This window comes from Canis aureus, chromosome 19 (assembly GCF_053574225.1).
Source record: "Canis aureus isolate CA01 chromosome 19, VMU_Caureus_v.1.0, whole genome shotgun sequence".
Taxonomy (NCBI): domain Eukaryota; kingdom Metazoa; phylum Chordata; class Mammalia; order Carnivora; family Canidae; genus Canis; species Canis aureus.
In genome coordinates this window covers 48,250,311-48,394,489 of record NC_135629.1, presented here as the reverse complement: position 1 = coordinate 48,394,489, position 144,179 = coordinate 48,250,311, and the positions used below count along the sequence as shown (strand labels likewise).

The following is a 144,179-nucleotide window of genomic DNA, read 5'->3' as shown; positions in this document are numbered from 1 at the left end:
GTCTGTCTGCAGGACCTATGCTTCACAGTTTCCTGCTGTCCTCTCTGGGAACAGAGCTTCAGTCTCCATCATCAACCATCCAGGGAGGAATTGGGACCTTCACACAGATCTTTCATCTTATAGACCCCACCCAGGTGAGTCTGAGAGCTCAGCAGGTATTTCAAGAAAGGATCAAAGAGAACAAAACCTAAGAACTTTTACCTGAGATCATCTGAGAGCCCGACCAACCTACACCAGAGCCAAGAGATTGCATGTTTGTTTGATAGGTTGACTACTTAGTTTAAGAATCATACAGATTCACTCATAAGGGGAATATAAGAAATAGTGAAAGGGATTATAAGGGAAAGGAGGGGAACTGAGTGGGAAAAATTAGAGGAGACAAACCATGAGAGATTCCTAACTCTGGGAAACAAAGGGTTGCAGAAGGGGAGGTGGTCGGGGGGTTGGGGTAACTGGGTGACCGCCCACCTCCCCTTCCCCTAGTTTGTTTCCAGAGTTAGGAGTCTTCCATGTTCTGTCTCCTTTTCTGGTATTTCCCACTTATTTTTTTCTCCTTTCCCCTTTATTCCTTTTCACTATTTTTTATATTCCCCAAACGAATGAGACCATACAATGTTTGTCCTTCTCCAATTGACTTATTTCACTCAGCATAATAACCTCCAGTTCCATCCACGTCGAAGCAAATGGTGGGTATTTGTCGTTTCTAATGGCTGAGTAACATTCCATTGTATACATAAACCACATCTTCTTTATCCACTCATCTTTCGATGGACACTGAGGCTCCTTCCACGGTTAGGCTATTGTGGACATTGCTGCTAGAAACATCGGGGTGTAGGTGTCCCGGTGTTTCATTGCATCTGCATCTTTAGGGTAAATCCCCAGCAGTGCTATTGCTGGGTCGTAGGGCAGATCTATTTTTAACTCTTTGAAGAACCTCCACACAGTTTTCCAGAGTGGCTGTACCAGTTCACATTCCCACCAACAGTGCAAGAGGGTTCCCTTTTCTCCGCATCCTCTCCAACATTTGTGGTTTCCTGCCTTGTTAATTTTCCCCATTCTCACTGGTGTGAGGTGGTATCTCATTGTGGTTTTTTTTTTTAATTTATTTTTTTATTGGTGTTCAATTTACTAACATACAGAATAACACCCAGTGCCCGTCACCCATTCACTCCCACCCCCCGCCCTCCTCCCCTTCTACCACCCCTAGTTTGTTTCCCAGAGTTAGCAGTCTTTACGTTCTGTCTCCCTTTCTGATATTTCCCACACATTTCTTCTCCCTTCCCTTATTTTCCCTTTCACTATTATTTATATTCCCCAAATGAATGAGAACATATAATGTTTGTCCTTCTCCGATTGACTTACTTCACTCAGCATAATCTTTCACCATACACAAAGATAAACTCAAAATGGATGAAAGATCTAAATGTGAGACAAGATTCCATCAAAATCCTAGAGAAGAACACAGGCAACACCCTTTTTGAACTCGGCCATAGTAACTTCTTGCAAGATACATCCACGAAGGCAAAAGAAACAAAAGCAAAAATGAACTATTGGGACTTCATCAAGATAAGAAGCTTTTGCACAGCAAAGGATACAGTCAACAAAACTCAAAGACAACCTACAGAATGGGAGAAGATATTTGCAAATGACATATCAGATAAAGGGCTAGTTTCCAAGATCTATAAAGAACTTCTTAAACTCAACACCAAAGAAACAAACAATCCAATCATGAAATGGGCAAAAGACATGAACAGAAATCTCATTGTGGTTTTGATTTGTATTTCGCCAGGGGAATTTTTAAAAAGAAAACCATAGCTGGGGGCATCACAATGCCAGATTTCAGGTTGTACTACAAAGCTGTGGTCATCAAGACAGTGTGGTACTGGCACAAAAACAGACACATAGATCAATGGAACAGAATAGAGAATCCAGAAGTGGACCCTCAACTTTATGGTCAACTAATATTTGACAAAGGAGGAAAGACTATCCACTGGAAAAAAGACAGTCTTTTCAATAAATGGTGCTGGGAAAATTGGACATCCACATGCAGAAGAATGAAACTAGACCACTCTCTTGCACGATACACAAAGATAAATACTGGATTATTGTTCAGTTTTATTTAAGACAGTTATGGAATCCACCATATTTAACAGGATTTTTGTTTCCCTACCATTTTCTCTATTTAATGAATTCTCATATTTTAAAACTTGTTTCTATAAAAATGCACACCTTTGTGAACACAAAGAGGTAAACAAGGTGAGATCCCTGCTTCTTTGGATCATACTTTATAATGGAGAACAGGCAAATAAGTGCTCATATGACATAATGTCTTCAAGGATAAGTCATATACAGAAAGGGAATAGATTGTCACAGAATATGCCAGATTTTGCAAAGTATGGTCTGAGAAGGTTTCTGCATGGCAGACAAAGAACAGAGAACCAGGACTGGCACATACCCATTAGATTTTGTGTCAAACAAAGATCAAACCCCAAAGTCCAAGATAACAAAGGAAGGAATGCCACCCAGCCAGGAAAGTAAGAGAAGAAGTCAGCCTTATCCACTCTTGGGCCACATAAAAACCAGTGTGGTCAAATAAACAGGGAGTAAGGACAGGAATAACAATTAGATCCGGGTCCTGAGGCAGACCCTGTGATGAGACTAGTGGAGCAGTGTGGGCTCCCTGGAGTCTGATGTCACATCAGCACCACGCTGACTGCCTTTTTCCTCTGTGACCTGGTCTTCTTATGAACTCTTCATTTATATTATTTTCCTACATTAACAGGCACTGACCTTCTATTAAAACCATTTTTTCCTTTACTGCAGTGTATTCCTTTTTTTTAACCATCCACAGTAAATATGCCTTTTATGTTATGATCAAGTTTGTGTGCATGTGCAAACACACAAATACATGTGTGTGTACACACACGTACAAACACGTCTGAACAGAGAGAATAACCATTCATATACTAACAGGAAGGAACCATGCTCAACTTTTTATATATGGACCCAATCTGTCAACCGCCTTAGGAGGATGGATATCACTACCCCACTATTCCGGTGAGAATATTATTATTTTAGAATGAATTGGTTGTTTTCTCAAAATCAAATAGGGATCATGTGGTAGATCCATGGTTCAAAACTCACTTACTGATTCCAAAAGTTGCATTTAATATCATTTTTGAAAAGTCCTTTACCATTTCATCTTGATAAATCCCCAATATTTTTGTAAGTTAAGTATTTCCTTTGGTCAATTGTGGATTAATTCCTTTTACTCATATTTCTAGAGGATGTTCATACATTAAGGTGTCCTGACACCGCATAAATATATCACTTTTTTCTCTTTGGAGAATTGTTTTTTTGTGGCTTTGTTATTCTGCGCATCAAGGGGCAATACCTAGGGTTGGAATGCAGCCAGGACCAGTGAAGCTTTCTCATCATCTATATCTCTCAAGGACCACATGAGCTTATCAAATGTTTCTCCCTCCTCTTCATTTTCTCTTCTTTTTGAATTTTTTATACTTCTGTAAATACGGGACAAAACGGTCCTATTAAATTAAAACACCAAGTTACATGATCATGGGCGTCTTACCAACTGGAATTTGAGTACTTTTCTATATTCTTTATGGCAATGATAATTTGATGTTGAGAGCTTAACTAGTATCATTTCTTTCCTAAATATTGTAGGAGGGGCTGAGAAGAGCCTGGTAGTCACATGGTCCCAGAAATGTGTAGTGTGCCAATATAGTACCTTTAAAATACAGACTCCAGGGTTTTTTTTAAGATTTTATTTATTTATTCATGAGAGACACAGATAGAGAGAGAGAGAGGCAGAGACACAGACAGAGGAGAAGCAGGCTCCATGCAGGAAGCCCGATGCGAGACTCGATCCCAGGACTCCACGATCATGCCCTGGGCCAAAGGCAGGCACCAAACCGCTGAGTCACCCAGGGATCCCCCAAGACTCCAGGGTCTTAACCAACACTTGGAAATAAGGAAGGGATCCATTTTTATTGACAGGATTCCTTGGAAACAAATTAATGAAGTTCAAAAATACCATGTGAATGAAGACCTCCCTGTGTCTTGAAGTCTCAGCTGCAGTGGGGAGGCCATCTCATTCTTCAACATTCCTGACACCACCTCTCATCACTCTCCCTCTTGCTTGTCTTCTGACCATTCCAGTTCCATTTTGAGTCCTAGATATCCATCTGAAACAGGTGCCTTCCACAGGGCCTTTGCACTGGCTCTTTCTTCTGCAGGGCCCACACATCCACAAATAAACTCGTGTCTTCCATGCAGACTTCCCTGAGGTCTCTCTTCAAGTGTCACCTTATTTTTGAGCCCCTTGAACTCCTAGTAAAGATAACACCCCATCTATTTTCTTTTATGCCTGCTTCTTTTTTGCACATGATATTGTAATGCTATCATTTCTACCAAATTACTAATGCCCATTTGTGTTGAAATTAATCATTTTTTCTAATTTCTAGTCATCACACCACCACATGGGATCAGGCAATACCCAAATTTCAGGATTTCTTCTTCTGGGATTATCAAACAAAACAAAACCGCATCCCCTCATATTTGGGCTTTTCCTCTCCATGTACCTGATCACTGTGATTGGAAATTGGCTCATCATCCTGGCTGTCAGATCTGACCCCCACCTCCACACCCCCTCACCAACCTGTCCTTTGTAGACATCTGTATCACCTCCACCACTATCCCCAAGATGTTCCATAACATTCAGACTAGGATTAAAGTCATAACCTATGAAGGCTGCATCACACAGATATACTTTTTCCTACTCTTTGCTGGACTGGGTTACTTTCTCCTGTCCGAAATGGCCTATGACCACTACGTGGCCAACTGCCACCCCCTGCACTACATGGTCATCACAAACCCCAGCTCGGTGGACTGCTGGTTCTAGTGTCCTGGATCATCAGTGTCTTCAATTCCTTATTACAAAGTTTAATAGCGGGATCCCTGGGTGGCGCAGCGGTTTGGCGCCTGCCTTTGGCTCAGGGCGCGATCCTGGAGACCCGGGATCGAATCCCACGTCGGGCTCCCGGGGCATGGAGCCTGCTTCTCTCTCTGCCTGTGTCTCTGCCTCTCTCTCTCTCTCTCTCTCTCTCTCTGAGTGTGACTATCGTAAATAAATAAATTTAAAAAAAATGTTTAAAAAAAAAAAAAACAAAGTTTAATGGCATTGCAGTTGTCCTTCTCTACAGCCTTGGAAATCACCCACTTTTTCCTGTGAACTCAATCAGATGATCCAACTTGCTTGTTCTGATCCCTTTCTTAATGACACAGTGCTATATGTTTCAACTATGTTGCTGGCTGGTGGTCCCCTTGCTGGGATCCTTTATTCAAACTCTAAGATTATCTCCTCCATACTTAGAATCTTATCAGCTCAGGGCAAGTATAAAGCATTTTCCACCTCTGCATCTCACCTCTCAGGTGTCCTCTTCTTTTTTTTAAACTTTTGTTACTGGAGTTCAACTCTCCAACAAATACCATAACACCCAGTGCTCATCCTGCCAAGTTCCCCCCTCAGGGCCCATCACCCAGTCACCCCAACCCCCCGCCCACCTCCCCTTCCACTACCCCTTCTTTGTTTCCCAGAGTTAGGTGTCTCCCATGTTTTGTCACCCTCACTGATATTTTCATTCATTTTCTCTCCTTTCCCCTTTATTCTCTTTCACTATTTTTTATATTCCCCAATGAATGAGAACATATAATGTTTGTCCTTCTCTGATTAACTTATTTCACTCAGCATGATACCCTCCAGTTACATCCACGTCAAAGCAAATGGTAGGTATTTGTCGTTTCTAATGGCTGAGTAATATTCCATTGTATATATGGACCACATCTTCTTTATCCATTCATCTTTTGGTGGACACTGAGGCTCCTTCCACAGTTTGGCTATTGTGGACATTGCTGCTAGAAACATCGGGGTGCAGGTGTCCTGGCGTTTCACTGCATCTGTATCTTTGGCGTAAATCCCCAGCAGTGCAATTGCTGGGTCTAGGGCAGATCTATTTTCAACTCTTTGAGGAACCTCCACACAGTTTTCCAGAGTGGCTGCACCAGTTCACATTCCCACCAACAGTGCAAGAGGGTTCCCCTTTCTCCACATCCTCTCCAACATTTGTTGTTTCCTGTCTTGTTAATTTTTCCCATTCTCACTGTTGTGAGGTGTATCTCATTGTGGTTTTGATTTGTATTTCCCTGATGGCCAGTGATGCAGAGCATCTTCTCATGTACTTGTTGGCCATGTCTATGTGTTCCTCTGTGAGATTTCTGTTCATGTCTTTTGCCCATTTCATGATTGGATTGTTTGTTTCTTTGCTGTTGAGTTTAATAAGTTCTTTATACATCTTGGATACTGGTCCTTTATCTGATACGTCATTTGCAAATATCTTCTCCCATTCTGTAGGTTGTCTTTTAGTTTTGTTGACTTTTTTTTTTTTTGCTGTGCAGAAGTTTCTTATCTTGATGAAGTCCCAATAGTTCATTTTTGCCCTTGTTTCTCTTGCCTTTATGGATGTATCTTGCAAGAAGTTACTGTGGCCAAGTTCAAAAGGGTGTGCCTGTGTTCTCCTCTAGGATTTTGATGGAATCTTGTCTCACATTAAGATCTTTCATCCATTTTGAATTTATCTTTGTGTGTGGTGAAAGAGAGTGGTCTAGTTTCATTCTTCTGCATGTGGATGTCCAATTTCCCAGCACCATTTATTGAAAAGACTGTCTTTTTTCCAGTGGATAGTCTTTCCTGCTTTGTCAAACATTAGTTGGCCATAGAGTTTAAGGTCTACTTCTGGATTCTCTATTCTGTTCCATTGATCTATGTGTCTGTTTTTGTGCCAGTACCACACTGTCTTGATGACCACAGCTTTGTAGTACAACCTGAAATCTGGCATTGTGATGCCCCTGGCTCTGGTTTTCTTTTTTAATATTCCCCTGGCTATTTGGGGTCTTTTCTGAATCCACACAAATCTTAAGATGATTTGTTCCAACTCTCTGAAGAAAGTCCATGGTATTTTGATAGGGATTGCATTAAATGTGTAAATTGCTCTGGCTAACCTCTCAGTTGTCTTCTTATTTTATTGCATAGTCCTGGGAGTGTACCTCATCTGTACTGCTCCCAGAGCTCCCACTCAATTGCAGTAGCCTTGGTAATGCACACACCCATGCTGAACCCCTTTATCTACAGCATGAGGAACACAGACATAAAGGAGGCTTTGATGAGATTTTTCAGGAGGGCAGCTGTAAAAGAGATAATTGTCCTGGTGGTGAAGAAGTGCACTTGATTACAAGGCTCAAAGCCATGATTTTTGATCATTGTGAAGTAGAATTTGCTCCTATATACTTCCAGAAATTTCCATTTCTTAGAATTCAACTTCCCTATACAAAAAAATGCTTTTCAAGTCAAATCCTAAAAATTATAGCCAAGACCAATATCTTTCCATTTGTGTCACCTTCCATTTTTTTCACCAATGTCTTATAGTTTTCAGTGTATGGGTGTTTTGCCTTCTTGTTTAAATGTATTCTTAGATATTTTATTCTTGTTGGCGCAATTGTAAATGGGATTGCTTTCTGAATTGCTCTTTCTGATAGTTTCTTATTAGTGTATAGAGTTGTAGTAAATTTTTGTATATTAAATTTATATCCTGTTGAATTAATTGATTAGGTATAACAGATTAATTTCTTTTAAATAATTCATTGAAATACAATGACATATAATACAACTTAAGATGCAAATTTTTCTGAATTAAAGTAATAATATAAAAATTAAGAGTACATACTGCATTAATCCATTTACATATAATTCCAGAAAGTACACAAAAGTTTTAAAGCTTTGTTATAGGGCAGCCCAGGTGGCTCAGCGGTTTAGCACCGCCTTCAGCCCAAGGCCTGATCCTAGAGACCTGGGATTGAGTCCCACATCGGGCTCCCTGTGTGGGGCCTGCTTCTCCCTCTACCTGTGTCTCTGCCTCTCTCTCTCTCTCTCTCTCTGTTTCTCATGAATAAATAAATAAAATCTTAATAAATAAATAAATTAATAAATAAATAAATGAAACTTTGTTATATAATTATAAAAATGTAATCAACCTGAAACCTCGGTTTCCTTGTTTCTGATTCAGGTGGATGTTGTTAGGAATAAATACAGTGTTTAGAAATATTTGAACAGGATGTGATGAGCACCAGGCGTTATACTATATGTTGCAAATTGAATTTAAATAAAGAAAAAAGAAGTATGTGGTGAGTTCAGAAAGTCTTCAATGGGTAAAGAGTGTATGCACATATACGTATGTGTGCATTTGTACGTTACTTCCTACAAATAAACTCTTACACATGTATGTAACAACACAGACTCAATAATCTCATCTTTTATGTTGAAAGGAAATTTGAAAGATATTTGGAGATGATTGAAATCAAAAGAGGGGGCAGCCCGGGTGGCTCAGCGGTTTAGCGCCACCTTCAGCCCAGGCCCTGATCCTGGAGACCTGGGATCAAGTCCCACGTGGGGCTCCCTGCATGGAGCCTGCTTCTCCCTCTGCCTGTGCCTCTGCCTCTCTCTCTGTGTGTCTCTCATGAATAAATAAATAAATAAATAAAATCTTTTAAAAAAAGAAATCAAAAGAGTCAATGTTTGAATTAGCATGAAATTTTTAAAATATAGATAGTCATAAAGACTTAAAGTAGGATTTGCAAATTAAATTTATTAATGAATTCCTTCTGTACTCTAATGCAAAAAGGGCTCAAAGTCAGAATTTATATTTTAAAAAAGAATTTATATTTAAATCTATAGTTCTGGGAACCTAGCTGGCTCAGTCAGTGGGGCAAGCAATTCTTTTTTTTCTTTTTTTTTAAGATTGTGTTTTTAAGTAATCTTTATTTTCTCCATGGGGCTCAAAACAATGCTGAGATCAAGAGTCATGCGTTCACCAACTGAGCCAGCCAGGCAGGCAGAGCATGCAACTCTTGATCTCTGGGCCATGAGTTCAAGACCCACTTTAGGCATGGACATTACTTTTAAAATAAATAAAAGGGGAACTTGGGTGGCTTAGTCCGTTCAACTCTTGATTTTGGCTCATGGCATGATGGCAGGATTCTGGATATGAGCACCTCAGCAGCTCCACGGTCATTGCAGAATCTGCCTGAGGATTCTCTTTCCCTCTCCCTCTGCCCCTCCCTTTGACTGTGCATGCTCGCTCTCTCTCTCTCTCCATAATAAATAAATAAATCTAAATCTAAATAATTAAATTAACTAAGTAAGTCAGTCACATTTATATTTTAGCAATTGGGAACATTAATTCGGTTCAGTTGAGTAGCAGCCTTAGTCCATCTGCTACCTTAATCTCCCTCTTCTTATATAAAATAACATATTCAAAGTTTCCAGGAATTAGAATGTAGACAACTTTAGAAGGCTCTTTTTCTGCTTCCTAGAAAGTCTTTTCCAAAAGTAACTTTTTTGGTGCCACCGAAGGGTCCTTATTTAAAAGAAACAAACACAAAATTTCTCACAGCCCCTAGAGTGACTGGATACACTAGTCATTAAAAAGTTTATGCAAACGCAATTTTTTTTTTTGAGAAGACCTACACTCTGTTCTGACACCCTGTCTTAAACCTGAGTGATGTGTGGTGGGAGCAGCTGGACGTTGAAGATATTTTCATGATTCTTTTTTTTTTAACTCTTGCCCCCCCCCCTTTTTTTGTATATGTAATGATGAAACATGCTCTGATGGTTGACCAAGGAAGGAGAAAGAAACACCTTAATTTCCAAGTGGAGAATCTTCTTTCTTGAAAAGTAGATCAAGACTGTTAACAAAAGTTGGTCTGGTGAGACAAGATTCCATCAAAATCCTAGAGGAGAACACAGGCAACACCCTTTTTGAACTTGGCCACAGCAACTTCTTGCCAGATACATCCATGAAGGCAAGAGAAACAAGGGCGAAAATGAACTATTGGGACCTCATCAAGATAAGAAGCTTTTGCACAGCAAAAGATAACAGTCAACAAAACTAAAAGAAAACCTACAGAATGGGAGAAGATATTTGCAAATGACTTATCAGATAAAGGGCTAGTATCCAAGATGTATAAAGAACTTATTAAACTCAACAGCAAAGAAACAAACAATCCAATCATGAAATGGGCAAAAGACATGAACAGAAATCTCACAGAGGAACACATAGACATGGCCAACAAGCACATGAGAAAATGCTCCGCATCACTTGCCACCAGGGAAATACAAATCAAAACCACAATGAGATACCACCTCACACCAGTGAAAATGGGGAAAATTAACAAGGCAGGAAACCACAAATGTTGGAGAGGATGTGGAGAAAAGGGAACCCTCTTACACTGTTGGTGGAAATGTGAACTGGTGCAGCCACTGTGGAAAACTGTGTGGAGGTTCCTCAAAGAGTTAAAAATAGACCTGCCCTACGACCCAGCAATTGCACTGTTGGGGATTTACCCCAAAGATATAGATGCAGTGAAACGCCGGGACACCTGCACCTCGATGTTTATAGCAGCAAAGTCCACAATAGCCAAACTGTGGAGGGAGCCTCGGTGTCCACTGGAAGATGAATGGATAAAGAAGACGTGGTCTATGTATACAACGGAATGTTACTCAGCCATTGGAAACGACAAATACCCACCATTTGCTTCGACATGGATGGAACTGGAGGGTATTATGCTGACTGAAATAAGTTAATCAGGGAAGGATAAACAATATATGGTCTCTTTCATTTGGGGAATATAAAAAATAGTGAAAGGGAATAAAGGGGAAAGGAGAAAAAAATTAGTGGGAAATATCAGAAAGGGAGACAGAACATGATAGACTCCTAACTCTGGGAAACGAACCGGGGGTGGGGGAAGGGGAGGTGGGCGGGGGTGGGGGCGACTGGGTGACGGGCACTGAGGGGGGCACTTGATGGGATGAGCACTGGGAGTTATTCTATATGTTGGCAAATTGAACAACAATAAAAAATAAATTTACAAAAAAAAAAAGTCGGTCTGTGTTATTGCACCTGACTTTAGGATCCAAAAATTTATTTGCCACATTGTGCTTTTCCTTCTGGAATTGTAAGTTGAGAACACAAGCTAGTACCTGTTTACACTGTGAAGTGGATATTGTTACAGAGAACACACCAGAGCCTTTCTCCCTGTTAAGCAAATCATGCCCGAGTGAATGTATGATCTGTGGAGAAACCCCTGTAGTTTTTACCTGCTGATGCTGTCTGTCTTGTTGGAGAATACATTTTGGATGTTTTTTTTTTTCTTTCCTCCCCACCCCAAAGAAAAAGAGAAGACCTACACTCACCTGCACCTTACTCTATCACAGGACCACAGCCTTACTACTCAAAAGAGTGGTCCACAGACCAGGACCTGCAGCACCAACATCACTCAGGAGCTTGTTAGAAATGCTGAACTCCTGGGCCAAGCAGAGTCTGCATTTAGGCTAGAACCCTTGGTGATTCCTCTGCACTTTGAGGTTGGAGAAGTGCAGGTCTAGACTACGTTTCCTCACATTTTCAATTTGACCTTTAAGGTAGGGTCATGATGTGTGTTGGGAGCTGTCCTGCTCAATGGAGGTATTGAGCAGCGTCCCTCAGACATTGCCAGATACGCCCAAGAGGAAGGAATCACCTCTGGTTGGGACCACTGGTACAGAGTTTGACAACTGTGAGCATCCTGACAGAATGCAATTAACACCCATCCCTTTCTGCAATGATAACTGAGAAGATCACTAAATTCTTCAAGCCCCATGTTTCCATGGGGAAGGGAGTTCACACCAGCGCTTCCTCATAGAATGTACTTCCATAAAAATTGAATCAGGCAACTCCTGTAAGGTGCTAAACTCAGATTACAGTTCATAAAAAAGATCTAAATCTATCTCTAACAATTAACAAACATTTTATAATGATATTTTAAGCCATAGCTCTGAACTTGTTATAGAAGTGTAAAATTCCTTTTTTTTATATATTTTTTATTTATTTATGGTAGTCACAGAGAGAGAGAGAGAGAGAGAGAGAGAGAGAGAGAGGCAGAGACATAGGCAGAGGGAGAAGCAGGCTCCATGCACCAGGAGCCTGACGTGGGATTCGATCCCAGGTCTCCAGGATCGCGCCCTGGGCCAAAGGCAGGCGCTAAACCGCTGCGCCACCCAGGGATCCCTATAAGTGTAAAATTCCTAATTGTTTTACTCTCATAAAGCCGAGGGTGAAGTGGCCAGGATTTTATATTACAGGAAAAAACTTATCATCTTGGTTGAGAAAGGGAAAAGTAACTTTCTAGAGATATCAGGGGTTGTGTCTCCACCACAAGTCGATGCTTTGAAGGGCCCAAGGGTCCTAGGCAGGATTGATTCCTCAGTCTTAAACAGGAGAAAATATTCACTCAGGATTGGGATAAGGTGCTGAAAGGCAGAAGAAGAAATAGAAAAGTAGTAAGAAAAAATTACTTCACCTGGTCTCCTAGGAACAGAAATTCAACAGGAAAAGTTTCCTTTCTGTCCACATCAGTATCCCAAAGGGAAATCATGAGCCTAGAGGTGGGAGGAACAGGATGGAAATGTGCCTAATGAGAAGCCTGAAGCAGCTGTAAATACCTCCTCTGATGCAGTCCCATAGCTCAGGCAACCTCGGGATGGACAAGACCTGGTCTTTTCCTGTGCAGTCGTAAGTCTGGCCGGGGCACTGACGTTTGACCCACTGCTATTCTCCTGTCTGGGGACACAGCTTCATCTCTATCAACCAGCCACATAGGTATTTTGATTTCCATGTACAGACCTTCTTCTCAGAGACCCTACCTAAATGAGTTTTACCGCCCAGTAGGGACTGCAAGAGAAGGTGAAGAGAAGGAAAGTCAAGAGCATTTACCTGAGGTCACCTGAGGGCCAGTCCAGCCTAGCCCAGAGATGAGAGCTTGCTGTGGATGTTTGCTGGCTTGATTGAGAAATTTATTGATTGATTCATTTATGTATTTATGATGCTAAATATAGAAGTGAAATGGAACTCAGAAATCCAAGGTTCAAGTAAATCTTTAACAACTAAATCATAATCATAGAAACCCAATCATATGGGGGAATGGGAAGCATAAAGGTAGAACATGAGACCAAGGATCTTTGCAATTAACCAGAGTAGAAAAGTCAAAGTATTAGCGGTGGAGGGATATATGGTGAAGTGAGGATATGTCTTTTCATTTTTAAGATGGGACATATCAGACTACACATCCATACTAATAAGAACAATTTAGACAAAAGAATTCTCACAGGTATATCTATGCAAGAACAGTACATGAAACATACATATCACAGTAACTCCTCTCCCTTGAGTATTCAAATGAATTTTTTAATGTATTATGTGAAAAGGGGTATGCTAATGAGCTTTCTTTACAATTACCTTATTACTTGTGAACCTGACTATGGTCTGGGTTAGCTAGCCACTCACTTTCTCTGTCAAAAATTGTCTGTGGGAGTCCTTGGGTGTTTGCAGAGTGGGACAGAGTGGCTTTATTCCTGTTTTTCATTGTGTTTTTTCAAGCAAAAAAATTGGTGTTTATTTCACCAATTTAGCTACTTGCCATTTTGCTTTTTTATGTATGTGTAGATATATTTGTGCAGAATGTGTGAGAGTATATAAATTTTGTGTGGTAAAGTCTGTGAGTTAGTCATAATATATTCCCTCCACTTCTTTTACTGATTGATCTATTACCTTAATATTTATTCATCACTTGTGAATACCTGCTTTCTTCTGCATACTTACTGCTCACAAATCACCCTTTATACGTATTTTCAACTAGTGTTCACATCTCTGTATTCCTTATTGTTCGTTGTGCCCTTTTATTATTGGATCTATTTCTAAAATAGGAATGCCATTACATGAAAGGCATTCTTCTTTATGTTTGACCAGGAATCATCTCTACCTTCCATAAGCATACTGGTCCCATGTATCTTTATGTGAGGTGAAACTAAAACTTTAGAGACCACTCTTTCTCCACATTAAAAGACCTTTTCATATTCTTTTCTCCTGAGTCCTTAACAATCTAATTTAGATTTGTACCATCGTCAATTTAATTAAATTCCTACTCTCTTAAATATCTTTGTTCAGAAGTTGAAGACTTCCTTCAATTTGATTTCAGACAGTTGTTTTGACCCACTCTGTTTAACCTAAATGCACTTTCATTGTTCTTCTTTCATTCAAAAGTTTCACTTATTTTAAAACTATGCTGTTATGCATACTTACACATTCATACAATCAACTGGACTGTATAAAAAAGATACTAATGTATATCATAAGTACTCTTTATGTTCTGCACAATCTCTTTTTTCTAGTTTTTCTCCCCCATCCTTCTGACTCAGGAGTGTATAAGGAGTATAAGGAGTACCTTATACATGTCCCTCTAGTCAACCAGTGTAATTCTGTTTTTTTTTAAACAAAAGATTTTATTTATTGAATTGACAGAGACAGAGTGAACACAAGCAGAAGGAGCAGCAGGCAGAGGGAGAGGGAGAAGCAGGCTTCCCATTGAGCAGGGTGCCAGATGCAATGGTGGAGAGCTCGATCCTATGACCCTAGGATCATGATCTGAGCCTAAGACAGATACTTAACTGAACGAGCCACCCAGACAAACCATACATACTTAATTTTTTTAAACTTCATTCATTCATTTTTCTTTTTCTCTAGACCCAACGTAGGGCTCTATCTCACGATCCTGACTGAGATCAAGAGTTGAGTGCTCTTCTGATGGAGCACACCATCAAATGTGCTCCTTACATTTCATTTTTTCAAGAACCCTGGAATCATGGCTCAGAGTCACCACTTGTCCAGTGAGACCCCCCATTCACCCCACCATGCGGAGGTGCCATCTGTTGGGCTGGTTTACGTTTGTCCATCTTCCTTCCTCCTTTTAGTGGACAGAAGGTGGCTTGGGAAACAGTCAGTGACGTATGTGGAATGAGACTGAGGATTTCCTCTGGGAAGTGGGTGCAAAAGGGCAGACATGTTGATGGAGAACCAATCAACTCTTGGCATCGCTTTAGAAGCAGAGGCGTGCTTGCTGGCCCTCACCCCAGGTGGATGAGTCAGAGCTGTCCCCTGCCAGGCCTCCCTTAGCCCTTCGCCCTTATCACTCCATGCTTGTGTTTGGCCTCTGAACCCTAAGACACCACGGTCATGTGTTGAAGGCCCCCTCAGACTCAGCAGGCTGCACCATGCCACACCCTCCCAGATGCACCCCCACCCCTGGGAGGCATTAGAGTGAAACAAAATTCAGTAGATTTATAATAGCAAAATTCCAATCATCTAAATGCCTAACGTACTACAGCTATTAACATGACTTATTCCTACATTAATTATAATTTTAAAATGAACATAATATACTAATTTTTAAAAGCTATAAATAGTATATACAGTTCAATCCCATATTTGCAAAAAAAAATTGTATATGTACATGGAGAGGTGCCTAGTAGAATGCAGTTTGGAAGGGGTGCCTCGGTGGCTCACTTGGTTAAGATCTTACTTTGGCTCAGGTCATGATCCCAGGGTCCTGAATTCGAGCTCCACATCAGGCTTGGCACTCAGCAGGGCATCCACTTCTTGTCCCTCTGCCCCTCTCCTGCTCCTCTTTTACCTCTGTCTTGCTCTCAAATAAATAAATAACATCTTTTTCAAAAGAAAATAAAGAAATGAAAAGAAAAGAAAAAAGAAGAGAAAAGACAAGGAAAAGAAAAGAAAAGAAAAGAAAAGAAAAGAAAAGAAAAGAAGAAAAAAAAAGAAAAAGAAAGCAGACTGGAAGACTGCTATAAATAGTTCAATGACTATTCTCTCTTATTTTTTTAAAGATCTTATGTTTAAGTAATCTCTACACCCATCGTGGGGCTCAAACATAAAACCTTGAGATCAAGAGTTGCATGCTCTATGGACTAAGCCAGCAAGGTACCCAAAGAATATTCTCTAGTTAGTAAGATCACAGACTTATTGTCTTCCTTATATTCTCTGTAGCTTCTTTTTTTCTTTTTTTTTATATAAATTTATTTTTTATTGGTGTTCAACCAGTATAATTCTGATTCATGATTTCTATGCCTGCATGACATTGCATGGTGTGGCTGTGTCATTTACACTTTTGATGGCCTCTTATATTTTTTTCTCACTAAACTACAATGTATTCAGGGGCACTTGAGTGGTTCAGTGGTTAAGCATCTGCTTTTGGCTCAGGTCATGATCCTGGGGTCCTGGGATGGAGTCCCACATCAGGCTCCCCACAGGGAGTCTACTTCTCCCTCTGCCTATGTCTCTGTGTCTCTCTCTGTATATCTCATGAGTAAATAAAATCTTTTTTAAAAAGTACTATATATCAATGTTATGAAATGTTAAGTATTTATAAATACTTAAAACTATGTTTCACAACCAAAACCCACCACAGAGAAGGATCTGGCCCAGAATGTCCATAGTGCAGAATGTCCAGACTGCAAAACCCAAAGTTAAAGAATATCTGTATTTTTAAAAAATATTTTATTTCTTTTAAGTAATCTCTACACCTAACATGGGGCTTGAACTTACAACCCGCAGCTCAAGAGTCCCGTGCTCTACCAATTGAGCAAGCCAAATGCCCCAGAGAATGTCTGTATTTTTAATATTTACAACTGACTTCAGAACCTCCGCAAAATGTTATAACACTTCTAAATTCTGACAGGAAAATTACAAAGTACTCTTTTGTTAATGTTTAAAAATTCCAATCCCCAATTAATGTGACAGCCTTCTGAGCGTTTTCTTGGGGTGATGGGTGTGAAAGAGATTTCTTATTGAGTTTTTTAAACCATCTGTGAGCTCAAGTAAAGGCTTATCTATATGATTACCATGTATACTTGTCTATTATTATTATATGTACACGTATTATATGCCTACTTATCTATAATTATCAGCATTGCATATAATTTTCACAAATCACAGTTTCTCTATTGACTTTTAGTTATATATTTTTGGCCATAAAATGGTCTTAAGTTTTATTTAGTTAAATATATCTATCTTCTTACCTCTGAGTTTTTTTGCCTTGATTATGATAGTTTTATTTTTTTTTATTTTTTAATTTAAATTCAATTTGCCAACATATAGTATAACACCCAGTGCTCATCCCATCAAGTGCCCTCCTCAGTGCCCATCACCCAGTTACCCCATCCCCCCACCTACCTCCCCTTCCACAACCCTTTGTTTCCCAGAGTTAGGAGTCTCTCATGGTTAGTCTCCCTCTCTAATTTTACCCCACTCATTTTCCCTCCTTTCCCTTACAATCTCTTTCATTATGTCTTATATTCTACATATGAGTGAAACCAACTATGATGGTTTTATATGTAGGTTTCTAGATATGCATCTAAAATGGAATGGAATGGTTACTCCTAAACTGAGGTTTACTCCTTCTGATTTTCGTGAGTTGTGTGAGATAAGGAGTCACTGTACTTCCTTCCAGGTAGAAGGCTATGTGTGCAAACTTCCATTTGACAATACAATCTTTTCCAGCTAAATTGAAATGCAGCTTTGTCATGTATTAAATATTCATATATAATGAGGCCTAATTCCTGATTCTTCCACAAATACTAAAAGTGGGGATCCCTGGGTTGCTCAGCGGTTTAGTGCCTGGCTTCAGCCCAGGGTGTGATCCTGGAGTCTCAGGATGGAGTCCTGCATCGGGCTCCCTGCATGGAGCCTGCTTCTCCCTCTGCCTGTGTCTCTGCCTCTCTCTCTCTCTCTGTCTCTCTCATGAATAAATAAATAAAACCTCTTTTTAAAAAATACTAAAAGAGCATCTTCTATGTTACAGAAATGTCTAAGAATTTTAAAAATACTTAATTGCCTCCTATTTCAAGATCTTGGGGAATTTTATTATTTGTTCATCTTGATTTTGTGGAATTACTGCTCCTGTAGATCCTGTTTCAGTTCTCAAAACTCCCTTCAATGTTGCTGGATATGGTTGTACCAAAACCACCCTCTTTAACCTGGTTTTCTCTCCTCTGTCATTCTCTGTATTTCATAATGTTTCCTTGTTTTAAATTTGTTTCTATATAAGTGCATATACATCCACACCCATGAAGAAGATGAACAGTGCAGGTGAAGTCCCTGCTCCTTTTGTCCTTAGGTCACAGTGACAGACAAGAGCACGGTGAGATAAATGTGAGTACGAGAAATGCCCTCAGATAAGTCACATGAAAATTATTCAGAGTAAGAGGATAGATTGCCACAGGCTGTTTAGGATTTTACAGAGTCTGGGGAGGCCTTTGCATGTTGAACAAGGAACAGAACTGTGAGTAGTTGTGCTCCTGAGACTTGTCAAGAAAGTGACTAAAACTCAAAGGCTAAAAATAACAAACACAAAAAGATGTCATATAGAAAAAGTGATACAGGGATTCATCACATCCTCAATTGGGCCAAATAAAAACCAACTGGTCAAATAAATATGTAATAGGCACAGGAAAAACAAGTCTTCTGCTATCTGCTATCTGGTAATAAAAAGGCCCAAATGTTGTGAAGTATTGTTTCCTTCTTTTTACTAATTTTTCTCTTGTGATGTTCAATCTGTAAGGTGTTTCACACCATAAAGATGTCATTACTTTGTCTTTTGGACAAATTTGTTTTTCCTCTTTTATTATTTTTGCTAGGTATTAATAGGATGAATCCAGAATGTAATGCCACCAGCACCAGGGGAGCTTTGCTTCCTAACAGTCTTTCAGGTCAGCTGAACATATTAGATCATTTTACTCTTTATATCCATCCCATTTCTCCCTCCCTCTGTCTGTCTCTATTTCTCTGTATTGAACACAATTTTTTCTTGGTGTTATTTTTTAAATTTCTTATTTAAATTCAATTTAGTTAATATACAATGTATTATTAGTTTCAGAGGTAGAATTTAATGATTCATCAGTTGCGTATAATATTCAGGGCTCATTACATCACATGCCTTCCTTAATACCCATCACCCAATTATCCCATTCCCTCACCCACCTCCCCACCAGCAACCCTCTATTTCTGTCCTATAATCAAGAATATTTTAGGGTTTCCTCCCTCTCTTTTTTTTATCTTATTTTATTCTTCCTTCCTTTCTCCTATGTTCATCAGTTTTGTTTCTTAAATTTCACTTATGAGTGAAATCATATGGTATTTGTCTTTCTCTGACTCATTTGGCTTAGCATAATACACTCTAACTCTATCCATGTCATTGCAAATGGCAAGATTTCATTCTTTAATGGCTGAGTAATATCCCATTGTGTATATATATATACCACATCTTCTTTATCCGTTCATCTGTTGATGGACATCTGGGGTTTTCCATATTTTGGCTATCATGGACATTGCTGCTATAAACATTGGGGTTCAGCTGCCCCTTTGAATCACTGTTTGTGTACATTGGATAAATACCTAGTAGTGCAATTGCTAGGTCATAGGGTAGCTCTATTTTTAAATTTTTGAGCAATCTCCATACTATCTTCCAGAATGGCTGCACCAGTTTGCATTCCCACCAACAGTATGAGAGGGTTCCCCTTTCTCCACATCTGGGCCAACACCTATTGTTTTCTGTCTTGTTAATTTTAGCCATTCTGACCGGTGTGAGGTGGTATCTCAATGTGGTTTTGATCTGTATTTCCCTGGTGATGAGTCATGTTGAGCATTTTTTTCATGTGTCTCTTAGCTGTTTACAATTGTACCAAAAACCAAAAAAAATTAAAAAAAAACAATTGTACCAAAAACCATAAGATATCTAGGGATAACCTAACCAAAGAGGTAAAAGATCTATACTGTTAATTGTAGAACATTTATGTTAAAAAATTTGAAAAAGACACAAAGAAATGGAAAAAATTCCATGCTCCTGAATTGGAAGAACAAATATTGTTAAAAATGCCTGTTACCCAAAGCAATCTATACATTCAATGTAAACCTGATCAAAATACCACCAACATTTTTCACAGAGCTGGAACAAACAATCTAAAATTTATATAGAATGAGAAAACACCCCAAATATTGAACACAACTGCTGGGTATGTTTTTACATTCTTATGGAAAAGATGATATTATTTGTATGCATTCATATCCTAAACAGTGTGTTGGAGTGGTTGGGGGGGAGGTGAGAAGGACATAGAACACACAATAAGAGGGCGTGGTGTGCTGTGTTGTGTGTATGTGAGAATGTATGTGTGCTTGTGTGTCCATGCATGTGTACACATACACGTTGATGAGTGAGAGCAGTCCTCAAGCAAGAACACACAGGATTCTCTATTTCAAGGTGAGCCTTATAGTACACAGGCCAAATTCACTCAACAGATAATACTAAGGAGGGATGTTCAATGGACAGACAGGACACTATTGCAATCAGATCATAAAGCACAAGAGGTACATAGTGTGAACAAGGAAGTCCCTGTGTCTTAAACTGTAAGCATCTATGATGCCAATGGTTCTACAAAATTCCCTGCCACCACCTCTAATCACTTTCCCTCTTGTCCATTCCCCTCAACCCATTGGATTCCTTCTGAGCCTTGATTTTCTAACAGAAGCACTACCTCAGGGCCTTTGCACTAGCCCTTCCCTCTGCCAGGAAGACCTCTGGTCTTCCACCCTCTTCCTTGAGGTCTCTGTTCAAATGCCACCTCCTTAGCCAATCTTGACTGAACACCCAACATAACACCCACCCACTCTCTCCTTTAAACCGTTTCTGTGTTCTTCATAGCATCTGTCCCCATTTCATGATTATTTAATCTTTATTTCTACTTCCATCACCATCACAGAATTGTAGGGACTTTTGCTTTTCACCCCCTACACTTTATGACTAGAATTTTGAAACATGGTCCACACTCTATATATTCCTCAAATACATGAAAGAATTTCCTACTAAGACTATACAATACTTGAACTGTTGGGAAACATCTGATGTTGGGATGAAAATTCCAAATCTTAAATTAAAAAGAAAAAAATAAAATTCCAAGTCAGAGAGGAAATGGAGATCACCTCAAAGGACCCAGATCCATTCAAAAATATTGAAATTAGTTTCTTGACTGGAAAATATAAATTGTTGCATTTCCACAATGTGAACAATATCCATTTCTGTGAAAATGAGTCATGTTATTTTCCCCTGTCCTAGTAGTCGCCTCCACCATATGGACCCAAGAAATGATACAGGAATTTCAGAATTCTACCTTATGGGATTTTCAGAGGAACTAGAACTACAGCCCCTTGTATTTGGGCTTTTCCTCTCCATGTACCTGATCACTGTGTTTGGAAACCTGCTCATCATCCTGGCCGTCAGTTCTGACCCCCACCTCCACACCCCCATGTACTTCTTCCTCACCAACCTGTCCTTTGTAGACATCTGTTTCACCTCCACCACCGTTCCCAAGATGCTGCAGAACATCCAGACCCAAAGCAAAGTCATCACCTATGCAAGGTGCCTCACACAGATGTACTTTTTTATACTGTTTACAGGATTAGACATCTTTCTTCTAACTGTGATGGCTTATGACCGGTTTGTAGCCATCTGTCACCCCCTGCGCTACACGGTGATCATGAACCCCTGGCTTTGTGCACTGCTGGTCCTAGTGTCCTGGGTCCTGAGTGTCCTGCATTCCTTGTTACAAACCTCCATGGTGTTGCAGCTCTCCTTCTGTACAGAGGTGGAAATCCCCCACTTTTTCTGTGAACTGAATCAGATGATACAACTTGCCTGCTCTGACACCTTTCTCAACAACATGGTAATGTATTTTGCAGCTATGTTGCTGGCTGGTGGTACCTTCCTTGGGATCCTTTACTCTTACTCTAGGATTGTTTCCTCCATACATAGAATCTCATCAGCTCAGGGCAAGTATAAAGCATTTTCCACTTGTGCATCTCACCTCTCGGTTGTCTCCTTATTTTACTGTACGGGCCTAGGAGTGTACCTTAGCTCTGCTGCTACACAGAGTTCTCACTCAAGTGCAGTGGCCTCAGTGATGTACACAGTGGTCATACCCATGCTGAATCCCTTCATCTACAGCCTGCGGAACAGAGACATAAAGGAGGCTCTGATGAGATTCTCTGGGATGCCAGCTCTAAAAGAGCCAATCATCCTGGGGCTGAAGAGGTGCCCATGATTGCAAGGCCCAAAACCTGAGCCAAATCTTGAGATCCTCTGATCAGATTCTGGAAGTGGGAAATGCCTCTACTATTTTTTTTCCTGAATTTCTATTTCTTCTTTGCCTTTCTATATAATTTACGATACTCACTTTATTAAGCTTTGTGATATCTCTGATATCCCAGAGATTTTTCCCTTTGTCATTTTCCTACTCTCTCAATGCTATTCCTAACCTTGGTTGTGAAATATTTGGAAATCCTCATTTTTTAAAGGACTACATGTATCTGCTAAGAATAATTTCTTCTCAAATAAAATATATCATAGTGAGTATTTTTTTGTTTGTTTTGTTTGACCAAATACTACTCCTATGGAAAATCTATACTTGTCCACCATAGCTATTTATATAAATTTATAACAGAGAAAAATCTGAGACCACTGTGCTTCACTTTATGAACATGATTCCTTTGTATATAATTACCTTAAATGCTCTTCCTGAGAATGCACACTTTGACACACTGGTTGTTATAGCTGATCCTGAGGATTTTTCTACATATTAGGATCCTGTTGTTACACAGCTTGTGTCCACCATGTCTACCCTAGTCACTAGCAAAAGAAATGATAATAAAAATCCATGTCTCCAAGTGGAATCTACATCGAAAGACATATATGGAGAAAAATAGATTGACATAATATGGCCTTGGAGTCGATTTGGCTTTAAGGATGATGAAGCAAAATATTAAATCATAGATTTATTGCTTGCGAAAAATTTCTTTCTCAGGCACTTCATCTACTCATTACATTATGGAATATTGGGGCAGCCCAGTGGCTCAGTGGTTTAGCACCGCCTTCAGCCCAGGGCATGATCCTGGAGACCCAGGATCAAGCCCCAGGTCAGGCTCCCTGCATAGTGTCTGCTTCTCCCTCTGCCTGTGTCTCTGTCTCTTTCTCTCTGTGAGAGAGAAAGAGAATAATTTTTTCATTATTCTCATTAATAAAATCTTTTTAAAAATTAAATAAATTATGGAATATCAGGGTCCATTTGTAAGGTATATTCAGTAAATTGAACACCAATGAAAAATTAATTTATTAAAAAAAGAAAAAAAATGACTTGAAAAGAACTCACAGAGGAAGACATAGACATGGCCAACATGCACATGAGAAAATGCTCTGCATCACTTGGCATCAGGGAAATACAAATCAAAACCACAATGAGATATCACCTCACACCAGTGAGAATAGGGAAAATTAACAAGGCAGGAAACCACAATGTTGGAGAGGTAGCGGAGAAAAGGGAACCCTCTTGCACTGTTGGTGGGAATGTGAACTGGTGCAGCCACTCTGGAAAACTGTGTGGAGGTTCCTCAAACAGTTAAAAATATACCTGCCCTACAACCCAGCAATTGCACTGCTGGGGATTTACCCCAAAGATACAGATGCAGTGAAACGCCGGGACACCTGCACCCCGATGTTTCTAGCAGCAATGTCCACAATAGCCAAACTGTGGAAGGAGCCTCGGTGTCCATCGAAAGATGAATGGATAAAGAAGATATGGTTTACGTATACAATGGAATATATCTCAGCCATTAGAAACGACAAATACCCACCATTTGCTTTGATGTGGATGGAACTGGAGGGAAATGCTGAGTGAAATAAGTCAATCAGAGAAGGACAAACATTATATATGGTCTCTTTCATTTGGGGAATATAAAAAATAGTGAAAGGGAATAAAGGGGAAAGGAGAAAAAAATTAGTGGGAAATATCAGAAGGGAGACAGAACATGATAGACTCCTAACTCTGGGAAACGAACCGGGGGTGGGGGAAGGGGAGGTGGGCGGGGGGTGGGGGCGACTGGGCGACGGTCACTGAGGGGGGCACTTGATGGGATGAGCACTGGGAGTTATTCTATATGTTGGCAAATTGAACAACAATAAAAAATAAATTTACAAAAAAAAAAGTCGGTCTGTGTTATTGCACCTGTCTTTAGGATCCAAAAATTTATTTGCCACATTATGCCTTTCCTTCTGGAATTGTAAGTTGAGAACACAAGCTAGTACCTGTTTACACTGTGAAGTGGATATTGTTACTGAGAACACACCAGAGCCTTTCTTCCTGTTAAGCAAATCATGCCCGAGTGAATGTATGATCTGTGGAGAAACCCCTGTAGTTTTTACCTGCTGATGCTGTCTGTCTTGTTGGAGAATACATTTTGGATGTTTTTTTTTTCTTTCCTCCCCACCCCAAAGAAAAAGAGAAGACCTACACTCACCTGCACCTTACTCTATCACAGGACCACAGCCTTACTACTCAAAAGAGTGGCCCACAGACCAGGACCTGCTGCACCAACATCACTCAGGAGCTTGTTAGAAATGCTGAACTCCTGGGCCAAGCAGAGTCTGCATTTAGGCTAGAACCCTTGGTGATTCCTCTGCACTTTGAGGTTGGAGAAGTGCAGGTCTAGACTACGTTTCCTCACATTTTCAATTTGACCTTTAAGGTAGGGTCATGATGTGTGTTGGGAGCTGTCCTGCTCAATGGAGGTATTGAGCAGCGTCCCTCAGACATTGCCAGATACGCCCAAGAGGAAGGAATCACCTCTGGTTGGGACCACTGGTACAGAGTTTGACAACTGTGAGCATCCTGACAGAATGCAATTAACACCCATCCCTTTCTGCAATGATAACTGAGAAGATCACTAAACTCTTCAAGCCCCATGTCTCCATGGGGAAGGGAGTTCACACCAGCGCTTCCTCATAGAATGTACTTCCATAAAAATTGAATCAGGCAACTCCTGTAAGGTGCTAAACTCAGATTACAGTTCATAAAAAAGATCTAAATCTATCTCTAACAATTAACAAACATTTTATAATGATATTTTAAGCCATAGCTCTGAACTTGTTATAGAAGTGTAAAATTCCTAATTGTTTTACTCTCATAAAGCCGAGGGTGAAGTGGCCAGGATTTTATATTACAGGAAAAAACTTATCATCTTGGTTGAGAAAGGGAAAAGTAACTTTCTAGAGATATCAGGGGTTGTGTCTCCACCACAAGTCGATGCTTTGAAGGGCCCAAGGGTCCTAGGCAGGATTGATTCCTCAGTCTTAAACAGGAGAAAATATTCACTCAGGATTGGGATAAGGTGCTGAAAGGCAGAAGAAGAAATAGAAAAAGAGTAAGAAAAAATTACTTCACCTGGTCTCCTAGGAACAGAAATTCAACAGGAAAAGTTTCCTTTCTGTCCACATCAGTATCCCAAAGGGAAATCATGAGCCTAGAGGTGGGAGGAACAGGATGAGAAGCCTGAAGCAGCTGTAAATACCTCCTCTGATGCAGTCCCATAGCTCAGGCAACCTCGGGATGGACAAGACCTGGTCTTTTCCTGTGCAGTCGTAAGTCTGGACAGGGCACTAACGTTTGACCCACTGCTATTCTCCTGTCTGGGGACACAGCTTCATCTCTATCAACCAGCCACATAGGTATTTTGATTTCCATGTACAGACCTTCTTCTCAGAGACCCCATCTAAATGAGTTTTACCGCCCAGTATGGACTGCAAGAGAAGGTGAAGAGAAGGAAAGTCAAGAGCATTTACCTGAGGTCACCTGAGGGCCAGTCCAGCCTAGCCCAGAGATGAGAGCTTGCTGTGGATGTTTCCTGGCTTGATTGAGAAATTTATTGATTGATTCATTTATGTATTTATGATGCTAAATATAGAAGTGAAATGGAACTCAGAAATCCAAAGTTCAAGTTAATCTTTAACAACTAAATCATAATCATAGAAACCCAATCATATGGGGGAATGGGAAGCATAAAGGTAGAACATGAGACCAAGGATCTTTGCAATTAACCAGAGTAGAAAAGTCAAAGTATTAGCGGTGGAGGGATATACGGTGAAGTGAGGATATGTCTTTTCATTTTTAAGATGGGACATATTAGACTACATATCCATACTAATAAGAACAATCTAGACAAAAGAATTCTCACAGGTACATCTATGCAAGAACAGTACATGAAACATACATATCACAGTAACTCCTCTCCCTTGAGTATTCAAATGAAATTTTTTTAATGTATTATGTGAAAAGGGGTATGCTAATGAGCTTTCTTTACAATTACCTTATTACCTGTGAACCTGACTATGGTCTGGGTTAGCTAGCCACTCACTTTCTCTGTCAAAAATTGTCTGTGGGAGTCCTTGGTGTTTGCATGGTGGGGACCGAGTGGCTTTTATTCCTGTTTTTCATTGTGTTTTTTCAAGCAAAAAAATTGGTGTTTATTTCACCAATTTAGCTACTTGCTATTTTGCTTTTTTATGTATGTGTAGATGTATCTGTGCAGAATGTGTGAGGGTATATAAATTTTGTGTGGTAAAGTCTGTGAGTTAGTTGTAATGTATTCCCTCCACTGCTTTTTATAAAGTCTGTGAGTTAGTCATAATATATTCCCTCCATTTCTTTTACTGATTGATCTGTTACCTTAATATTTCTTCATCACTTATGAATACCTGCTTTCTTCTGCATACTTACTGCCCACAAATCACCCTTTATACGTATTTTCAACTAGTGTTCACATCTCTGTATTCCTTATTGTTCGTTGTGCCCTTTTATTATTGGATCTATTTCTAAAATAGGAATGCCATTACATGAAAGGCATTCTTCTTTATGTTTGACCAGGAATCATCTCTACCTTCCATAAGCATACTGGTCCCATGTATCTTTATGTGAAGTGAAACTAAAACTTTAGAGACCACTCTTTCTCCACATTAAAAGACCTTTTCATATTCTTTTTCCTGAGTCCTTAGCAATCTAATTTAGTTTTGTACCATCATCAATTTAATTAAATTCCTACTCTCTTAAATATCTTTGTTCAGAAGTTTGTTTGAAGACTTCCTTCAATTTGATTTCAGACAGTTGTTTTGACCCACTCTGCTTAGCCTAAATGCACTTTCATTGTTCTTCTTTCATTCAAAAGTTTCACTTATTTTAAAACTATGCTGTGTTATGCATACTTACACATTCACACAATCAACTGGACTGTATAAAAGATACTAATGTATATCATAAGTACTCTTTATGTTCTGCACAATCTCTTTTTTCTAGTTTTCTCCCCCATCCTTCTGACTCAGGAGGGTATAAGGAGTATAAGGAGTACCTTATACATGTCCCTCTAGTCAACCAGTAGAATTCTTATTCATGATTTCTATGCCTGCATGACATTGCATGGTGTGGCTGTGTCATTTACACTTTTGATGGCCTCTTATATTTTTTTCTCATTAAACTACAATATATTCAGGGGCACCTGAGTGGTTCAGTGGTTAAGCATCTACATTTGGCTCAGGTCATGATCCTGGGGTCCTGGGATGGAGTCCCACATCAGGCTCCCCCCACGCAGGGAGTCCACTTCTCCCTCTGCCTATGTCTCTGCGTTTCTCTCTGTATATCTCCATGAGTAAATAAAATCTTTTTTAAAAGTACAATGTATCAATGTTATGAAATATTTATAAATACTTAAAACTATGTTTCACAACCAAAGCCCACCACAGAGAAGGAACTGGCCCAGAATGTCCATAGTGCAGAATGTCCAGACTGCAAAACCCAAAGTTAAAGAATATCTGTATTTTAAAAAAATATTTTATTTCTTTTAAGTAATCTTTACACCTAACCTGGGGCTTGAAATTACAATCCCAAGCTCAAGAGTCCCGTGCTCTACCGGCTGAGCAAGCCAAATGCCCCAAAGAACATCTGTATTTTTACTTTTTTAGATTTATTTATTTATTTATACATGATAGACATAGAGAGAGAGAGAGAGGCAGAGACACAGGAGGAGGGAGAAGCAGGCTCCATGCCAGGATCCCAACGTGGGACTCGATCCCGGGACTCCAGGATCACACCCTGGGCCAAAGGCAGGCGCTAAACCACTGAGCCACCCAGGGATCCCCTCATCTGTATTTTTAATATTTGCCACTGACTTCAGAGCCTCCCCAAGATGTTATAACACTTCTGCATTCTGACAGGAAAACTACAAAGTAATCTTTTGTTACTTCTTTAAAAATTCCAAACCCCTATTAATGTGACAGCCTTTTGAGTGCTTTCTTGGGGTGATGGGTGTGAAAGAGATTTCTTTTTCTTTTTCAAGCTCACAGCCCTTTTATTTTTTTAATAATAAGTTTATTTTTTTTGGAGTCCAATTTGCCAACATACAGAATAACACCCAGTGCTCATCATGTCAAGTGCTCCCTTTAGTGCCCGTCACCCACTCACCCCCACCCCCTGCCCTCCTCCCATTCCACCACCCCTAGTTCGTTTCCCAGAGTTAGGAGTCTTTATGCTCTGTCTCCTTTTCAGATATTTCCTACCCATTTCTTCTCCCTTCCATTCTATTCCCTTTCACTATTATTTGTATTCCCCAAATGAATGAAACCATATAATGTTTGTCCTCCTCCGATTGACTTACTTCACTCAGCATAATACCCTCCAGTTCCATCCACGTCGAAGCAAATGGTGGGTATTTGTCGTTTCTAATGGCTGAGTAATATTCCATTGTATACATAAACCACATCTTCTTTATCCATTCATCTTTCGATGGACACCGAGGCTCCTTCCACAGTTTGGCTATTGTGGACATTGCTGCTAGAAACATCGGGGTGCAGGTGTCCCGGTGTTTCATTGCATCTGTATCTTTGAGGTAAATCCCCAACAGTGCAATTGCTGGGTCGTAAAGCAGGACTATTTTTAACTCTTTGAGGAACCTCCACACAGTTTTCCAGAGTGGCTGCACCATTGAAAGAGATTTCTTATTGAGTTTTTTAAACTATCTGTGAGCTCAAGTAAATGCTTATCTATATGATTACCATGTATATTGTCTATTGTTATTATATGTACACTTTTCATATGCCTACTTATCTATAATTATCAGCGTTGCATATAATTTTCAAATTATATGCAAACAAATCAGTTTCTCTATTGACTTTTAGTTATATATTTCTGGCCATAAAATGGTCTTAAGTTTTATTTTTTTTTTATTTTTTTTTATTTTTTTTTTATTGGTGTTCAATTTACTAACATACAGAATAACACCCAGTGCCCATCACCCATTCACTCCCACCCCCCGCCCTCCTCCCCTTCTACCACCCCTAGTTCGTTTCCCAGAGTTAGCAGTCTTTACGTTCTGTCTCCCTTTCTGATATTTCCCACACATTTCTTCTCCCTTCCCTTATTTTCCCTTTCACTATTATTTATATTCCCCAAATGAATGAGAACATATAATGTTTGTCCTTCTCCGACTGACTTACTTCACTCAGCATAATACCCTCCAGTTCCATCCACGTTGAAGCAAATGGTGGGTATTTGTCATTTCTAATAGCTGAGTAATATTCCATTGTATACATAAACCACATCTTCTTTATCCATTCATCTTTCGTTGGACACCGAGGCTCCTTCCACAGTTTGGCTATCGTGGCCATTGCTGCTAGAAACATCGGGGTGCAGGTGTCCCGGCGTTTCATTGCATTTGTATCTTTGGGGTAAATCCCCAACAGTGCAGTTGCTGGGTCGTAGGGCAGGTATATTTTTAACTGTTTGAGGAACCTCCACACAGTTTTCCAAAGCTGTGGTCTTAAGTTTTATTTAGTTAAATATATCTATCTTCTTACCTCTGAGGTTTTTTTTGCCTTAATTATGATGGTTTTATTTTTTTAATTTTTAAAATTAAATTCAATTTGCCAACATATAGTGTAACACCATGTGTTCATCCCATCAAGTGCCCTCCTCAGTGCCCATCACCCAGTTAACCCATCCCCCCACCTACCTTCCCTTCCACAACCCTTTGTTTCCCAGAGTTAGGAGTCTCTCATGGTTTGTCTCCCTCTCTAATTTTTCCCCACTCAGTTTTCCTTCTTTCCCTTACAGTCTCTTTCACTATGTCTTATATTCTACATATGAGTGAAACCAACTATGATGGTTTTATATGTAGGTTTCTAGATATGCATCTAAAATGGAATGGAATGGTTACTCCTAAACTGAGGTTTACTCCTTCTGATTTTCGTGAGTTGTGTGAGATAAGGAGCCACTGCACTTCCTTCCAGGTAGAAGGCTATTTGTGCAAACTTCCATTTGACAATACAATCTTTTCCAGCTAAATTGAAATGCAGCTTTCTCGTGTATTAAGTGTCCATATATAATGAGGCATAATTCCTGATTCTTCCACAAATACTAAAAGTGGGGATCCCTGGGTTGCTCAGCAGTTTAGTACCTTGCTTCAGCCCAGATGTGATCCTGGAGTCTCAGGATGGAGTCCTGCATCGGGCTCCCTGCATGGAGCCTGCTTCTCCCTCTGCCTGTGTCTCTGCCTCTCTCTCTGTCTCTCATGAATAAATAAATAAAATCTCTTTTAAGAAAATACTATAAGAGCATCTTCTATGTTACAGAAATGTCTAAGAATTTTAAAAATACTTAATTCCCTCCTATTTCAAGATCTTGGGGAATTTTATTACTTGTCCATGTTGATTTTGTGGAATTACTGCTCCTGTAGATCCTGTTTCAGTTCTCAAAACTCCCTTCAATGTTGCTGGATATGGTTGTACCAAAACCACTCTCTTTAACCTGGTTTTCTCTCCTCTGTCATTCTCTGTATTTCATAATGTTTCCTTGTTTTAAATTTGTTTCTATATAAGTGCATATACATCCACACCCATAAAGAAGAAGATGAACAGTTCAGGTGAAGTCCCTGCCTCTTTGGTTCTTAAGTCACAGTGACAGACAAGAGCACGGTGAGATAAATGTGAGTACAAGAAATGCCCTCAGATAAGTCACATGAAAATTATTCAGAGTAAGAGGATAGATTGCCACAGGCTGTTTAGGATTTTACAGAGTCTGGGGAGGCCTTTGCATGTTGAACAAGGAACAGAACTGTGAGTAGTTGTGCTCCTGAGACTTGTCAAGAAAGTGACTAAAACCCAAAGGCTAAAAATAACAAATAAACACAAAAAGATGTCATATAGAAAAAGTGATACAGGGGTTCATCAAATCCTCTATTGGGCCAAATAAAAACCAACTGGTCAAATAAATATGTAATAGGCACAGGAAAAACAAGTCTTCTGCTATCTGCTCTCCGGTAATAAAAAGGCCTAAATGTTGTGAAGTATTGTTTCCTTCTTTTTACTAATTTTTCTCTTGTGATGTTCAATCTGTAAGGTGTTTCACACCATAAAGATGTCATTACTTTGTCTTTTGGACAAATTTATTTTTCCTCTTTTATTATTTTTGATGGGTATTAATAGGATGAAACCAGAATGGAATGCCACCAGCACCAGGGGAGCTTTCCTTTCTAACAGTCTTTCAGGTCAGCTGAACGTATTAGATCATTTTACTCTTTACATCCATCCCATTTCTCCCTCCCTCTGTCTGTCTCTATTTCTCTGTATTGAACACAATTTTTTCTTGGTGTTATTTTTTAAATTTCTTATTTAAATTCAATTTAGTTAATATACAATGTATTATTAGTTTCAGAGGTAGAATTTAATGATTCATCAGTTGCGTATAATATTCAGGGCTCATTACATCACATGCCTTCCTTAATACCCATCACCCAATTATCCCATTCCCTCACCCACCTCCCCACCAGCAACCCTCTATTTCTGTCCTATAATCAAGAATATTTTAGGGTTTCCGCCCTCTCTTTTTTTATCTTATTTTATTTTTCTTTCCCTTCTCCTACATTCATCAGTTTTGTTTCTTAAATTTCACTTATGAGTGAAATCATATGGTATTTGTCTTTCTCTAACTGACCTATTTGGCTTAGCATAATACACTCTAACTCCATCCACGTCATTGCAAATGGCAAGATTTCATTCTTTAAAGGCTGAGTAATATCTCATTGTGTGTGTGTATATATATATACATATACCACATCTTCTTTATCCATTCATTTGTTGATGGACATCTGGGGTTTTCCATATTTTGGCTATCGTGGACATTGCTGCTATAAACATTGAGGTTCAGCTGCCCCTTTGAATCACTGTTTGTGTACATTGGATAAATACCTAGTAGTGCAATTGCTAGGTCATAGGGTAGCTCTATTTTTAATTTTTTGAGCAATCTCCATACTATCTTCCAGAATGGCTGCACCAGTTTGCATTCCCACCAACAGTATGAGAGGGTTCCCCTTTCTCCACATCTGGGCCAACACCTGTTGTTTTCTGTCTTGTTAATTTTAGCCATTCTGACCGGTGTGAGGTGGTATCTCAATGTGGTTTTGATCTGTATTTCCCTGGTGATGAGTCATGTTGAGCATTTTTTTCATGTGTCTCTTAGCTGTTTACAATTGTACCAAAAACCATAAGATATCTAGGGATAACCTAACCAAAGAGGTAAAAGATCTGTACTATTAATTGTAGAACATTTATATTAAAAAATTTGAGGAAGACACAAAGAAATGGAAAAAATTCCATGCTCCTGAATTGGAAGAACAAATATTGTTAAAAATACCTGTTACTCAAAGCAATCTACACATTCAATGTAAACCTGATCAAAATACCACCAACATTTTTCACAGAGCTGGAACAAACAATCTAAAATTTATATAGAATGAGAAACCCCAAATATTGAACACAACTGCTGGGTATGTTTTTACATTCTTATGGAAAAGATGATATTATTTGTATGCATTCATATCCTAAAGAGTGTGTTGGAGTGGTTGGGGGGAGGTGAGAAGGACATAGAAGAACACACAACAAGAGGGCGTGGTGTGCTGAGTTGTGTGTATGTGAGAATGTATGTGTGCATGTGTGTCCATGCATGTGCACACATACACGTTGATGAGTGAGAGCAGTCCTCAAGCAAGGACACACAGGCTTCTCTATTTCAAGGTGAGCCCTATACTACACAGGCTAAACTCAATCAACAGATTGAGTAAGGAAGGATGTTCAATGGACAGACAGGACACTATTCCAATCAGATCATAAAGTACAAGAGGTACATAGTGTGAACAAGGAAGCTCCTGTGTCTTGAACTTTAAGCATCTATGAGGCCAATGGTTCTACAAAATTCCCTGCCACCACCTCTCATCACTTTCCCTCTTGTCCATTCCCCTGAACACATTGGCTTCCTTCTGAGCCTTGATTTTCTAATGGAAACACTACCTCAGGGCCTTTGCACTAGCCCTTCCCTCTGCCAGGAAGACCTCTGGTCTTCCACCCTCTTCCTTGAGGTCTCTGTTCAAATGCCACCTCCTTAGCCAATCTTGACTGAACACCCAACATAACACCCACCCACTCTCTCCTTCAAATCGCTTCTGTGTTCTTCATAGAACACAGAATGTGTTCTGTCCCCATTTCATGATTATTTAATCTGTATATCTACTTCCATCATCATCACACAATTCTAGGGATTTTTGCTTTTCACCTCCTTACACTTTATGACTAGAATTTTGAAACATGGTCCACACTCTATATATTCCTCAAATGCATGAAAGAATTTCCTACTAAGACTATACAATACTTGAACTGTTGGGAAACATCTGATGTTGGGATGAAAATTCCAAATCTTAAATTAAAAAGAAAAAAATAAAATTCCAAGTCAGAGAGGAAATGGGAATCACTTCAAAGGCCCCAGATCCATTCAAAAATATTGAAATTAGTTTCTTGACTGGAAAATATAAATTGTTGCATTTCCACAATGTGAACAATATCCATTTCTGTGAAAATGAGTCATGTTATTTTCCCCTGTGCTGGTAGTCGCCTCCACCATATGGACCCAGGAAATTATACAGGAATTTCAGAATTCTACCTTATGGGATTTTCAGAAGAACTAGAACTACAGCCCCTTGTATTTGGGCTTTTCCTCTCCATGTACCTGGTCACTGTGTTTGGAAACCTGCTCATCATCCTGGCCGTCAGCTCTGACCCCCACCTCCACACCCCTATGTACTTCTTCCTCACCAACCTGTCCTTTGTAGACATCTGTTTCACCTCCACCACCATCCCCAAGATGCTGCAGAACATCCAGACCCAAAGCAAAGTCATCACCTATGCAAGGTGCCTCACACAGATGTACTTTTTCATACTGTTTACAGGATTAGACATCTTTCTTCTAACTGTGATGGCTTATGACCGGTTTGTAGCCATCTGTCACCCCCTGCGCTACACGGTGATCATGAACCCCTGGCTTTGTGCACTGCTGGTTCTGGTGTCCTGGGTCGTGAGTGTCCTGTATTCCTTGTTACAAACCTCCATGGTGTTGCAGCTCTCCTTCTGTACAGAGGTGGAAATCCCCCACTTTTTCTGTGAACTGAATCAGATGATACAACTTGCCTGCTCTGACACTTTTCTCAACAACATGGTGATGTATCTTGCAACTGTGCTTCTGGCTGGTGGTCCCTTCCTTGGGATCCTTTACTCTTACTCTCAGATTGTTTCCTCCATACATAGAATCTCATCAGCTCAGGGCAAGTATAAAGCATTTTCCACCTGTGCATCTCACCTCTCGGTTGTCTCCTTATTTTACTGTACGGGCCTAGGAGTGTACCTTAGCTCTGCTGCTACCCAGAGCTCCCACTCAAGTGCAGTGGCCTCAGTGATATACACAGTGGTCACGCCCATGCTGAATCCCTTCATCTACAGCCTGCGGAACAGAGACATAAAGGAGGCTCTGATGAGATTCTCTGGGATGCCAGCTCTAAAGGGACCAATCGTCCTGGGGCTGAAGAAGTGCCCATGATTGCAAGGCCCAAAACCTGAGCCAAATCTTGAGATACTTTGATCAGATTGTGGAAGTGGGACATGCCTCTACTATTTTTTTCCTTTCTATTTCTTCTTTGCCTTTCTATATAATTTACGATACTCACTTTATTAAGCTTTGTGATATCTCTGATATCCCAGAGATTTTTCCCTTTGTCATTTTCCTACTCTCTCAATGCTATTCCTAACCTTGGTTGTGAAATATTTGGAAATCCTCATTTTTTTAAAGGACTACATGTATCTGCTAAGAATAATTTCTTCTCAAATAAAATATATCCTAGTAAGTATTTTTTTGTTTGTTTTGTTTGACCAAATACTACTCCTATGGAAAATCTATTCTTGACCACCATAGCTATTTATATTAGTTTATAACAGAGAAAAATCTGAGACCACTGTGCTTCACTTTTATGAACATGATTCTTTTGTATATAATTACCTTAAATGCTCTTCCTGAGAATGCACACTTTGACATACTGGTTGTTATAGCTGATCCTGAGGATTTTTCTACACATTAGGATCCTGTTGTTACACAGCTTGTGTCCACCATGCCTACCCTAGTCACTAGCAAAAGAAATGATAATAAAAATCCATGTCTCCAAGTGGAATCTACATCGAAAGACATTAATGGAAAAAATAGATTGATATAATATGGCCTTGGAGTCCAGTTGACTTTAAGGATGATGAAGCAAAATATTAAATCATAGATTTATTGCTATGCAAAGTATTTCTTTCTCAGGCACTTCATCTACTCATTAAATTATGGAATATCGGGGCAGCCTGGTGGCTCAGTGGTTTAGCACCACCTTCAGCCCAGGGCATGATCCTGGAGACCCGGGATCAAGTCCCATGTCGGGCTCCCTGCATAGAGCCTGCTTCTCCCTCTGCCTGTGTCTCTGCCTCTCTTTCTCTCTGTGAGAGAGAAAGAGAATAATTTTATTCATTATCTCATGAATAAATGAATAAAGTCTTTTTTAATAAAAAATTTATTTTTTATTGGTGTTCAATTTGCCAACTTACAGAATAACACCCAGTGCTCAACCCGTCAAGTGCCCCCCTCAGTGCCCGTCACCCATTCACCCCCACCCCCCACCCTCCTCCCCTTCCACCACCCTTAGTTCGTTTCCCAGAGTTAGGAGTCTTTATGTTCTGTCTCCCTTTCTGATATTTCCCACACATTTCTTCTCCCTTCCCTTCTAATGCTTTTCACTATTATTTATATTCCCCAAATAAATGAGAACATATAATGTTTGTCCTTCTCCGATTGACTTATTTCACTCAGCATAATACCCCCCAGTTCCATCCACGTTGAAGCAAATGGTGGGTATTTGTCATTTCTAATGGCTGAGTAATACTCCATTGTATACATAAACCACATCTTCTTTATCCATTTTTTTTAAAAAATAAAATAAATTATGGAATATCAAGGTCCATTTCTAAGGTATATTCAGTAAGAGGAAAGATGGTGGCATGTTTGGGGTTTTCTTAAATTATTTTCTGGAATTGGGTTGAAATTTTCCAGTGCTATATAGAAATATCATTCCTTCCATTTCTCTAAGTGAAATATCTCCCACTATTCAAAATTTTCCCATAATTTCTGAAGGGACAGTGAATGAACACTATCAGTATCATCCATTATATATCATCCTCATAATCACAGGACACCTCACTGGCAGGATTGGAATCCTGTCCAGATATGTGATTCAGAGTCCCAATTTTGTGCACACATGCAAGTCCTTCCAACCTCTCCACATTACCTCAAAGAGGCCTCGATGGACTCATTTTTTAATACAGTCAGTGAGACAAACTTGAAGAACAGAGTAATCATGAAGGCTACTTTCAAGTATCAGAACCAATGCCTAGAATAAAAAAGAATCAGATTACTACACATGCCATGAGTTCTGCCTAATTTAATTATTATATCAGTGAGCTTTTGTTGCATACAAAGCATTGTAAAATAAAGTGGCTTAGTGTAGGGGCACCTGGGTTGCTCAACTGATTAAGTGTCTGCTTTTGGCTCAGGTCATGGTCTCGGGGTCCTGGGATTGAGTCCCATATGAGACTCCCTACTCAGCAGGGAGTCTGCTTCTCCCTCTCACTCTCCTCTGTGCTCTCTCACTCTCAAATAAATAAATAATAGAATGTTTTTTTCAAATGAGTTTATCAAATGTGAAATGTCTTAATTCCACTATTTTAATTTTTTTATTTATTTATGATAGTCACACAGAGAGAGAGAGAGAGAGGCAGAGACATAGGCAGAGGGAGAAGCAGGCTCCATGCACCAGGAGCCTGATGTGGGATTCGATCCCGGGTCTCCAGGATCACGCCCTGGGCCAAAGGCAGGCTCTAAACTGCTGCGCCACCCAGGGATCCCTTAATTCCACTATTTTAACATCCACATGTGAAGCTTAGCTTTTCCACAGTTGGAATAGAGTTCTCCCATTCCAATAGGTGTGACTCAGGAAACGATGCTCCAAATCTGACCTTGAGTCATGCACCACTAGAATTTTTTAATTCTAATTAATTTATTCGATGATTATTACATGAGAAAAACTATGCATATTTAAAGTGCACAACTTATGGAATTGAAAGAGTCATTGAAAAGTCATGGGACAAGGACGCCTGGTGGCTCAGTGGTTGAGCATCTGCCTTTGGCTCAGGGCCTGGGATCCAGGACCAAGTCCCACATTGGGCTCCTTGCAGGGAGCCTGCTTCTCCTCTTCCTATGTCTCTGCCTCTCTCTGTGTCTTCCATGAATAAATAAAATATTTAAAAAAAAAAGAAAAATCAGGAGACACACTGCATGATTCCATTTCCATAGAACTCAAGAAGATACACAGTAAGTTCTAACTGCTTCATTACACAATGTTAGAGTGTAATCCCTCCAGCCTTCATTTTCTTCTGAAGGCAATGTGGAATCATAAACACAACTTCAAGGAATGTTGTAAGGAAAGATGAAATGTGTGGAAATACTTTGTTGGGTCCAAAGAATGTTCAAGATTATGAGTTGGTTGTATGTAAATGTATGTATATTCATGTACATTTTCATTTCAAGAAAACACACTCTTGTGCATATATGTACATGCCCAAGACCCAAAGCCCTCATTGTAGCTCATTATAACCAATCTATTGTGTTGAAAGAAAGCTTGAGAGAAACTTGTAGGGTAAAGAAATGAAAAGAATGAACATTTGTTTTCACGTGGAATTCTAGGTTTATAGAAATTCCAACAAAAATATTTAGAGAACGGTGGCTTTAATTTTCACAATGTATCAGTTTTCCTATCTTAATGTCCAGAGGCCTCAAAGACACAACCACATTGACATTATGCAAGGATAACTCCTCTGTACCAACTAATAGGATTGAGTATCTCAAAACTGACTTTAGAATTTTCTTCCACTTAAGGTAGGGCTTCAACACAAAATGCCCTTCCTTATCCAAGGAAGCTAAGTGAATGAACTAAGAGACTTAATTTCAGTTTCTTCAAATAAAATTTTATTGGAGAAATGTCTTTGTCACTTTCCTATTGCTGCTATCATCAATTTCCGCACTGAGGGTTTAAAAGAAACAAATTTACAGTCTTCCAGGGATTCCTGGGTGACTCAGCGGTTGAGCGTCTACTTTCAGCTCAGATCCTAATCTCAGGATCTGGCATCGAGTCCCACATCCGGCTCCCTGTAGGAAGTCTGCTTTTCCCTCTGCCTATGTCTCTGCCTCTCTCTCGTCTCTCATGAATCAAAAAATAAAATATTTGAAAAAAAATTGCACTCTTCCAGCCTTGGAGGTAAAAGCCAAAAATAAGTCTCATTAAGCTAAAATCAAGATGTCTCTGCAGAACACAGAGAGCATGAATTCCTGCCTAGTCATGTACATGACTCTGGGTCACTATTCATTCTCTACAAAAAATACATGTCCTTCTATGTAACTGAAAAGGATCCTTATCAGAGCCACTCTTTTTTTTTTTTTTTTGTCAAATAACAACCTTGATAGTTTTTTTTTTCTTTTTTTTTTTTTATTGGTGTTCAATTTACTAACATACAGAATAACACCCAGTGCCCGTCACCCATTCACTCCCACCCCCCGCCCTCCTCCCCTTCTACCACCCCAGAGCCACTCTTTTTAAGATTTATTTGTTTATTTGAGAGAAAGAGAGAGAAGAAAGGGGGACAGGGAAGAAAGAAAGGGACAGAGAATCTTGATCAGACTCCTAGCTGAGTGTAAAGCCCAAAGTCGGGCTTCATCCCAGGAGCCTCAGATCATGACCTAAGCTGAAACCAAGAGTTGGAAGCACAACTGCTGAGCCACCCAGGGGCCCTTAAAGTCACTTTTAGCAGGTATCCAAAATGACTTGAATAACAGAATGATAATGAATGTTGCTGCAAAGCAGGCCATCCTGAAAGCAAATGGCTTGGTATAATGTCTTTAGTATCAAGTGAAATTATATGGTGATGAGTTGTTCTAATCTCTGTTGATCTTCTCAAGAGTTTGAGTCAGCTATTTGTCAACTGGGGCAAGGTAGAGCCAGGGGAGGGGGCACTGCAGGGGCACCAGCACTGCTGATATCTCCAGGGCATTCTATATAATTAGGGCTTGGCTAGCTAGCTGAGGCTAGTCCAGGGTGGCCTTGTCTTGGACAACTGGGCTCTGCTCCACATGTCCTCACTTTCTCTGGAAGCCCACCTGGCTTAATTCAGCTACTGGAGGCAGAGTTCCAAGGCAGAACAGCAGAAATGCACCAAGTCTCTATTAACTACTGTCACTCCCATCATATCCTGCTGGCCACAATAAATAAAAATCCTAATCCAGCCCAGATGAAAGGTGGTGGAAGAGTCTCCACCACCTGATGGAAGGTGCTGCCCACATTGCCAAACACATGGCTACCTAGAAAGAAGGGGATGTGGAGCCATCTCTGCAAACAGTCTACTACTACTGTAAATTTCTATTTGAAAGGTTTCATTTCCACTTCAACTTTCAACAGTGGAATGATCTCTGAGAATACAGTGAGATTGAATTATGTATCCACTGGGCAGTTATTTATGGAAATTTACTCCAGAGGCTCAGGCTTTCCTGTAAATATTTGCTCCCCACCACTTGCCTGTAGATCACTATTCTTAGTCTAAGAAAAGCTCAAAGAAATAAAAGATTTTCTTTCCAGATGTCTCAGAGAGACTGGAGACCTTGTATCTAACTCACCAATTGATGGACTAAGGACTGTTTATCACTGATGCTATCTTCATGGAATCCTTATGTAGATACTTACGTCTTCCTTATGTTTTCCTATTGACTGGTTAATTCCTATCACTTTCTCAGTGATATATTCATAACGGTTTTCATTCTGGTACTGTTTGGTTTTCTTTTATGGGGAGGCTTCCACTGGAAGGAGATGGCATTGGAATGCAAATAGAAGACAGAGAAGACGGAAATATTTTTTCTTCATTTTTCCAGTTTTTTTTTATTTAAATTCAATTAACCAAGATATAGTACATCATTAGTTTCAGAGTTCAATAATTCATCAGTTGCATATAATACCCAGTGCTCATCACATTACATGCCCTCCTTAATGCCCATCACCCAATTACCCCATCCCTCCACCCCTCATTTTTCCAGTTTTATTAACATGTAATTGCCATGTAAAATTCTAAAACTTTAAGCATACAACTTGGTGATTTCATATAAATGAAATGATCACCAGGATACATTAGTGAATACATCCATCACTTCACATATTTCTCTTTTCTTTTTGTTGTAAGAACATTTACTCTGTACTCTGTTAGCAACATGCCAGTATACAACACAATATAGTTAACCAAAACGACCATGTTGTACATGACATTCCCAGAACTCATTCATTTTATAATTGAAGATTTATAGGCTTCCACCAGCATCTTCTCATTTCCCCAAACCCCAGCTACAGGCAAACATCAACCTGCTCTCTGTTCTATGAGTTCAGATTCTTGTATTTCACATATAAGTGAGATTCTACACTATTTGTCTTTCTCTGTCTGATTAATTCACTTAGTGTAATGCCCTCAGAGTCCATACGTATTTTAGCAAAGGAAGGATATTCCTTTCTTATTGCTGAGTCACACTGTATAGATATGCTATCATCATTAATTCATCTGTCAATGATGACAGATGATACTCAGCTCTATCCATGTTTTGGCTATTGTAAATAATCCTGCAATGAATGTAAGGTCACAGATATCTGAGATACTCACAAATATGTAGGGAGTAAGCCACCCAATCATGAACAGCCAGTGGATGAAATAAGAAACCAAAAAAGAAATTTGAAAATCTTCAATCAAATGAAAAAGAAAACATAGCCTATCAAAACTTATGGGATGTTGCAAACGCAGCTCAAAGAAGGAAGTTTCTAGCAATAAATGCCTACATTAAGAAAAACAAGAGACCTTCAGTAAATAACCTCACTTTATGATTCAAAGACCTACAAAAAGAAGAATAAACTGAGTCCCATGGAGCAGAGGAAAAAATAACAAATATCAGAGCAAACATAAATGGTATATGGACCAGAAAAACCACAGAAAAGATTAACAAAGCTAGGAGCGAATTTTTGAAAAGCTGATCAAAATTGACAAACGGGGGGAGGGGCAAGATGGCGGAGGAGTAGGGTCTCCAAATCACCTGTCTCCACCAAACTACCTAGAAAACCTTCAAATTATCCTGAAAATCTATGAATTCGGCCTGAGATTTAAAGAGAGACCAGCTGGAATGCGACAGTGAGAAGAGTTCGCGCTTCTATCAAGGTAGGAAGACGGGGAAAAAGAAATAAAGAAACAAAGGCCTCCAAGGGGGAGGGGCCCCGCGAGGAGCCGGGCTGAGGCCGGGGCGAGTGTCCCCAGGACAGGAGAGCCCCGTCCCGGAGGAGCAGGAGCTGCACCGACCTTCCCGGGGGAAAGGGGCTCGCGGGGAGTTGGAGCAGGACCCAGGAGGGCGAGGATGCCCTCGGGCTCCCGGGGACAGTAACAGCAACTGCGCGCCAAGGAGAGTGCGCCGAGCTCCCCAAGGGCTGCAGCGCGCACGGCGGGACCCGGAGCAGCTCGGGGGGGCTCGGGGCGGCTCCGCGGAGGGGGCTGCGGGGCGGGAGCAGCTCGGGGGGGGGGGTTCGGGCAGAGGAAGAGGCTCCGTGCAGAGGGGGCTGCGCGGTTCCAGGAGCAGCTCGGAGGGGCTCGGGCAGAGGAAGAGGCTCCGTGCGGAGGGGGCTGCGCGGTTCCAGGAGCAGCTCGGAGGGGCTCGGGCGGCGGCTCCGCGGAGGGGGTTGCGCGGCCCGGGAGCGCGAATCCAACAGCGCAGGCTCCGGAGCACAGGGCGCCGGGACACAGCCCAGGATCCCGCCTCCCCCGGGACAGGCAGAGGCCGGGAGGGCCCAGGACAGCGAGGACGCTCCTACCCCGAGCTGAGCAGATCAGCGGCCCCGCCCCAGAGCCTCCAGGCCCTGCAGACGGAGTTCCTGCCGGAGCTGAATCCAGGTTTCCAGAGCTGCCCCGCCCCTGGGGCTGTTCCTCCTGCGGCCTCACGGGGTAAACAACCCCCACCGAGCCCTGCACCAGGCAGGGGCACAGCAGCTCCCCCAACTGCTAACACCTGAAAATCAGCACAACAGGCCCCTCCCCCAGAACACCAGCTAGACTGACAACCTCCAGGAGAAGCCAAGGGACTTAAAGTACACAGAATCAGAAGATACTACCCGGTGGTTCTTTTTTTGTTTGTTTGTTTTTGTTTTTGTTTTTGTTTTTGTTTTGTTTTGCTTTTTGATTTGTTTCCTTCCCCACCCCCTTTTTTTCTCCTTTCTTTTTCTTTCTCTTTTTCTTCTTTTTTTTTTTTTTCGTTTTTTTTTTTCATTTTCTTCCCTTTTTTTTTCACTTTCTCTTTTCTTTCCTTCTTTCTCTCCTCTCTTTTTCTCTTTTTCCCAATACAACTTGCTTTTGGCCACTCTGCACTGAGCAAAATGACTAGAAGGAAAACCTCACCTCAAAAGAAAGAATCAGAAACAGTCCTCTCTCCCACAGAGTTACAAAATCTGGATTACAATTCAATGTCAGAAAGCCAATTCAGAAGCACTATTATACAGCTACTGGTGGCTCTAGAAAAAAGTATAAAGGACTCAAGAGACTTCAGACTGCAGAATTTAGAGCTAATCAGGCAGAAATTAAAAATCAATTGAATGAGATGCAATCCAAACTAGAAGTCCTAACGACGAGGGTTAACGAGGTGGAAGAACGAGTGAGTGACATAGAAGACAAGTTGATAGCAAAGAGGGAAACTGAGGAAAAAAGAGACAAACAATTAAAAGACCATGAAGATAGATTAAGGGAAATAAACGACAGCCTGAGGAAGAAAAACCTACGTTTAATTGGGGTTCCCGAGGGCGCCGAAAGGGACAGAGGGCCAGAATATGTATTTGAACAAATTCTAGCTGAAAACTTTCCTAATCTGGGAAAGGAAACAGGCATTCAGATCCAGGAAATAGAGAGATCCCCCCCTAAAATCAATAAAAACCGTTCAACACCTCGACATTTAATTGTGAAGCTTGCAAATTCCAAAGATAAGGAGAAGATCCTTAAAGCAGCAAGAGACAAGAAATCCCTGACTTTTATGGGGAGGAGTATTAGGGTAACAGCAGACCTCTCCACAGAGACCTGGCAGGCCAGAAAGGGCTGGCAGGATATATTCAGGGTCCTAAATGAGAAGAACATGCAACCAAGAATACTTTATCCAGCAAGGCTCTCATTCAAAATGGAAGGAGAGATAAAGAGCTTCCAAGACAGGCAGCAACTAAAAGAATATGTGACCTCCAAACCAGCTCTGCAAGAAATTTTAAGGGGGACTCTTAAAATTCCCCTTTAAGAAGAAGTTCAGTGGAACAGTCCACAAAAACAAAGACTGAATAGATATCATGATGACACTAAACTCATATCTCTCAATAGTAACTCTGAATGTGAACGGGCTTAATGACCCCATCAAAAGGCGCAGGGTTTCAGACTGGATAAAAAAGCAGGACCCATCTATTTGCTGTCTACAAGAGACTCATTTTAGACAGAAGGACACCTACAGCCTGAAAATAAAAGGTTGGAGAACCATTTACCATTCGAATGGTCCTCAAAAGAAAGCAGGGGTAGCCATCCTTATATCAGATAAACTAAAATTTACCCCAAAGACTGTAGTGAGAGATGAAGAGGGACACTATATCATACTTAAAGGATCTATTCAACAAGAGGACTTAACAATCCTCAATATATATGCTCCGAATGTGGGAGCTGCCAAATATATAAATCAATTATTAACCAAAGTGAAGAAATACTTAGATAATAATACACTTATACTTGGTGACTTCAATCTAGCTCTTTCTATACTCGATAGGTCTTCTAAGCAAAACATCTCCAAAGAAACGAGAGCTTTAAATGATACACTGGACCAGATGGATTTCACAGATATCTACAGAACTTTACATCCAAACTCAACTGAATACACATTCTTCTCAAGCGCACATGGAACTTTCTCCAGAATAGACCACATATTGGGTCACAAATCGGGTCTGAACCGATACCAAAAGATTGGGATTGTCCCCTGCATATTCTCAGACCATAATGCCTTGAAATTAGAACTAAATCACAACAAGAAGTTTGGAAGGACCTCAAACACATGGAGGTTAAGGACCATCCTGCTAAAAGATAAAAGGGTCAACCAGGAAATTAAGGAAGAATTAAAAAGATTCATGGAAACTAATGAGAATGAAGATACAACCGTTCAAAATCTTTGGGATGCAGCAAAAGCAGTCCTAAGGGGGAAATACATCGCAATACAAGCATCCATTCAAAAACTGGAAAGAACTCAAATACAAAAGCTAACCTTACACATAAAGGAGCTAGAGAAAAAACAGCAAATAGATCCTACACCCAAGAGAAGAAGGGAGTTAATAAAGATTCGAGCAGAACTCAACGAAATCGAGACCAGAAGAACTGTGGAACAGATCAACAGAACCAGGAGTTGGTTCTTTGAAAGAATTAATAAGATAGATAAACCATTAGCCAGCCTTATTAAAAAGAAGAGAGAGAAGACTCAAATTAATAAAATCATGAATGAGAAAGGAGAGATCACTACCAACACCAAGGAAATACAAACGATTTTAAAAACCTATTATGAACAGCTATACGCCAATAAATTAGGCAATCTAGAAGAAATGGACGCATTCCTGGAAAGCCACAAACTACCAAAACTGGAACAGGAAGAAATAGAAAACCTGAACAGGCCAATAACCAGGGAGGAAATTGAAGCAGTCATCAAAAACCTCCCAAGACACAAGAGTCCAGGGCCAGATGGCTTCCCAGGAGAATTTTATCAAACGTTTAAAGAAGAAATCATACCTATTCTCCTAAAGCTGTTTGGAAAGATAGAAAGAGATGGAGTACTTCCAAATTCGTTCTATGAAGCCAGCATCACCTTAATTCCAAAGCCAGACAAAGACCCCGCCAAAAAGGAGAATTACAGACCAATATCCCTGATGAACATGGATGCAAAAATTCTCAACAAGATACTGGCCAATAGGATCCAACAGTACATTAAGAAAATTATTCACCATGACCAAGTAGGATTTATCCCTGGGACACAAGGCTGGTTCAACACCCGTAAAACAATCAATGTGATTCATCATATCAGCAAGAGAAAAAACAAGAACCATATGATCCTCTCATTGGATGCAGAGAAAGCATTTGACAAAATACAGCATCCATTCCTGATCAAAACTCTTCAGAGTGTAGGGATAGAGGGAACATTCCTCGACATCTTAAAAGCCATCTATGAAAAGCCCACAGCAAATCTCATTCTCAATGGGGAAGCACTGGGAGCCTTTCTTCTAAGATCAGGAACAAGACAGGGATGTCCACTCTCACCACTGCTATTCAACATAGTACTGGAAGTCCTAGCCTCAGCAATCAGACAACAAAAAGACATTAAAGGCATTCAAATTGGCAAAGAAGAAGTCAAACTCTCCCTCTTCGCCGATGACATGATACTCTACATAGAAAACCCAAAAGTCTCCACCCCAAGATTGCTAGCACTCATACAGCAATTCGGTAGCGTGGCAGGATACAAAATCAATGCCCAGAAGTCAGTGGCATTTCTATACACTAACAATGAGACTGAAGAAAGAGAAATTAAGGAGTCAATCCCATTTACAATTGCACCCAAAAGCATAAGATACCTAGGAATAAACCTCACCAAAGATGTAAAGGATCTATACCCTCAAAACTATAGAACACTTCTGAAAGAAATTGAGGAAGACACAAAGAGATGGAAAAATATTCCATGCTCATGGATTGGCAGAATTAATATTGTGAAAATGTCAATGTTACCCAGGGCAATATACACGTTTAATGCAATCCCTATCAAAATACCATGGACTTTCTTCAGAGAGTTAGAACAAATTATTTTAAGATTTGTGTGGAATCAGAAAAGACCCCGAATAGCCAGGGGAATTTTAAAAAAGAAAACCATATCTGGGGGCATCATAATGCCAGATTTCAGGTTGTACTACAAAGCTGTGGTCATCAAGACAGTGTGGTACTGGCACAAAAACAGACACATAGATCAGTGGAACAGAATAGAGAATCCAGAAGTGGACCCTGAACTTTATGGGCAACTAATATTCGATAAAGGAGGAAAGACTATCCATTGGAAGAAAGACAGTCTCTTCAATAAATGGTGCTGGGAAAATTGGACATCCACATGCAGAAGAATGAAACTAGACCACTCTCTTTCACCATACACAAAGATAAACTCAAAATGGATGAAAGATCTAAATGTGAGACAAGATTCCATCAAAATCCTAGAGAAGAACACAGGCAACACCCTTTTTGAACTCGGCCATAGTAACTTCTTGCAAGATACATCCACGAAGGCAAAAGAAACAAAAGCAAAAATGAACTATTGGGACTTCATCAAGATAAGAAGCTTTTGCACAGCAAAAGATACAGTCAACAAAACTCAAAGACAACCTACAGAATGGGAGAAGATATTTGCAAATGACATATCAGATAAAGGGCTAGTTTCCAAGATCTATAAAGAACCTATTAAACTCAACACCAAAGAAACAAACAATCCAATCATGAAATGGGCAAAAGACATGAACAGAAATCTCACAGAGGAAGACATAGACATGGCCAACATGCATATGAGAAAATGCTCTGCATCCCTTGCCATCAGGGAAATACAAATCAAAACTACAATGAGATACCACCTCACACCAGTGAGAATGGGGAAAATTAACAAGGCAGGAAACAACAAATGTTGGAGAGGATGCGGAGAAAAGGGAACCCTCTTACACTGTTGGTGGGAATGTGAACTGGTGCAGCCACTCTGGAAAACTGTGTGGAGGTTCCTCAAACAGTTAAAAATATACCTGCCCTACGACCCAGCAATTGCACTGTTGGGGATTTACCCCAAAGATACAAATGCAATGAAACGCCGGGACACCTGCACCCCGATGTTTCTAGCAGCAATGGCCACGATAGCCAAACTGTGGAAGGAGCCTCGGTGTCCAACGAAAGATGAATGGATAAAGAAGATGTGGTTTATGTATACAATGGAATATTACTCAGCTATTAGAAATGACAAATACCCACCATTTGCTTCAACGTGGATGGAACTGGAGGGTATTATGCTGAGTGAAGTAAGTCAGTCGGAGAAGGACAAACATTATATGTTCTCATTCATTTGGGGAATATAAATAATAGTGAAAGGGAAAATAAGGGAAGGGAGAAGAAATGTGTGGGAAATATCAGAAAGGGAGACAGAACGTAAAGACTGCTAACTCTGGGAAACGAACTAGGGGTGGTAGAAGGGGAGGAGGGCGGGGGGTGGGAGTGAATGGGTGACAGGCACTGGGTGTTATTCTGTATGTTAGTAAATTGAACACCAATAAAAAAAAAATTCCATTCCCTGTAGAAGAATAAACTAATTCTTAAATATGTAAAAAAAAAAAAATTGACAAACGATTTGTTAGAACGAAGAAAAAGGGTAGGGGAGAAAATGCAAATAAGTAAAATCAGCAGCAAAAGATCACAAGAAAGGTAAAGAAATTGGTGACAGAAATTGTTCACATACAGTATAACATTCATGACAACATTTTTAAAAGGGGAGATATTAAGTCTAGGGCAATGGAAGGAGTAATATTTGTAGGCAGCACTAGAAGTTTTCAAAGAGAAACAGCAAAATAATCCAATTAAATAATATAAAATCTGCTACTACATTCTTCACTTCAATTAATAAAACCCTTAAAGATGGACACCAAATATGCCACATTTCAATGAGTAGATGTACATCATCAAAAATATATTTTCCACAGTGAAATATGGTGTGGTTAAAATTTTTACTTCATCCTATTTCAGGTCTTCCCTGATACTGAGCCCATGTCAAGTCACTTGGTTTATGCAAATTTTTCTTTCTGTAGATTATACTTGGTTTGTGTTTTTCTTTTTCCTTTTTCTTTTTTTTTGATTTGTGTTTTTCATAAGCAATTTTAGCCTTACTCTTCTGTACGAGGGATACTGTGGATGCTGAGCTGATAAGAGAACAAGATGCTAATGAGGATCACAAAGCCCCATGACTAGCTACAAAACAAACTAGTAGGTTAAAGACTATATTATCAGGAAAAGCATTTAAGGTACTAACATAAAAAGAATGGCAGACTCAGAGTGAAAAACTGTGCTCTTAGAGTTTCTTCTACAATAAAATTATAAGAATGGTCTCAGTGGGCAATGTAGTTTATTTCATAAAACTAGGACAATCCATCACTGTATGGCACAAATGGGAATCTCCAAATTGTTTCTGATTCAGAGTTGGAACTAATATGGAAATTAAGAAAACAAAAAAGAAAAGTTTAATAAAGGAGTTAAACTTTAGAAAAAGTGAAACGCCAAGTTACAGATAGAGGGATTAGGTTCTTAATTCATGAACCAATTAAAGAACCACGATTTCTGGCTGTTAGGCATTATCTGGCAATCACAGATACTTCTTGAAAAATGACTCTTTTATGGCTTCCTTCTGAAAAATACATTTAGAACCCTCTTTATGTCTCTGTTCCGCAGGCTGTAGATGAAGGGGTTCAGCATGGGCGTGACAACCGTGTACATTACCGAGGCTTCTGCACTTGAGTGGGAGCTCTGGGTAGCAGCAGAGCTAAGGTACACTCCTAGGCCCGTACAGTAAAATAAGGAGACAACCGAGAGGTGAGATGCACAGGTGGAAAATGCTTTATACTTGCCCTTAGCTGATTGTATTTTACGTATGGAGGAAACGATCTTAGAGTAAGAGTAAAGGACCCCAGCCAGGGGACCACCAGCCAGAAGCACAGTTGCAAGATACATCACCATGTTGTTGAGAAAGGTGTCAGAACAGGCAAGTTGGATCACCTGATTGAGTTCACAGAAAAAGTGGGGGATTTCCACCTCTGTACAGAAGGACAGCCGCAACACCATTAAGGTTTGTAACAGGGAATGCAAGACACTCACGACCCAGGACACCAGAACCAGCAGTCCACAGAGCCCAGGGTTCATGATAACCATGTAGTGCAGGGGATTACAGATGGCCATGAATCTGTCATAGGCCATCACAGTCAGAAGGAAGTTGTCCAAACCTACAAAAAGTAGGAAAAAGTACATCTGCATGATGCAGCTTTTATATGTTATGACTTTTTTCTTTGCGTGTATATTCATCAGCATCTTGGGGACAGTGGTGGAGATGAAACAGATTTCTACAAAGGAAAGGTTGGCAAGGAAGAAATACATGGGTGTGTGGAGGTGGGAATCAGAGCTGACAGCCAGGATGATGAGCAGATTCCCAAGTATGGTGACCAGGTACATGCACAGGAAAAACCCAAAGAAGAAGGGTTGCAATTCTGGTTCCTCTGAAAATCCCAGAAGAAGAAATTCTGAAATTCGGGTATCATTCTTTGGTTCCATATAGGCAATGCTACTACTAAAATAAGAGAGAAAGAGCATGACATAATCATAATCATGCATTACTAACCTGGCAGGTACATTATTGTTTATATTCTTCTCTCAAAAAATTAATGTTTATATTTGTGTAGAACACCATAAAAATACTAAAAACTAGGAATATAGGGAAACTATCTCAAAATAAGCCTTTTATGATGGGATGCCTGGGTGGCAGGCATGAATGAAGTGGCAGTGGTTGAGTGTCTGCCTTTGGCTCAGGGTGTGATCCTGGAGTCCCTGGATTAATTCCCATATCAGGCTCCCCGCATGGAGCCTGCTTCTCCCTCTGCCTGTGTCTCTGCCTCTCTCTCTCTCATAAATAAATAAAATCTTGGAAAAAATCCTTTTATGAAAAACCCACAGCAAGCATGATACTCAATGGGGCACAGTGAACATTTTTCCTGTATGGTCTAGAATAAAGCAAGGATGACCGCTTTCATGATTTCTATGCAAAATAACACTGGAAGTTCTAGCCAGAGGAACTAAAGAAAGAAAAATAGTAGGTGAGAGGGTAGTGCAAAGCTGCTCTCCTGGAACTCTGGTGGGAAAGGAAAGAAGGAAAGAAAAGAAGAAAGAAAGAAAGAAAGAAAGAAAGAAAGAAAGAAAGAAAGAAAGAAAGAAAGAAAGAAAGAAAGAAGGAAGGAAGGAAGGAAGGAAGGAAGGAAGGAAGGAAGGAAGGAAGGAAGGAAGGAAGGAAGGAAGAAAGAAAGAAAGAAAGAAAGAAAGAAAGAAAGAAAGAAAGAAAGAAAGAGACATCCAAACTGGAAAGGAAAAAATCAATTAAGTATGTAGATGATGTGATCTTATATGTAAAAAATCCTAAAGATGCCACAAAAACACTAATAAAGCTATTAAATTAATTCAGTCAAGTAACTGGACACAAAGCTAACTCTCAAAAAATCATATATATATATATATATATATATATATATATATATATCCCTCAAAAATAATATACATTATACATATGTAGTGAGCAATCTGAAAGGAAAAAAAATCCCATCTATGTGACATCCAGAAGAATAAGGCAATCACTTCATACCAGTCAGACTAGCTAGTATAAAAAGACAAGAAATGACAAGTGTGGGTGAGAATGTGGAGAAGATGGAACCCTTGTGCACTGTTGGTAGGAATGCAAACTAGCACAGCTACTGTGGAAACAATGTGGAGGTTCCTCAAAAAATTAAAAATAGAAATACCACATGATCAAGCGGTTCTGCTTCCCAAAGAAGACAAAAACACTAATCAAAAATATATATGCACCCCAAGTTTATTGCAGCATTGTTTACAATAGGCAAGATATGAAAGCAGCCCAAGTGTCCATTAATAGATGCATGGACAATGCATCTATTGATGGACAAATAAGATTTGTGTATATATATATATATATATATATATACACACACATACAGATGAATAAAGATTTGCATATATATACATACAGATAAATGGATACAGAAGATTTGTATGTATACATATACATACAGATGAAATTTTATATACATTTTAATATATACAAGTTTTATATACATTTGTATACGTGTGTGTGTGTGTGTGTGTGTGTGTGTATGCACTGGAATATGACTCACCCACAAAAAAGAATGAGATCTTGCCATTTGCAACAACATGGATGGATCTAGAGGATGTTATACTAAGTGACATAATTCAGACAAAAACAAATACCATATGACCTCACTTACTTGTATAATCTAAAGAATAGAACAAACAAACAGACAAACAAAAACAGAAAGCAAACTGGGGGACACCTGGGTAGCTCAGAAGTTGAGCGTTTGCCTTCGGCTCAGGTCCTGATATCGGGTCTGGGGGGGATTACACATCGGACTCCCTGTGAGGAGCCTGCTTCTCCCTCTGCCTATGTCTCTGCCTCTCTCTGTCTCTCATGAATAAATAAATAAAATCTTTAAAAAAAACTGGTACTTGCCAGAGGGTAGGTGGAGGGGGAGTGGTTAAAGTGTATTAAAAGGTGCAAATGAGATGTTGCCATTTGCAACAACATGGATGAATCTAGAGGGTATAATGCTAAGTGAAATAAGTCAGTCATAGAAAGACAAATACCGTATGATTTTACCTAAAATTGATACTTAAGAAACAAAACATGATCAAAGCAAAAAAGAAGCAAACCAGAACAGACTCTTAACTGTAGAGAACAAACTGCTGGTTAAAAGAGGGGATGTGTGTGGGGGGATGGGTGAAATAGGTGAAACAGATTAAGAGTACCCTCATCGTGATGAGCACTGAGTAATGTGTACAACTGTTGAATCACTATATTGTATACCTGAAACTAAAAAACACTGCATTGAATTATATGGAAGCTAAAAATTAAATTTTAAAACTACAAAAAAAAAAGTCTTTAAAATTACCAGAAAAATCCCCCAAATAAAAAATAAAATAAAATAAAATCTACAGCCAAATCATGATTTTGACATCCTGGCCCAGATCAGTCTCTGTACTGGGGTTTGTCCTGGGCATTGTACAACAAAACATGAGAGACTCCTAACTCTGGGAAACGAACAAGGAGTAGTGGAAAGGGAGGTGGGCGGGGGGTTGGGGTGACTGGGTGATGGGCACTGAGGCGGGCACTTGGTGGGATGAGCACTGGGTGTTATGCTATATGTTGGCAAATTGAATTCCAATAAAAAAATAAAAATAATAATAATAAATAGTAAAAGAAGGCATTTATATATATAAATAAATAAATAAATAAATAAATAAATAAATAAATAAATAAAGCCTCCCCAATCAGACAGCCTAAAATGTCTCTGGACACTGCTCAGTGTCCCCTGCAGGACAAAATTGTCCCTGGTGGAGAACCAGCATTCTAACTCAATCTCAAAATATTTTTCTATAATTGATATAATAGCAATTTAATGAGAAAGAATATGAAAAATCCTCAAAAGGTGTAAATGACAAAAAAATACTATGCAATCACTGAAATAATGAATTAGCATTTATTGGTTGATGGAGGCAAGTCCGTAAGGTGCTATTGAGGGAGACAAGCTATAAAAAATAGACTGCATGCAAGCACAAAGACCATTTACGGGATCCCTGGGTGGCGCAGTGGTTTGGCGCCTGCCTTTAGCCCAGGGCGTGATCCTGGAGACCCGGGATCGAATCCCATGTCGGGCTCCCGGTGCATGGAGCCTGCTTCTCCCTCTGCCTGTGTCTCTGCCTCATTCTCTCTCTCTCTCTGTGACTATCACAAATAAATAAAAATTTTAAAAAAAGAAAAGGGAAAAAAAACAAAGACCATTTACAATGTGCATAAGATTCTGTGCATGAATTTGTATAAAACTATGAATATTTTTGTGTGCATAATATAGAAACATTAGTTTTAAAAGAAGCTAAGAGCTTATGGAACAAAGGGTAGCAATGAGAATGAGACTAGCTTAGGCATGGAGCTGTGTCAAACAATTGCCTGAAACACAATGACAATCTAAAACTGATTTGATAGAGAGGTATAAAATACTATTAATGTAATGACATCTACATGGGTCACTAATGGGAGGTTAAAGTGCTAAAGACTTGAAATCAGGGGAGCTGACTGGCTCAGTTGGGAGAGAATGTGGCTCTTGATCTTGAGGTTGTGAGTTCAAGCCCAATGTTGGGGTAGATATTACTTTTTAAAAACATTAAAACTTAGAAATAAAAGAATATAACAAAAAGTCTTTTTTTAAATGGGTAGGGAAAAAATAAATAAAAGTGGGTAGGAAGCATTATCTAAAGTTACGATTTCATCTTATATAAAGATATATTAGTTCATATTTGTTTAGTAATAAAAGGTGAATGTTAATCAAACGATAAAGAAGAATACCTTCCAAATGATGGCTGCAGGTGACGTGACTTGGAGAAATAGATCTAATCACAAAAAGCCTAAAAGTACAATGAGGAATAATAGAAATGTGAAGGCAGTTTGGAAATACGTATAAATGGTGATCTATTTATTCAAATGATGCAGAACCTTCTACACTTAAATGTGCAAGAGGGGGGAGGAAAAGACCACATGATAAGTTTGAGTACACAAAATACATTAACTTTCCTACTACCCTCTAATACATCTGTATATACATAAAGGAACTGAAGATCAAACAGCAAAGTTAGTGGGAAAATTCCAATTCTTAGATTTGAAAAAATGTAATCAAAAACAGTAATATAAACACTCCACCAAACAAAAGCACAGAACTGGCACAGACAATTTGCAACAGAGAAAGCAAACATCTAAGAAACCCAAAAATATACTTATGCTCACCAGTAAGAAAATAATTGCAACATTAAGCTTTTTTTAGTATATCGCTTTTCACCTACACGTTTTAAAAAAAAAATTGATTGAAATACCCAGCTTGAAAAAGGACACTGTGAAATGTATGTCTCATGACCCATGGTCTGTATCTTTCTCATCAGTATGGGAACATACTCAAATTTTTCTGGCTTAAAAAGAACAAAAGGAAAGCCCTCAATTGACTGCATGCCCCTTGTAGCTAATAGCCTATATCTCTATTCCCCTTAATAGCAAATATCTTAGACTCGTGTTCTACTCCTACTGAGACCACTTGCTGCCACCCATCACCACTATTCCATTAACACTAGTCAACTCTCAACAGTTTCCCCTGAATGGCTGATTTAAATGTTTACTTTTCTTTTTAGGATCATAAATAAATGATTCATTAGTTAGTCAAACAAGCCAACAGCTACAGTGATGTCCTGGTGCTGGGCTAGGCTGGACTGGCTCTCAGGTGGCTTCAGGTAAATGTTCTCACCCTTCCACTATCTCTGGCCCTTTCCTGCACTACCTGCTGGGTTTTTGGACTCACCTGTATGGGGGTCTCTGTGGGGAAGTCCAAATTCTTCCCTCCATGTTTGATGATGGACACTGATGCTCTGCTTTCCAACGATACAGCAGGAGTCTCCTAGCTAGACTTAGGACTCCAGAAGAAATACCAGTGTCTCATTCAGCCCAAGGTTGTTCCTGCTGAGGGACAACAGCAAAAGAGATATTAACAGCTTCTCATCTGCTCTTTAGGCATATTTCCTTCCTGTTTCTCCAACCCCTGGGCACATCATTCCCTATGGGACATTGTTCTGCACAGATGGACTTTTTTTCCTGTAGTTTCCTGTTCCCAAGAGACCAGCTTATGAGTCAAGTGAATCCAGTTCTTACTGTCACCTGAACTCACCTGCCTCCCACAGAGCTGATCTCCTAGCATCTTATTTCCAATCCTGAGTTAAAGATTTCTCCAAATCTAAAAGTGAAGAGCTTTTCTTCACTAGGATCCTTGGGTCTCACCCAAATATTGACTCATGGTAGGAAAAGCCCTGGTATCTCCAGAAGATTGTCTCGGGAACCCCAGGGTCACAGAAAGGACGGGAGTGCCTGAGCCAACAGAGTTCTCAGGCGTTGGAGCAGAGAAACCAGTACAGTCAGTGAGCCCAGAAGAGGGCTCTCAGCTCAGTTTGCCATCAGCCATGAAATGTAGCAGGATCTGATGACCAGTCTCCCAGTGGGGACCTTGCAAATGGCAAAAACACCCTGGGAGGGGTGGCTTGGGTGGGCACCGAAAGAGTCTGCAGAGTTTGGTGCACACAAAAGTGAAGACTGCTTTTCCCTAAGGGTGCACTGAAGAGTGGGACTAAGGATCTTTCAGCTTCAGGGCTGGAGATCAGGGTACAGCCATTTTTATCATCTAAAGAGGGAGGGAAATCCTCAAGGAACAAAAGCCACATAGAGCAACCAGAAGCAGCTTACACTGAGCCTCCTCACAAGAGACAGTGCAACTCTGCTCTGGCAAAGATACCTGAGAATTAGCAGAGCAGGTCCCTCCCTCAGAAGACAAGCTTAAAGATCAGACAAATGCCAAATTTACAGACCATACAGAATTGAAAAATTCCAGAAGGGAGAAAAAATGGGTAGGAAATATCAGAAAGGAAGACAGAACATGGAAGACTCCTAACTCTGAGAAACAAACTAGGGGTGGTGGAAGGGGAGGAGGACGGGGAGTGGGGGTGACTGGGTGGCGGGCACTGAGGGGGCACTTGACAGGATGAGCACTGGGTGTTATTCTGTATGTTGGCAAATTGAACACCAATAAAAAATAAATTTATTATTAAAAAAAAAGAAAAATTCCAGCGCCAGAGGAAAACAATATAGTATTTGAGGTTTTTTTCTCATGAGTCTTTTATCTCTTAGATTAAAATTTTCCTTTTTTTTCTTTTTTTTCCCTTTCGACAAGTTTCTTATTTAATCAACTTTTTGTCTTTAATCCTTTTTTTAGTTTTCATTTTTACATTTACATTTTATAGGTATAGTCTTCATTTGTGGTTTCCTTTCGCTATATTCAATGTTATTTTTGTAAATATATCAGTTTTCCATTCTTTACACATGGGGGATTTAGGGTCTTCTAACAAACAGACCAAAACACACCCAGGACCAATTGGATCACCTTGTTTTGTCCACCTGGAAGATTATATTCACTCTATTTTCCCTTTTTTTCTTTATTTTACTTTTCTTTTTTTTGTTTCAGAACTCACTGCATTTGTCTAGTGTATATTTCACTAACATGGTGGTTGATATTTTTTATTTTGTTCTCTCATTCATCCATTCTTCTCTGGGCAAAATGACTAGAAGGAGGAATTCACAACAAAAGAAAGAACAAGAGGTAATACTCTCTGCCACAGATCTAATTGATATGTATATAAGTAAAATATCAGACCTGGATTTCAGGATAAAAATTATAAAATTACTACCTAGGCTTGAAAAAAAGCATAAAAGACACTAGGGAATTTCTTAGTGCAGATATAAAATCTAATCAGGCAGAAATTAAAAATACTTTAGAAGAGATGCAGTCTAAAATGGATGCTCTAACAGCGAGAGTAGATGAGACAGAAGAGAAAGCCAGTGACATAGAAGACAAGTGGATGGAAAGGAAGGAAGCTGAGGAAAAGAGAAAAAAACAACTAATGGACCATGAGGAGAGGCTTCAAGAAATCAGCAATACCATAAAGCTAAACAATATTAGAATTATTGGGGTCCCAGAGGATAAGAGAGAGAGAGAGAGAGAAGGCGAGAAGGCCAGAAGGTATATTTGAGCAAATCACAGCTGAGAACTTCCCTAATCTGGGGAAGGAAAGAGGCATTCAAGTGCAGCAGCCACAGAGAACCTCTCCCAAAATCAGTAAAAATACATCAACACCCCAACATATAATAATGAAGCTTTCAAATTCCAGAGAGAAACAGAAAATCCTGAAAGCTTGAGACAAGAGGTTCTTAACCTACAGAGGTAAGATCATTAGACTGGCAGCAGACCTATCCACAGAGACCTGGCAGGCTAAAAAGGGCTGACATGATATATTCAGGGTAGTAAATGAGAAAAACATGAACCCAAGAATAATTTATCCAACAAGGCTGTCATTCAGAATGGAAGAAGAGATAAAGAGTTTCCAGGACAAACAGAAACTAAAAGAACTGTGATCACTAAACCAGCCCTGCAAGAAATATTAAAGGGAATCCTGTAAGCAAAGAGGGAGCCCAAAATTAACATAGATCAGAAAGAAACAAACTACAGAAACAGGACCATTATAGGTAATACATAAGCATTAAACTCTTATCTTTCAATAGTTACTCTAAATGTAAATGGGTGTTATTCTATATGTTGGCAAATTGAACATCAATAAAAAATAAATTTATAAAATAAATAATAAATAATAAATAATAAAACTTGAACCCCTAAATAAATAAATAAATAAATGTAAATGGGCTAAAATCTCAATCAAAATACAAGCTATCAGGATTTTTAAAAACAAGACTTACCATATGCTGTCTACAAGAGACTCATTTAAGACCTAAGACAAACATTATATGGTCTCATTCATTTGGGGAATATAAAAAATAGTGAAAAGGAATAAAGGGGAAAGGAGAAAAAATGAGTGGGAAATATCAGAAAGGGAGACAGGACATGAAAGACTCAACTCTGGGAAACGAACTAAGGGTGGTGGAAGGGGAGGTGGGCGGGGCATGAGGGTGACTGGGTGACGGGCACTGAGGTGGGCACTTGATGAGATGAGCACTGGCTGTTATTCTATATGTTGGCAAATTGAACACCAAAAAAAAAATAAAAATAAAAATAAAAAGATGAATGAATAAAGATGTGGTATATGTATACAATGGAATATTACTCAGCCATTAGAAACAACAAATACCCACCATTTTGCTTCAACGTGGATGGAACTGGAGGGTATTATGCTGAGTCACATAAGTCAATAGGAAAAGGACAAACATTATATGGTCTCATTCATTTGGGGAATATAAAAATTAGTGAAAGGGAATAAAGGGGAAGGAGAGAAAATGAGTGAAAATATCAGTGAGGGTGACAAAACATGAGAGACACCTAACTCTGGGAAACGAACAAAGGGTAGTGGAAGAGGGGTAGACGAGGGGTTGGGGTGATTGGCTGATGGGCATGGGGGGGCCACTTGGCAGGATGTATGCTATATGTTAGCAAATTGAACTCCAATTTAAAAATTTTAATATAAAAATAAAAATTATAAAATAAAATAATATAAATTTTAAAAAAGACTATAAGTGCTAACCTCAGCAATCAGACAACAAAAAGAAATGAAAGGCATTCAAGTTGGCAAAGAAGTCAAACTCTCACTCTTCACAGATGACATGATAAATTATGTTGAAAACTCAAAGGCTCCACCCCAAAATTGCTAGAACTCAGACAGCAATTCAACAATTTAGTATGATATAAAATCAATACACAGAAATCAGTTGCATTTCTATACCTTAATAATTAGACCAAAGAAAGAGCAATTAAAGAATTGATCCCACTTACAATTGCATCAAAAACCATAAGATATCTAGGAATAAACCTAACCAAAGAGGTAAATAATCTATACTCTATAAACTAGAAAACACTCATAAAAGAAATTGAGGAAGACACAAAGAAATGGAAAAACATTCCATGCTCATGGATTGGAAGAGCAAATATTGTTAAAATGTCTATGCTACCAAAAGCAAACTATACATTCAATGCAATCCTTATCAAAATACTATCAGCATTTTTAATGGAGCTGGAACAAATAGTCCCAAAATCTTTATGGAACCAGAAAAGACCCGAAATTGACAGAGGAATGTTGAAAAAGAAAACCAATGCTGGTGGCATCACAGTGCCAGATTTCAAGCCATATTACAAAGTTGTGATCATCAAGACAGCATGGTACTGGCACAAAAACAGACAAACAGATCAATGGAACAGAATAGAGAGCCCAGAAATGGACCCTCAACTCTATGGTCAACTAATCTTCCACAAAGCAGGAAAGAATATCCAATGGGGAAAAAGGACAGTCTTCAATAAAAGACAGTCTTTTCAGTATTGGGAAAATTGGACAGCCACATGCTGAAGAATGAAACTGTACTATTTCCTTACATCATACACTATTTTCTTACACCATACAGATACTCAAAATGATTGAAAGATCTAAATGTGAGACCAGAATCCACCAAAATCCTAGAGTAAACATAGGCAGCAACCACTTTGACCTTGGCCACAGCAAATTCATGCTAGACACATCTCCAACAGCAGGGGAAATAAAAGAAAAAATGAAGTATTGGGACTTTGTCAAGATAGAAATCTTCTGCATAGCAAAGGAAACATTTAACAAAACTAAAAGGCAACCTATGGATTGGGAGGAGATACTTGCAAATATCATATAAAATATGAGCTAGTATTCAAGATCTATAAAGAACTTATCAAACTCAACACACACACAAAAACAAAGAATCCAGTCAAAAATGGGCAGAAGACATGAACAGACATTTCTCCAAAGAAGTCATACAAATGGCCTGTTGATACATGAAAAAAAAAATGCTCCATAGCACTTGGCCTCAGGGAAATACAAATCAAAACCACAATGAGATACCACCTCATACCAGTCAGAATGGCTAAAATTAACAAGATAGGAAACAACAAATGTTCATGATGATGTAGAGAAAGGGAAACCTTCTTACACTGTTAGTGGGAATATAAGCTAGTACATCCACTCTGGAAAACAGTATGGAGGTTCCTCAAAAAGTTAAAAATAGAGCTATCCTATGACCTAGAAATTGCACTTCTGGGTCTTTACCCCAAAGAAAAAGTGTAGTTATCCAGAGGGGTACCTGCACCCCCTATGTCCATAGCAGCAATGTCCACAATAGCTAAACTGTGGAAGGAGCCCAGATGTCCTTCAACTGATGAATGGATAAAGTATATGTGGTGTATATATAATGGAATATTACTCAGCCATTAGAAAGGATGAATATTTACCACTTACATCAACGTGGATAGAACTGGAGGGTATTATACTAAGTGAAATAAGGCAATCAGAGAAAGACAATTATCATATGGTTTCACTCATATGTGGAATATAAGAAACAACGCAAAGGATCATAGGGGAAGGGAGGGAAAAACTAAATGGCAAGTCATCAGAGAGTGAGAAAAACCATGAGAGACTCTCTAGGAAACAAACAGGGTTGCTGGAGGAGAGGTCAGTGCGGGAATGGGGTAACTGGGTGATGGGCATTAAAGAGGGCATGTGATGTGATAAGAACTGGGTGTGTGATGCAACTGATGAAATTATTGAACACTACATCTGACACTAATGATGTACTATATGTGGGATAATTGAATTTAAATTAAAAAAGAAAATAATAGTAAAACCATTAAAGGGGGGACAAGGAACCTAACAAAAGATACTGTATTATCCTATTTATATGAGGTAACTAGAGCAGTCAGATTCATAGAGACAGAAAGGATAATAGTGATTACCAGGGCCTGTGGGCAGAAAATGGGGAGTTGTTTTTTGTTTTTTTTTTAACAATGACAGCGTTTCAGTTTTGCAAAATAAAGCTGTTCTGTGGATGAACGTGGCTGATGGTACACAACAGTGTGAATGTACTTACTATCACAGAAATGTACACTTCAAAATGAATGAGATGGTAAATTTTATTATGAGCATTTTGTGAAAATTTTAAATTGAAGGAAGAATAAGTCAAACACAGATCCCTTTACCTGTGTAACTCTGGAAGAATGGATAGAAAATTTTTATTGTGGGACCCCTGGGTGACTCAGTGGTTGAGCATCTGCCTTTGGCTCAGGGCATGATCCAGGGATCCAGGATCAAGTCCTGCCTCAGGCTTCTTGCAGGAAGCCTGCTTTTCCCTCTGCTTATGCCTCTGCCTCTGTGTGTGTGTGTGTGTGTGTGTGTGTGTCTCATGACTAAATAAATAAATAATCTTTAAAAAAAGAAAATTTTGATTGCTATAATACAGATACCTAGAGTGTTTTTTTTTATTTGTATCTCCAGATTACTTGGATTTGGGAATTATCAAATTCACATATAAAATTAGAAATCTAAGACATTAAAAATGAACATTTTTTAAAAGTATTTTTTTTCACTCAGCATAATACCCTCCAGTTCTATTCATGTTGAAGCAAATGGTGAATATTTGTCATTTCTAATGGTTCTGTAATATTCCATTGTATACATAAACCACATCTTCTTTATCCATTCATCTTTCAATGGACACCAAGGCTCCTTCCACAGTTTGGCTATTGTGGACATTGCTGCTATAAACATTGGGGTGCAGGTGTCCTGCCATTTCACTGCATCTGTATCTTTGGGGTAAATCCCCAGCAGTGGAGGTGGGCATGGGGTTGGGCTGACTGGGTGACGGGCACTGAGGGGAGCACTTGACGGGATGAGCACTCAGTGTCATGCTATATGTTGGCAAATCAAACTCCAATAAAAAAATACAAAAAATAAAAAATAAATAAAATGAATCTCTTGTAAGCAGCAAAAAAAAGTATATTTTTTAAATTTTTACTTAAATTCTTGTTAGTTATTCTAAATTTAACTATCTTTCTTCTATGCTAGTCTCCACACATTTTTTATTACAACTGGATAAGATTAGAAGAATAATAATCAAAATAACTATATGGACATCTTGCTATCTGAAATCAAATTGTTCTTACCATTCAAAATTGAAGAACTAAGTAGATCTGGATAATAAGGGGTTATTTGTTTTTAAGATTTTATTTTTAAGTGATATCTACACCCAATATGGGGCTCAAACTTACAACCCTGAGATCAAGAGTTGCATGCTCTTCCAACTAAGCAAGCCAGGCACTCCTATTTGGTTTTTTTTAAATCATCTTCATTAGGAGAGATATGTTGAAGTTCTTGAATATTTATGAGTAAAATTATATCCTATCTGGGAATTGCTTTAAAATAATCCTCCTGTGGTGACTAGGAGTAGAGTGGCCTGGTTACTAAGGAAATAAGACAGGCCATGGGCTAATAATTATTGAAGCTCAATGATGAGTACATGGATGGGAGTTCATTAGTATCTTCTCTCTATTTCTGTATGTGTTTGGATATTCCATAATTAAAAAGGGTTTTAATGGTCCCAGTGGGAGGGGATACATTCTTCTGACATCAAAGATAGCCCCAGGAGGACACAATTGACTGAAATTTATCCATTTTGATTACAATCTCCAGATTCCTAGCAGTTATCCTGCCCCAAGATTACAACAACAGAAAATTTTATTTAAGAGGAAGCTATGAGAATTCAGCATGGAGTTCATTAAAACTTGTCCCTCAACTTCAGTCCATAAGTCTGAGGAAAGACAGAAACCCTCTCGTGCCTCCCAGAACCATCACCCTGGTCCAGGGATCCATGCCTGATGCCATCTTCCTGATGTGGAAGGCACAACTGCTGCCTCCACCCTTCACCTGCCTGGGAAGGCAGGATTCCCAAAACACATCCTGTAGATGGCTCCATCTTAGTGGGAAGAGCAACACAGCACATTCTTGGGAAATGAAATGAGAGGGAGGAAAAGCAGTTTCCCTATCTGCACAGCCAAGGGTAAGGAAACTGAGAAAGTCTATACATTCGAAATGATTCAATAATATTGAAGTGTCCAACTGGCAAACCAACCAGGAAGCCTCAGGTTTGACAGCACCCTCTTCTCTATTAGCGTGTACTTCATTCTGTGCTCGTTTCAACATTTCCACAGTCTTCCCTCTCCTCACAGGAATTGTCCTAGTTCTCTCCTGGTGGTTTTGGGCTTCCCCTAACACCATACCTAGTGCCCAGTCTCCCTCTGCTCACCCTAATGGTACTTGTACAACAGAGGGACCATACTCCTCACAGACTCACACACTCAACAAGCATTACAGCCACTCTATTGTCTCTGCCATGTGCATGAATGATGGCAACCCTCTCATTCCACTTGTTTCTGTAGAGATGAAAAGAGACCACTCAGAAAAGGTCATCATGGTTCCCGCACCTTGGAAGTGTTCATAAATATTAGTTACTGTTGTATTACTTAAAACTCTTCAATGAGTTTCCAAATGTACTTGATATAAAATATATAATCTTTAATATCATTTTCTGAGCACCTTCAATGAGCCAGCCCCTGGTCTGTGTATGTTACATTTTCCTACAATTTTGAATACGCTATTTTTCCCATTGTGTACCTGTTTATTGCTGGAACTAGAGAAGAAAAGGAGACATGTTTGTTTTTAAATCTAGTCTTATCAGAATGACTTCTTAGTTGTAACAGCTTTCCAGCTGATTTTATGTAACTGATTACATCACCTGAGAAATGTGATCAATTTACTTTTGCCTAAGACATAAACCTATCATTGCTTTTTCTCTGGTTGTATTGGTTTGAATGGCATAGTAAAAGGCAGGCATACTTGTCTTCTCTGTGAACTTCTTGAGGATTCCTCAAATATTTTCATGTCAGGATTGATATTAGCTGATCATCAAGGGATCCATTTTATCATAGTTAAGAAATACCTGTTTTTGTGTCCTCAGACCCGTTCTCATGTAGTATATCTAGCATTTAAAAAGATCCTGTTAGGAGCACCTGGATGACTCAAATGGTTAAGCATCTGCCTTCAGATCAAATAGTGATCCTGGAATCCTGGGATGGAGCCCCACCATGGGCTCCCTACTAAGGGGGGTCCTCTACTCCTTCTCCCCCCACCCCACTCGTGCTCCCTCTCTCACTCATTCTCTCTCTCTGTCTCTCAAATAAATAAATAAAATCTTCTTTAAAATAAAAAGATCCTATTATATTTGAAAGATATTTTTCTATTCATTGGCTCTATTATGATGAATAAATTACCAATATGAAATGCTGGTTGCTTTCCAGGGTTGACTGCTACCTGGTAATGGTATTTGGTTTGCTTGATCAATTGCTGAATATATTTTATTGCTATTGTCTTTGGGCTTTTTCCTAATATGCTAAAGAGATTAATCTGTGATTTTTGTTATATTGCTCCTATCATAGAAGACTGTTGGTTTTTGTATCATGATTGAAATGGCTTTAGAAAAAAAAAAGAAATGGCTTTAGAAAACCACTGGGACATTTATTTTTACATGCCTCCAAATAATTTTCATTTATTGTAAATACATTTTGTGAGACTTCCAAGTAATTTGAAGGTTTCAGTAATTTGGCATCATGTCTTTCTGGGAGGTAAAGTTGGTTGATGGCTCAATTTCTTTGATAATTGGTCCATTATACATTTTATTTTATTTATTATTTTGAGACAGATAGAGAGAGGCAGAGGAGAGGGGCAATGGGAGAGGCAGAATCTTAAGCAGGCTCCATGCTGAGCCCCACTCTATCTCACGATCCTGAGATCATGACCTGAGCTGAAATCAAGAGTTGGGCACTTAAACAACTGAGCTACCCAGGCGCCCTAGTCCGTTAAACATTTTGAATGGTCAAGTGAGCAGCAAATATCATGACATTATCATAGCTTATGGAAATTATATATAAATCCAAACACTTTTTATTTTGCATTATTAAAATGATAATAAAACCTATTTTTTTATTATAAAGAAAATATTCTTTTATTATATTTAAAAGTAAAGCATGAATTAATTCAAAGATATCTAAGAAGGCTAAGGTTAAGTGATCAGGTGTCAGTACAGTTGAACAATTGAGGTCAGCTCTGAGTGCAAAATCAGCTTTTCATATAGGTTTTCCAGATGGTGGTGGCAACACGGGGGAATTTGACAGCATCTGGAAACCCCAAAATGACAAACAAGAGAGAAGAAACCATTAAGCAAATAATTCTCTCCTCAATATCAGGCTCAAGGTAAAGATGATTATGCTTCTGAGTTGTTTGTTGGTCATTGACTTAGTCTTGCTTCTTGTGTTCTTGACAGACACTCTTTTACATGGAATTGAGAAACCACTCAGGGCTTCCAGTGTTTCTCCTCCTGGGATTTTCTGAGAAGCCAGAAATTCAGTCTGTTCTCTTTGGGCTGTTCCTGTCTTTGTACCTGGTCACTGTCTTTGGGAACCTGCTCATCATCCTGGCCATCAGCTCAGACTCCCACCTCCACACCCCTATGTACTTTTTCCTCTCCAACCTGTCCTTTTCAGATATCTGTTTCACCTCAACCACCATCCCAAAAATGTTGCTGAGCATCCAGACTCAGAACAAAGTCATTACCTATGCAGGCTGCATCACACAGATGTATTTTTTCACAGTTTTTGGACTTTTGGACAATTTACTTCTGACTGCAATGGCCTATGACCGTTTTGTGGCTGTCTGTCATCCCCTGCACTACACAGTCATCATGAATCCTCAGCTCTGTGCCCAGTTACTCGCCCTGACCTGGCTCATCAGTGTTCTGGGGGCCCTTCCTGAGAGTTTAACCATGTTGCGACTCTCTTTCTGTGCAGTCGTTGAAATCCCACACTATTTCTGTGAACTCCCTGAAGTCCTAAAGCTTGCCTGCTCTAATACCTTCACCAATAATGTCGTATTATATATTGTGACAGGCGTTATGGGCTTTTTTCCTCTCGCTGGGATCCTTTTCTCTTATTCTCGAATTGTCTCTTCTGTATTGAAGATCTCAACAGTGGGAGGAAAGTATAAAGCATTCTCCACCTGTGGGTCTCACCTCTCCGTGGTCTTCTTATTCTACGGAACCTGTCTGGGGGTCTACCTCAGTTCCACCTGGACACATGCCTCTGAGACAGGGATGTTCGCCTCAGTCCTGTATACCGTGGTCACTCCCATGATGAACCCCTTCATCTACAGCCTGAGGAACAGAGACATGAAGAGGGCTCTGAGAAAGCTTCTCTGTAGCATGTCATCCTCCCAATGACAACAAGAATGACCCTGTTCCTGGACAAGTGTGATCAAGGACAACGGAACAGGGTACTTAATAATGTGGACTCTGAAATTTCCCTGACTGGGTTCAAACGCTGGTGCCACCTTCAATAGAGGATGATCTTGAGAAAAATGCTCAACCTCCATGCACTTCCACTTCTCCGTGGTCCTAAAACAATGCATGACTCAGGCAGGTGACAAAAGGATTAAATAGAATAATATGGTAAAGCTCCAGCACAGAGAATGCAAATGGCAAGTCCTAAGTAAATTTCAGCTATTGTTACAGAAAAAGAGATAATTTTTTATGATGTTCCAGTTTTTTGTTCCTGTACTATTAAGCTAGTTTCTCTTCCTATATGCTGTCCTCCATTATGACTAAGTCATAAAGCTCAGTGCTCCTAGGAAGAAAGAGATTTTGATGTAGGCAGAATTTCTCAACTTTGGCATTATCAATATTTGGGGCTGGATGATTCCTTGCTATGGAAGCTGTCCTGTGCATTGTAGCATGTTTAGCAGTATCTCAGGCCTCTAAACACTGCGTGCCAGTAGCATTACCAGCCAAGCAGCAACAATTTAAAATGCCTCCATATATGCCCAAATGTTCCACTGGGATCAAACCACCCCCCACTTGAGAACCACAGACGAGTGTCTTCCTCTTTTTCTTTCAAATTTTTAATTTAAATTCTAGTTAGTTAACATATGGTGCAATATGGGTTTCTAGCCCATTTTCCACCCACATCCTTCCATCATCCCTCAGTTTGCTCTTTCTTTTAATATTTTATTTACTTATTTTAGAAAGAGAGAGTATGAGCAGGAGGAAGGGCAAAGGGAGAAGAAGAGAATTTCAAGCAGACTCTACACCAAGGATGGAGCCCAAGACAGGGCTCAATCTCATGATCCTGAGATCAGGGCCCAAGCAGAAACCAAGATTTGGATACTCAACCAACTGAGACTATCCTTAAGAGTCTCTTATGATTTGTTTCCCTCTTTCTTTTTTCTTTTTTCCCTTCCCATATGTTCATCTGTTTCATTTCTTAACTTCCACATATGAGTGAAATCGTATGGTATTTCTCTTTCTCTGATTGATTTAATTTGCTTAGCATAATACCATCCAGCTCCATCCACATCATTGCAAAAGGCAAGATTTCATTCTTTTTGATGGCCGAGTAATATTCCATTGGATACATATATTACATCTTCTTCACCCATTCATCAGCCGACAGGCATTTGGGCTCTCCTCATAGTTTGGCTATTGTTGATAAAGCTGCTATAAACATTGGGGTACGTGTTCCCTTTTGAATCTATATTTTTGTATCCTTTAGGTAAATGACTAGTAGTGCAATTGCTGGATCATAGGATAATTCTATTTTTAACTTTTTAAAAAAGATTTTATTTATTTATTTGACAAAGAAACAGAGATAGTGAGAGAGAACACAAGCAGGGAGGAGAGGGAGAAGCATGTGGGGCTCAATCCCAGGACCCTGGGATCATGACTTGAGCTGAAGGCAGACACTTAACTGACTGAGCCACCCAAGTGCCCCTATTTTTAACTTTTTGAGGAAGCTTCATTCTGTTTTCCAGAGGGCTATACCAGCTTGCATTCCGACAAACAGGGCAAGAGGGTTCCCTTTCTCTGCAGCCTCAACAACACCTGTTGTTTCTTGTGTTGATGATTTTAGCCATTTTGACAAGTATGAAGTGGTATCTTATCATGATTTTGATATGCATTTCCCTGATAATGAGGGATGTTGAGGATCTTTTCATGTGCCTGTTAGCCATCTGGATGTCTTCCTTGGAAAAATGTCTATTTATGTCTTCTGTCCATTTCTTAAGTGGATTGTTTGGGTTTGGGGTGTTGAGTTTGGTAAGTTCCTTATAGATTTTGGATACTAGTCCTTTATCAGATATGTCATTTGCAAATATCTTCTCCCATTCTGTAGATTGCCTTTTAGTTTTGTCAAATGTTTCCTTTGCTATACAGAAGCTTTTTATCTTGATGAAGTCCCAATACTTCATTTTTGCTTGTTTCCCTTGCCTTTGGAGATGTTTCAAGTAAGAAGTTATTCTAGCTAAGGTCAAAGAGATTGCTGCTTGTGTTCCCCTCTAGGATATAGAAGATTTCCTGTCTCACTTTAGGTCTTTCAAGAGGACTGTCTTCCAAAGAGGAAGACAACATATGGAAAAATTCCAGGTGCAAGATCCCAAGGGAGTATCCTAAAGGCTAAAAAGAAATAAATTTGGCTTATATCTCTCATATCTTGTTCAGGAATCTTGGAAATTATGGTCACATAGTTTGGCCCTGCATAAAATGGGGTTGCTGTAGCAGAAGTGGAATGTCTGTGCAGTGATCTCAGTGATCAACCTGAGACAATAGGTTTTAATCTCAGCCTCCTTGGCTCTTATGAGGCTCCATTTGTCACATATAAGGGTCACAAGATTTCCAAAGACACAAAGGGAGGCAAAGAAGGCTGAGCTGAACATCCTAAGTTTGGAAGCTAGCCCCTGTGATGAGAGACCAGATAATACCACACAATGTCTGCTGTGGACAGCCTAGTCAAGAAACAGATGGACTCATGATGACAAAGGTTGTGCAGGGCTGGAAGGGGCTGAAATGAGGCTGAATCATCATGAAAGGACCACAGAGGTGGCCCACACCAAGAGAGCACAGCAGTGGTTCATTCGTCCTGATGTTAGCAACAGCTACCATGAGAAGCCCAGTGTGGACTGCCACTGCCTGCGGCAGTTCAATGACTCTCACTTTCCAGTTGTTATCACCATTATAATTATTGTGTGGCAGTGAGATGACATCCAGAGGGACCAGACTTTTTCTACTGTGGTAAAATAAATGCAGCACAAAATTTACTAGTATAATCAGTTTAGAGTGTATCACCAAGGGCATTACATATATTCACAATATTGTGCCATCACCACTGTCTAGTTTCAGGGCATTTTCATCACCCCAAGAGAGACCTTTCATCCATGAGCAGCCAGCCACTCCCCACTTCCTTCCCTCCCTCACCCCAGTCCTTAGAAACCACAGATTTGCTTTCTGTCTCTGTGCTTGGCCTGTTCTGCATATTTCATGTAAGTGAAATCACAAAATATACGACCTTTATGTCTGGATTCTTTCATTCACCATAATGTTGTCAAGGTTCAGCCATGTTATAGCTTGATTCAATGCTTCATTCTTTTTCATGGCTGATGAATGGGTAAACTAAATGTGCTGTATTCACAGGTTAGGATCAGACTTTCATATACCAGAGAAAACTCTGTTCTCTTCCCCCAACACTTGGAATGACCTTGAAAATGAATTGTTTTTATTCATGTTAACCAATTGTTCCCCCAAAGACTTTTATAGACAATCCTGCCTTCCTATGGTTCAGGCAGTTCTGATCTCAGTCTCTTTCCATTTTGACATCCATCATTCCTATAATTAGATTTGCAGCAACATGCTCAGGCAAGACAACTCCAAGATGGTCTCCAGTGATCCCCACCACCTGATATTCATGCACACACACCATGGACTCCTCTCCCACACTGAATAGGGCTGACCTGTGAAACAAATAGGATATGACAGAAATGGCAGTGTGACTTCCATGGATAGATTGCAAATGGCATTAAAGCTTTGCCCTTTACCTTACCCTGCATTGCTCTGTCTCTGAGGGAAGCTAGTGGCCATGTTGTGAGGACAATCAATCAGCTCTAGGAGAAGTGCAAATGGTCAGGAGCTGAGGCTTCCTGCCAACAGCTAGAAGCAGATCCTTCTGCTCACACCGGGGTTTCCAGTGTTGGCAGTACCAGCCAACATTCAAACTGCAAGGCCATGACAGACCTCAGACCAGAACTTCCAGTGAAACTGCTCCTAAAAACCTGACAAAAAGAAGCAATGTTGAATAATAAATGTTGATTGGTATTTTAAGCTGCTTACTCTGGGAATTGTTTTTACATATATATGTAAACATATGTGTGTATGTGTATTTTATGAGAGAGAACATGTGTGAGAGAGAGCGGGGGTGAGGAGGAAAGAGAGAATCTTAAGCAGACTCCATCCATGCTCAGCACCAAGCCCAACGCAAGGCTCAATCTCACCACCCTGAGATCACAACCTAAGCCAAAATCAAAAATCAGTTGCTTAACCAACTGAGCCACCAATGTGCCCCTTGGGGACTCTTTTATGCATCAAGAGAAAACTAATACAAGGGAATCTCCAATATCTCATATAGCAACATAGGAATCTCAAGTCTTTCTTTTCCATGATTACCATGTCATCATTTTCAGGATTCACTCTACTTAATTAACATATAAGAGATATTCAGTACCCAAGATGGAAGTATCTCCTTGGGAGTTTGCTCAGATGCTTTGACTGAGAAGAGGGATGCAGCCCACTCCCTCTGTCTGTACCCACCCCCTCTGGCTCACCCTGATGTGTCCACAATGGTGCATACCTTCATGTCAGCCAAGTCCTCTTGCAGTGTCTGGTACATCCACACTGGTCTTCACAAAAACAGAGTACACACCCCAAAAAGAGTGTAAATATGCCGACTTAACATAGCATAAAGATGGAAAGAACTTAGCTCTCAAATAGGAAAATTCCCTCCCAATGTTCCCAATGTGCAACAGAGCATAGCAATTCCTGGTGAGAATATTCCCTTCTTCCATAGAGCATTAAAGTAGAGCCTGGATTCTGTCTCTAAAATGAAGATTTTAAAATCTGTAAATTTATCATGGAATATATTTTATACTACTGTAGTAATGCATTCCTCAGATATTGTCTAAAGATTTATCCACAAGGAATAATTTCCCCTTCCCACTCCAGATGCTCCTCACTCTATTTCATTCACTACGATAACATCGTGTTTGTGCCTAAGCCACCTCAAGTCTGCAACAGTTGCTCTTAAATTGCAGTACATAAGGCTGAAATCCGTATTTCAGATATGAGATAGTAAGAGTATACTGTAAGTTGTCCAGGGGGCATGTGGCTGGCTCACTTGGAGGAGCATGAACTCTTGTTCTCGGGGTTGACTTTGGGCCCCACCGTGGGTGTAGAAATTACTTAAAAATAAAATCTTTAAAAAAAAACAAAAAAAACTTGTCCGAGACAAATTCTTGGGTGACATAACCTGTGATTGCTAGTGTAGTAATTCATAGTAATGTGGAGATCACTAAGGCTCTTGATATTTCCCACATGAGCTAAGATCAAGTTGGAGCCCTGTGGGGGGGGGGGGGGTGTTGGAGGGGGACGGAGACAGAGGTGGGGAATTTTGGTTTTGAGATACTCCCAAACAAGAAACCAGAGGAAAGACTGCCTGGTTGCGTGGTAGGGAATCCAAGTAGGAAACGCAGATCTGGGGCGGGGGCGGGCGGGGGGGGGGGGCTTTGTGGGGAAACAAGCCCAGAATCTCTGGGGGTAAACACCTTGGGGATGCAGCGCAAACGTGCAAATGTGCATGTCCTGCGCGGGGGGAAGCGGGGCTTGGCGAGGACACGCAGACTTCGCCACCGCTGAAGAGCCACGAGGAAAGGTCACCTGCAGGGCTGGGGGGAACCTCCAGGTGCTGAGCCACGAGGCCCCTGCAGGGGTATGATTCAGCACTATGTGGAGGGGAGGCCAGGAAAAGAAACAAAGGTGAAAGTGTGTGGCTGAGCCAGCTAGCGCCCTGGGGCCCCGAGGGCAACTGATAGAAGAATAAAGCAAAAGAAGAAGGAGAACGAGAAGGAGAAGAAGAAAGAAGAAGAAGAAGGAGAAGGAGAAGGAGAAAGAAGAAGGAGAAGGAGAAGGAGAAGGAAGAAGAAGGAGAAGGGGAAGAAGAAAAGAAGAAAAGAAGAAGAAGAAGAAGAAGAAGAAGAAGAAGAAGAAGAAGAAGAAGAAGAAAGAAGAAGAAGAAGAAGAAGAAGAAGAAGAAGAAGAAGAAGAAGAAGAAGAAGAAGAAGAAGAAGAAGAAGAAGAACAACAACAACAACAACTGGGGAAAGGGGCGCCTGAACCAGGAGGAAACACAAGGACGCCTCCACCTCCAGGGACACCTCTGAGCTGCAGGGAAAGTCAAAAAGGAAAAGTCTGGCTACCAGGGAAAGGCTTCCCGCGGAGAATTGATGCCGGTTGCCTAGACGCAAGCATACACCACTTACATTTTGTACCTCCAGGACCCTGTTTTCCTTTTTTTCTTTCTTTTTTTTTTTAAGATTTTATTTACTTATTCACGAGAGACACAGAGAGAGAGAGAGAGTCAGAGACATAGGCAGAGGGAGAAGCAGGCTCCACACAGGGAGCCCGACGTGCAACTCGATCCCAGGACTCCAGGATCAAGCCCTGGGCCAAAGGCAGGCGCCAAACTACTGAACCACCCAGGGATCCCTGACCCTGCTTTCCTAATCCTGGTCCTGCCCTGCATGGGGCCATCCCTGAGCTGAACAGAAGACATGGGGAAATAGAGGGGAAACTGGTTTGTATCTGAGCTTCTGGAAACCTAAGGCACCAGAGGGGAAAGACTAGCTGAGCCACTGGCAAATTACAGAGGGCACCCAAGAAAATAGTGCTCGCCTGGGCTGCCCGGAAGACCCGAGAGGTACCCGTTCCTGAGCACACAGGCATGGGAAAATTCACTCAATTCAGACCCGCACATTGAGTAGTTACTGGCTCACCTGGGCATCTTCCAGTCAAGGCCAGAGCTGAAATTACCACATGCAGCTCTCTTACTCCTGACCCTCTGGCCTCCCACTTACCCCGGAACAGAGAATGACTCCTCTTACCAGTTAGGTAGAAGGGACCAGGCTTACACAGCCTAGCCCTTCCTCTCTCCTCCCACACCCTGGTCAAGGCTGCCACAATTTAATCCAGGAAGTCTGTGCTCTTTACACTAGGCTTTGGTGGTTCAGAAGGGCTATTCCCAGGTATCTTAGTAAGAGAATTGCTTGTCAGGCTGTTGGAATAATCAGCACAAGAACCAAAGGACAGCCCTTGGTTGGGTCTTCACTTGGCACTCTCCTATAGCTAAGATTTGAAGTTGTTGTTGTTGTTTTTTTAAGACTTTATTTATTTATTTATTTATTTATTTATTTATTTGGGAGAGAGAGAGAGAGCAGAAGGAGGGAGAGGGAGAAGCAGACTCCCCACTGAGCAGGGAGCCCAGTGAGGGGCTCAATCCCAAGACCCTGGGATCAGGACCTGAGGCAAAGGCAGATGCTTAACTGACACCCCTGATGCTTAACCTAGGCACCCCTGAAGTTCTTTACGTTGAGTTTAATGGGGTACATTGGCATAGGATGCAGTTCTGTTGGAAAGAGGGTCAGGATAGTGGATGGGTCTCACAGTTAAATCAGCCATAGTCTGGGGAGACTGCAAACCTGCATGATGACCTTCTAGTAGGTGAGCCCCTTTAGCATAAGATAAACCGTATTTAATTTTTCTTTAATTTTACAATGTTTTCTAAGATTATCAGCTCCTCATGTCTAAATCTACTAAGAAGGGAAGCAAACCACTGCCCATACATCAAATCTAACCCACAGCCTTTTTTTTTTAGATTTATTTATTTATTCATGGGAGACACATAGAGAGAGACAGAGACATAGGCAGAGGGAGAAGCAGGCTCCCTGCAGGGAGCCTGATGAAGGACTCAATCCCAGGACCCCATGATCACAACCTGAGCCAAAGGCAGATGCTCAACTGCCGAGCCACCCAGGTGCCCCTAATCCACCAGCCTTTTTTTATAAAAACATTTTACTGGAACACAGTGTAGTGGGATGAATGGTGGTCCCCATATGCCACATTCCAACCTCCAGTACCTGTGAATATGACCTTATTTGGAAAAGGGGTCTTTACAGATACAATTAAGGATGTCAAAATGCAATCATTCTGGATTATCCAAGTGGATCCTATATCCAGTGACAGACGAGCTTATAAGAGACACAAAGACAAGAGGTACATAGAGATGAGAAGGAGACTACATGACTACGGGAATTGGACGGATGCATCCACAAAACCTAGGAATGCTTGGAGTCACTAGAAGCAGGAAAGGCAAGGAATGGAATTCCATGTATAGCCTCAGGAGGCAGCACACTGAGCCCTGGATTTCAGAATTCTGGCCTCTCAGAACTGTGATATATGCCTACTGTTTTAAGTAATTCAGTTGTGGTGAATTGTTAGAACAGCCACAGGACATTCATACCCACAACCACACCCACTTGTGCACATACTGTCTATACGTGCTTATGCACCATGATGGCCATGAGGTAGTTGCAACAGAGAACACAGGGCCCACAACGCCCCAAATATTTATTATCTAGCCCTTTATAAATATGTTTGCCAACCTCTGCTCTAAGTCACTCTCAGTTACTAGTATTTCCAAAGTAGATTTTCCCCTGGGAAAGAATGCCCTGAATACCCTACCTGGTATATAGCCAGAAAAATTCTGCCATGTGAGCTTATAGATATGAATGTGTTTACTCCAGATGAAAAAACTAAATAAGTGGACCTGTGGGACTTTTGCAAAGAAAACTCCATGTGTGCAAATAATGAGCTTTATTATTACCCTCCACCAAACACAATGAGCCATCTCCACCCTTTTTCCATGTAACTACCCAATACTTGTTGGGAGCTGAGTGTGGTCCAGAACCCTGTTCACAATCCCAAGTCAAAGCACTTGGGACTCACAAAGTCTTGAAAAATACACCTGCTTCTGCCTTTGATAGACAAAGAAATTCCATGTCAAATGTTGAGGAAATGTTCATGAAAGAAGACAGTGAAGATCAGGCTCATGGAGAAAAGAATGCCATGACTTAGGGGCCATGGGATGGCATACACATATCTGACACCCAAGATGCTCCCAAGAGGACAAACCTAGCAGAAGAGAAATTATTTTCCATTTGGCTCCCTCACCCATGGGAAACAAGTTGCTCAGAGAACAGAGTAATAACAGCACAACTAATTTAATGAGAACTGTCAGATTCCAAACTCTGAGGACCTATAAATAGTAAATATGCTCCTCCTCCCCCATCTACAGCTCAACTGTCCTGGAAAGAGGGACTTCAGTTGCACCATTTCAGAGAATAGGTACCTAATGCCACCTCCCTGCCCTTCCTTGAAGCTGAGTTGAAAATCTATCCCCCAGGGAATATAAAGAACTAGAGGTGCCCCAGTGTCATCAGAGTGTCTGCTGTGGGAAACAAGTATAGGGGAAGAAAGCTCTCAGAGGATGAATTTTGGCTGGTACAAATGGGGATAACACACTGGTAAGAGTCCACTTAATGGAAACTTTCTACACAACCCCATCCCTGTGTCCCTCAATTTCTCTTCCTCTCAGCTTTTTGGGAGCCATTACAAGCACCTCTGTTCTCCTCTATCAAAGATGCTCCTATATTCCTTCATCTGGAAAATCTTCATTTATTCATTCAAGCAAGAAACGTTCCCTGAGATTCCACAGTTAGCACTTACAAATCCATTCATACATCTTCTGATCTGTTAAGCTACTTAATGTTCTGTGCCTTAGTTTCTACATTTGTAAAATTAGGAGAATAATAGTAGCCACTTCAGAAGGTTAACATGAGGATTAAATTAAAGAAGATAATGCTCAAGAGGGTTTTTTTTTTTTTTTTATGATAGGCACACAGTGAGAGAGAGAGAGGCAGAGACACAGGCAGAGGGAGAAGCAGGCTCCATGCACCGGGAGCCTGACGTGGGACTCGATCCCGGATCTCCAGGATCGCGCCCTGGGCCAAAGGCAGGCACTAAACCGCTGCGCCACCCAGGGATCCCGTCAAGAGGGTTTTTTTTATTGTCTCTATCACCTACTGAGCACCTATGCCTGTTTATTATTATCACTGCATTACTGCAAACACATATTAGTTTATGAAATAAAAATATAGTAATTATGATAAAATAAGCTAAGACATAAAAAATACAGCACAAGTGTTTGACACATAGAGGTCCTCAAAAAATTTTAGCTAATTTAATGAATTCATCATTCTCATTCACTGTGTATTTGCAAGTTTCCAGTCCCTATTTCAGGAGATTTATATTTGTGCTAACGTGTGAAAAAATTTTGATCTATTTTCTTTTCTAAGTAGGCTCCTTGCCCAGTGTGGAGCCCAACAAGGGGCTTGAATTCACGACCCCGAGATCAAGACCTGAGCTGAGATCAAGAGTTGGACGCTTAACCTACTGAGCCACACAGGTGCCCCTGTGATCTGTTTTCTAGAGTCATAACTGCACATATGAACACTGCTGGCATGTTTTCCTCTTGTGCCCACTTTTTTCTTTTTGCTAATTTTTATTTTTGAATAATGTTACATTTACAGAAAAGTTTCAAAAATAGTTCAGAGTTCCCATGGTAATGAAAACGTTTGGAACAAGATAGAAGCAATGATTGCTAAACATGCCAAATGTATTTTCATGCCACTTTAAAATGGCTCCTGGTTTTTATATATGTATTTTGTATCAACTGCATTACTAAAATCATACTCAGTTCAGAGGTTTTCAGATGCCAATTCATTACCTGCAGCCAATCCATTATCTTCAAACAGTGAAAACTTGTGCTTTCTATACTTAATGTCCCTTATGTCTTTTTCTCCTTGAATTCCATTAGGTATCGTTTCCCAGGTGTTGATAAACAACAATTGAAATAGTAGACTTTCTTTCTTTTCTTTTGTGTGTGTGTGTGTATCTCAAATTGTCATTTTTTTCTTCCAAGATTTCATTTAAATTCAAATTAGTTAATATATAGTGTAGTATTGATTTCAGGTGTAGAATTTAGTGATTCATCACTTATATACTATACCCAGTGCTCATTCCATCAAGTGCTCTGCTTAATGCCTGCCCATCACTCATCTAGCCCATCCCTCCCCCACCTCCCCTCCAGCATCCCTGTTTATTCTGTATAGTTAAGAATCTCTTATAGTTTGCCTCCCTCTGTTTTTATCTTATTTTATTTTTCTTTCCCTTCCCCTATGTTCATCTTTATTACTTAAAGAGGAATTTTCTTATTGCTCCTGCCACAGGATCCCGCCAGGGCAATTTGGAGGTAAGCTTTGTTGTTTATTTCATTCCTTCCTTAATTTTGGTCTGCTATCCTCCATCCTGAATCAACTTCAGACAGTTACATCTTCCCAGAAATAAATCTATTTCTTAGAGATTTTCCAATTTGTACCATGGAGTTATAGTTAATATTATCTTGCAAAGTTGTGCATGTCCTTAAATCTGTGTCCATCATAGGGGAAGAGAGGAAAAAATAAAACAAGACAAAAACAGAGAAGGAGACAAACCATAAAAGTCTCTTAATTATAGGAAACAAACTGAGGGTTGCTGGAAGGGAGGAGGGTGGAGGGATGGGGTAACTGGGTGATGGGCATTAAGGAGATCATGTGATGTAATGAGCACTGGGCATTATATAAGACTGATGAATCACTGAACTCTAACTCTGAAACCAATAACACATTATATGTTAATTAATTGAATCTAAATAAAAATTTTTAAGTACCCTCCTTTTCGTCTTTTTTTAAGACTTTACTTATTTGAGAGAGAGAGAGAGCATGAGCAGGGTGGAGAATTCAGAAGGAGAGGGAGAAGTAGACACCCCACTGAGCAGGGAGCCTGATGTAGGGCTTGATCCCAGCACCCTGAGATCATGACCTGAGCCTAAGGCAGCCACTTAACTGACTGAGCCAGCCAGGTGCCCCTGTCTTTTTCTTATTTTATTTTTCCTTCCCTTCTCCTGTGTTCATCTGTTTTGTTCCTTAAATTCCACATAGGAGTGAAATTATATGGTATTTGTCTTTTTCTGACTGGCTTATTTCACTTAGCATAATACCCTCTAGTCTCATCCACATAGTTGTAAATGGCAAAATTTCATTCCTTTTGATTATTTTTTATAATCTAATTTTCTGCATGGCACATTTTATCATTAAGAATTTTTTTCCATTTATGACCCACTAACTGATCTTTCTTATTTCTCTTCTATTGTCTTATTTCTAGACTTTTTATTCAGAGATAACTACTTTCAAAGATTATATATCTTCATATATAAATTTATATTACCTATGTTTTTTATTATCTTCTGACAGCTTGTATGGTCTCTTGTGCTACACTTAACATTAAACATTGAAATTTATTAGGGAATGTAAGTACCTGGCTGGCTCAGTTAATAGAGCATGCGACTCTTGATCTTGGGGTCATGAGTTCAAGCCCCATATTGGGTGTAAAGCTTACTTTAAAAAAAAAAAATGTAGGGCAGCCCCAGTGGCCCAGCGGTTTGGCACCGCCTTTGGCCCGGGCTGTGATCCTGGAGACCTGGGATCGAGTCCCACATTGAGCTCCCTGCATGGAGCCTGCTTCTCTCCCTCTCCCTCTGCCTGTGTCTCTGCCTCTCTCTCTCCATCTGTCATGAATAAATAAATAAATCTTTAAAAAAAAAAGTAAATATTAGAATCACTAAATCCTACATCTAAAACTAATATTACACTGTATGTTAAGTAACTGGAATTTAAATTAAAACTTAACAAAAGTTTGAAAAAAGTTTATTAGGGAATGTGGATATCAGATTTAACATTATTTTTCCTATATTGTCAATCACAAAACATTTATGCCTTTAAAAGATCCTCTAAAGTGTAGTAATAAAAAATTCAACTTAATTTGACAAAAGTATTTTTATATATCCTAAATTATGATGAACATCTTATTAAATTACAAAATTCCAGTATTATTCTTTTGAATGAAATGAAGAACAACTTTTACTGTAAATTTGAGAAGTGTTGTGGAATTTCATACCAATGCAAAAAGACCTAAAGATAAATAGGTGTTATAAATTAGTATTATTTAGAGAAAGTATGTAAATACTATAGAAACTCTTAAAATTGTTAATAAAATCCAGAAAATGCACATACTTCATAATACCAAAAAATCAAAAGTTTTCTTAATATAAATAGTAATATCAGAGGATCCCTGGGTGGCTCAGCAGTTTAGCACCTGCCTTCAGCCCAGGGCGTGATCCTGGATTCCCAGAATCGAGTCCCGCGTGGGGCTCCCTGCATGGAGCCTGCTTCTCCCTCTGCCTGTGTCTCTGCCTGTCTCTCTCTCTCTGTGTCCCTCATGAATAATTATATATTAAATAAAATATTTAAAAAATATATATGTATATATAATAGTAATATCAGAGATATAATTTGGAAGAAAATCACTACTAATGACATAAAACCTAAAATACATTAAAATATTGTGTAGAAATCTTGCCTTCTGTGAATGAACCCTGAAATGAAGCTGAAGGACATTATCCTAAGTCAAATAAGCCAGACACAGACATACAAATACTGCATGACTCCACTTACATTAAGCATCTAAAATCCTCAAATTCATAGAAGCAGAGAATAGAATATTGGTTGCCAGTGGCTGGGAGGAGAGTAAAATAGAGAATTGTTGCTCAATGGGTATAAAGTTTCTGTTTGCCAGGATGAATAATTTCTAGAGATCTGGTGTATAACTTAGTAAGTATAGTTAATAATACAGGACAGTACACTTTAAAATATGTTAGGAGGAGGGGCACATGGGTGGCTCAGTGGTTGAGTGTCTACCTTTGGCTCAGGTCATGATTCTGGGGTCCTGGGATCGAGTCCCACATCAGGGTCCCTGCTTCTCCCTCTGCCTATGTCACTGACTCTCTCTGTGTGTCTTCATGAATAAATAAATAAAATCATAAAATAAAATAAATAAAATAAAATAATATGTTAGGAGAATAAATTGTGAATATTCTTATCACACACACACAAAAAAAAAACACTCAGAACAATCCAAGGAAACTTTGGGAGTTGACAGATATGTTTATTACCTTGATTATAGTGATGATACCACAGATGAATGCGTATGTGCAAATTTATCAACATGTATATGTTGGATATGTGCAATTTTTTGTAATTAACTATAAAGGCTAGAAATAAAAGATGAACTTAGGTGAAGACAAACTCAATATTTACAAATTCTGAACACTATAATCAATAGATGAATGGATAAAGAAGATGTGGTATATACATATACTGTATGTATGTGTATACTGCATATACAATGGAATACTGCTTAGCCATAGAAAAGAATATAATCATTATTTTGCATCATTGCAATAATGTGGGTGGATCTAGAGGGTATCTTACTGAGTGAAATCAGTCAGAGAGAGACAAATGTTGCATGATTTCACTCAGATGCAGAATTTAAGAAAAAATACAAGTGAACACAGGGGGGAAAAAAGACAAACCAAGAAATAGACCCTTAACTCTAGAGAACAAACTAATGGTTACCAGAGGGGAGGTGGGCAGGGGGAGATGGGGATTAAGGAGGGCACTTGGGAAGAGCACCAAGTGTATGAAAGTGTTGAATCACTAAATTCTAAAAATTACACTGTATGTAAATTAACTAGATTTTACATTTTAACACTAAAAAACAAATAAAAACAGAGACAAAAAAGACTCAATGATAGAGAACAAATGTGGTTAGTGGGTGAGGGATAGGTGAAATAGGTGAAGGGGATTATGGAGTATACTTATGATGAGACCTGAGACATGGATAGATCTGTTGAATCACCATTTGTACACCTGAAACTAATCTAACCCTGTAGGTTAACTATACTGGAATTTAGAAAAATAATTTTTAAAATTTATATATAAATAAGTAAATAAGAAGCTCTATGAGAGTATATTTATAAATTCAATTTTTGCTGAATTTACATAGGGACACTGATAATACAAATGAAATATAAATGATGACTAAGAATAATAATATTGGTTATTAATTTTTTAGCAGAAGGAGTACCCAAGGTCCAGAAGATCTAAGATATAGAAATTACAGAAAGACAGCACAATGAAAGAACTTCTCAAAGATTAGAAGATCTTTGCCTGGCATTAGGGAATTCCCCATTCCCACAAGCACTGAGCAGAAAATGCAAAAGCAGGCATCAGGGACGATTGCTTAGGGATGCAGACAAGCACGAAAGCAATATCCTCAAACTTGGGTGTGCGTCATAGTCCCCAGGAGGGCTTGTCAAGGCACAGAGTGCTGGTTCCACACCCAGAGCATCTGATTCATTAGGTCAGGCGGGTCTGAAAATGTGCATTTCTAACAGGTTCCCAGGTGACACTGACGGTGCTGGTCAAGGACCATGATTTGAGAACCACTGATCTTAGAGACAATTTTTCCAGGTAGCAATGGTTACCACAATTTGTCAGCAAAGAAAGCCAATCATTAGCCAAAATGAATGACTTCATGAATCCTCAGGGTTTGGATTAAGGAAATTTCTATCCTTCTGGGGAATGCTTATTTAGAGTGAATCTTGTGTTACTTTTTTCCTCCTTCTGGACACACCCAGTAGCCCCATGGAAAGAGGAAACCAAACAGGAGTTGGAAACTTTCTCCTCCTGGGATTCACAGAGGAACTGGACCTACAGCCTTTCTTCTTTGGGTTGTTCCTGTCCATGTATCTGGTCACATTCACTGGGAATCTGCTCATCATCCTGGCCATCTGCTTAGACTCCCATCTCCACACACCCATGTATTTCTTCCTTGCCAACCTGTCCTCTGCTGATATCTGTTTCACCTCTACCACCGTCCCTAAGATGCTGCTGAACATCCAGACTCAGAGCAAAACCATAACATATGAAGGATGCCTCAGCCAGATTTTTTTTTTCATTGTATTTGGATGCCTGGACAATTTACTCCTGACCGTAATGGCCTATGACCGCTTTGTGGCTATCTGTCACCCCCTGCATTACACAGTCATCATGAACCCCCAGCTCTGTGAACTGCTCGTCTTGGGGTCCTGGTGCATCAGTGTAACAGGCTCCCTTCTTGAGACCTTGACCCTTTTGAGGCTGTCCTTCTGCACAAACATGGAAATCCCACACTTTTTTTGTGATCTTCCTGAAGTCCTGAAGCTCGCCTGTTCTGACATCCTCATCAATAACATAGTGGTGTATTTTGTGACTATTGTCCTAGGTGTTTTTCCTCTCTCTGGAACCCTCTTTTCTTATTCTGAGATTTTTTCCTCCATCCTGAGAATTTCATCAGCCAGGGGCAAATATAAAGCCTTTTCCACGTGTGGGTCTCACCTCTTGGTGGTCTCCCTGTTCTATGGCACAGGCCTTGGGGTCTACCTCAGTTCTGCAGTGACTTCATTCTCTAAGATGAGTTTGATGGCCTCGGTGATGTACACCATTGTCACCCCTATGCTGAACCCCTTCATCTACAGCTTGAAGAACAGGGACATGAAGGGGGCCCTGGGCAGGCTCCTCAGCAGGGTAGTACCTGTCAGCATCAGGACTCTCATGAGTAGCTGGGGACACAATAATGAAGATGAGAAATCTTAGTTTCCTTCATGCAATATTTTTATTTTTCCTAATTTTATGTGTTTTTGAGCACGACTTTCCTTGGTTCTTCCCTGTCCTCTATTTTCTTCATGTTCCATTGTGGATTCCTTTTCTCATTCTGTAACTAGTCATTTTAACTTGGTATGAAAAGAACCTGCTATTTTCTCAGTAATCTTCAGTAATGGTTTGGATTTCTTAAAATAAACCAAATCTCACATATTGAATGTGTATCCTCAAGGTGATGGGATATGTGCCTAATCGGGAAATGTTGCCCTGAAAACTCATTTAGAGATGTTTTCTGAAGTTCTGTGAATGGAATCAAGCCAAAGATTTGCTTCCAAAACTAAGAGAAAATAAGTTCCGATTGTTTAAGCCACCTAGCCTGTGGAACTTTGTCATAGCAACCCTAGCAAACTAATATACCCTACTCCCACAAGGAGCTTTCTGCAGACACAGAACTTTGGCCATGGGTTAGAGGCAGAAATTCTGGTTTGAGACTGGGATCCCAAGCAAAGCTCCCCAGGATCAAATGTGGAGTAGGATGTTTTATATGGTTCTTGCCTTTGCATGGACTTTTCCAATCTCTCACACAAATGTTTCCACGGTGACTGCATTAGGTAAAAGGATCTGATTCCTTTTTCCAAGTTATTTCAATTATGTATGCCCAGTGGTTCTCTTGGGATCCTAAAGAATGGGGCAGGAGGCATCCCCACATATATCTGTGTTTGAATGTCCCATCTCCCTTTGAGAGGTAGGTGCTCAAGTGAAGCTTAATTTGATTCAGAAAAAAAGGGACGCCTGGATGGCTCCGTGGTTGAGTGTTTGCCTTCGGCTCAGGGCATGATCCCGGAGTCCCAGGATCAAGTTCCTCACCAGGCTCTCTGAATGGAGCCTGCTTCTTCCTCTGCCTGTGTCTCTGCCTCTCTTTCTCTCTGTGTCTCTCATGAATGAAAGATAGATGATAGATGATAGATAGATAGATAGATGATAGATAGATAGATAGATAGATAGATAGATAGATAGATAGATAGATAAAGTGTTTCCCAGACAAAAGGGTTATAGAGTTGAGTTATGCCCATGACATCTGGAATCATGTTACTATTTGTGTTTTCCCCCAAGCCTTTATTAAGGTCTCGCTTAATGTCTCACCTGGTTCGTGGGCTTGCCTGGCGAACACAGAGCTTCCTGAGGCCAGTATGGGATATCTGAGACAACGGGTTTCAGAAGTCAAGAGTTGGGACTACAAGACTCAGCTACTCATCCCCATGGGAAGCTACTTCCTCTATTCCCAGCCATGAGTGTTTGAAATAAAGGGTTAACTCAGAGGGCTAGAGGTGCTCAAAGTCTGCATATCCAGAGAAAAGTCTTGCTCTTGACTGGCTCCTAGGAAATAACCTCCAAGCCCTTGGAATATCCTCCCTGATAAAAATGTCTTGTATACCTGGGGCTTTGAGTCATGCCAGATCGACTATGCTGAAAATGTAATTTACCATGTTTTTGTTCACCTGGGACCCTGGGCAATGCTATATTCATTTGACTTCTGTGGGGGCTGAAGAATGAGTAGTGAAGGTCAGCAAGCACTCCATGCCTACAAGACAGACCCCCAATAAAAATACTGGACACCAAGGGTCAGGTGAGCTTCCTTGACTGGAAATATTCATAGATGCTTTCAGACATCATTGCTGAGAGAATTAAAGGCGTCCAAGGGACTCCCCTAAGAGGGGACAATTGGAAGCCCATGTCTGGTGTCTTCTGGACCCTACCCCAGGCAACTTTATTCCGTGCAGATTTTAATCTGTATCCTTTTACTGCAGTAAACCATAACTGGGAGCATCACAGTTTTCTGAGTTCCATGAGTCCTTCTAGGAAATCATTGAAGGTCTTGGGGAAATCTGACACAGAACATTGTTTTATTATAATAAATGATGGTTTTCCTTTATCTCCTTCAATTCCACCACTCTTTGAGAAAATAAAGAACATGAACCGACTCCTCAGCTTGCTGGACTCAAAGCTGCCCATACTCCCAGTCCCAGGGGAAGCATTTCCTTCCCATCCCACCTGACTCACTGCCCTCCACAAGTTCTCCCCATGCATTCACAGAGAAACGGAGGCTTTGGACATCCTTTCATTCCTGCTCCTTTATCTCAGTTTCCACCAAACAAGCCAGACAGAACATGTGTGTTCAGTGCAGTCATTCAGGCAGTGGGTCTTCCCTAGGACCTCCCCCTCCCCCCAGCCCCGTTCCCTCCTCTCTAGGCAGCAGAGCTGGGGGCCCCTCACATGGCACTCTCATTGCCTCCTCGTCCCCTGGACGCCCCCTTCTCTTGTGCCATGAGTGACTTGTAGGGTTTCCCCAGGCTGGGGAGGGTGAGCTCGGCCTCCTGCAGCTCCAGCTCTCGCTGAGACAAATGCTCAATGACGGCTGCTCCAATAGAGTCCCCCAGGACATTGGTCATTGTACGAAGTCGGTCACTGGGGAGGGATAGGGAGAGAGAAGCCACTGTTAGCCAAGGTCTGAAGAGCTCATAGGAGAGGGTACAGCAGGGTGGGGGGTTCCTTGTGCCTGGGAGTTGAGGTTTATGTCCCATCCATGACCACATAACCTCAAGCAGGTCCCTCCCCTTCGATGTCCTCAGTTTCCCCTCCTAGCAAATGCAGGTTGGATCAATTCTGATAGGCACACATTTGCTCTTAGCTATGCAATTCTTTCTTTTTAAGGATATAAACATCTGATAGAGAAAATGAGGGGTTGTGGGCTAAACAGCATGCAGAAGGTAACCACCATGAGTTACTGAGGTCAGAATAGAAACTAATCTAAATGGGATTTGGGTCTACCTGACAACTCCCACATGGGGAGGAAAGTCCAGACTGTTTTTTAATGTAAACCTCCTGTTTTTCAAAGTTGAGAATTAAAAACAAAAACTAATAACAACAAAAATTTGCAAGCCAGCTGTATCCTATGGATCACCTTTTTGTGACTTCTCCATAAAGCAAGTACAAGGGAGGCTTTTCAGGCTGATAGATAAAGCCCCCAATACTCATCTCCTCTCCACCCTATTTCCCAAGGTTCACTCTATGGAATTTCAGATCACAGGCTATGGCTAGGAGTATTCTCCAAGGCTTCCCCTCTACTCTAAAATTCTAGAACTCTGTGTCTTTGATGGAATGAGGGCCCACGGGTTGGGCGTCTCGCAAGGAAAGCAGGGGGAGTTGTGACATAGTGCAAGGATCTGAAGAACACTCACAGGAACCAGTCCACAGCTATGATCAGTGTGATGTCTTCAGTGGGCAGGCCGACCGATGTGAGCACAATGACCATGGTGACCAGACCTGCCTGGGGGATGCCAGCAGCCCCAACGCTGGCTGCTGTCGCTGTGATACTGTACACAGAGAGAGAACACAGAGGGGCAAGAAGTGGGAAGGGGAGGACAAGGAAGAGAGTGAGAAAGGGGACAACAGAAGGAAAGGCAGTTCCCTGGGACATCTTAAAGTAAGTGCCTGAAAATAAAAAGTAGCCATCAGGGGCACCTGGGTGACTCAGTCAGTTAAGTATCTGCCTTTGGCTCAGGTCATGATCCTGGGGTCCTAGGATCAAGCCCCACATTGGGCTCCCTGCTTGGTGGGGAGCCTCTGTCTCCCTCTCCCTCTCCCTCTGTGTGCTCTCTCTTAAGTAAATAGATAAAATCTTAAAAAAAAAAAAAGCAGCCTTCAATAAATGTATTCTTTCAACTCATATTTATTGAGCATCTCCTACACACTATACACCTACTAGAAATTCCCACAGAAGAAAATCCCTGCCCAAACAGAGCTTACATTCTAGTGGGGGAGACAGGCAATAAGCAAGATGAGTGATTAAAATATATACTAAGGCAGATGATGCTACAGAGAAATAGTTCAGCCTATGAAAATCCAGACCATGCAATTTTTAAGTAGACCACTTCCCTGAGCAGGGACAACGCAGCAAAGTCCTAAAGGAGGTGATAATGTGTGCTGTTATATTTATAATGACTACATTGGAACCTTTGGGTGATGAGGCCCAGGGATCCATCCTTATTATAAGAGCCTCTGGTTATTAGGTTCCACCAGCCATACTTTCAAAAATACTGGGCAGAAGGACCTCCCATGATATCATGTGAGAGAAGATGAGACTGAAACATCTGGCCAGCTCCTGACAGGCTCGGGTTGCAAAGTCTCACCTTTAGCTTCATTTGGCAGGGGTGGCTGGGCTCTTCCCACATCCCCCCACCCAACAACATTCAAAGCCTCCCTTGACCTAAAGCTAAGGTTCCCTCCAGCCCTAGCCAAGCTAATGGCTTCTTAGGTCTCACCTATTGGCAGATCCCACCCAAGACTGCCTCACCTGATGGTCGTGATCTGGCCCAGGTTGAGTTCATAGTTGTTGACTTGGGCAATGAAGATGGCGGCCAGGGCCTCATACAAGGCAGTCCCGTCCATATTGACAGTGGCCCCCACAGGCAGCACGAACCTGGTGATGCGTCGGTCCACACCCAGGCCCTCCTCCAGGCAGCGGAAGGTGATGGGCAGTGTTGCAGAGCTAGGGAAGAGAGTCCTGGCAGCTGAGAACAGGGGGCAGCCAGGTGGGGCTGGAGCAGCAATGGGCCAAAGGAGGGATTCTGCTGAGAACACTGGAAGAGCAGGTGGGAGCAAGGGCAAGGGGAGAATGGTAGGTGTGTAATATTTCAGGGGTTGATAACGGCACAGGGAAGAGGTGCTCCTCACAATGCAGGAAGCACACGGCAATGGTGGTCTCCAAAGGTCAAGGTCTCTTGAACCACTTAAAGCCAATAGGTTAAGGCTAATTACTAGACACTTGTCTATGTCACTAGTGAACTGTCCACTCCCAGAAAGGAAAAGACTGGGGGTCTGCTGACCTCACAAGCCCTCAGAGTAGGAGAGAAATATTACAGGGACCCCTAGTACCCACTCCTATGGCTCAGGGAGCAACCTCAGCTACACCAACCCTCCTGGTCTCTCTCTCACCACTCCCTGGGGCGGGGAGGGGGATGAGTGACCTAACTGATTGGTGAGTTTAGTTGAAGGAGTGAGCATCTCTCTTGGAGTCGACCTGTCCACAAAGCATGTGCTCTGTCTGGTTAGCCTGATGTCATGCGGTGAGAAGCCTGGACCCACAGAGTAGGCCTCTGGGGATCCAGCCCTCTGGTGATCAGGTAAGTTTCACTCTGGGCTACAATGGCACCAATCCTATTGGCCACAGACCAAAAGGCACATTCTCCAGGGAGCATTATGAGCAATGGCAGTGATATTATTCTTCCACCCAGTTGGCTCTCGTGATACTTCTCAAACTGTTTTGAATTTGAATCATGGGGAAAAGGGAAGCTCTATTAACCCCATAAAACCACAAGAAAAGGAGAAGGAAGCCAAGAGAACTCCTAGAGACCATCTTGAGGGGAAATGAGACTCAGCTAAAAAATGACAGAGAATATGGGGCATGTTGGAACCTTGGTCCTAATCTCAAAAATGGCAGCTGGTTCTTCTCCATATAAATTAGAAAAATAGAAAATATGGAAAACAGGAGAGCCAGCCCGGGATGGAGTTCCCCACCTTGGTATCCATCAATCTGGAGACCTACAAGAGCCACTGACATAATAGAGCAGCTCAGATGAGGTTCAGTACAGGGACAGGGGGACAGGACTCCCAGAGAGCCTGTGAACCATGAGCAGCAAACTTCAGAAAAGGACCAGGGGTGGGGGATGGGGCCATACCTGGAAGACGTGCCCATGGCAGTGATGAGGGCCTGCAGTACACCCCCGATGAAGGGGAAAGGATTCCGGTGGGTGATGAGGAAGTAGATGAGGGGCAGGACACCACCGGCATGGAGGAACAAGCCCACAATGACAGTCAGGGTGTACATGCCCAGCTGACCCCCCAGGACAGCCATATCCTCCATCTCTAGGATCTTCCCAGCGATCAGGAACAGGATGCCCACAGGTGCATACCTAGGCCAAGCCAGACGCCTGTCAAAGCTCCCTCATGACTTCCCCCAATGCTCAGAGCTGGCATCCCCAAGGTTTTGCCCATATAAGTCCCTGGAGCCAGACAGTGCCCACCACACAGCACCCTACTCCACCCCAACCTTCCCCACACACTGACAAACAGGGATGGACCCCCACAAACACATCCCATTTCTTCCTCCTGCTTACCCACAGCTCATGCCCAGAACAGCAGGGAAAAGCTCCTACAAGTCCAGGGCATACAATTTTATAAGGTCTCTCTTTCCTCTACTCTGCCATTCAAGTCTCTCCCCAAATAGCCAACTGACTTTGGGACTCTCTCCCTAGATGTGGCCCAGACATTCCCTATCACTGGCCTTTTCACTGCCTCCAACTCTGTTTGCTCTAAATGTGTAAACTCAATGCCCTGAAGCACATCTCCTCACTCACTCACCAGACCGGAGCCATGTCACCTGAATTTCCCCCACAGACATCCCAAACCAGGCATCTTATCAAATCATCTATTTATTCAACCACTCTCTTGAGTGTCTCCTCTGCTCCAGTCACATGGTCCCTGCCCCTGTGGTGCCTACATTTCAACGGGGATAAGAGGCAGTACACACAGAAATGCCTAATTAAAAACTTCGGGCAGTGCTGAAGGGGCAGAGAGCAGACCAGTGTGGCTAGAGGGGCGAGTGAGAGGAGACAGAAGTGAGTACATCAGGGGCTCACCTGCGCTCCCCACAAACCAGCACATCTTAGTCTTGCGAGTTCCTGCCAGTGGTGCCTTCATTCCCCCGTCACCAGGCTTCAGCTCTTACTCCTCTCTCTTTAGAAACTGAAGTATACGCTTGGTTGTTCTCATGGTAGAGGCATTGGAGGAGGTAGGGACCTCTTGGGAAATTGGTACAATAGCTTGGGTCAGAAATGATGAGACCCACCCTGAGGTGGTGGGAAGGATGTGGGCACTTCTTTGGCCACATCTGTATTCCCCTGGGCTCAGCCGGGCTCAGGGTGAGACCCGATGGGAGGTTGCTGAGCTATCTCCCAGTCTAGACCTACCTCTATGACTGTTCTGTGAGCCCCCTCCCCAGCTCCCTCATCTTCATCCTTCCTCCTCATCCCCCACAAAATTCCTCAACCCAAGTCAATTGCATGGCCTTCCTTCCTTCTACACTCACCCAGATGGCACATCTGGATATTTTGCCCAGCCCTGCCAATGACACCACTATAAATTAATGGTTCCCAATCCAGTTGAGCTTCAATCTTTTCACTCTTCTTGGCTATCCTTGATAAGCTCCCCTCTCACATTCCCCTCAGCTGCTTTTCCAAGCTTTACACTTGACTCTAAGCCCCATACACAACTTTCTAATTAGTGCCAGTTTGGCACTAAGCAGTCTTATTAACATCTTGCACCACCACTCTCAACTTACCCTGTGCTCCCACCTCCCTGAACTCCCCGCCATTCTCCAACCAACTCAGGCTCTTGCAGGCTTTGCATGTTCTCTTCCCTCTGCTTGGAGGGCCTCTCTCCTCTTCCTGTCCTTTTCGGTTTCTGCTTGCCTTTCAAGACCCAACCACAAGGCGACCTTTTCCAAGACTCCCTCTTCACATTCCCAGGCAGAGTTCACTGCATGATTCCTCCCCTGGCTGCTCACTTCTCCCCATTCCCAACACTTTTTGAATGTCCCTTTGCTCTAGAACATTCCACCTTGCATTGCATTTATCTAGTGTGTGTCTGTCTCCTCCAAGACTTCAGACTCCTCTGAGCTTCTTGGGAACAGGGACTGAATTCAATGTATCTCTGTGTTCCAGACAGTTATCCCAGGAAATGTATGTTGAATTAGTGAAGAAATCAGTGAAGGAATGGAAAAATGTAAAGAATGGATGCATGCGTGTATCAACTAAAGAATAACTAGTGAGTGGATAAACAAGAAAATGAGCAAATAAAAAAAAAAGAAAATGAGCAAATGAGGCACAAATGAACAGGCAAGAGAATGAATGAGCATGTTAAGTGAAGGAATGCAGAGAATATGTAGTGAGTAAATGGGAGAATAACAAATGCAGAGATGAATGAGTGGCCCAAAGAATGAGCTTGAATGAATACATAGTGGAGTGAGTAAATCAGTCAGGCAATCAATCAATGACTTCATTAATGCATGGATGAGTCTGTGAATGAGTTTATGAGTAAATGAGTCAATTAACCAATATATACATGAATGACTTTGACCAAATGACCCCAATGGTCCCTTGAACAGCTGCCCCACAGCCTGACTTCCCAAGCCCAGCTCCACCCTTCCCATGTGCCATCACCAGCCCCCCTACCACCCTACCCCCGCTACATCACAGCCCAGCACTCACCAGATAATGATGCCCACCATCCTCATAATAGCCTCATTGAGGCTGTCAAAGAAATCCCGCAGGACTCGGCCCTTGTGTTTCATGCCACCAATGACCAGCCCAAAGGCCACAGAGAAGACAACAAGGCCCAGGGCATTGATGCCATTGGCTGAGCCAGGCACAGGCACAGTCTCCTCGAAGCTCAGCACCTCCTGCAGGGTGCCCAAGGCCCAGGTGACATTTTCCAGGAGGCTGGTTCCATTGTCCATTGAAGATGGAGGAGGCATGGAAGTGCCCAGCTCGGATCCGTTCTCTGTTCTCACTATGGTCCTGGTTACCAACCTCGTGCTATACTGCGTCTTGAACTGAAATATGGAGAGATCAGGGCCAAAATCAATTCATCCAAATCTCCTGGAGAAATATATTTAGAACACCAATTCCTGGTTGCCACCCCTGGAGAGTCTTATTCAGAGGACTTGACCAAAGGATAGAAGAACAAGTGAAGGAATACATGAATGAGGGAATGAACGCATGGCAGAATGAGTACAGATTCTGCATTTTTCAAAGCCCCTTGTTCAAACAGATTTGGGGGCCTCTCTCCTCAACCATCCATGGTGAGGCTCCAGTACCATCCCCAGGCAGCTCTTCGCCTAAATCCTTTTCTGTAATCCTCCCTTGATCACCCCACCAATGGGAAGTACATTCTTTCTCCCAGACTCTTCCAAAAGCCCCAGCCCATGGCTCCAGCAAGCCCTTCCTCCCATCCCTCATCCCAGGACCACTCACTGGGCAGCAAGCTCCCCCCACCCTCCAAGCCTCCTTGACCACACTGTGTACTTCCCCCTGACCTGTTTGAAGCAGGCCTCCACCAGGTTGGGCGGAAACATATTTCTGCAGAAAAACATCAGAGGAAGGGAGGTGGTTAGACCTTGGGAAGGAGTCCAGCGTGATAATAGTCATAATAATAGCAATAGTACCAACCATAATAATGGCAGCCAACAAGTGAATGCTTACTCTAGGCCAAGCACTTACCCATATGAGTAAGTGCTCATGAGTAAATAACTCTAGAAGTGAGCACTATTGAGGTCCCCTTTTTATGTACAAAGAAACCAAGGAGCAGAGAACCTATGGAAGTTACCAAGAGCCACACAGCTCATAAGGGGTGCAGATGGACCTCAAATCCAGACCTCTCTGAGCCCTTCAGTAGAACCCTATGCTACTTCACAGACTTCAATTCACACACATGTACCAGTGATGCCTCAAAAAACACCGACAACTTGTGGACCTCAAATCTGGGTTTTCTCCAAGTCAGTGACTAGGGAAGAACTATGACAAGCTGGCAAAATCTTGCTTCTTTAAGAGACTCATTTATCCTCCAATGAAGCTTGGGAACACCAAACGCCACCTGTTCTGAGCCCATCTCAGAATACAGCTGAAGCCTCCTGAGTCTAAGGGCCAAAGATCACACCCTAGGAGCCAGCTACTCTCAGAGGGTTTTTGCAAGGCTCTGGGCAGAAAATGGGTACCAATAACCTAGATTCAACTTGGGTGTTGCACTTCCAGGCTGAGTCACCTGTCCCCTTTGTCTCTCCTTGAGTATGGCTTGTTGTATCTAGGGCCAGAGTTCCCATCAAAATTAGAAAGGACGTCACCTGACCAGGTCCATGAAGGCATCGGCTGTGGGTATGGTCTCAATACGGCCCTCGCGGTGCAGCCCCTCCTTGGAGCCCTTCCCAGGATGGATGATGGTGACCATGAGGATGCCAATGAAGACAGCAATGACCGTGGTCACCATGTAGTACACAGCTGCCCGCATCCCCATCCGCCCTGTTGCCTTGTTATCCAGGGATGCCATACCTAGAGGATGGGTGGTACAGCCCTGAGAAACTCCATCTGCACCCCCACCACCCACCCTCCCATCCATTGGCTTGACTTCCCTCACCACCAGCTCAACAAGCATCCTACCAAGCATCTCCTTCTGTGCCCCACCCTAGCACCCACACCATCCTTCGTCTCCTCTCGTCATTCTTCAGCCCCATTTTATTTTCTATGTACACCTTCTACCTGTTCCTTTATCCCAAGCCCCACTTCACTAACCTTCCCTCTACATCAAGCCAACCTTTTCAACTCCCACCCCATCCTCCACTTATGCCTGGATTATACCATGACATCATCTTCATTCCACTCTTCATCCTGCTATTAACCCCAAGATTATACCCCCTCCAACTCACCTCACTGTATGCTATCTGTGAAAGAGACTTCTTTTGCTGCTCCATCCAAAAGCCCTTTACCAGGCTGACACGCCAACCCTCCACCTGCTGCATTGTTGGCTGCTAACAGTCTGTGTGGCCCCCTTCTCTGGAGAACTGCCCTCAGCAGAACAAAAGCTGATTTGCCCAGAAATACCCCATGGAAAACCTAAAGCCAAAGGCTGCCTGGTACAGGGATTAAAAAGGCCAGCTTCTTTGATTCAGCTGGAGGCAGAGTTGGGAAGAACAATTCTGTAGCATCACTCCTGCTCCAGAGCTACCTGTGGGATAAAAGGCTGAGAGGCTAGCCTTCTTCCAAACCCGCATCTCTGCTTGGATTCTTTCCCTGCTCCATCTCACTCCTCTCACTTCCTCATGGGTCTGTCTTGAATGTTATCCCCCAATAAATCACTTGTGCAAATATCCCCATCTTAGGCTCTGCTCTGGGAAAGCCAACCCAAGACACCACTCTTTCAGGACTTTATCTTCATCCCCATCCCAAAATCTGGAAATTGGCAATCAACTACTTAGGAACCAAATCCAGCCCCCTGATTGTTTTTGTAAATAAAGTTTTATTGGAACACAACCACACCCATTTGTTTACAGATGGGTCTGCTACCACCATCGCAGAACTGAGCAGTTACGACAGATTGTATGGCCCCCAATGCTGAAAGCGTTCACTATCTGGCCCTTTACAGAAGAATTTGCATACCTCTGTATAACTCATCCCTATTTCTACCCCGGCCCCCACCCACTATCCTGTCACCTCTATCTCAAACACCTTCACCCACCTCCCACTCCTTGACCAATGATGCCATTCTGTTACCTGGCTGCTCTATCACAGCCTTTCTTTCAACTGTGGATGATGGTAAACCCCTGGAAGGCTGATATTTTACCTCCATGGAAAAGCACAGTAAAATTACTGAGGTAAGTGGCATAGGTCACATGGGGTCTGGAACCTGAGTTTGATGAAGATCTGGGGTTTGGCCAAGAACTCAGGGCTAGGTGCTGGCTTCATGTTTGGGGTCCTAAGATAAGGAGGTGATCCCATGCTTGGGATAGCTTTGGCTCCAGGTTTGAACTGGGGCTCTGGACGCCAGGACCGGCTAGGTTCTCTCACCTGTGACCAGGCTGGAGACAATGAGTGGCAACACCAGCATCTGCAGCATCCTCATGAGAAGTTCTCCAGGAAAAGAGAAGTACTTGATCTGGCGGTAGGTAAGCTGGTACGGTCGCAGGGCAAAGGCCAGACTGACCCCTAGGAACAAAAGGAAGACTCCGTGGAGTGGCTGGGTCACTCCGCCCCATTTTGGTGAATGTGTCCTTACATGAGAGGCAAAGCTGGGGATGGTGGCACATCCATGTGCAGGTGAGAATGAGTGGGAGGAGCAAAGATGTGCGCTTGGAGGAATTTCTCTGAAGTCCCTGCCCCTCCCAGCTGGCTCACCAATGACCACAGCACTGACGGTCAGCAGGATGAAGGCGTTCCGGCGCAGGAAGCGCAGCACGTGCTCCCGAGTCATGGTCTGCAGGCGCAGGCGCGTGCGCAGCGCTCTCTGCTGCAGACTCTCCTGCAGCCGCTGCAGCCAGCCCACCCGGCCCAGCCGCTGGCCACTCTCCCGCAAGAACAGGCTGTTCCCGTGGCTGCTCATCATCTATCTGCAGGGGACAGAAGGGCCTTCTGGTGACGGGCAGAACAGAGGGTGGATGTGGGGACAGGGGAAAGCGTGAAGGAAAGTGGCAAGGAACTCAGATAGAATCCAGACAGCAGGGGAGAGGAGGTTCCACCTGTTGGGGTGTGCCCCTGCTAAGACACCTGAGGACACTGCCTGGGGTTCAAGGGTTATATCGTGGCAGGAAAGGGTCCAGATCTCCAGAATCCGATCCTCGACATAGTAGGGAAGGAGACCACAATGTAAATAATGGATGCTTTCACCATTCCCTGATTCCAGAGCCCTCCTTACGTTATACCATCACAAGGAATTGGGGGCTCTCCCAGCTCACAAACTAGCGAGCCTTTGTTGAGCACCAACTGCATGCACAGCCCTAGACAAGGCAACTGGGGTTAGCCCCTCAAATTAATATGATTTGGTGTTTGGCCTGGTGGTGTTGACAAGTGGCCTTATCACAACGACAAAATCAGCAGGTGCCTGGCAACAGTGAGCCCTCAATAAATGCAAGTCCCTGTATGAGTGCTCAGGTGAGCAAAAGGGCTGGAGGTGTGGTCCCTTGGGAAAGAAATGGTGACAATCCTTGACCCCAGGGGCTCTTCAGGATCCATCTTTGAAGGGAAATGTGATGTTCAGAATCTCTCTGGGTGTTTCCCAAACTTCAGACTTTTGTGTCTCCTCTGTACTTGACCACATCCCTGTAACCTTATTTATTTAAATAAATCTATCTTAAAGGGAAACTTGAGATTATTGCTTGAAATGCAAATTGTATTTTAATATACATTAAATGAAATGCATGTAAAAATGAAAACCTGCCTATCCTTTACCAACTAAACAGATGTAGGAATGCCTGGGTGGCTCAGTGGTTGAGCATCTGCCTTCATCTCAGGTCATGATCCCGGAGTCCTGGTATCGAGTCCCGCATTGGGCTTCCTGCAGGGAGGCTGCTTCTGCCTATGTCTCTGCCTCTTCTCTCTGCGTCTCTCATGAATAAATAAATAAATAATTTTTGAAAAATAAAAAATAAACACCTTACATGTAGGGGGCAGCTTGGAAATGTGACTTTCATGAGCCAGAGGAAATTTTGTTTTTGTGGACTCCTTCTTCTATTAAAAAGTATATATATATATTATATATATATATATAATATATAATACATATAATTATTTTTTACAATTGAAATGATATAAAAATGAATATAGTATTTTGGAACTAGATAGAGGGGATGGTTGCACAACATTGAGAATGTACTAAATGCCACTGACACCACTTTAAAATGATAGGGTTTCTGTTATGTGAATTTCACCTAATGTAATGTTAGTTGAAAATGTTACCCATTTTTTTTTTTTATCTAAGAGTGTAGTTTTTTCTTCTGATTTTAAAGAAGTGAAAACAAAAAATTAAATTAAATTAAATTAAATGTTTTAAAAAGTGAAAGCATTTCTGTGGATCCCTAAAAGTATCATGGGCCTGGGCCCTGGACCTCCTATTCTTGAACAATAGGCAGAGCGGCCTACAATGATCTCACAGCAAAAAAAAAAAAAAGAAAAGAAAGGAAAAAGAAAAAGAAGAAAAAGAAAAAAGAAAGAAAGAAAGAAAGAGAAAGAAAGAAAGAGAAAGAAAGAAAGAAAGAAAGAAAGAAAGAAAGAAAGAAAGAAAAGAAAAGAAAGGCAGTGCCCATATTCTAGGCATCCAGGGAATTCTGTTGACCCTCTAGATTCACTCTGGTGCAAACAGCTGACCACCAGGGATGGCTTTGCCTGGGATCCCTCGCCTGCTCACTCCCCTTTTGGTCTGGCCAGTGGGAGGAGCATTAATTCTTCCCACCAAGCCTCTATTTAGCAGTGGTTGTGTTCCTTTGCCTCAGGCCACCAGTCCTGTCAAACAATCCTCTATATCTGTTGACCATTTGAATGTCTTCTCTGAAAAAAAATGTCTATTTAGTTCCTCTGTCCATGTGTTAATCAGATTGTTGTTGTTGTTGAGTTGTGTAAGTTCTTTATATATTTAGGATATTAACTTCTTATCTGATACCTGGTTTACAAAAAATGTCTCCCATTCTGTAGGTTGCCTTTTCATTTTGTTATTTTATTGTGCAGAAGGCTTTTTATGTGATGTGGTCCCATGTTTTTTTTTTTGCTTTTGTTTATACTTTTGAATTATACCCAAAGAAAACACTGCCAAGACCAACGACAAGGAGCTTTTTCTCTACGTTGTCTTCTAGGAGTTTTATGGTATCAGGTCTTACATTTAAGACTTGGATGCATTTCAACTTAATTTTTCTGAGTAGTGTAAGATAGGGGTCCGATTTCATTTTTCTGGATGTATTTATCCAGTTTTCCCAACACCTGTTGAAGAGACTATCCTTTCTTCCTTGAGTGTTCCTGGCTCCCTTGACCTAATAGAGATGCTATTACTACAATGAGGATTATATTACAATATATAAATGTATAAAAACAACATGGTATACACCTTAAACTTATACAATGTTATATATCAAATATATTCCAACTAAAAAAGAAACACATCAGGGAAATACAAATCAAAACCACAATGAGATACCACCTCACGCCAGTGAGAATGGGGCGAATTAACAAGGCAGGAAACAACAAATGTTGGAGAGGATGCGGAGAAAAGGGAACCCTCTTACACTGTTGGTGGGAATGTGAACTGGTGCAGCCACTCTGGAAAACTGTGTGGAGGTTCCTCAAAGAGTTAAAAATAGACCTGCCCTACGACCCAGCAATTGCACTGTTGGGGATTTATGCCAAAGATACAGATGCAATGAAACGCCGGGACACCTGCACCCTGATGTTTATAGCAGCAATGGCCACAATAACCAAACTGTGGAAGGAGCCTCGGTGTCCATCGAAAGATGAATGGATAAAGAAGATGTGGTCTATGTATACAATGGAATATTACTCAGCTATTAGAAACGACAAATGCCCACCATTTGCTTCAACGTGGATGGAACTGGAGGGTATTATGCTGAGTGAAGTAAGTCAGTCGGAGAAGGACAAACATTATATGTTCTCATTCATTTGGGGAATATAAATAATAGTGAAAGGGAATATAAGGGAAGGGAGAAGAAATGTGTGGGAAATATCAGAAAGGGAGACAGAACGTAAAGACTGCTAACTCTGGGAAACGAACTAGGGGTGGTAGAAGGGGAGGAGGGCGGGGGGTGGAATGAGTGGGTGACGGGCACTGGGGGTTATTCTGTATGTTGGTAAATTGAACACCAATAAAAAATAAATTAAAAATAAATTAATAAATTAAAAATAAATAATAAATAAATAAATAAATAAATAAATAAATAAATAAATATAAATAAAAAAGAAACACAATTTTTTGTTGCAGCCAAGGCTCTGGCCTTGTCCTGCTCCCTTCCCGCCTTCCTCCCCTCCCCTCCCTCCTCCCCCCCCCCACTCCCGCTCTTGCTGGTCCCTGAGTGCTACTACCCCAACCTTACTGGTTTTCCTTAACTTTGCTCATATCTTTGTAAATAGCCCTTAACTTATACCCTTTACAATTCTGCTTTTCGAGTGTGCTATTTCCGGACAAACACACCAGATTTATCTGGCTCTTAGAAAAAACTCTCCAAGCCAAAGGTAGACAGTCAATACTGTTCTGTGCTGAACTTCATCCAGGTCAGGACTGGGAGTCTGGAAGCCTGTGAGAAGTCTTGGCTCCACCAGATCCAGATCCCTGGATTTTTTTTTTTTTTTCTGCCACTGGCTGTGCAGCTACTTTTCTGGGGTCAACTGCCCTACCCTGATTCCCCCACTCCCCCCACCCCCGCCCCGTATCCAAAGGTTGGGACACCTGCCTCACCTTTCCAGGACCTGCTTCCTCCAGATCCAAGCCCTTATTCTCAATGCCAAACCTTAGTTTGGGTCCTGCTCCAATTGGGTCCATCGCTTTGAAACCATAATGCTGTTTCTTATCTCGCTGTGAAAAATCCCAGACATGAGACCACAGACTACACAGGAAACTCTTAATTCCTCCCTCTCTCTAGAATATATGTTCCAAAAAAAAAAAAAAAGAAAAAAAGAAAGAAAATAGAATATATGTTCCCAGTCACCAAGTAGTAGCGCAGAATTGCTGGTGGGTCCCAAGGGAGTGTTCAAGTGAGATACAAGCTAGCCACGAACTAGCCAGAGCTTTTTTTTGTCTCCTTCCTTTCTCTTCCCTACAAGAAGCAACGCTGCATAAAGCAAGGATGGACAAACCATAGTCCAAGGGCCAAACCCAGCCCACTGCTTCTTTTTATAAATAGCTTTATTGGCACAGAACCACTACTCATTCCCTACATGTTGTCTACGGCTACTTTTCTTAAGATTTTATTTATTCATGAGAGACAGAGAGAGAGAGACAGAGAAACAGGCAGAGGGAGAAGCAGGCTCCTCACAGAGAGCCCAACTCAGGACTTGATCCTGGGACCCCCGGGACCATGGCCCGAGCCACAGACAGATGCTCAACCACTGAGCCACCCAAGCACCCTCTACAGCTACTTTCATATTACAACAGCTGAGCTGGGGTGTTGGGACAGAGATTATATGGGCTGCAATACAATCTCTCTGGCTCTTTACTAACAAAATTTGCCAGCCCCTAGCTTAGTAGAAGAGCATACCTGAGTTCATTTCAAATCTCCCTCCACCTTGCCGGTGGAGATAGACATCACTTTCTATGTGGCTTAGATGGCCCAATGACACTTAGAACAGCGCCTGGTGGGCACAACATAGATCTCAACTGTGGTTGATAAAAAGCAGAAAGCCAACAGACACAGAAATGAGGACAGAGACAACCTCTGACCCCTGGATTCTCTCTTTTCCAGTCTCTCCTGGTCCTCGGTATTCTCTTGACCCTGTTTCTTAGGCTTGCTGCTTGGGAAATGGCCCTTCTAGTGTCCCCAGTCTCTGCAGGAGTTCAGGATGGGTCTCCCACCTGGTTCCCCCAACCTCCAGACTCTCAGATGTGATGAGATGCACTGGCCACCCCTCCCTTGGAGCCAAAGGAAAGAGAGGAAGGGCCTACATCCTAAAACCAAAGCAAGCTTGAGCAGATGTATGCTTCCCATACATTTTATCTCAACACTCTGCTAGCCAGAGGAGGAAGCAGAGAAGGAAAGAGAGGAGAGGAATCACACACACCTTCAAACACACAGCCTCACATGCCTTTGAGTGCAATGGACACAAATACAACCACACACCCAGTCACACACCCAGAGAGCTCTTCAGACACACAAGCCCACGCACACCTCCAGAAATGCAACTCCACTCCTGCAGTGTCAGTTATACAATCCCTATGCACACACACACACACTTGCCACATTCATGCACACCATCAGACAACCCCACACACACACCTTCAAGACCCTGCACAATTCCCCTTCGGAAATGAAACTCCATACAATGAAAGCCATAGAGTTGCTGCACACAAACACACACACCCGCGCAACTTGGGACTCCAGACACAAAACTTCAACAATTCAAATTCCTTCCCACATTTAAACATCCAGCCCACACACACCTCTTCAGGAAGGCAAGCCCACTCAAAAATTCAGCCTGCAACGCGCACGCCACACCACCACCACCCCACTCGCAACTTCCCACAACCCAGCCCCCGTGCGGCGGTGCCAAAGTCTCCGTCACAGGTCTGTCCAGAGTTGGGGGGATAACCCCCCACCCCACCCCCAAAGTAGGGAAGGGAGCCCAGCCCTGGAAACGGAGGAGGCATCAGGCACAGAGATGGAAACCTGTGCACGAGGTGAGGCACGGACCCTGGGGTGGGAAGGGGAGGAGGGGAGATGGGCAGGGAGACCTAGGTGACAACTAAGGGGGAGGAAACTCACCAAGGCGACCGGATGAGCGGCGGCGACCATGCGGAGGGGCAGTTGAGACAAAGGCGCCGGGAGCCGGGAACTCGCACGCAGGGGCCCCCACCCGCCTGACCCCAGGGCGGGCCGAGCCCGCCTCGGACCCCGCGCGCCCCGACCCAGAGCCCCCGGCCGAGCGGGCCGCCGAGTCCCCACTCACCCGCGCCCGGAGCGGCGGGGGCGGCCTGCCCGCGCCTCGGCCTGCGCGCTGCGCCCGGATGCAGGTGCCGGAGCCCGGCGAAGCGGCCGGCGAGCTGCGGGGACCGCCGGGGATGGCGCCGCTGGTGCGGGACCGGCCGGCGGAGGCACTGTGCTGCGGGCGGGAGCCGGGCTGGCCCTGCGCTCACGTGGGTGCGGGGGCGCGGGGCGGCCGGGGGAGGGGGCGGGATCCCCTCCGGGATGCCCCCCGCCTCCCCCGCGCGAGGTGGGTGGGGAGGGAGGGGATCCTGGGCAGCGCGCGCTGGGTGGCCTCTCCCGCGGCCCGCCCCCGCCCCCGCCCCCGCCCCCGCCCCGGAGCCGCGCCTCCGAGCCCCCGCCTCCCGGCCCCCCCACCCCCCCAGGCCCCAAGCCCCGGGAGAGCGCGGGGACCCGCCCCGGGACCGCCGGGCACGGCCCGCATCCCCGCGGAGGTCTGGGCCCGGCGAGCGCCAGGGTCCCGGTGCCCCCGGCCGCTTGGCCGCTGCGTGCCCTTGGGCCGGTCCCTCTCCCTCTCTGAGCCTGGCCTTATTTAAACCACGGAGATGACTCGGCCGACCCCACGGAAAATTAAAGCTGCAAAGGAAATACTGTGCGCCCCGCGTGAAGCCTCGTACAGATGGGAGACGAATGATTCCTCTACTGTTGTAATTAATATTATTCTTTGCTGTCTTTAGAGTACACCTGTCAACGTTGATCCTGCGCTGCTTCTCTGACGGCACGGATCTGGTCGCTTCCAACCTCCCCCGCCTCCCCTGAAAGCTGTCATTTCCCTCAGGTCATAAAAATCAGTGTATGTTTGTTACTAGTATTGTTGTCATGGAACAAGTGTTGATGGCAATTTCCTAGGCTAGGCAGGCTCATTTGCTCTAAGAGTTCATCTACATCCTCCTTTGTTTTTGTTTTTTAAGATTTTATTTATTTATTCATGACAGACACACAGAGAGAGAGAGAGAGGCAGAGACACAGGCAGAGGGAGAAGCAGGCTCCATGCAGGGAGCCCGAGGTGGGACTCGATCCTGGGTCTCCAGGATCATACCCCGGGCTGAAGGCAGGGCCAAACCTCTGGGCCATCGGGGCTGCTCTACACGCCCCTTTGAAGTAGATACCACTACCCCCATTTGATGAGGGAACAGGCGCTCGGGGAGGTTCAGTAACTTGCCCAACATCACACAGGCAGGCAGCAGCCATCTCAGTTCAAATCTTTGTCCTACTGCCTGATCTCTCCTCCTGGACAGCGCCCGCCCCCAGATAGGTGGTTCTCAAACTTAGCTGAACCTTAGAATCAATCCACCAGGGGAACTTTTAAAAAGTTCTGATGCCCAGTGACATCCTAAACCAATCACGTCAGTGTCCCTGGGTGTGGGGCTCAAGTATCAGCATCAAGTTTCATGCTCCCTGAGTGATTTCAGTGTGTGGCTAAGGTTGAGCCCCTGCCCTAGATGTCAGGTCTCCTGGGCCACACTCCCCCCTGAAACGTCCCCATTCCCTTTTTTCTGTCACTGGCTGTACGTGAAGATTCTGCACCTGTCTCTGAGCCTGAGCCTAGAGCTCCTGGCTCTTAGTTATTCACTCCACAAATATTTATTGTGTGCTCACAGTGAGCTGGCCTGTCTAGAAGCTGGGGATTGAGCAGGAAAGAAGACAGAACACTCCTTTGCTCTTTTTACACAAAATTAGTAAATAATAAGTAAATCGAAGCAGTTCTGATTGGGTCTCAGAATCCCTTTACTTTTTTTTTTTTTTTTTTTTTTTTTTTTTTTGAGAACCAGAGTGTGTGAGGGAGAGAGAATCTTAAGCAGGCTCCATGCTCAGTGTGGAGCCCAGCTTGGGGCTACATCTCACAACCCTGAGATCATGACCTGAGCCAAAATGAAGAGTTGTTCATTTAACCAACTGTCTTCAGGTGCCCCCCCCCCTTTTACACTTTTAACAATTAGAGTAGATCCTCCAAAACCCCAGCCTAATCATAATCTTTTATTTATTTATTTATTCATTCATTCATTCATTCATTCACTCATTCATTCATGAGAGACATAGAGAGAGAGGCAGAGGGAGAAACAGGCTCCCCACAGGGAACCTGATGCACGACTCCATCCCAGGACCCTGCAATCACCAGCTGAGCTGAATGCTTAACCACTGGGCCACCCAAGTACCCTAATCATTATTTTAAAAAATCAAATTCCAATAGAGAGGTATCCTACAATATACTCCTCAAAACTGTCAAGCCATCAAACACAAGGAAAGTCTGAGAAACTATCACAGCAAAGAGTAGCCTCATGTAATGTAAGATCCCACAGGGGATCCCAGAACAGAAAAAGGGTATTAGGGAAAAAACTGAGGACATATCCATAGACTGTGGTCTTTAGTAATAATGTATCAATATTGGCTCCTTAACTGAAACAAACATATCATACAGATGGAAGACAAGGGAAATTATGGCGGGGTGGGGTGGGGGGGCAGTGGATATGGGAAGTCTCTGTACTATCTTTTCAATTTTTCTGTAAATCCAAAACTGTTCAAAGACGTTGTGTCTGTTGATTTAAAAGATCATGGGACACTGAAAAGTTTTCATCTGTGGATTATACTTATCCATTTTTATTTACTGTGTTAGAAGTTAAGACTGAGAAAGCTTTTTAAAATATTTATTTACTCATCGTAACCTAAAAATAAGCTCATTATATGTTAATATAAATAGCATGTTCTATGAAAAATAACTATATTTTCCAAAAGAAAAAATTATGAGAAAAGCAACGTTTTACGCTTTTGCAAATTGCTTTCGTGTCTCACTTAATAGAAAGAAATCAGGGTTCTTATACAGTCAATCCTTATTATGTGAGGATTCCATATTTACAAGTTCACCCACTCAAGTTAAACTTATGTATGACTCCAAAATCAATACCTTTGGCACTTTGTGGCCATTAGCAGACATGCTGAGTGATATGAAATCTGAACTAGCTGGCATGCACTTTCCCAGCTGACGCTGAACAAGGCTGTGCTCTGCCTTCCTGTTTCAGATACCATGCTATAAAAGATGTCATTTTCCTGGTCTATTTAGTGCCATATTTTTCACATGTGTGTGCTCTTCACATCTCTGTGCTCTTTTGATGTTTAAAATGGCCTCCTCATGCATAGCGCTGAGTACTGCTAAGGTTGGTTAGCATAAGAAGGCTGCCATGTGCCTCACTGAGAAAATTCATGTGCTAGATGAGCTTCACTAAGGCAATAATTACAGTGCTGCTGTTTGTGAATTCAATGTTAACAAGCCAACAGTATATATTAAATATAATAAATAATAATATATTTAATAATTTATTGAATAAGGTATCTTTAAACAGAAACACACATAAAACAAAGTAAAGTATTGGTTGGTGAATGATTGCTTGTAAAAAAATGTTGTGGGCAGAGGCTTGCAGGAACCTAACCCTGTATTTCTCCCTAAGGGCAGTGGCTCAGTATTCAGTACTTAAGGCAACTTGAGAGAACAAAACTACCTTGCATAATAAGAATCAAGTGTACCTTCTGCACTGAATCGCTCATGATGTGTTGTTTTTGGTTAAAGCCCGTATGAAGAAAACTCAACCTCACATGGACAGGTAATTGGAAAAAGGAGAATATTTTAATCAGCTTTTCAGATACTTGTGGCTATTCTTTGAGATTATACCAAAACTCAGTATGTTTTAGGTTTTGTTTTTTTTTTTTTACGATTTATTTATGTATTTGAGAGAGAGGGGGAGGTGGGGAGGGACAGGGGGAGAGGGAAAGAGAATCTTAAGCAGACTCTGCAAAGAGTGCAGAGCCCAATGCAGGACTCAATCTCATGACCCTGAGATCACGACCTGAGCAGAAACCAAGAGTCCGAGGCTTAACCAGCAGTGCTACTCAGGAGCCCCTTGATACGTCTTAATTTCTTAAAGAATAGTAGCAGTGTGGGATCTGAGACTGCCAGTGAATCTTTTGTATTCTACTAACATTAAAATCCATTGAGTGCATCTTTTAGCAGTGCATGATTTTGAAACATCATGCACTAGTCATTTGAAAAATATTAGTTCACTGAATTACACAGATCTTCCAAATATGAACACATTTCATTATTTATTACCCAAAAGTCACAGTTGTTAGTATGACCCCCAATCTTCTGAGAAAAGCCTTTATTTTTTTTTTTTTGTTTTTTTTGTTTGTTTTTTTTTTTGAGAAAAGCCTTTAAACATTGGGAAGCTGTTAAGATCACTGTGGTAAATACAGATTTTTCAAAATTCTAGTTTTCACCTAAAAATTCAAATATTATCACTGGTAAAAAAAAAAAAATACTGTCAGTTGTTTTTCTTGAAGTGACAGGCCCCTCTCTTTCACTCGTGTGAAGAATGTCTGTCAAATAATATCCATTTCAGAACTGAGGTTTGCATATCCAAAAATGGTATCCCATTTAAAAAGTGGCTGGTTCAGCTTGCAAATCAAACAACAATGCAGGCGTTTTTTCCTGGAGACAGCTACCATAGTAGTTCAGCATGCAGCAAAAATGCTTTATGCACACTTTCCATTTTATCCTACAGAATATTAAAAAGACATCATCTGATACAGCCATTTAGTAAACAGTTTGGCAGTTTCTTACAAAACTAAACATCCTCATTGTATAATCCAGAAATGACCCTCCATGATATTTACCCAAAGCAGTTGAAAGCTTCTATCTACACAAAAACTTGCATATAGATAGGTATAGCAGCTTTATTCATAATTGCCAAAACTCAGGAACAACCAAAATGTCCTTTGGTAGGCAAATGGATGGATAAACTGTAGGACATCTAGACAATGATATATTATTCAACACTCAAAAGAAATGAGCTCTCAAGTCATGAAAAGGCAGAGAGAAAACTTAAAAGCATATTACTAAGTAAGAGAAGCCAATCTGAAAAAGCTGCATACTGTGTAATTCCAGCTATGACATTGTGGAAAAAGCAAGACTGCAGAGTCCGTGAGAAGATCAGTGTTTGGTTAGGGGAAAGAGAGAAAAGAGTAAGTGAAGGAGAGAGCAGTGAAACTACTCTGTCTGAGACTATAATGGTGGATACATGTCATTGTACATCTGTCCAAACCCATAAAACACACAACACCAAGAGTGACCCCTAATGTAAACTGTGGACTCCGAGTGATAATGATGTGTTCATGTGGGTTCATCAGTTATGGCGAATGCACTGCTCTGGTGGGGGATGGATGTTGATGATGGGGAAGCTGTGCATGTGCCAGGACAGGGAGCATATGAGAAACCTCTGTACCTTCTGTTCCATTTGACTATGAAGCTAAAACAAAAGTCTTGGGGCACCTGGGTGGCACAATTGGTTGAGCATCAGACTGAATTTCTGCTCAGCGTGATTTCATGGTCATGATCTTGGGATCATGAGATCAAGCCCCCCACCTTGGGCTCCATGCTGAGCATGGAGTCTGCTTCAGACTCTTTCTCCCTTGGCCCCTACCCACCCCCCACCAACTGTCTCTCTCTTTTTAAAATAAATAAATCTCTAAGAAATATAAATAAATAAATACATACATACATACATAATAAAGTTTTAAAAAACACTCCATTAAAATCAGAAAAAATAAAGACGTGCACTCAAGAGTTGAGGTTTAATAAAATAAATGTAGTTGCTATTGCTTCGTCAAAGACATACTAAAATAAAATTGGCTTTTCTTCTTTTTGGCTGTGAGCATGGTGGTGAAGGATATAAGGACTCAGTACAGTTTGGTGCGGCTAACTTCATTCATGCTGAGGTGATAGCAACTGTTACTCACCATTGCTTTTGCACCAGTGGAGCATAAGCTAATGATGCTGGAGGGAGTGGGGGAACTGGGGGATGACTGATGCTGGGTACTGATGTCTTTTGGGGTGATGAAAACGTTCTCGAACTAGATAGGATAGAGATGATGATTGCACCACATTGTGAATGTGCTAAGGGCCACTGAATTGTACTCTTTGAGATGGTTAATTTTATGTGGTATGAATTCCACCTTAATAAAAGGAAAAGTGGTGCCCAAAACTCAGTATTTCAGATAAGGAACATTTCAACCCAAATTTTTTAAAAACCAAAGTGAATGCAAAATTCACAATGAAGAAAATATCAACTTTCCAAATAAAGACAGAATCAGAATTCCTGATTTTTTTCTCTTGCTCAGGCTCCCATATGGCTTGGCTCAATACTCTTACCGATGCTTTTTTTTATACTTTGCTCACTATGGATTTTTGCACTAATTTTTTGAGGGGGAAGGGCTGAATTATTCACATTAAAATATGATTTATTCTTTTTATAGGAGAATACCTTTATTATCTCTGAATTGGGAAAATGTAATATAATTATATCTCCAAAGAATAACCAATAAAGGGAAAAAAAACCTGATATATTTCACTGTTTTGAAAGTAGGTAATTAGAGTCACTATCTCAATGCCTTTTTCATTTCCTTTTTTAAACCATTTTATTGAAATATAATTGACACGTAAAAAGCTGAATGTCTTTTTTTTTTAATTTTTTTAAAAGATTATCCAAGAAAGAGAGAGAGAACAAGCAAGATGGGGAGAAAATCCCAAGCAGGCTCCATGCTGAGTGCAGAGCCCGATGTGGGGCTTCATCCCACAACCCCAAGATCACAATCGAAGTGGAAACCAAGAGTTGGATGCCTAACTGACTGCGCCACCCAGGCACCTCTAAAGCTAAATGTCTTTAATGTATACAACTTGATGAGTTTGGGAATAAATATACACCCATGAAACCATCACCATCATCAAGGCCATAAACATATTCATCACCTCTCAAAGTTACCATACCAACAATATTCCAATAAGAATATTCTGGTATTATTTCTCTTAATTGCAGAGTGTTTGGGCCCTCCCTTATGTTTCATGCCTCCAGCAAATGCCTCACTCTCCTCACCCTATTCCTGGCCCCAGGATTCTCTCTCTCAATCTCTTAATAAGGGAAAGGCTGTTGGTTCCCTTTTATACATGTAAAAGGGTCTCAAAGAGGTTGAGTTGCAGTCCACATGGTTAATAAGTGGTGGGGCCAGGGTTTGAGCCCCCTCCGTAGACCCCTCTGACCAGTGGTTCCAACTCTGGTTCTAGCATGAGGAAGGTAAGCCAGCTGGTGGAGCATCCCCAGACTGTCCCTGCTGTGGAGTGGGGCCTGTGCAGGGCATGAGCCAAGAGGAGCCTGAAATGTAAGAATTGAGGCTAATTCCTCTGTGGGAAGCGCTCCCTATTAATTAATTAGGGCAGAGCTAGCCTGCGGCATCCCCGCAGCCCCCAGAGTCATTAAGGGAGAGGGGGTCTCATTATCAGCTAAGCTTCCCCATCATTCCTGGGGCCCCATAGGGAGCCTAGGAAAAGGGAGAGGAAGGTCAGGTCCTCCTTCTCTGAAACCCACCCTTCCTACTACCAGAGTGGCCTGATATGCAAGTGCCTGAAACCACAAGCAGAATTTCAGGGTGGGGAAGAAGAAGAAAGAGATGAGGGGATTAGTTTCCTTCCTACCTCCCAATTCAGTCTGCATTTATATTTATATGAGATATTCAGAATAGGTAATTGTGGGGGCGATGGGGCCCGGGCAGTACTGGCTGGCATGGGGAATGGAGAGCTTCGGCTAACGTGTGTAAAGTTTTCTTTTGGGGGTGATGGAAATGTTCTGGAGCTAGATGATGGTAGTGGTTGTACAACATGGTGAATGAACTTAAAACCATCAAGTTGTGACCTCAAAGCGGTTGCAAGGGCTGTGGTGATAATCCTTTTGCAATATATAAATGTATCAAATCAGTGCATCATGCACCTTAAACTTACACAATGCTATATATCAATGGTATCTCCATCAAGCTGATAAAATGGTTGCAATGGTAACATTTTACATTATTTAAAAAAATTTTACATTATGTATAGTTTACAATTTTAAAAATTAGCTTCAGGGTGTCTGGGTGGCTCAATTGGTTAAGTGTCTGCCTTCGGCTTAGGTCATGATCCCAGGATCCTGGGATTGAACCCCCCACCCCATCCCTGCATCCTGCTGGGCTCCTTGCCCAACAAGGAGTCTGTTTCTCCTTCTGCCTCTGCCCCTGCCCGTGTGTTCTCTCTCACTCACTCTGTCTCTCAAATAAATAAATAAAATCTTTTAAAAAAAAATTAGTCTCTTTCCAGTTCATGAATACTTATTCAGCATTTAAGGACATCTGTTTTGTGCCCAGCATTATACTGAGTGGGGAGGCATGGCCCTGCCCTCAGAGCTCTGTCTGACTGAGAAACAGCACTGCATAACTTTCATATGGCTTCCTGAGACTCTCTGTCCTCCCCTTCTTCTGTGTCCTAGGACTCTGATTGTCATGGATCATGCCAACAGGCTCCCTCACTCCCTGGGTTCAGGCAAAGGGAGATTTTTGCAGGAAGTAAGAGGGATGCAGGAACTTGAGGTCAGGGTATTTTTCCCTCAGGTTCCTCCTCACAAATTCACTGTGCCCCTAGACCGTAGACTGCGACCCTCTCCCAGTCCTGGCACTAAATACTCCCTCTTCCCTCTCTGGTTCTGCCCAGGCACCACTAGCTCCAGGCTCCTGCACCATCCCGTATGGTTTCCTCACCCCCTCCCCACCACCTCTTCACCAAACTGTCACCACACTACCCAGTTTGAGTGTGCATCTGCTTCCTGCTGAGACTCTCGACTAGAAAGGCATTTAGAAAAAGCAGTAGCAAAATACATAGGCATAGATAAATAAGTCCAGGATATGTAACGCATGGCATAGGGATTACGGATGACAATACTGTACCATAAACTTCCAAGTTGCTGAGCCTAGATCTTAATTGTTGCCACCACAAAAAAGAAATGATAAGTATGTGATAAGAGAGAGGTGTTAGCTAATGCTATGGTAGCAAGCATATTGCAATATATAAATGTATCAAACCAACATACTGTACATTTTAAACTTACACAATGTTGTAGTAGCCCCCTCTTATCTGTGGGGGAAGTTCCAAGACTCCCCGCTGTATGACTGAATCCCAAATAGCACACAACCTTATATATAGTATGTTTTTTTTTCCTATGCATACACCTCTGTGATAAAGTTTAATTTATAATTTAGGCATAGTAGGAGATTAACAATAATACTGAAATAGAACAACTATAACAATATACTGCAATATTTGTGTGAACGTGCTTACTCTTTCTCCTCCCCCTTTCAAAATATCTTAGTGTTCTGTGCTCATCCTTCTTCTTGTGATGATGTGAGATGATAAAATGCCTACATGACGAGATGAAGTGAGGGGAATGACTGGGGCATTGTGATATATCATTAGGCATTTCTGACAATACGTCAGGAGGAGGGTCATTTGCTTCCAGAACTCAGCTGACTGAGGGTAACTGAAACCATCAAAAGCAGAACCAAGGGCAAGGGGGAACTACTGTGTGTGTCAATTCTATCTCAATAAAAAACAAATTAATAAAATTAGCCATCTCAACTCAAGAAAATAAAACATAAATAAACAGGCTATGGAAATAGTAGTAGCAGAAGTATCCTTGGTGGAACATGGAAAAGCTGGGGAAACATTGAAAAGCAGCACCATTGACATGAGAGAAAGACCAGAAAGCAGACATTTTAAAGACTTTCTTTTATGATCAAGGTAATTCGTGTCCCTTGTAGAAAAAATTTCAAATGCAGAAAATGTAGAATCTTAATCCTATTACTAATTACCATTAAAATGTTGGTGGATTCGTTTCCAGGCAGGGATACTTTTCCTAGTTCAAAATTAGAATTCTGCTGATAATGCTATGACATGAGTGAACCTTGAGGACATTTTGCTAAGTGAAATAAACCAGTCACAAAAGCACAAGTGCTGTGTGAATCCACTTCTATGAAGTATTTAGAGTAATCCAATTCATAGAGACAGACAATAGAATGGTGGTTGTCAGAGACTGGGGGTGGAGGGGAGGGAGGAATGGAGTTAATGTTTAGCAGGGACAAAGTTCCAGCTTGCAAGATGGAAAAGTTCTGCAGAAGGATGGCGGTGAGTGTTGCACAACAATGTGAATGTACCCAATGCCCCTAAACTATACACTTAAAAAAATGGTTATAATAATAAAGTTTATGCCATGTATGTTTTGCTACAATAAAAAGAATTAGAATCACGTCATTTTGGCAGTTTATCATGATGATCACAGAATTATTATTATTCGTCACACGCCTTAAGCAATCACCTCTATCTGCCATGATCTTGGTAGTTTACTTTAGTTCTTCATGTTATGTCTCCACCACTGGACAAGAAGCTCCATAAGAGAAGGGGCTTTGTCTTGTCGCTCTCTTCTCAGCCCAGTGCCTGACGCAGAGCAGGTGCTCAGTAAATAGTTGTCAAATCAATTAGCCCATTAGGAAAGAGATTTTCTAGTGGACCCCTGAGTCCACTATCTATTTCCAACCTGCTCTGCACTGCAGGAGGCAGATCTTTGTGGACAGTATCAATCAATAGACTCCCTGCTTTGGGAAATCTGTAAGGCTCCATTTAAAGAAGGCTCCAGGGATCCCTGGGTGGCTCAGCAGTTTGGCGCCTGCCTTTGGCCCAGGGCATGATCCTGGGGTCCCAGGATCGGGTCCCGCGTGGGGCTCCCTGCGTGGAGCCTGCTTCTCCCTCTGCCTGTGTCTCTGCCTCTCTCTCTCTCTCTTCCCGCCCCATGAATAAATAAATAAAATCTTTTTTAAAAATAAAACAAAATAAAGAAGGCTCCAGCAAGAGATGAAAGCTCCAGAGAGGATTATGATGGGAAATCTGGCAATTAGAAGGTGAGCTCAGGTAGCCAGGAGAGGAAATGGCTGTGGTTCTGCACTCTGAGCACTGAAAAGGTGTCTGCAATATGCCCAAGTGACAGGGAACACCACATAGAGATAGACCAGGAGTATACAGGGGACCCCAGACTAAAGGGGCAGACACCATTATCTTAGTTTCCTACAATGCTTTAACAAATTATCACAAACTGGGAGGCTTAAAACAACAGCAATATTCTCTTACTCTCCCAGAGCCCAGAAAACAAGGTGTTGGTGTTGGCAGTGCTATGCTTCCCCCAAAGGCCCCAGGAGAGGATCCTTCTTTGCCTCTTCCACTTTCTAGGAGTTACCAACAACCTTGGTGTTCCTCAGCTTGTAGATGCATCACACCAGTCTCTGCCTCCTTCCTTACATGGCCTAGTGTCTTTACATAGCCTTTTTATAAAGACGTCAGTCATTGGATCAAGGACCCATCTTGTTCCAGCATAGCCTCATGGTAACTTAACTCATTACAACCGCAAAACCCTATTGCCAAGTTCACATTCACAGGTGCCAGAAGTCAGGACTTCAACATATCTTTTGTGGAGCAGGGGACAATTCAAACTACGACAATAGATAAGACCCTTCAGCAGTCTTGCCTCCCCCCTAATTTGGACTCTCCCATAAATGAAAAGGGTGTTTGGAGGATGGGATGAGTGGCCAGAACAGGAATGTCCATAGCAGAAGCAGTTCAAAGTCTTTTCTGTTGCTCTACACATGGATTATGTCCAAGTGTGGCAAGGCCACTGTCATTCAGTCATTCAACAAATAGGTATTAAGGGCCTGCTCTGTGCCAAGAACTGGCCTAGGTACTGTGGATTCAGTGATGACTAAGACAGAGGAGATCCTCCTCAAAGAGCTGACATCTAGAGAGGGTGGTAACAATCACAAACTGGTAAGTGGCATGATTTCCGATCAGATAATCAAACAGGTATCCATTAGGAGATAATATTTGAGCAGAGACATAAGGTATGAAAGAGAGAGTAAACCATATAAAGATGCAGGAGAGGGATCCCTGGGTGGCTCAGAGGTTTGGCGCCTGCCTTTGGCCCAGGGCACGATCCTGGAGTCCCAGGATCAAGTCCCACGTCAGGCTCCCGGCATGGAGCCTGCTTCTCCCTCCTCCTGTATCTCTGCCCCTCTCTCTCTCTCTATATATATATATATATATGTCTATCATAAATAAATAAATAAATCTTTAAAAAAAAAAAAAGATGCAGGAGAACATCTCAGAGAGGGAAGAACATTCCAAAGAGGGGAGTCTGAGCACTAGCATAGCTGACCCTTTATGATTAGAGGACAGAGTGGCAGGAAATGGAGAAGGAAAGGTAGACAGAAGCAAAGTGGCATGGAACAAGCAACTTGGAGATCATGGTAAGAAATTTGGGTGCTCTTCTAAACTTAAGGCTCACCTCACTGAATCTACCCATTGGACTGAAGCCACAGTTGTCCTCACCTAACCAGTAATACCTGAATCCACTAGCATGGATGAGCTTTTCTAAGGAGAAGGTGAGAAATGAGAAGTGAATGGGGGATGGAAACCTCATATATTAGTTAGCTCTTGCTGTATAACAAATTATCCCAAAACTCAACAGCTTAAAACAACACATATTAATTAAATGGGTTCTTGTGGGTAGGGCATGGCTTAGCTGGGCCTACTAGCTCAAGCTCTAACCAATCTGCAGACATGATGTCAGCTGGGGCTGCTATGTCTTCTCCAGGCTAGACTAGGAAAGAATGTGATTCTAGGCTCACTTGTATGGTTGTTGGCAGGATTCAGTTCCTCACGGAATATTGGACTGAGGGCTTCAGGTCATTGCTGGCTGATAGCCAGAGGCTTCCTCAATTCTTTGCCATGTGGACTTCCCCATTGCTAAAAGAGTGAGCAAGACAAAAGCCACGATGTCTTTATAACTTAATTCAGAAGTGGCATCTTATCACTTTTGCCATATTGTAGTGGTTAGAAGTGAATCATTAACTCTAGCCCACAAAGGGAGGAGATTACACAAGGTATGAAGACCAAAAGGTACAGACCACTGGGGGCCAACTTCAAGGCCACCTAATTAAGAAGAACCTGAAGAACACTGCACTTGATGGGTGGGTGGCAGACAACGAGCCCATGAAAGACCAAGACTAGAGGCAAAAGGAGAAAGGTGTGAATGCGTTTTAGGAGAGGAGACCCAAGTTCCAGGTGGTTGATAATTTCAAATGCTACCTAGAGGTCAAGTTGAATGGGACAGAAAAGAAACTACAGAATTTGTCAATTGTAAGATAACATTGATGACCTTTTGCCTGAACCATTTCAGGGGAGTGGTGGGGACTAGAGTTATAGGGACCAGTCCTTATCCCTCACCAAGCATGGTCACCACCTTTGCAGGAGGTGACTGGGAAGAACCTCCTCTCCCAGCCTGGGGCTTCCCACTGTCTCCTGACACCTCCCCCAGGAGAGTGGCCTCATTTCTCAAAGACAAAATTGATTCTAGGTCATATCCCCCTGGAACAAGAGACCAACTGATGTGATTATCTCCAAGAGAAAGGGGGGCACCTGCTAAAAGTAGAACCTGGTGCCCCAGAAGGAAAGACATTGGGGAACCTAAAAAGGAGTCTCTGATAATTACCTGCCAAAATTTCAGAGTGAAGGGCATCTCCATGTAAAAAAAAAAGAAAGAAAAGCTAGAAGTTTTAGAAGGCTCTCCTTCTTCATACATCCTGCAATTTCACACTATTAAATCCAAGGGCAAAATTCTGCTCCCCACTTTGCAGTACTTGTTAGGCAGAACAGGTGGTCCAGCAGAGATGGCTACAAAAAGGAGTTGCTGTAAAGCCTTCTTCATAACAAAAACCAGAGAGCTAATTTCACAAACATTATTCCCTATTGGGCTGCGTTAGAAATATTTGAACATTGGTATGATGGGAGGAGGGAGATGTGTATAACCATAACTATAGATAGGGAGGAAGGAATATAGGGAAATAGCTGGAGTAAAATCAAACATGTTCATAATAGGTGTCTCTGGATGATAAAATTACAGATGATTCTCATTCTCTTCATTCTGACTTTCTGTATTTTACACGTTTTACACAATGCGTATCTGTTACTTTTGTGGCGTAAAAACGGGCTTATTTGTTAGTTTAAGAGAATATTTGTATTTGAAGAGTAATGAAAAATTTTCCTAGCCCTCTGCTCATGTATATAAATGTTTCTGAGGCATTTTCTGAATCTCATAATTGCTGCCGAGCCACACGTAGTTGAATCTCTTGGAGACTGTAAACTAATTCCAGCGCTTCTATGGTTCTTTTCCAGACACCTGCTGTCTTAGAGTGTTAGGGCTGCTATAACAGAGTATCATAGGCAGGGTGGCTTAAAAACAACAGAAATGTATTTCTCACAGTTCTGGAGGCTGGAACATATGAGATCAAGATGCCAATAGATTCATCATCTCGAGAGGACTTCTTGGTTTATAAGCAGCCATCTACTCACTATGACTTTACATGGAAAAAGAGCTAAGAGAGCTCTCTGGGGTCTCTTTTGTAAGGCACTAATTTCATTTATAAGGGTTTCACCCTCATTACCTAACCATCTCTCAAAGGCCCCACTTCTTAATACCATCACACTGGGCGTTAGGATTTAACATACAAAATGTTTGGGAGGACACAAACATTCAGTTTCTAGCAGATGTCAATCCAGGCTATGACCATTAGGCTTTGAAAACAGTGCAGAAGACAGTTCACTCATTCCCCCAAACACACGCTTATATGTGTCAGGCTAGAGAAAGGTATCTAAAACAGGCCATCAGAGCCAGGAACCAGAGGTGAGTTTTAGAAGTTGATACAGTCAAATTTGGGTCTGAAGATGAAAATTAGAAGTTGGTGGATTAAGCACTGGGCAGTAGTATGCACCAATTTCAATGTTCAAAAATGGTGGTAGACATTGAGAGTGTTTTGAAGTTAATGGATTGAGCCAATAAAAAGCCAGAACAGAACTGACCACACCTTCACTCATAACCCTAATGAATTTCACCACAGATGCTTATTAGAGCAATCCTTCAGATGCTTGTTAGAGCAATCCTTCATATTGGTCTGGCACAAAAAAGCCTTCTCAGGTGTCCCTCGGGTAGGTTGGCAGGCACAGTGCTCTGTACACCAGGCAGCAGCAACCCAGTATAATCCTCTGGTTGGGAAAATAGGAGCACTAAATGGACTAAGCACAGAATGTTGTCCCAAGTGAGCGGTCTCCCTGGTTCTTTGGGAAACCCTTTCTGCCTCTCCTGCTGTTAGAGTAGTGCATCCATTCATTCAAGTAGTAAAAATGAAAAGTAAGCACTTGAATCATGCTTATTCTATGTGAGCCATCATTTTAAGCTCTTTCCTCATATTAATACATTTAATCCATGCCATGCTCCTATTATCCTAGTTCACAGATGAGGAAACAGAGGGAGAGAGAAGCCAGAGACTTGCCCAAGATCACACAAACATTATGTCAGAGTCATAATGTGCACTCAACTCCTCCAGCTCCAGAATCTTGACCATAGCACCATCCTGACTCTAGTGAAGGTCTGTTGCACCATATACCACTGGGCCCCATGACTATGCTAAATCCACATTCTTGTAAATCCTGGAAATACGTCTCCATCACCAGAGATTACTTGCCTCCATCACTTCCTGGTGACCCTGGTAGGTTTCCAGCATGGCTGGCCTGGGAAGCTTCCATGGGCCATCTTATCCCTCCCCATTATTGAATGATCCTTTGGTTTCCAAATCCAGGGTCACTCATTCCCTCTTCATCCTTGCACCATTCAAACACTCAACAAGAAAGCACATACTCATATATCATGTAATAAATACATGTCTCTGTCTCTCTCTCTCTCATGAATAAATAAATAAAATCTTTTTTTTAATCTTTTTTTTTAAATATTGTATGCTAACTTTATTTATTCATGAGAATACACAGAGAGGAGAGAAAGAGAGAGGCAGAGACACAGGCAGAGGGAGAAGCAGGATCCAGCAGGGAGCCTGATGTGGGACTCTATCTGGGTCTCCAGGATCACGCCCTGAGCTGTAGGCGGCGCTAAACCGCTGAGCCACCGGGGCTATCCAAATAAATAAAATCTTTAAAAAAAAATTAAATGTCCGTCAATGGATAAACGAAGTTGTGGTATATAAGTATAGTAGAAATTGGTCATAAAAAAAAAAAGGAATGAAAAACTGCTACATGATACAGCATGAACAAACCTTGAAATCATTATGCTAAGAGGAAGAGAACAAAGGGTCACAATGTATGATTAATTTACATGAAATATGAGAACAAGCAAATCCATGGGGACAGAAAGTAGACTAGTGGTTGTCAGGAGTGGGGTAGGGAGTGGGTGTAGGGGGAGTGACTGCTGATGGGTACGGGGTTTTATGTGAGGATGATGAAAATGTTTTGGGCCTATATAGAGCTGGTGGTTACACAACATCGTAAATATACTAAATGCCTCGGAATTGTGTGCTTTAACAATATTAATTCTATTATGAGAATTTCACCTCAAAAAATAAAAAAGGAGGGGTGCCTAGATGCTTCAGTTGGTTAAGCATCTCATCTGACCCTTGGTTTTGGCTCAGGTCATGATCTCGGAGTCATGGGATTGAGCCCCATGTCAGGCTCTATGCTTAGCTGGGAGTCTGCTTGAGGATTATCTCTCTCCTTCTTCTTCTGTCCTTCCCCCCACTCATGCACTCTCTCTCTCTCTCTCTCCCTCTCCCTCTCTCTCTCATAAATAAATCTTTAAAAAATAAAAGGAAACAAATAACACGATCACAGCATTCCTTCATCACATGCGTACTGAGAACCTACTGTATGCCATGAGCTATGCTAGGCTCTTAAATACAAATACAAATCAAAACCACAATGAGATACCACCTCACACTAGTGAGAATGGGGAAAATTAACAAGGCAGGAAACAACAAATGTTGGAGAGGATGTGGAGAAAAGGGAACCCTCTTACACTGTTCGTGGGAATGTGAACTGGTGCAGCCACTCTGGAAAATTGTGTGGAGGTTCCTCAAAGAGTTAAAAATAGACCTGCCCTACGACTCAGCAATTGCACTGTTGGGGATTTACCCCAAAGATACAGATGCAATGAAACGCCGGGACACCTGCACCCCGATGTTTATAGCAGCAATGGCCACAATAACCAAACTGTGGAAGGAGCCTCGGTGTCCATCGAAAGATGAATGGATAAAGGAGCTGTGGTCTATGTGTACAATGGAATATTACTCAGCCATTAGAAACGACAAATACACACCATTTGCCTCAATGTGGATGGAACTGGAGGGTATTATGCTGAGTGAAATAAGCCAATCGGAGAAGGACAAGCATTATATGGTCTCATTCATTTGGGAAATATAAAGGGAATAAAGGGGAAAGAAGGAAAAATAAGTGGGAAATATCAGAAAGGGAGACAGAACATGGAAGACTCCTAACTCTGGGAAACGAACTAGGGGTGGTGGAATGGGAGGAGGGCGGGGGGTAGGGGTGACTGGGTGGCGGGCACTGAAGTGGGCACTTGATGGGATGAGCACTGGGTATTATTCTGTATGTTGGCAAATTGAACACCAATAAAAAATAAATTTATTATTAAAAAAAATAAGAGCACGGTTTCTTCCAGGAGACGGGGGGAGATCAAAAATTAAAAAGTAAACAAATAGATAAAAGACTTCCAGGTAGTGATTAGTGCTGTGAAGACACTATATGAAGGAACTTTAAGACTAAGAGAGCTACTTTTGAGTAAGTAGTCAAGGAAGGCCTCCTTGAGGGACACCAAGCAGCCACCCAGGCGAAAATCTTCAGGGAAAGAGATCTGACCAAAAGATAATAGCAAATGCAAGGGCCCTGGGGTAGGAACTAACATGATGTGTTAGAGGAATTCAAAGATAGCCAGGGAAGCTGAAGCATAATGAGTGGGCCTGGGGGTGGGAGGTAGAAGATGAGTTAGTTCAGGGAAGTAAGAAAAGTCAGATCATGCAGAGCCTTATGAGTAAAGAGTTTGGATTTTATTCTAAATACAATGGGATTCACTGAAGTGTTTTAAGTTAAAAAAAAAAAAAAAAGATGTGCTCTAGTTTAAAACATAGTGCTGGCTGTGGTGTGGAGAATGGACTGAAGGAGGCAAGTGGGGCAGGGGCAGGAATAGGCAGAGAGATCATATGAATGCAACATGGTGATGGGAGCAAGAATATGAATGTTGGCCATGGGGGCGCCTGGGTGGCTCAGCAGAACTCTTGATTTCGGTTCAGGTCATGATCTCAGGGTTGTGAGATCGAGCCCTGCATCTGGCTCTGCACTCAGCATGGTGTCTCTTGAGAATCTGTCTCTCCCTCTCCCTCTGCCCCCTCCCCACACTCACATTGTCTCTCTCTAAATAAATAAGTAAAATCTTTCCAAAAAAATAATAGTGGTAACAATGGAAAAAAGGATGAATATTTGGGGGATACATTTTTTCTTTTTTTTTAAGATTTTATTTATTTATTCATGAGAGACACAGAATGAGAGAGAGAAGCAGAGGGAGAAGCAGGCTCCGTGCAAGGAACCTGATGTGGGACTCGATCCCGAGACTCCAGGATCACGCCCTGGGCCAAAGGCAGGCGCTAAACTGCTGAGCCACCCAGGGATCTCCTGGGATACATTTTAAAAGTAAGGCTGGCAGAACTTGTTGATGGGTTGGATGCAGACATGAAAGATTAAAGAAGCTTCTAAGTTTTTAATAAAAGCAGCTGGGAGGGGGGTGGCGGGGATGGTGGGCCAACTATCAAGTCAAGCAATACTAGTGGAGGAAAAGATCAGGGAGATTAATCAAAGGTTTGGTTTGGGACCTATTGAGTTAGAAGTGCCCACCAAATGCTCACATAAAAATGCCACTGTTAGAAAGAAACAAACAAGGTGATGTGATGGAGAATCATGGAGGAGGGATGGTGGGCAGATCTCTTTTGTCTTCCCCAGACTCTAATCTGCTTCCTATGTTGAGGGAAATCCACATCAGATGAGTCTCAGTAGAAAATAAAGTTCTCATTCCTGCCAAAGAAACAGGGAGTTCTGGGGCACCTGGGTGGCTCAGTGGTTGAGAGTCAGCCTTTGGCTCAAGTGGTGATTCTGGGGTTCTGGGATTAAGTCCCACATTGGGCTCCCCACAGGGAGCCTGCTTCTCCCTCTGCCTATGTCTCTGCCTCTCTCTGTGTGTCTCTCACTAACAAATAAATAAAATCTTTAAAAAGAAACAGGAAGTTCAGAAATGACTCACTTTCCCAGCTTCCCTTGGAAGCTAAGGCATGGTCATGTGTCACAGACGCAACCAATTAGATGCAGCCCAGTTAAGACCCCAGGAACCAGAAAGGCAAAGAAGCAGATGCCACAGAGAACACATTCCATGGGTGGCTAAAGTGGCAGCCTCCAAGAGAGACAACACAGCTAGGAGTTCTGCAATAGTAGCCATGATGTTCTCAAGAGCCACTGCATGCCTTTTTGGGGGAAAGGGTATGATTCTTTTTTATTATTATTATTGGTGTTCAATTTGCCAACATACAGAATAACACCCAGTGCTCATCACGTCAAGTGCCCCCCTCAGTGCCCATCACCCAGTCACCCCCACACCTCGCCCACCTCCCTTTCCACCACCCCTAGTAAGTTTCCCAGAGTTAGGAGTCTTTCATGTTCTGTCTCCTTTTCTGATATTTCCCACTCATTTTTTCTCCTTTCCCCTTTATTCCCTTTCACTATTTTTTATATTCAAGGGGTATGATTCTGACTGTGAGGCCATCTTTTCTGTCTCTGTGTCTTGCACAAAAAAATCCCGAATAATGGGAAAGAAGAGTTGGAGTTAGATATAGTACTAAGAGTCTTTTGACATAGTGGTATTTAAGCTGGGTTCTGAAGACTGGAGAAGAACCAGCCATGGAAAGGACTGGAAGGGAGTATGCTAACCAGAAGGAACAGCGACTACGAGCCTCTGAGGCGGGAAAGAGCTTAGCCTCTCCCAAGAGCTGGAAGAAGGACTGTCTTGCTGGGGGTAAGAAGCAATAGTGAGGGGCGCCTGGGTGGCTCAGTGGTTGAGCATCTGCCTTCCGCTCAGGTCGTGATCCCGGGGTCCTGGGATCGAGTCCCGCATCGGGCTCCCCGCAGGGAGCCTGCTCCTCCCTCTGCCTGTGTCTCTCTGCCTCTCTCTGTGTCTCTCATAATAAATAAAATCTTTAAAAAAAAAAAAAAAAGAGCATTAGTGAGAGATGTGCTAGATGAGGTTGCCTTCTTAAGGAGCCAGAATTCCAAGCCAACGTGGCCAAGTCCCAAAGCATTAACACGGTGCACCCTCTCTGTAGCCTTTCCCCTCCCCCACCCATGGAACTCTGCGCCGTTGCCACCGTCGTCATGGTGATGGGCACTCCGTTTGCACTCACTGCTCAAGCCAGGAAGGAGTTGGCGCGTCTTCGGGAGTCCCTGCCCCTCCTCGTGGGGGCCCCGGGCCACCCCGCGAGAGCCAGCAGGGACCATGCCCGTGTTGATACCCCCAGCGGAGCGCCGCCAGGACACGCGCGTAGGGGCTCCCGCATGGCGCGAGGTGGCCAAAGCCATGACGCAGAAGGCGCACCACCTGACCGACCGCTGCGGGCAGGAGGCAGTGACCATGTGGCAACCCAAGGACAGCGTGAGGGACCCGCACGTGGCGCGCCACCTCTGCCGCGCTGCCTACATCCTGCCCTGGCGCTTCCGCGTGGAGATGCTCAAGGGCGGCAGCACCGTGGAGAAGCCGCCGCCGGGCGAGGGCGTCACGCTGTGGAAAGGCAAGATGAAGCCCCCCGCCTGGCACGCCCGCCTGCCGCTGCCCATGCACCGCGACGCTCGCGCCCTGCAGACCGCAGAGGTGGTGCACGCGCACGCGCGCGGGGCCCGCCTCGCAGCCGCCCGCCTGTGCCGCGCGCAGCACCGGATCAATGGGCAGCTGCGGCTGCTGCTTCGCCAGCGGGAAGCTACGGACCGCAGGCTCAGCGAGGTGCGCAAAGGCCTGCTCATTAACCAGCAGAGCTGCAAGCTTCGGGGCTACAGGCCCAAGTCTGAGAAGGTGGGACCATCCCCCCACCCTCGCGGAGACCCAGGCCTCTCAGCTCCGGGACGGTAGAGAGACCACCCACCTCCACCCCAGGCCCCAGCCCCCACAGACACTCCCTCCTTCTGAGCCCAGGGGACAGGATCCCCAAGCCCCCTTGCCCCAGAGAAGCTATTCCAGTCCCCCAGCCAAGGAGAGAAGGTGGGACTCTGAATCACACTAGATGAAACTCTTCCCAAAGAGTAATCACAGATCCCAGCCCAGGTATGAAATCACCCACCCAGCCCCCAGGCCCAGAGAGTGAGACCTGTCCATGGGCAGGAAACCCTCAATGACCCCAGTGAAAACACACCCAACCCCCCTCCCCGGAAAGTGGGTGATGTCCTGGTCCCAATACATGAAACGCTCCTCAAAATTTGTGTGAGTTTGTTTTGTTTTTTTTTTTTTAAAGTCTTTATTTACTTGAGAAAAAAAGAGCAAGCAGGGGAACTGAGAGGGATAAGCAGAATCTGCACCGAGCAGAAAAGCCCCATGCGGGGCTCAATCTCAGGACCCTGAAATCATGACCTGAGCTGAAATCAAGAGTGGGACTTAACCAACTGAGCCATCCAGGCGCCCCTCCTCAAAATGTTTTACTAAACCCAAATCCTGCCCCATAGTCTCAGACAGTGTGAACCCCTCCCCAGACCTCCTCTCAGGAGAAAGAAACAGGTCCTGCCAACAAGTTGAGACCCTCAGACTCCAAGCCACTGCACTTGAGAGCTAGGTCCCCAGTCAAAGAAAAGAATAAGACCCCTAGTCTCAGTCCTGGTGAGATCCTTCCCCTAAAGTGAAACTGCAGACCACAACTGCAAAAGTGAGGAACATTCTAGCCTCCCTAGGAAGAAATCACACACACACACACACACACACACACACAGGCACACGCACACACACACTACAATACACACACTATACATACACCAGGTGGAATTCTTACGCCCAGCCCCGAAATCCAGATAGTAAGAACCCAAAAAGGCAACCCCCTCATCATCCCTATATAGCCAAGGAGTGAGGATAAGACCATCATGAATGAAGGTGAACTCCCCCGAGGCCCAGGGTATGAGAACAGCCTTCCCCCAAGTTAAGTCACTTCATCCCATCTCATTGGACTCCTACCTATAAAATGGAGAAGCCCCCAGCCCCACTCTCTAAAGGGTAAGGCCTCCCCCACCAAGTGAAAGCCTCTGAAAGAATAAAGCCTTCTCAGAGTGAGATTCCCAAAGGGTGACAGCACCCCCAACTCCATTCTCCAAGCCTAGAGTCTATGAAATTGGCAAACCTCTACTACCCTGAAAGGAGAAATCTCCCTCCAGCCCCCTTTGGAAAGTGTGAGAGATTCTTTCCTTCTTTTCTAGGTCCCTGACAAAGCTGACAGCATGCTCACCTGGGAGAGGGAGGAGCTACAGAGCATGAAGAGGAAGATGGAAAAAGATATGGAAAAATCAGAGGCCCTGCTCAAGGTTGGGAACACCTAGGGCCAAGTGAGGAGGGCTGGAGGCGAATCTGAATGAGCAGACCACTCTGACATTTGGGACTGTAGCCACAGTAATCCCTCAACCCATACCCCTACCCACTCTGCCCTGACACTCACTATATTTCCATTTGGTGCAGTAGAGAAACTGAGGCTTTGACAGATGGAGTGAACCCCAAAATAACAATGAACACCCCTGCTGAACCCTATGCAGTCACTGAGTTAACTTCTTTTTTTTTAAGATTTTATTTATTTATTTAACAGAGAGCGAGAGCCAGAGAGCACAAGCAGGGGGAACAGCAGAGGGAGAGGGAGAAGCAGGCTCCCCACTGAGCAGGGAGCCGGATGTGATGTAGGTCTCCATTCCAGGACCCTGGGATCATGGCCTAAGCCAAAGGCAGACACTTAACTGACTAAGCCACCCAGGTGCCCCCACTGAGTTAATTTCTTAAAACATTCCTGTGAAATACATACACAGATCCCCTTATTAGAAATGGGGAAACTGAGGCTCAGAGAGATATAGACTCACCCAAAGCACAGAGTTAGCTAGGGGCAGGGCTGTGGTTTCAGCTCAGGCGTCTTTTTGCTTTCCATTTTTATTGAGGTATAATTGACAATTTAAAATCATGTATATTGAACACAACTTGATGATTTGACATATGTGTAAATTGTGAAATAATCACCATAATCAAGGTAATTAACATATCCATCACCTCGCATAGTTAGCTTGATGTGTGTGGTGAGAACACTTAAGATCCAAACTCTTAGCAAATTTCAATTATAAAATACAGTATTGGTATCCATAGTCACATTGTTCTACATTAGATCTCCAGAACTTAATCATTTTGCATAACAAAAACTTTGTGCCCCTTGACCAACATCTCCCCATTTCTCCCTCCCCCTCAGGCACTGGCAACCACCATTCTACACTCTGCCGCTATGAATTTGACTATTTTATTTTTTTCTTGAAAGGTTTTGTTTATTCATGAGAGACACAAAGAAAGGCAGAGACACAGAGGGAGAAGCAGGCTCCCTGTGGGAAGCCTGATGCAGGGCGCTGATTCCAGGACCCTTGGATCGCGACCTGAGCCAAAGCCAGACCCTCAACCACTGAGCCAACCAGGCACTCCGAATTTGACTATTTTAGATTCCACATACAAGTGAGATCTTTCTGCATCTGGCTTATTTCACTTAGCATATATATAATGAACCTCAAGGCTCATCTATGTTGTCACAAATGGCAAGGTAACCTTTTTAAGGCTAAATATTCCATTGTATATATTTTATTATATACATATTACATTATGTATTACATGTCATATACTATTATATTATTAATATACATACTATATAATTATATAATAATTAATATAAATATAAATTCTACTATTATTAGATTATAAACAATTATGTTATATTACATATTAATATATTCTATAACAATATGCTATAGGGATCCCTGGGTGGCGCAGCGGTTTGGCGCCTGCCTTTGGCCCAGGGCGCGATCCTGGAGACCTGGGATCGAATCCCACGTCGGGCTCCCGGTGCATGGAGCCTGCTTCTCCCTCTGCCTGTGTCTCTGCCTCTCTCTCTCTCTGTGTGACTATCATAAATAAATAAAAAAAAATTAAAAAAAAAAAAAAACAATATGCTATATACTACATATACTATATTATGTATGCTATATATACTAAAATATACTATATGTTGTAATATAATAATATATAGCATGTATAATATAAATGGACATTTACATTAAGTATCTTTTTAATACATATTATAATTATATTTTATATAATATAATTATATTATTTTATATAATAGTATATTATAATTATATTATATTTTATATATTACATTATAATTATATAATTTATTATTATAAATTTTTATAGCTTCTATATGATATAAAATATAATTATATGTTATATAATTATATATTAAATCATATTATGTGTAATTTCTATATATGATATTGTTTAACAATATATTGTATGAAATATTACATATTATAATATATTGTTTATTATAGAATTATTTATAATATATTACTATATCAATGTTTTGATTATTTTTTGAGATTTTTATTTATTTATTCATGAGAGACACAGAGAGAGAGGCAAAGACACAGGCAGAGGGAGAAGCAGGCTCCATGCAGGGAGCCCAACGTGGGACACAATCCCAGGTCTCCAGGATCATGCCCTGGGCTGAAGGCGGCACTAAACCGCTAAGCCACCAGGCTGCCCAATGTTTTGATTATTAACACATTAATATTACAATAGTATATATATCATATTTTCTTTATACACTCACCTGCCTAGAGACATTTTTATTGTTTCCATGTCTTGGCTATTGTGAATAATGTTGAAATGAACATGAAGTGCAACTATCTCTTTGAAATCCTGATCTTCTTTGGATATATACCAGGAAATGGGAGAACTACCTTATAGATTCAGTTCAAGTGTCTTGAGCCTAGTTCTTTACACTGTAATATGTGCCCAGTCTTTGTCAGCTCCAGCCAAAGATGGTCTCACTATATCCTTAACCCTTGCAATGAAGATTTCTTTATGAGGGCACTAATGGAGGTGAAAGAGCAGCTGAGTTTGATAGAGCCCTGGGACTGGTTAAAGTTAGCTGGTAACCTGTGTGTGCTTTTGACTCATCTATTTGACAAATACTAATCCAGTGCCCTGGTGTCTGGGCACCTTGCTTGGCATTGGAACAAAGTAGTGAAGAGGACAGAAATGGCCTTGCCCTCACAGAGTGCATATTATAAAGACACTCAAATAAGAGGCAGATGGGGTGGTGGATGGGGTTGGGGGAGGAAATTTAGGAGCTGGCACACCACTGTCCGTGGTGCAGAACCTTCCTTGAGCTCACCCCACCACACCCCCAGGTCACTGTCACATTCCTTTAAATCTGGTGAGTCCTGAAAAATCCTTCAAGAAAGTCTGAAATTGAAAAGGGAGAACCTCCCCACTCACACTGTGCCTTTTTCTCTGCCTCTCTCTGCTACCTTGCCTCCAGGCCCTGGCCTCCTGTCGTGACACTCTGGCCTTCTGCTGTAAGGACAGGCTCCAAGCTGTGGACCTAATGAACCAGCCGCTGGATAAGGTTCTGGAGCAGGCTGGCCGCCACTCCTGGGTGAACCTGTCCCGCGTTCCTTCCCCCCGCACTCAGGGCCAGAAAACGCCACCCCCGGACCCTGTGGGCACCTATACCCCAGGTAAGCCCCCACAGAAAGGAGCCCACTATCATAGGTACCCTTGGGTGCCCAATCCTCCTCTATTTCTCAGCCACTGCCTTCCCTGGGGAATTGCGCCCCTAGACCAAGTGAGAGCGCTGAGAGCCCATCTCCCCTGGGACCATGTTTTTGATCAGCTCTTCCCCTTGCACACTCCTGCAAGTGAGCACTCCCTCAGTCAATCTCAGATGAGCAGCCCCTCCTCTGGACTTTCTCCAAATCCTTCCATAAACCCCTTCGCCCAGGGCCCAACACAACCTGAGGATAGAGAGGGGAACTCAGAAAGCCAGGATCAGGAAAAGGAGGTCTTGGCTATCCACGCATGCCCCTCCCTGCCCGCAGAGTGCGCCACGGCGCTGTACGAAGCCAAGCGACTGCTGATGGAGTCCAAGGACACCTTGCTAGAAATGGCAAAGAACGAGGAGGCCATCCAGGAGCAACAACAACTGATAAGCGATCGAGTGTGCGCCTCGCTGGCGCAGAAGATGCGTGAGACCTTGGAGCTGAAGGTGGGTGCGGCGACTGCTAGTTGGCGGCGCGAGGCTAGGGTGGACTGCAGAGGACAGAGAGGGGGACACGGGGCAGAGAGAAGCCAGGAAGCCAGTGTGGTCCCTCTGTGCTCTCACTCACCCAGGAAAGAATGAATATGACCTTAGGACTCATGAGGGGAACTATCCATCGGTGCACGAAATTCAACCAGGAAATGTACATCACTCGGGGCCTCATCAAGGTGTGCTTTGTACAAGAGTGTGCGGGGGTGGGGCCGGGCTTGCTCGCCTAGCCTGAGCCTCACTGCTCCGCATACCACACTCTGCCAGGGACCTCTGTCAAAAAGTCACCTGGAGACTCGAGAGAAACTGGATAGACCTCTGGTTCGGGTGTACCAGAGACACGTGGGCACCCAGCTGCCCGAAGCCTCGCGCCTCGCTCAGGTATGTTCCCACCTGGCCCCTTCCGCGCCTCCCCGCCGTCTCTAGGCACAGCCTCATCATGGTAACACCGCTTCCTCAAGCACACCTGACCCAGGTCCGCCGGTCCTCCCACCGCCGCCCTGGAGGAGGCCCTCTGATACCCACACCTCTATCAAAAAAGTGCCCGCCTCACTCCATCTTGATACCGCCCTCATTCAGCCTAGCTCCTCCCAGCACTCCTTGCGCAGATGCACCCCACATCCCAGGTCAGCCCTGCGGGTCTCCAGGTGCGTCCGCCTCCCGCCCCGCCCCTCGGCCCCGCCCTGTCGCGGGCTTGTCTACAAAGCGCCTCTGGCCGGAGAACGTTGCCCCCGATCTCTGCGAGTCCCCCCTCTCCTGTGCTCCTTCCCGGGAAGGGGGAGGATGGGGGGGGGGGATCTTCCGCCAGCACACGTGGCCCGGGTGTGCCCCTCCCCTTCTGAGGCCTGCCCTTTCTTAAAGGTGAGCTCCTTTCACACGCACACCTGGCCCCGGCGCGGTAGTCCACCCCAGACAGTGCCCGGCCCCCAGCACGGTCCCGCTTCCTCCCCAGGGTACTGACAAGCTGCAGCGCCACATCTCGCACGTGGAAAAAAACCTGAAGGAGCTGCTCGCCACGCACAAGAACCTCACCGGGAGCCTCAACTGCAAGAAGACCGGGTATGAAGTGGACTACAATGTGGTGCGCCTGCGCCTCCGCCAGCGGCACCCGCACGTGTGCTACGAGCAGGCGCAGCGTCTGGTCAACGACTGGGATCCGCGCACGCCTCCGCGCGTCGAGTCGGATGCTGCAGCGAAATGACAGCCTCTCCCCCTGCCCCGGCCATCCCGCCCACTCACAGCTCAGTGGCCCTCCCTCTCGCCTGACCTACCCTCCCTTTAAGCATCCTCTAGCAGAACTATAATTAAAAATGACAATGATTGCCATTATTAGGCTCCTACTGTATATCAGTCACTTACCCTACAACACGTTATGGGCACTGTATCCTGGGAGTTAACAGGCTGGATCTGGGCACCAGATTTCTGAGATTCAAATGCCAGCTCCCCAATTTCAACTGTGTAGCCTTGGGCAAGTCGTTGTTCCTCTCTAGCCTCAGTGCTTTCACCTATAAAATGGAAAGGATTACAGCGCTCAAAGGCTTGGCATAAGGATAATGTGTAAGGCCTGTAGAATGGTGGCCGCCCAATGTTACACAGCTAGTAAGCAGAAGAGCTAAAATTTTAATCCCTGCTCTAAAGTCTACACTCTGGGCAAAACTTGAAGCTCCCCTCTGTTCTCTTAAATGAACGCAGGTTCCCCCCACTGGTTGCCATTATTAACACTACACAAACACACAAACACACACACACACAGAGTTATGGAACATAACTACTACAAATATAATGAGAATCAACTGTATTTGCAAAGGTGTAAGCAGGATAGAGAAAATCCTCAATGGAAAGCACAGTACCAAGGTGCTGGTAATTGTGGAGAGCCACCTTTGCCACTCCTAAATCTGAAGGGACAAGGTAATCAAAAGCAGCCAGCCTTGCAGTGCTGCCCTGTGGATGCTAGAGGAATTCATGCCCCTACTCAGCTCTCTCCATTGACCAGTGTTCTCTATTGGTTGAAGCCAATGACAAAAAAAGAACCCCTTAGGTGCAGTCCATATATCCTTTAGGGCACAGAGCTGCCACCACCCTGTTGACTTTTGAGTCTCTTGCAGATCCTTCCTGGGGCTGGGAATTGTCCCTTCCCCTGCATCTTTGGACAAAGATCCATCAAGCCCCAAAACCTTGCATAGAGATGCAGATACTTCTTTTGCATACAATGTCTTACACTCTGGATTGCAATCTGCCACCCTCATTTTTGCTGATACAGCCCCAGCTTGTCACTCTGCTCACCCAGTATTCCACAACAGCGATTGCATAATCCCCTCTCTTGCCTCCAAGCTGAGATTTCAGTTACTGCCCCAGGTCACATCATGGGCACCCAGTAAGCCTCTCAGTGACACCATAAAGTGGGTGTCATCATATTATCGTGTCAGGGATTACACTTGTTATGATGAACATTGGGTGTTGTATGTAAGTGATGAATCATTAATTTCTCCTCCTGAAACCAATATTACACTAGAATTTAAATTCATGAGAATTAAAACTTGAAACAAAAAATAAAATAGGAAAAAATATTTCATCCCTAAAAAAAAAAAAAAAAAGTAACTGAAACAGTAGTTTTTATCCAAAAGAGGTTGGATGAAAACAGTTTCTCAATCAGAAGTAATTCTGCCCCCAACCAGGGACATTTGGCAATGTCTGGAGGCATTTTTGGTTGTCACAACTAAGGGCAAGGGGTAGGGGATGCTAAGTGTCCTGCAGTGTCCAAGGCAACCCCCGCTATAACAAAGAATTACTTGACTGAAAATAGTCAATTGTGTTAAGGTTGAGAAACTGTGGACTAAATTAAGTGCTTCTCAGAATCATCTTCAAAGTCAAAAAAAATTTAACAGCTTTATTGAGGTATGATCGACAAATAAAAATTGTATATGTTCAACAAGTACCACTTAATGTTTGATATACATATGTGTGATGAAATGATCATCATGATCAATCTAATATATCCATCACCCCACACTTAGTTACCAATTTTCTTCTTTTTTTTTTTGTATGTGGTGAGAACACTTAAGATATACCTTCTTTGAAAATTTCCAGTATATAGTATTGTTATTTATGGTCACCATACTGTGCACAAAATATCCAGAACTTATTCATCTTGCATAAGTAAAAGCTTGTATCCTTTGATCAACATCTCTTCCATGTCCTGTCTTCCCAGCCCCTAGCAACTGCCATTCTACTCTCTGCTTCTTTGGGTTTGTGAAGTCAAAAATTCTTGCAGATCATGGAAGGAAATACAACATTTGAGAGTAGTTATTTCATCCATCCTTCTTTCCATGTAGGGTGACATCCCAAAGTCCCATCATACTCCAGGACCTCTGGGTGATGCCCAGTTTTCTCCATTAGGTCCAAATGCAGAGATTCCATGGCCTTGTAGTCAGCAAACCAAACAGTAAATTATCTCCCCCATACACATCAAATAAGCAATGATGGGATTCAAATAGGAGAGTGAGGATTTAAGACCCTCATTAGTAAATGGAGGGGAAAGAGTTGACACAGAGCAGCCCATGGTCATTAGCAAAGGACAAATCCTTCTGTGCAGAATATTAAAGATTCTTTCTCTGGGAATAGAGTAAGTTCCTTTTGTTCAAGAAAATTAAGAATTTTGTTTAAGGGCACATACAATTCTTGGATAAATCAGGCTCGGAGATCTAATACACAGTACAGTAATGACAGACAACAAAGCTATATTATAAAATCAAACTTGCTAAGAGAAAAGATCTTCACTGTTCCACCCCTAGAAGAAATGATAACTTGGTAATGTGACAGTGGTTAGCCAATGTGAGTTGGTTAGCCAATCACATTGCAATGCAAATGTATCAAATCAATATGTTGTACCCCTTAAACCTACATGAGTTATATGTCAATTTTATCTCAGTTTTTAATGGTAAAAAGAAAAACTCAGGAATAAATTTGAGAGCTGAGAATTTTTTTAACATACAAGAGAGTCTCACCTTCAGAGAACCAACTCTCAGAACCAATATTTGATATATATTTTAAAACTAACCCCACAAAAGTAAGGTTATTCTGTTCAATATTCTAATTGGTGGGGGGGGGGGAATAGTGTTTCTTTTATTTTTTTTCATGAGAGACACAGAGAGAGGGGCAGAGACATAGGCAGAGGGAGAAGCAGACCCCATGCAGGGAGCCCGATGTGGGACTTGATCCCAGGACTCTGGAATCACGCCCTGAGCTGAAGGCAGATGCTCAACTGCTGAGCCACCAAGGCATCCTGAAGTAGGTTTTTAATTATGGTTGTTTGTAGGGATCAGCATTGCAAAAATTTCAAGAGTACATTGTTTTCTTTTAAGGAGTCAGCAACGTATGGTTGTATTAGTTATCTACTGCTATGTAGCAAATTATCCCAAAACTCAGTGGCTTGAAATAACATTATTCCTCAGTCTTCTGTTATAGGGTCTCTCACAAAGCTGAAGGCAAGATGTAACCTGGGGTTCTGGTTTCATCTGAAAGCTCTACTGAGAGAGGCTCTGCTTCCAGACTTACTCACCAAGTTATGGCAGATTCAGTTCCTCACAGGCTCTTAGCCACATGGGCCTTTCCAACATGGCAACTCATATCGTCATAGTGTGAAAAATAAGACAAATGAGACAAGTCAAAGACAGCAAAAGTTACAGTCCTTTCGCAACCTGATCTCAGAAGTGACATCCCATCACTTTTGTCATATTCTACTCATTAAAACATGTCACTTGGTCCAGCCTACACTGAAGGTGAGTAGGTTACACAAGGAAGTATATACCAGGAGGTGGAAACTTTTGCCAGTAATGTCAGAAGCTGCCTACCACAGGGCCCAAAATTTAATCCATTTGAGGATTGTTAAGCAAAACTACTGAAAAACTTAGGAAAAGACAAGGTGCAATTTTGGAGTGGTTTTCTCAGGATGCAAGGTGTTTTTTGGACTATGACATGATGCATGTATTTAGCCATGATGGAAATTTGGATAAGCTAAGGATAGATTGAAAGTTTCACTTTCCCACTTCATTCTTTTCTTTTGGAGAAATTTATTTGTCCACTGTCCTCCATGATTTCTCGCTTTGCCTCAGCAAAGGTCTTCCTTGTTCATTTTTCTCTAAAAATATATTTTAGGTGGACATAAGAAATGGAACCTTGAGGAAGGAGCATGCAGATTTCAAAGTTTACTTCCTGCCAGTATCAACTTAGAGCCAGAGATGTTTCGGGGTTGGAACAATCACAGGCTTTCTTTTTAACAGAAGCCATGCTTGTAATTTTTTCAATAATAGATTTTTTCCAAAATGTGAGTAGCCTTTCAGTCTATTGATTTCTGGTCAGTTCCATCTGTGATAAATAACCATAGCCACAAGTTCACCCAAATATACTTAATATGCTTAAAAATTCCAGATGACATCTCTCTCTTTCTCTCTTTCATGAAACTCTCCTTCAGGAGAGCTTTCTATCTTACATCCCCAATGTTGGCAACAATCACCACTATCTAGCTCCAAAACACTTTACCACCCCAACATAAAACTCCATGCCCATTAAACAGTCACTCCTCATCCACCTCCCCCAGCCCCTGACCATAACCACTAATCTACTTCTTGTCTTTGCCTATTCTGGACATTTCATGTAAAAGATATCATACAATATGAGACCTCCTGTGTCTAACTTCTTTCACTCAGCACATGTTTTCCTTTTTCTGTTTACACACTGGCTGACCATTCTGAGTCCGTCTCTTGTTTTTACAGGACTGTGCTGACAACAGCAGGAAGCAGTAAACACACTCCAAAATTCAAAATTTTTTAAACCATTTCCTCTAGAGCTACAGGTTCTGCCCATGTTGTAATCAACAATCTTATCAAGTTTTAACATAGCAAAACATGAGCTACCAACTTTTCCAGCACGTGTCCATGTGTCCTACCACTTCCTGCTAAGCCAGATTTTCTCACTTGTGGCACTGTTGACATTTGGGGCCTGATCCTTCTGTGCATTACAGGGCTGCCCTGTGTGTTATAGGATATGTAGCAGCATCCTTGGCTCAGTAGATGCCAATAATATCTCCCATCAACTCAAGACAACCTAAAATGTTTCCAGACTTTGCCAAATGTCCTGGGGGAAAGGAGTAGAATTGCTGAATCATCCCTGATTGAAAATCTCTACACTAAGCCAATGTCATATATTTGCAGTTCTGGTACAAAATTTTGCAATCTCCTGGTACTAAATTCTGTTTTTGTTATGATATAGATAAGATTTTTAAAACACATAAACCCAGAGCACCTGGGTGGCTCAGTCAGTTAGGCATCTGCCTTCAGTTCCTGTCATGATCCCAGGGTCCTGGGATCAAGTCGCATGTCAGGCTCTCTGCTCAGCTGGGAGCCTGCTTCTCCCTCTCCCACTCCCCCTACTTGTGCATTCTCTCTCTCTCTCTGTCTCAAATAAGTAAAATCTTTAAAGAAAGATAAAATAAGTCCAGTATAACAGAGTAGCAAGGTAAACAATATTTTGGCTAATGAGATGTAAGTAGAAATGATATATGTATTATCCCTCCTTCCCTTAAAGAAAAGGAATATTCTCTCCCCTTCCCCTTTTCCTTTTTCCTGGAAACTGGAATGTAGGATGTGATGATGGGAGCTGGAACAGCCATTTGGGTCCACTAAATGAAAGCTGCATATTGAGGGAAACCTAGCAACAAAAAGAGTGTAGCTCCCTGGCTGCTGAGTTTCTGTTCCAGCTCTGAACCATCTATTTCTATTTTTATGTGAAAAAAAATGAACTTTTATTTCTTAAACCAGTTATAACAGCCACACTATATATTTTTAAAATATATATATAATACCTTTTGGTTCCTACTTTGTGCTAGAATGAGAAGTCCAGGGCCCCCTATGTCTCTTTTTTCTATCTACCACTGAGCTGCTATCTCCTCCCACCTCCCCAAGTTGCTTACCACCTCGACTCTTACATGTCCCTGCAAATCATCATATCTTTATTTGGTGAAAACTAGCATGAGACTTAATGATCCCTGTTTTCTGGGGTAAGCTCTGAGTGTCAGGTGGCCTAGAAATGGCAGACCCATCTTACCCTGAGAAGTTGCTTCCTTGGGGATCCCTGGGTAGCTCAGTGGTTTAGCGCCTGCCTTTGGCCCAGGGTGTGATCCTGGAGTCCTGGGATCGAGTCCCACATTGTGCTCCCTGCATGGAGCCTGCTTCTCCCTCTGCCTGTGTCTCTGCCTCTCTCTCTCTCTCTCATGACTAAATAAATAAAATATTTAAAAAAAAAGAAAAGAAAAGAAGTCGCTTCCTTTTATACTGCAAAAAGTAGTAAAGAACGTAGACACTGGAGTCAGATATCAGTTCAAACCCTAGGGAAGCCAAGTATTCACTGAGAAACCTTGGCCAACTTATTTAACCTCTCCATGCCTCAGTTTCTCCAACATACAAAACTGTTCATAGTAACAGTTCTTACTTCACAGGCTTATGAGAATTCAATAAAATGATATAAAGTGCTCAGGAGAGTGCCTGGCACACAGTGAGCACTCCATAAAAAAGACAAATTTTGACCTGAGTAATTTAAGTGTCATAAAGGAGTAGAACAGGGCACCTGGGTGATAGCTGACTCTTGATTTTGGCTCATGAGATCAAGCCCCATGTCACACTGAGTGTGAAGCCTGCTTGAGATTCTCTCTCTCTCCCTCTTCCTCTGTCCCTCCCCAACCACTCAACCTTGCTCTCTATCTTTAAAAAAAAAAAAAAGTAGAACAAGGTGTGATGTGTACATAAAACTAGGAAGACCTTATCTGTAAGAGAGAAGGCAGGTCAGGAAAGATTGCCCTAAAGAAGCTGACATTAAAGCTGTCACCTGAAAAATGAACAAGAATCAGTCATGTTTTAAAAAGAAGAATGGGAAAGAATGTTCCAGAAAAAAATGAACAGTCCTGGGGCAAGAACGAAAACATATGAAATAGCAAGTGTTGGCAAAGATGTCAAGAAAGGGGAATCCTCATGTACTGTTGATGGGAATATAATCTGGTGCAGCCACTATGGAGAATAGTATGGAGGTTCCTCAAAAAATAAAAATGGGATTACCATACAACCCAGCAATTCCACTTCTGGGTATTTATCTGAAGAAAATTAAAACACTAATTAAAAAAGATACATGTGCCCCTACATTCATTGCAACAGTATTTACAATGGCCAAGATATGGAAGCAACCTAAGTGTCTGTCAGTAGATGAGCAGATAAAGAAAATATGTTTTACATATATATAAATATAACAAAACATATATATATATAAAAAATATAATAAAACATATATGTTATATATAACATATATAAAACATATATATAAATACACACAGAAAGGAATATTACTTAGCCATAAAAAAGAATGAAGTCTTGCTATTTGTGATATTATGCATGAACCCAGAGGGTATTAATCAGAGAAAGACAAACACAGTATGATTTCACTTATATGTGGAATCTAAAAAAACAAAACAAAATAGTAACAGACTCCTAAATGCAGAGAACAAAGTGGTAATTGGCAGTAGGGAGAGGGATGAGGGAGAGAGGTGAAATATATGAAGGGGATTAAGTGGTACAAACTTCCAGTTATAAAATAAGTCCCAAGGAGATAGTGTAGGAAATATAGGAAAATAATAACTGTGTAGTGACAGATGGTTAACTAAATCTATCATAGTGATCATTTTGTAATATATAAAAATATCAAACCACTATGTGGTAACCTGGAACTAACATCATATTACATATCAAAAAAAAATAGATTTGGGGATAAGTCTACCAACAAAGATCTGGCATTTTATGAGAGAGGGAGAGAGAGAGAGGAGAAAGGAGGAAGGGAGGGAAGGAGGGAGTTAGAAAATGGTACATCTGGGAAGCTGAAAAATATTTTTAGGATGGTGGTCGATGAGGCTGGAGAGGGGGCTGGGGACCCAATGTGTCAGATGAGATTCTGATTTGAATGTGGTCCAGATGCCTCGTCCCTTGTACAAATTTAGTCTGGGGCCTTCCTCTTCTTCTGCATATGCCTTATTGTTCTCCTCACATGGTCTCTGTTGGAAAGTCCCTTTCTTCCATGAAGAATCTCATGAGCAGCTAAAATTAACAACACAAGAAACAAAAGGTGTTAGAGGATGTGGATAAAGGGGACCTCTCTTACGCTGCTGGTGGGAATGCATACTGGTGCAGCCAATCTGGAAAACAGTGTGGAGGCTCCTCAAAAAGTGAAAGATAGAACTACCCTATGATCCAGCATTCGTACTACTAGGTACTTATCCAAAGGATACAAAAATACAGATTAGAGGGGATACAAGCTCCCTGATGTTTAGGGCATCCTTATCAACAATAGCCAAACTATGGAAAGAGCCCAAATGTCCATCAACTGATGAATGGATAAAGAAGATGTAATACATAAATACAATGGAATATTACTCAGCCATCAAAAAGAATGAAATCTTGGGACGCCTAGGTGGCTCAAGGGTTGAGCATCTGCCTTTAGCTCAGGTTGTGATCCCAGAGTCCTGGGATCAAGTCCTGCATCAGCCTTCCTGCAAGGAACCTGCTTCTCCCTCTGCATATGTCTCTGCCTATGCTTCTGTGTCTCTCATGAATAAATGAATAAAAGCCTTAAAAATTAATGAAATCTGCTAGTTGCAACAACTAGATGGAACTAGAGGGTATTATGCTCAGTGAATTAAGTCAGTCAGAGAAAGACAAATATCACATGGTCTCATTCATATGTGGAATTTAGGAAAGAAAACAGATGAACATATGGAAAGAGGGAAAGAAAAAAAAGGAGAGATGGAAACAAACCACAAGAGACTCTTAACAATAGGGAACAAACTGAGGGTTACTTGAGAGGAAGTGGGCAGGGGGTAGGCTAGATGGGTGATGGGTATTAGGAGGGCACTTATTATGATGACCACTGGGTGTTGTATGTAAGTGATGATTCACTGAATTCTACTCCAGAAACCAATATTGCAATGTATGTTAACTAACTAAAATTTAAATTTAAAAAAGTAATCTCATTAACACTGATGGAAAATTCTGCAATCTATCAGCATACTTGAGTGCTCAAGTACTGTCAGGATCAGCAATCCTGAGTACCCAATATTTATCAACAGATTTCTAAAGAGGTTCCCTCCCTCCAGGATACTTACAAAGTGCCTGATATAATGCCTTATGAATTGGGGAAAGGCTTCTCTGGGTTTGCTTTGAGTAATCTTGGAGTTGTATATATCTCTGAGTCCTGCCACTTGCAAGAACTAGAGGTCAGGGTGGGAATCTTTTTCCATTTAATTTGAAGGAAAATGTATGCTTTAGGATAGGAGTCTGCAGGACCAGGCCCTGCCTCTGGATCCATTCCGATCTTGGACCATTCCTCCTTCATTCCTCTCCTGTGGCTTCTCCGCCAGCCCAGGGCCTTTTGTTCTCATTGATTCTCTCTACCTGAGCCATTCTTTCTCACTCCCCCAACTTGACTTCACACCTCTATCCAGAAGACACCCGCTCAAGCATGTCCCTTCATCGGGGAAGCCTTCCCAGATTCCTCAGTACTCTTGGCTGGTCTCGAGTTCTCCTCGAATCATACTTCTCTCCTTCCACACACTTATCTTAATGAATCATATATTCATTAGTGTGATTGTTTTACAGGTATCCCCCACTTTTCAAAAGCTCACGTTATACCACCTCACTTTTAGGAAAGATCTACATCAGTACCTGTTTCTGATAATTAAGAGAAATTTGAAGATGATTTCTGCTTTTACGAGAAAAAGACAAAAAGTGAAAGCATTCAGCATTTGTTTTGCAGGGAGCCGTTACAGAGGCACCACACGCACCGAGTGGTGAGAGTATCCCCACTTAGCTCCTTCCCTGGTGACTGCTCTCAGCATCTCTGCATCAAGCCGCCGGACCTTTGAACCGTGTCTATGAGCATCTGGGCTTTATCTCAATTTATTTTGTGCATCTGTTAGCGAGACCTGTCGTAAGGTGTCAGAAAAGCTTAAGAGAGGTTATTTTTGGGGTTCTGAGAATGCTCAAAGCCTTTTCTATATGAATTAATAGTAATTGCATCTTCATTTTATGGCATTTGAGCTCAAGAAACGTTTCAGAGGAGTGCTCTGCTTTGGGAGAGTGGGAGACACCTGTTAATGACTGTCTCCACTCTCCACTAAGTAAATGTAAAGTCCAGGACAGTATGGACCATATCTAACTTTTCTCCATTATATTCACCATGCCTGAGACATAGTAGGCAGTTAACAAATGTAGCAGGAAGGAGAGAAGGAAGGGAGGGAGGGAAAAAAGGAAATAAGGTAGTCCTACCTAAAAATGCCCTGCCCCTGGTGTGGGAGAAAAAAAAAAAAAAAACACTTTCTGTGTAACACCATTAAGCCTCTCCCCAGGAGAAGTGGCTCTTGTCCACAATCAGGAGACTTTCACAAGGCCAGCATTTGGAAGACCTTATTTCACACAGACATTTTCCACTTGCAATAGAAAGGCCCTCAGAAGGTCTTGATAGCTCACCAATAGATTCTCCCTTGAGATTCAAGATGTCTTATCAATTGACATGTAGCTGGCCACATCAGGACTTCAGCTCCATGAGAAATGGCTTTGTGTGGCCAATCCTATCATAATCCCTCTTCCAACAGTAAGTTTCCACACACTTGCCGGGATGCTCTCTCACTCATTCATTCCCATCTCTTTCCTCACTCATTTCTAAACGCAAAAACTTGTTTGTGTTCTCCACTGCAAGAGTAACCACCATTGCCAATTTTGCTTGTTCACAGCAGTAATACATTATAATTATTCTTTTATCTGCATCTTGTGCCTCATTAATAGCACAACTTATAGCCATCATTAATTGCTATTAAGTCATTGCATCCCACAGCAGTGTGAACCAGGTCTCTTCCCAGCAAACGTGACTCAGCCCATTGATAGTATCAATTTGTGGCCACCTCCTTCCCCTTTTCTATGCTCCACCCTCATTATGAAAAACACATACAGTGCACACACCATGAAGCTTCCAAAACATCAACTGGCTGAATAGAGCCAATCTCCTCATGTGCAGTGAAGAGGCAGGTATCCCAGGGTGTGTCAGGGTCTTGTCCAGGTCTCACATCAGCTAGTGGAAATCTGTTAGGTATCTGTAGCCACTGTCTAGGTTGTGGATATTGGCCATCTCAACTAGAACTGATGTTGGAGACAAAGAGGTGAATCTAAGAGGTATTCAGGAAGTAAAATCGGGTATTTTCTAAATAACAGACACTTTTTTAAGTGCTTGAATATATAAACTCCTTACAACATTCAAGCAAGATGAATGTTACTGCCTCTTCTTCACAGACATGGAAACTGAGCCTCCAAGAGATTATATTATTTAAGTCACTATGTCAGGCTCCAACCCAGACAGACTGATTCTGAAACCTGTCTTTTGCCATTATGCTATTGTGACTCCTGCTCAATTATCTGCTTGCTATAAAGTGAAGATTGCCCACTTATTTGCATCCTTTCTCCTGCACCCCTTTACACATGTGCACCTGCACACACACACGCACACACATCTACATCAAATTGGCAGGGATGAGAGCAACTGAGACTTGTAAATATCCACAGGTGGACTAGACCAGAGAACTTGGCCATGCACAGTGGGTTCACTCAATCAAGGTCAGAGAAAGAACTGTTTTTGTTGCCAGACCTGCTTCAAGTCACCCTAAGCAGTTTGGGCTAGCTCATTTATCCTGCTGAGCTCACGTGACCTTCTTAGGCCAGACTCAGGGGAGTAGACAAGCCCTTCTTTGATTTCTTTTTCATTGATCTGAACCTTGAATCATGAAGGGAAGAAAATAAGAGGCCTTGGGAGCCTAAGAGAGCTGCCTTCTGTGTTTAACTTACTTAACTTTTCTAAACCTCAGTTTTCTCTGTGCAGTTTCAAGGTTGTTGTCAGAATCAGAAATCCCATTCTTTAAATGCTCTGAGTGAGTGCTTGAGAAATGGCAGCCGAACACCTGTGTTCTCCGTTGTATTGCAAGCTCAGTGACTCATAAAACTTTGATACATTCAGGAGGGAAGGAATGCCTGGAGCACATGGGAGTCTTCCCAGACTGTGGCCAACAAAATCCTGCATGACGAGATGCCAGTCTCATCCTGTTGGGCGCCTGGGGGTTGTTTACCCCTCAAGGGAGACTGGAATGACAAGAAGTTGCCAGGTCTTTGAGCAATACCACCTTCTTTCATCACGGAGATTTCATTGCTGCAGTCCTGACACAGGCAAAGGGGGCCCCAAAGAGGTCAGGATGTGTGGTTCAAATGCAACCATGGGCTAGTTGAGAATAAAGGATTTCTGGAGGAAGGGAGAATGGAGGGATAGGGCAATTGGGTGATGGGCACTAAGGAGGGCATTTGATATGATGAGCACTGGGTGTATGGAAGTGGTAAATCACTTGTACAGCTAAAACTAATATTACACTGCATGTTAACTAACTGGAATTTAAATAAAAACATTTTTAACAATGGCTCCAATGGCTAAGCATCCAACTCTTGGTTTTGGCTCAGGTCATGATCTTGGGGTCATGAGATCGAGCCCCCAGTAGGTCTCTGTGTTCAGCAGGGAGTCTGCTTGAGATGCTCTCTCCCTCCTGCTCCGCCCCTACCCCTACCCATGCTCTAAATAAATAAATAAAAATTTAAAATCTTTAAAAATAAATAAAATTTAAAATAAAAATAAAAGACCCAAGGGGAAAAAAAACAATAAAAACCCCAAACAAGGAAAGGGCTCTATTGCTACAAAGATAGATTCATGTATGTGCCCAGGGGTGAACAGTCTTTGGGTACATGGCCATTCTCTGGCTGTGTATAGAGGCAGAATGTTGCCACTTCCCTGTGAACCTACAGGAAAATGATCTCCAGGAAGGATATGCACGTTCAGTGAAGGATCTCACCTAACTTTTCTGTAAAACAGTCCAAAAGACTGAGCAGCATGAGGACTGAGCACCTCACCCACATCTGCCTGTGAAATAAGTCCATTTCAGGTCTGGGATGTCATTGTCCACTGTGATTATGAACCATATCAACCTACACCTCTATTGATCGAAATTCAGTAAGGCAGTGTTTCCAAGCTTTGCTCCATGTCATGGTCATCCGGGGTTTTTAAAAATTCTGTGGCATCACGCACTGTGCGCCTTTTTGTGTCTGGCTGTTTTCACTTGAGGATAATGCTTTCAAAGTCCATCCATCCTGTAGCAAATACAAAGCTTCATTCTTTTTATGAATACTATCCTATTGTATGGATACATCACATATCATTTATGTATTCATCCACTGATGGACATTTGAGTTACTTCCACCTTTTGGCCACTGTGAAAAAGAATAAACAAATTTACAGAGACAGAATTAATTCAGAGTGATGGTTGCAAGGGCGGGGGGAAAGGGAAAATGAACTGCTTAATGGGTATGGGGTTTCAATTTGATGTCTGGAATTAGATGTGACCACTGCACAACATTGTAAATGTACTTAATGCTACTGAATTATACCTTTTTAAATGGTTACAATAAAAAATTTTAATAAATTAATAACTATAATCTTACTGCAAAAAAAAGATTTTTTTGTATATTTTTTATTGGAGTTCGACTTGCCAACATATAGTATAACACCCAGTGCTCATCCCATCAAGTGCCCCACTCGGTGCCCATCACCCAGTCACCCCATTCCCCACCCCCACCCCCACCCCCGCCCACCTCCCCTTCCACTACCTTGTTCGTTTCCGAGAAAAAGAATTTATTTTTTTTTAAGTAGGCTCCTCACCCAGCCTGGAGCCCAACACAGGACTTAAACTGAGGACCCCAAGATCAAGACCTGAGCTGAGATCAAGAGTTGGATGCTTGGGAACTTTCCAGAAGGCTCAGTGAGACCCGGAGGAGCGGCGGCTGCCCCAGCTGCGCCCAGCAACGCGCTCCTTCCCGCTCCCGCACACCGGCCTCGGCCCTCTCACCGGCGGTAGAAAATGGTGAAAGAAACCACTTACTATGATGTTTTGGGGGTCAAACCCAATGCCACCCAGGAGGAATTGAAAAAGGCTTAGAGGAAACTGGCCTTGAAGTACCACCCTGATAAGAATCCAAATGAAGGAAAGAAGTTTAAACAGATTTCTCAAGTTTATGAAGTGCTCCCTGATGCAAAGAAAAGGGAATTATATGGCAAAGGAGGAGAACAGGCAATTAAAGAAGGTGGAGCTGGTGGTGGTTTTGGCTCCCCCCACGGACATCTTTGATATGTTTTTTGGAGGAGGAGGCAGGATGCAGAGAGAATGGAGAGGTAAAAATGTTGTATATCAGCTCTTAGTAACCTTAGAAGATTTATATAATGGTGCAACAAGAAAACTAGCTCTGCAAAAGAATGTGATTTGCGATAAATGTGAAGCCCGAGGTGGTAAGAAAGGGGCAGTCGAATGTTGTCCCAATTGCTGGGGTACTGGAATGCAAATAAGAATTCATCAGATAGGACCTGGAATGGTTCAGCAAATTCAATCTGTGTGCATGGAATGCCAGGGCCATGGGGAACGGATCAGTCCTAAAGATAGATGTAAAAGCTGCAACGGAAGGAAGATAGTTTGAGAGAAGAAGATTCTAGAAGTGCACATTGACAAAGGCATGAAAGATGGCCAGAAGATATCATTCCATGGTGAGGGAGACCAGGAACCAGGACTGGAACCAGGAGATATTATCATTGTTTTAGATCAGAAGGACCATGCTGTTTTTACTCCACAAGATCTTTTCACGTGTATGGATATACAGCTGGTTGAAGCCCTGTGTGGCTTTCAAAAGCCAGTATCTACTCTTGACAACCGAACCATCGTCATCACCTCTCTTCCAGGGCAGATTGTCAAGGATGGGGATATCAAGTGTGTGCTAAATGAAGGCATGCCAATTTATTGTAGACCATATGAGAAGGGTCGCCTAATCATTGAATTTAAGGTAAACTCCCCGAGAATGGCTTTCTCTCTCCTGATAAACTTTCTTTGCTGGAAAAACTCCTACCTGAGAGGAAGGAAGTAGAAGAGACTGAGGAAATGGACCAGGTAGAACTGGTGGACTTTGATCCCAATCAGGAAAGATGGCGCCATTACAATGGGGAAGCCTATGAGGATGTTGAACATCATCCTAGGGGTGGTGTTCAGTGTCAGTCCTCTTAATGGGGCCAGTGAATAACACTGCTGCTGGCATTTTATATGCAGTAGTGGATGAGTGAAGGACAATAATCGAAGCTCACTACTTGCTATTGTTTTTGTTTTAATATTCAACTATAGTAGTGTTTTAAAAGTTAAATGAAGAAAAAATAAAATAAATAAAAGTTAAATGAAGAATAAACTCAAATATAAAAGCTCTGACTTTGCCCTGTATGTATGATGACTTCAGTGTGCAAGATAAGTTTAATACTGTAAAAACTACTTTTAAAAAAAATCTCCCCATATAAATAATAGTGAAAGGGAATGTAAGGGAAGGGAGAAGAAATGTGTGGGACATATCAGAAAGGGAGACAGAACATAAAGACTCCTAACTCTGGGAAATGAACTAGAGGTGATGGAAGGGGAGGAGGGTGGGGGGTGGGGGGGAATGTGTGACGGGCACTGAGGGGGGCACTTGACGGGATGAGCACTGGGTGTTATTCTGTATGTTGGTAAATTGAACACCAATAAAAAATAAATTTATTATTAAAAAAAAAATCTCCCCTAGCATTTGTTAAGCCATACTTTGTAATTGACTGCAGCTCTATGTATATGAAACAGTTCAGACTGAAATGTAGGTGTATGTATTGACTTCAGTGTATGACCCTTAATTGTTAAGCTATGAAGTTAAAACTTGTATTTAATTGGCAGTCAGACAAAGAATTTATTAATTTGTAGAGAAGTGTAGGTCTGTAGTTATGTTAAGTGGGATTCATTGTGATGCCTCTGCATTTTATTGCCTCAACTGTTACTTGAAGATGGCATGCTATGTAATTTGGCCTGTGGTATCAGTGATAGAAAGGATACCTCTCTAAAGAAGGGATTTATCATATGCTGCTGCTTGAGGGCTTGCACTTGTAAAATTGCATTCCCTTCTGCTGTGCCATCTTTTTTTAAAATATATATATTATATATAAAATAAATATTTTATGTATATGTATATATATATCTATATATATATACATATATATATATAAATCAGTCCTGGTTACACCTTTTTTCCTTCTCTTTGGACCATGATAAACTTCAGAGTAGTGACTTCGGGAGCAGGGTAACTAGAGTGAGGAG

General features: G+C 42.0%; 5 protein-coding genes, 2 long non-coding RNA genes and 4 pseudogenes across 10 annotated transcripts; 9 read left to right on the top strand and 2 right to left on the bottom strand.

The window, feature by feature from the left end:
* Positions 1-4,595: 4,595 nt before the first annotated feature.
* Positions 4,596-7,304, top strand: LOC144291108 (olfactory receptor-like protein OLF4; annotated as a pseudogene).
* Positions 7,305-21,139: 13,835 nt separating this feature from the next.
* On the top strand, positions 21,140-21,968 carry LOC144289326 (olfactory receptor 7A17-like; annotated as a pseudogene).
* An 11,861-nt stretch (positions 21,969-33,829) lies between these two features.
* Positions 33,830-34,658, top strand: LOC144289325 (olfactory receptor 7A17-like; annotated as a pseudogene).
* A 14,200-nt stretch (positions 34,659-48,858) lies between these two features.
* On the bottom strand, positions 48,859-49,849 carry LOC144289324 (olfactory receptor-like protein OLF4). Its single transcript, XM_077857480.1, has one exon. The coding sequence runs from the start codon at positions 49,846-49,848 to the stop codon at positions 48,859-48,861; it is 990 nt and encodes a 329-aa protein (XP_077713606.1). The 5' UTR covers position 49,849.
* A 15,228-nt stretch (positions 49,850-65,077) lies between these two features.
* On the top strand, positions 65,078-66,016 carry LOC144289322 (olfactory receptor 7C1-like). Its single transcript, XM_077857479.1, has one exon. The coding sequence runs from the start codon at positions 65,078-65,080 to the stop codon at positions 66,014-66,016; it is 939 nt and encodes a 312-aa protein (XP_077713605.1).
* Positions 66,017-81,366: 15,350 nt separating this feature from the next.
* Positions 81,367-82,356, top strand: OR7C2 (olfactory receptor family 7 subfamily C member 2). The gene has a single exon (XM_077859620.1). It carries the CDS (start codon positions 81,367-81,369, stop codon positions 82,354-82,356), a length of 990 nt encoding a protein of 329 aa, XP_077715746.1.
* Positions 82,357-82,773: 417 nt separating this feature from the next.
* LOC144290413 (uncharacterized) lies at positions 82,774-83,982 on the top strand. Its single transcript, XR_013358084.1, has 2 exons — positions 82,774-83,107; positions 83,476-83,982. It is a non-coding gene; the product is annotated as an uncharacterized LOC144290413 (long non-coding RNA).
* Positions 83,983-84,249: 267 nt separating this feature from the next.
* On the bottom strand, positions 84,250-128,031 carry SLC1A6 (solute carrier family 1 member 6). 3 transcript variants are annotated; one of them, XM_077859617.1, is made up of 10 exons: positions 127,892-128,031; positions 94,365-94,576; positions 94,038-94,175; positions 92,321-92,525; positions 91,517-91,559; positions 90,690-91,033; positions 88,101-88,334; positions 86,717-86,911; positions 85,602-85,736; positions 84,250-84,828 (listed from the first exon to the last, which is right to left on the bottom strand). In XM_077859617.1, the coding sequence occupies exons 2-10, from the start codon at positions 94,570-94,572 to the stop codon at positions 84,633-84,635; spliced, it is 1,698 nt and encodes a 565-aa protein (XP_077715743.1). In that variant the 5' UTR covers positions 94,573-94,576; positions 127,892-128,031; the 3' UTR covers positions 84,250-84,632. The 3 variants fall into 3 exon arrangements, with proteins under 3 accessions (XP_077715743.1, XP_077715742.1, XP_077715744.1); XM_077859616.1 differs by lacking the exon at positions 127,892-128,031 and adding an exon at positions 100,626-100,767; XM_077859618.1 differs by lacking the exon at positions 127,892-128,031 and adding an exon at positions 100,442-100,463.
* On the top strand, positions 99,906-108,775 carry LOC144290414 (uncharacterized). Of its 2 annotated transcripts, none has more exons than XR_013358086.1 (5): positions 99,906-100,356; positions 101,338-101,453; positions 104,109-104,256; positions 106,964-107,069; positions 107,188-108,775. It is a non-coding gene; the product is annotated as an uncharacterized LOC144290414 (long non-coding RNA). The 2 variants fall into 2 exon arrangements; XR_013358085.1 differs by having other exon boundaries at positions 104,104-104,256.
* On the top strand, positions 120,883-128,188 carry TEKTL1 (tektin like 1). Its single transcript, XM_077859619.1, has 7 exons — positions 120,883-121,566; positions 122,949-123,053; positions 126,092-126,290; positions 126,651-126,817; positions 126,943-127,038; positions 127,127-127,240; positions 127,812-128,188. The coding sequence occupies exons 1-7, from the start codon at positions 120,997-120,999 to the stop codon at positions 128,058-128,060; spliced, it is 1,500 nt and encodes a 499-aa protein (XP_077715745.1). The 5' UTR covers positions 120,883-120,996; the 3' UTR covers positions 128,061-128,188.
* Positions 128,189-141,795: 13,607 nt separating this feature from the next.
* On the top strand, positions 141,796-143,225 carry LOC144289321 (dnaJ homolog subfamily A member 1 pseudogene; annotated as a pseudogene).
* The last annotated feature ends 954 nt before the right edge of the window (positions 143,226-144,179 follow it).

Bases quoted from the DNA above. Each gene is read 5' to 3' on its own strand.
- LOC144289324 (XM_077857480.1), bottom strand. From the start codon at position 49,848: ATGCATGATTATGATTATGTCATGCTCTTTCTCTCTTATTTTAGTAGT.
- LOC144289322 (XM_077857479.1), top strand. From the start codon at position 65,078: ATGGAATTGAGAAACCACTCAGGGCTTCCAGTGTTTCTCCTCCTGGGA.
- OR7C2 (XM_077859620.1), top strand. From the start codon at position 81,367: ATGGAAAGAGGAAACCAAACAGGAGTTGGAAACTTTCTCCTCCTGGGA.
- SLC1A6 (XM_077859617.1), bottom strand. From the start codon at position 94,572: ATGATGAGCAGCCACGGGAACAGCCTGTTCTTGCGGGAGAGTGGCCAG. The intron at 92,526-94,037 runs GTGAGAGAACCT...CCCATCCTCTAG, and splicing joins TGTCTCCAGCCTGGTCACAG to GTATGGCATCCCTGGATAAC. The intron at 86,912-88,100 runs GTATGGCCCCAT...TCTCTTCCCTAG, and splicing joins GCCATGGGCACGTCTTCCAG to CTCTGCAACACTGCCCATCA.
- TEKTL1 (XM_077859619.1), top strand. From the start codon at position 120,997: ATGCCCGTGTTGATACCCCCAGCGGAGCGCCGCCAGGACACGCGCGTA. The intron at 121,567-122,948 runs GTGGGACCATCC...CTTCTTTTCTAG, and splicing joins ACAGGCCCAAGTCTGAGAAG to GTCCCTGACAAAGCTGACAG. The intron at 127,039-127,126 runs GTGTGCTTTGTA...ACACTCTGCCAG, and splicing joins TCACTCGGGGCCTCATCAAG to GGACCTCTGTCAAAAAGTCA.